Genomic DNA, 143,226 nt, shown 5'->3' with positions numbered 1-143,226 from the left:
TGCAGCATCCTCTCTTGGCGTTTGCCACTGCAGGTTCCGCTAAAGGGATCACTTATTCAAGGCTCGCAAACCTCTTAGTGCTAACGAGCTAAGCATGGTCAGGTCTGATGAGGATTTGGATAGAGTTTATTTAATCCTGTGATAGGGAAGGAAATCCTGCCCTGTGTGCGTGTGCTCTTGACCCCCCAGTCAGAAGGCCTCAGGGGTGGGAGGGATGAACCCAGCCCAGCAGGCTGGGCAATGCCTTGGCAGTGAGCCCCCAGCACCGCCAGCACTTTGCTGGCACCTGGAAGGGAGTGGCCCTGCTGGGCATCCAGGTCAAAACACACCAAACAATGAGCTGCATGCATCGTGCCCTCAGCACCAACCATTTTCCTCTGCAGGTCCTCCAGTAGGCATCCAGCCTGCTGGTTAAGGTAGGCAGGGCCTTCAGGACCAACTGTATGGTACCTGCCATTTGCAGAAACAAACAAAAAGAAAAAAAAAAAACACAAAAAAGCTACCTTTAGGCACCTTAGGAAACTCAAAACTAAGAGGCCTCTGTCAATTCAAAATTGTTTTTTGATTTTCAGAGTCTAGATCGTCATTTTCGTTTCCTTCTAAGCAAGCTATGTGACACACCAAACAGAGGATCTGCCAAATCTTTTGTACCTGAGACACCAATGTGTTTCATGGCAGTGTGTGTGTTCCAGGGGACATCTCCTGGCTTCTCTCACTTGCATGCATTTGTGCAGAGATGGAGAATCACTTCTCCTCACTGGAGAGTGGGGATGTTCCTTTCAGAACATGTCTGGTGTGCTAGGAAACACACTGCAGCTGATGCCTAATTGCTGATTTCCCTTTTCTAACCACTGTCTTCTCATTTTCCTGCAGCAGGAAGGAAATCTTCCCTTATCCCTTGGGCCAATGCCCAAGCAGGTCGCATTCGCTTGCCTGCAGCTCTTTTCAGAAGCTCTCAGCTGTGCAAAGGGACAGCTAGTGAAACAGGGCTGTCGCTCAGCTTTCCCAACTGTCCCAGTCCTCCTGCTGGCCCCACAGCCCCGCTGCAGCAGGGGAGCAGCCATCAGGAGGCCCCACATTACGGGGCAGGCCTTGGTCTGTGTTCATAGGGAAGACAGCACTGGCTTGCTGCTGTCCACAAGGCATACAGTGAGCAGTGTAAAGGTCTGTTGTGCTGCAGTGTAGATTGACATATTTCCTGTGCACAGCTCAGCTTTGTTGTGCTGTTGTTGAGCTGCCCGGTGAGGTGACTGCTTCGGGTACTGCTGGAAAGGAGCTCCGTGGGGCTGTCTGGTCACGTATCAGTGTTGCTGCCAGCGGCCAGAAATTGCTCCTTGGCAGAGGACAATGCTATTGAATGAGTAGGCTAACATCTGAGGAAAAGCTCTCTAGTAGTAGGTCCTGATCAATATGCAAAGTGGTATTAATGATGCCATTATTATGTTTTAAAGAAAAAATATAAATACACATAGATATCCTCAGTTTCATGTATTTCTTTAATCTCTCTGCTTCTGCTGATCACTTGGCCTGCTGCACCACCCAGGTTCCACACCTGTGTGTGATTGCAGGGAGTGATTCACTGTGTTGGATGGATGCAGCCCTCACGTTCCTTGTGTTCCTGTGCTGTATCAGATGCAACATGCCCCAGTTTTCCTAACAGTGCCTTGGCAGCCTTAACAGCGTTCTCCATTTGTGCCGGTGCAAGAGGGAAATGGGGGCCATGTCACTGCCTCTTTTTGCCTGGGCTCGTGCCAAGATGGCATACCGAGTTTTGCCTTCAGTTCAGTGGTAATGCTTTTCCAGATGCACAGAGTTCCTCTGTAATTCCAGTGAATGCCTCAAATAGCAGTACACTGCGTGGTCCCTGAGCCACTCTGAGCATGAGGCATCTGTGATTCCAGTTCCTCACTCCAGACCATGCTGCTGCCCCATTGCTTACTGACATCCACTCAGCCACACCTTCACCAGTTCTTCACCCGTCGTAATTGTTTACATATTGTTTCCTATTAATTATATATCATGTCATTCAAATTACTACCTTTAATAAGCCAGTGAAACACGGTGACCTGTCAGCTGGCTTCGAGTTTTCCTAATTAGGCTTTCCAATGGCAAGTTAGGCTTTCAAGGAAGCCCTGATAGGCACCTTCCTGCCCTGCTGTTGGTGTGGCTGTGGGCACCTCGCCCAGGGGAACTCCAGAGCCAAGCAGCCAAGTTTTTATGGCTGAACAAGTGCAAGGAGGGAAGGGTTTGCCAGTCCACATGTGGGAGAAGCAGCAACTGCTCCTGCCTCTAACTCCCAGCAGCCACAAATGAGTGCATTCTGCAGTGCCCTGAGTGTTGCTGGCTCCATGAGAAGTGGCTGAGGAGGATAGAGAAACAGAAAAAGCAGACGGTGGGCAGCTGAGCCACAGCTTCGTAATCTGAAGAGCTGCTTCATGCAAGCCTTGCTGTACAACACACCAAGATCGGGAGTGAACAAGCAAGCATTTCCTCAAGGCGCGAGATGAGAGCAAATACATCCTGAGGGCACCTGGGCCAGCTAGCAGTCACACTTCACCTCCTCCTGTTTCACACAGGTCAAGAGGGCAGCGGCACTCCGCAGCAGCTCTGCGATCAGGTTAATGGGGGCAGTTGGATGCCATCAGGTTACACTGTTTAATTCAATTGAGCTTAAGCACTGACAGAGGAGCGGGAGGACCCATTTCAGCAGCCACAAGCTCTCTCCACCTCTGCTACCAGTGGCAGCACTAAGCAGCAGCGGGCTGAAGAGCCAGGGCACAGGCAGAAAAACGGAGAGCCAGCCGGGAGCTTTGGCAAAGGGCAAGGGAGAGGGTGCCAAGCAGAGCCACCAGCTCCTGCCCCAGCGTGTGCCAGAAGTGCCTCAATGGGCTCAAGATTTGCTTTTTTTGGGGGGAGGGGGGGGAGGGACACAGTGTAGAAGCACTTAAGAAGTTGCCACCTCACTGAAAAAGATCAAGACATTGCAAGAAGCTTGACAGACATTAAACCTTCCGTATAAAAACGGACACCAAGATGGATTTTGAAGACCTACTGTCTCCTTCTTTTGCTTTCACAGGCTGCTCGTAAGCACGTTGCATCAAACGAGGGATTCCATCACTTGCATCCTGTTAACAGATAAAATGAGCTGAAGAAATGGGAAGTGGAGAACCAGGCTGAAGTGCAATAGGTCTCGAGAGGAACGCATCCCTCAGAACCCTCAGTCTCAGTACTGGCATCAAATAAACCGAACATTTGTTAACAGGAAAATACTTTGAATTTTATTTTTTCACGTTATTATCAAGTACACAGTTACAATAATGTCACACATCCCTATATGATTCTATGTACTTTGTTTTTTTCTTTTGTCTTTTTTACAAAGTGTACAGAGGGAAGGACGTATACAATATTTAACAGGGTATTTTCTACAGAACAATAATTTATATTATGTCCTTGTAAAAATCTGTACCTTTTTAAACATTAAACTGAAACATCCATTCATAGCATTTGCTAAGCAAATTATTTAAGAATTAAAACTAACCTGTAACTAATGTCAGTACATTAACAATAACTATATTTTCATTTTCTCTTTATACAGACAAATACATTTTACAAAATCCACTTGACCAACCCCTCAATTATTAAAAAAAAAAAAAAGTTTCAACATTGTGCTTTAAAAAAAAAAAAGTGTGTATGATTCCAGGCTACGTAAGAGAAAGCAAATGTGTAAAATTGTGTTCTTTGTCTTTCAGCTTATTTAAAAAAAACAAAGTCAAAAATGGCTAAAATCCTATGGGAATTTATGCAGATTTTGTACACTTCTCAGGTTTCCAGTTCGAAAATGCCTGAATGTAAGAGGAGGTGGGGGAAAAAAACCAACAGCAAAGAAGGGAACTCCGTAAGACGCGCGTGAAGAACCTCCACTGTGTTGTAACGCATCTGATTTGGCAATCTGTAGGCGACAGGCGGACAGCTACAGCCACACACAGCATCCACTGACTGCAGCGGGGACTTGAGCCAAGGCGCAGAGCAGCGCCACGCACTGAGGTGACGGCCAGCCGCCGGCAGGGCTACGCACGGCACAAGCCTGGGGGCACTGGCAGGCAGCATCCAAAGCAGCAGCATTGTACAAGGCAGGGACGGGGCTTTAGGCTCTCCTGAACCAGCGACATAAACACAAGTACTGAAGCTTATTGTGAAACACAGAGATTTGGTAACAAAACCAAATACAGAATGTTTAGAAGGTGCGCATCTGAGAGGAAACCTTCGTCCCTTTATGGCCCCCAAATTGAAATGGTTACTGAAATTCCTGTTTAACAGGACGCTCACCTGCCTACAAACAAGGGAAAGAATTGGGATGGGCTCTGAATCTTTGCCAATAGTTAGTGAATGGTTGGTTCCAAATCTATCCAAATCGGGTCCGAATTCTGCAATGCACAGCCAGCTGGCAACTTCAGCAGGGGATCTGAGAAAGGGGAGTGGGTCTGGGCCCTAAAATCTGGCATAGAACAAAATCTTTTTTTCTATTTTTGCCCAACAGTTGTTGTTAACGTACATGACTTCACACTTTGTACACTTATTTACTCTGCAATTAGCAAATGATACAGCACTGCTTTGTAATAGTCTTCAGGTGGCAAAACTGCATATAATAATTGTAATGTTCTCCCAGCTGTTTATAAACAGATTACAAGAACTGGGTTAATTCTGGATGCTGTACTCATTAATAAGCAGCAGCTCAACACAGCTGCTAATGGCTCAGGAAAAACATTCAATTTAGAAACAGTTCTGCTACTACCCTACATTACTGTTCTGATGAAGCATAGCTACATGAAAACACCTCTACTCCTTATGAACGCAACTGCCCCGTTCCGACCCCTTGGAAGCTCTCAACGTCAGCATCTCATTTCCAAAATCAAGGCACCTCCTGGTCTTACATTTTATTCTAAGTCAACTGAGAATAGAAACGTGACTCCAACAACACACCGTTCTTCCAAAGAAATGCTAATACACAGAAAACCATTACAACTGAGGTACATTTACCGGCACGTGCAGACAGTTGCGACCTATTAACTCTGCAAATGGAACAACAGTATGTCATGTTTCCAATACCAAGCCAACAGTAAACTGAAAGGAAAAAACAACTCCTCTGTAACACGCAAAACCTCTCCAAGACAAAGAAGCACAGAACAATAAGCATGTTTGAGCATACTTCTAAATTTGTCAAAGATTAAAACAAAAAAAAACCAAAAACGCCCCAAACCATTTTAAAATCTTATCTTTGAAATCTGAATTAAAAAAGCAGAAGTTTTCCCGCAATAAAGTGAGACGTGTAACTCCTTAAAGGCAACACAGTTAACTTGCCACAAAGTCTGTATAGTCAGAACAAGACAATCAGGTGGGCCCTAGTGACTTTAGCATTACAATTCCCCATTTCATACACACCTCTGACAATTTCAGCAAGAGAAATTTCATAGTTTTAAAATTCACAACAGAACTGCATTAACATGGACACTGTGAGTATCAACGAGGTCAGTAAGATAAATATACTTAAACTATTACGCCTGAAAAATTCATTAAGAGACAGGGTTTACTTTATTAAATGCAACTTTATTGTTGCCATCTTTTCTTCATTTATTAAACAAACTGAATAGAATTCAGAACACGCTATTGAACAAAAGTATAAAAGTCAACTAGAAGCAAGAATCCTATTTTTATACAGCAACAAATCAAATGCACAGTATGGGGGTATTTTTTTGTTGGGTTTTTCTTTTGTGTGTTCGTGTGTGTGTGTGTGTGTGATCGCAGGTGATTGGCTTTAAAATAAGCTAACTGCCCGAAAGGCAAAATTCCTTTGCAATTCCAGCCATAAGTCTGTGAAAGAGACTTTAAGGCAGCCCAACATCTTTATGATGCCGCATAATGTGCTGGTTCTTCTCTGAAGGCCTTCGGAAACCCTTCTTGCAATACTCACATCGGTGAGGGTAGTCTTTTGTGTGAATGGAAATAACATGCCGTTTGAAGCCTGAGGCGTCTGTAGTGCTATACTCGCAGTACTCGCATTGATACACTTTCCTGCCACTGTGTGTTTTCATGTGTTTTTTCAGCTCATTTTGTTGCCTAAAGCCCTTCCTACATCTCTTGCACCTGAATGGAAGATCCTTTGTGTGAACTGAGAGTATGTGGCGACTCAGAATAAATGGATCCGCAATCTTAAAGTCACAATGTCTGCACTGGTGCAATTTTTTACCCTTGTGAGCCGCCACGTGTTTTTTCAGTTCCGAAGGCCGGTGAAAGCCTTTATCACACATATCACACTTATGGGGATAGTCTTTTGTGTGGACTGAAATTATATGTCGTTTCAGATCACTCGAGTTTGAGCTCTTATGGTCACAATGCAAACACTGATGTGTTTTGCTCTCTTGATGCATAAGTGTATGCTGCTGTAGCTCTTTGGTATCTGAAAAAGTCTGGAAACAAATATCACACTTGGACGACGTCTCCTTGCTATGTTTAGTCTTTACATGAGTTTTCAAGTTAGAAGAGTCGGCAGATCGGTATTCGCAATATTGGCACTGGTAGGGTTTCTCACCAGTGTGGATTCGCATGTGCTTCTTCAGCTCTGACGGATGACGAAATCCCTTGCCACACTCCACGCAAATATGAGGAAAGTTCTTGCTGTGAACAGCTAAAAGGTGATGACTTAGCAATCCTTGTTCTGCTGTCTCATAGTCGCAGAATTTGCACTTGTGCATTTTATTCACTCCTTTGTCCCTGTGCACCATCTTGTGCGCAAATAACGCTCCCGCGTGAGAGAAGCTTTTCCCACACTCATCACGCTCAATAAGCTTTTCTGTTTTGTTGGTCAGCTTATGACTCTCCAAGTGGTTATGTAAACTTATTTTTTTATTCGTAGTGTAATCGCAGTCTGTGCATCTGTACTTTTTCTTAGTAAGAAGGTGCTCCGGGTGGTTTTTCATGTGCCTTTTCAAGAAACCTCTAGATTTAAATTTCTTTCCACAAATCATGCAGGGATAGACTGTCAGTGGATGACCATCGGGGCCAATGATTATTGCTGAAAAACAACAAAGAAAACCCTTTCAACAACTCTATACTTCATTCTATTCTTTCCTTTCAACCTTAACACCAAGCTGAATTGCTAAGTAAGATCGAGTTAGACACACATGCTTTGCTATGTAATAACCAGGCTTGTTATACTGGGCTAAGTAGAAGAAATGGAGAGAATTAGCATTTTCATCTATTATCATCATCAGGAGAAAGGAAATACTAATTTCAGATGGAGATAACCAAAGCATCATCCAACCGCTCATCAGCTCAAGTAATTCTGAGGTCACACACTGAACACACACAGAAGTCAATATCAGAGCAAGGAGGAGCAGGCAGCTCGCTCAGCGTTACATAGTAAGCCTATCACACCATCTTCTTTGACCTTTCATCAATCTGCAGATTTGGCAGTTTGGCCACCTCCCATTGACTACCATTCCTATGTCCCCAAACTAACACCTCCTTCTTGTGCCATCTGTCAGTTATAATCTGAAGAGGTACCAAGCAGGGATCAATGAGAACATGTTTCACACAGAGACACCTCAAAGCTTTGGAACTTGTTTGCTCATCAGTCTGATTTGTTTATCCTGAATTTGTCTAGGCATGCTAAAAAACTCTCTTATCCAAAAATGCTTTAGGAGAACAGAGTACGCAGCTGGAAATAGAAAAAGCCAACTTGAAAATTAAGACTTGCTGGGTTTACTTATTCAGAGATAGACAAAACAGAACTCCTACAGTTAAGTCATGATTTGGAAAGAAACTTCTAGTATTATTTAAGGCAGGACTACTAAAGAAAAGGTGTGTTCCTTTTCAACTTTATCAGACCAAATAAGCCCTTCAAAATGTAACACAGTAGTAGCAGAAACCAAATAACACCAAAATAGTATATTTGTTCTTACAGATGCAAATAAGAACACTGCAATAAGCACTGAGGCAATTTACTTCACAATTAAAAAAGAAAAGGGCATCTATTAAAGCTATCTACCAAAAAATACAATGTTCATATTTACCAGTTCCTAGCTGAGCTGGTGTAACAAAGTGTATTGTTCTGTATAATTTCAATGAAGACAAAAAGGTTTTTTAAAAGTACTATTACTGAGTACTGCTTATCAATCTGACCTTATCTTTAAAAAAAGTTAATTTCAATACACATTAAAATCAGCGTAGCAAGTTAAGTTCATCTTTTCTTTTCTTTTTTCTTTTCTTTTTTTTTTCTTTTTTTTTTTTTTTAACTTTTTGCTCCAATACTGTTTTATTAAAAAACTTCAAAAGAAAATTTGCACACTTCCATGATCTAGAAGCACTGCCAACAAAACAACTCTCTAAGTATTCTTTTTTAAAAGGCATTACACATCCTATCAGCAAAGCACTTGTTTACAGGCAAGCACGCAGACAGCCACGACTTACCTGTTTGATACTGCCTGGACTCAGGTCTCCTCTTCTTCTTTGGTTTTTGCTTTGCCAGTCTCCCAAGTCCCGCTGACTCATCTATGTGCAAAAGAGCACTTGCAGTGCCATTCCGACTTTCAATGCCATCGTTATTATTACCTAACAAAGCAGGTTTAAAAGTTACCTCCTGTCACCACACCACAGATTATTTGAGCAACAAACTCTATAATGCTACTTAAAAAAAAAAAAAAAAAAAGATAAGCTATTGTTTTGACATTTAATTAAAGCATTCTAACATACAGGATGAGTTAAAAAACCTCTTAGCTCTGTAGCTAACTGATGAACTATTCTTGATACAGTGATATCAACCTGGAAGCCCTGGCTCCATAGAACTAATTTTACAGGAGTACACAATTTACAGGAGTAAATAGCTTTCCATTTCACAAAGAGTTTAAGTGCACCTTTTTTTTTTGCATTTCTTTGGCTACTAATTACACCCCAGATGTTTAGTATCAGTAAACAAAAACAGGTCACAATGTTTACTGCGCCTGATGGTCTTCAGCAGCCCTGAAATACATCCACATCTGCTCTCATTCACTTCTGGGCATCCAAATTCACCTCACTGAAGTTCCCAAACTAAGTTTCAAGACAGGAACTGTGATCAGCCAATTGTTCTGAACAGCCCACAAACTCACATGTGAAGTGTGTACACTCTTTGTACGCCTCTATTTTAACACAAACTATTCCTATTGGAAACAGAGCGTGTGTAACACACAGAAAACAACCTTTGCCTCACAGAGCTTTGTGTTTAAAAGAACAGCACATGAAGGACTAACGTGGGAGACAGTGTAAGATGCTCAATAGCTGTTCTCTTTGTAGAGTGCTGTGAATGAACATTCATGCTTGAATGCAAGAAGAATCAGAACCAGTAACAGCCCTGGGCAGAGCCTGAAGGTTCTGATCTATCTGCTAGCCCAAGTGGTGAACAGCAAGCACGGCAAGTGATGTAAACGTTGAAAATAAAAAAATTTCACATCTTACACACAGATAGTACAATTTGCAATAGGTGTATGAAGAGTCCTTCTAGATGGTAACACAAAAAAAAGAAAGCCTTAAACATTTTCTAATACTAAAATAAAAGTAAATAGCTTTTGGAATAGAATACACAGAAGAATGGGGCTTTGCTACGATACAGCAATGAAACAGGTTTGCCACTGTAAGATCCCATTTGTCATCAACTTTTAATACATCTTGAAGTGGAGAAGAGCTCTGCAAAGTGCAAATGACAAACCTCAGCCATTCTCACGCCTTCATGCTTCATTATTTCTTCCCTTCCCCACCACCTCTCAAGCTGCATGCTAGGTTGCTTGCTGCTGCTGCTGACACAGTCTCTCTACTGTTTCCTATGTTCTTAACTCCACTTTAAACTCTATCTCTGTGTTCTTAGCAGTCTGCTCAATTTTATCCTCCTTCTCCACAATCACTAAGCGTCCTTTCTACAACTGTTTTCAAGTTCATTTCGTTTCATTTTGAATTCCCACTCAGCCAGACGTCCGTCCTTTCCTCTGCACTGAAACTATGCTCGACTACATTCAGCCAAAGGTAAGGCTCTGGGTTCATTACCATCCACCTCCTAAGCACTTTTCACCACACACTGCTCCCTGAAATCTTGCCCTCACTTGACTTACATCCACGATTCCAGCCCTGTGCTGCACTCTCAGCGCTTTCCTGTCATTAGATTATGACACCATCACCAAAATTCACATCACGCAGACACATCTCCTAACTTTTGTCCTCAACTCCACTATTTCTTCTGCTTTGTTTACTCAAAGTATGTTCAGGAGGAGGATGAGAGCAATAAAGAAAAAATTTCTAAGATGAGATTTTGCTCTAATAGCCTATGTAAGTTTTGGAAATCAGTTTAAGCACCAGCTGGTGCTCAGATACTAATGTTCAATAAATATTCTCAAGGTTCTGTTATAATTTTAAGATGCGTCCCTCCAGCATCTTTTTTGTTAATTAGTTATTTCCATTTGTGAAATCACGTATTTATATGTTCCTTCCAGAAAACACTCAAACCAAGCTAGAGGCCAGGAATGCTCTTCACGATGACACTGAATCCTACATATTCCCATCTGCTTTTTTCTCTTCCAAATAAAAATACCCAGAGTCCTATTCCCAATCAATGTATACTAAAACTGTGAAAGACAAGTGTACTTGAGATGCAATTTTTTCAACTGAAAGGTTGTGCACTTCCCCTTCCACATCGTGACAACATGAAGGAAAAGGTCTGATAAAAAAGGAACAGAAAGAAGCCTGTTTCACAGCTTCTCTCTTCTTCTCTTAATTTTAAGCCTCATTATGCTCAGAAACGATTCTTAGACTAAACCAAGCACAAAAGCACAGACAATCCACAGCCCTCCAGAAACCAACCCAGTATTTTCTCACCAGGAAGAATTCTGTGAATATTACTTACCATAAGCTGCTGCCCATGCTATTGGCATGAAAGTTTTAATCTCATTGTCATCAATTTGCTGTTCATGGGCGACTGCTGCATCTTCCTCTCCTACTATCACTTCCATATAAACCTCATCGGCTATTTCTGCAACATCTAAGAGAAACAGAAATCAAGAAAAAAATTCGTAAGAACTGCACTGCTGAAAGTGAAAATCCCTGTTCCCAAATGAAAGCCACCTACTTACTTAAATCTTCGTCTTCGTGCTGAGAATCATTTACGGTCATGTAAACCATTTTCTCCCTTGGAATACGAATACTGCTATTTTGATCAAGTAAGCCAACTGCATGATCATTTTCTGGCTCGCTTTCCACAACGTCTACTGTGCCCCCTAATTAGGAAGACCAGGACAAAATATTTTAATACATTTTGTTCGAATTCTATTCTAAACTGCAGAAAACTGAAAGTTTGCAACTCTTTCACATTTAGACCCACAGCTCCTTACAGCTGACTTGAGAGAAACCATCGTCTCTAGTTATGCAAAATTTCACATGTCAGGTTGGAGTATTCTAAAATGAGCATTTTTTACCTAAATCATCTTCTCCAGGGTCTGCTTTGAATATATAGACCTTGATGACTTCTGGACAAATGCCATCCACTTTACAAGATCCACTTTCTGACTCTGCTTCCATGGTAATTTCAGCAGAACCTTCATGTTCTATCTTACCAGCATCATCCACTACAAAAACAAGTTATTAAAATTATCCAGCCATATACAGACAGATTTATGAAAAATTTTATTTCTCAAATTTGGAAGCGGTTTAAAATTACATTGTGAAAAATAACCTACCCGTACGTAATTCTTTTTCATATCCTTGAAATCAATGTCAATAAGCAAATAAATTCAAGCCACATCTCCTAGTTAAGGGGAAAGTGCAAGTGTATTGCATGCCTAGAAGCATGAGCACCACACCCGGCAACACTACTAGGGAAATGGTGATCTGCAGCAAGATGGTGGTAGCAAGGAACAGCACGTCAGTACTTACTCTGTGGTGTAATTTTACTTATTCTCAGTTTCAGCTGCTTTCCCCTTCGCGTCTAATAAGCTGTTAACCATTTATTTTCCAAAGCATTATCTGCTGCTCCACTCCCTCTAATGTAAGTGCCATTATTTCTGCAAGTTCAGTCTGGTTTCTTGCAAGGTGGTGTTATTACCGCTTTTTCTGCTGCACCTTTTCTCATCCACTCACAGTTTCAAAGCACTGCCCTCACGCTGCAGCACCTATCTAACTCACAGCAGCATTACCAGAGGGAACCTGCACTGGATTTTATACCGCAGTCCTATAAACTCTCCTAACTATCATCTCAAATTTTCTTTTCTCCCTCCCAGAAGTGAGCTGACACCCAGCTCCAGCATGAACTGCCGCAACTTGCCTGGGCCTCCCACACAAGCGTGGCAAGCAGCCAGTTTTCTAAGGAACATATTTCTGATTTTAAGACACACACTACACGGGCACATGCACACACACACCATCTTACTTTTCCAAGCATGGGTGTTCAAGAAAAAAATGCTAAATATGCGCTAATAAAATCCAATCTAGCATTTCAAAACCTCTACACGATCTTCCAGTTCCAAAAGCTCCACAACTTTCTCACAGCGTTAAGATTATTTAAGAATTCTTCATGTGACAACATGCCTTTGAAATTGGTGAGTTCACTGTTAACTACATTTAAAAGAAGATCCAGCTCCCTCAGAGCTGAGTGTAGCTTTGATTCACAACATGAAGGTATAAGACATACACTAAAAAGATGCATAAGAACAGTAACTGCTGCAGCATTTTTAGCTACCATGCTTAGCACATAAGAACTTTTAATACAGGTACGCATTTCACTGGCACTCACAAAACTACCCTCATAACTACAGCACAACTTTACTACTCAGTGACTGCACATCTTCTCTCTACTTGAACATCTACTTAAAATAAAAAAACATATAAGCTCAGAAGATCATTTTCATTACTGTTATCATTACTGTTGTTCAGGAATTCAGTTCAAAATCCAGGAAGTCAATGAACTGGTTTTTGTTAGATAAAAGTAGCATGCATTCTGTCTTGTGCATCAAACATGATTGGTATTTAAGTATTTTTTCTCAACATGGCACCATTATTCAAAAAGAAATACGAATAAAGTTAAATGCATTAATGAGCACTAAAATAAATTAGCTTCCTTCTCTCCTCACAAGAACAGCAGCAGAAAAAAATCTTAATACTCTTATTCTAAGTTCAGAATCTGTGACAATTCTACAGTTCCCCTTTCAAATAACATAGTAGTTTAAAAAAAAACGATGGCAAGGGACTACTTAATGTCTTTCAGCGGAACCCCAAAGCATTTCAGAAGTAAAAACCCTTGGATGTTGATTTGAATCACATTAACTGTGTAGCTCTACAGTTACACGCACTCAGTTATTGAGTGGACTTTTATCAATTATTCTGCATGCGCATCTAACACCAAATTTCACTGCAACTCTGACAAAAAGAAGACTTGCTTTGGTCCCTACTAGATACGGGTAGTTGCTCTCCTTTAACTTGGCTGTCACCAGTGTCACACATGTGTACTTGGAAGGCTTTCAAATCAGCGTAGACTGATTTTACACTGCTGAAGCCAAAGGGGAAGTCTGCCACCAAGTTCAACTGATGCTGGAACATCAAGGAAGGAAAACTATGGCTGAATAATTAAAGAGAAAAACCTACATGCACTGTATGGAACAGGTTGGTTTCTTTCAACAAAAACAGAATACTTATAGAAATATCCACTGATAACATTTACACAACAGAAGAATTCCGGACCTTAAAAACACACACTGTTTATTCTTTGAAGTAAATTCTCCAAGGTTCAAAAGCATGTTTAAACGACATGATTCAAATAAAGTTCCCTACATAATTTCTAGTTTGTTTATCCCTGACTTCGCTCCATACCCAACAGTATTTTTAAAAGCACAGAAGTGTAGGGGTTGGAAGGGACCTCTAGAGATCACCTGGCACAGCCTTCTGCTAAAGCAGGCTCCCTACAGCAGGTTGCACAGGAAAGTTTACAGGCAGCACTGGAGCACCTCCAGAGGAGACTCCACCACCTCCCCGGCCAGCCTGTTCCAGTGCTCTGTCACTCTCACAGTAAGGAAGATCTTCCTCGTGTTCAGATGGACCTTTGTGCATTCCAGTTTGTGCCCACTGCCCCTTGTACTGTCACTAGGCACCACTGAAAAAAACCTCGGCCCCACTCTCTTGACATCTGCCCTTCAGATATTGATAAGCATTGATAAGATCCCCTTAGTCTCCACGCTGAACATTCCCCGGTCTCTCAATCAAAGTACTGTTTAACAGCCCCATTCAAATGTAATGAAATTGATTTGTAGAAGTACAATGCCAACTCTCCTCATACAAAAGGGAAAAAAAATAATCACTCTGACACAAAGTAAGAAGTGAAAAACTAAATCCTTGAAGGACCTGAAAAAGTAATAGTATTTGCAGTATAATAATAAACAGGAAACATGAAGAAAAGGAGCATGGAAAGAAAATGGAATAGAAAATAGGGAGAGAGAAATAAGGCAAAAGAGAAGGGGTATCTATTCCACAAAGCACCACTTCCACAGTATTTTGTCCTACGGATACACATAAGCATTTATCTATACAAATTCTTTAACTCTCTGGTAGCATTCATGAAATTTGACTTCTATTTAACGCTCTCCTTACATTTCTACATTTGCCACATATCTCAGCCCCACAATCAGAAAAAAATATTCATATTCATAACTACTTCACTGATCAACATTAGAAACTGAAGCTCTGGTGACATTCACAGTTTTCATTCAAACTCACAGTCCATTAAAGGATCCCACACATCTTCCTCCTTGAAATTACAAAACACACACAAAAAAAGCCAACCTGACCAACCTTAAAATCATCATTTTAGCTTATAGAGACCACTTCTTTTCAAGGAGACACAATGGGTTGTTATTAAACTTAAGTCACATGCTAGAAAAAAATAGGAGTAGTGATATTCCAATACACAAAAGAAACTACCCTATTTACCTACTCTTAATGACAAAGGACGCAGTTTACTCTCTTGCTTTTTCTGAAATAATTAAAAGCATGCTGCATTCCTCAGACAGAGTGCTCAGTTATCTGTAGTACAAACATTTCACTTGTACCTCGCTTGATAACAAAGAATTCCTAGCCCACTTCAGTTATTTTTACCATCCAGTTATTTCTTTAATGGCAAAGTAGGTTTCCTAACCTGTGGGAAAAGAGAAATCTGCTCTATTTTCATTTCAATGCCTTCCCATTACACATGAGCAACAGCATACCCTGAAGAGTCTGAAGCTCCCCTCAGGGCAGCAATCAAGGAGCATTTCCGTAGCATCTAACTCTCACTCACCCTTCCGGTTCTGCTCCCCAGACCACAAAACAGAGAGAGCTCTGAGGCAACGCCCGGACAGAGGGAACTCTCCCTCCCTCTCACGGCGACCTCCCGAGCAGTCCATCTGCAACAACTACTGGGGCCCTTCTGAAGGCCGAGCAGAACACATGGCAACAAGTTCTGCCTCGCAGAAAGAAAAAGCATTTCCTGAATCTTTAAGAGCCTCAAGGGAAAAAAAAGGTGAGGAGGAGAGGTACCTATTTACAATAGTTACACCAGAAAAGCGAACCAAAACATCTTGTTTTCTTGATTAGAAGTCTACTGTACGGCAGAAGTCAACTAGAAATCAACCACGGTATGGCAGCAGTGAAGGCACGAACATTATGGCTTTGTGTATAAGATCCATTCCTTTCAACCTAGGCATGTTATTCATGGATGAGAACACATGTGCTTCCCCTAACCCTACAAAAAAAGTAGTCACAGTCATTACTGCATCTCTTTGAGCACCCTGGATTCTGACTCCTGTGATGAAACGCGTTCGTTAGTTAGATACAGCATGCAAAGACGCATCTAACTCGGTCAAAGGACATATTCCCTGCATTTGGATGCATCACTTAACTTTCTAAAAGGCCAAATTAAATTTGCAAGGTGACCCTTCCCTCTCCCCACACTCCTCTGATCAAAGCCCCTTGGTGCCTCACTGTTTTTATTGCAATTAAACACAAGAATACCGGAGTATTTCTCTTTTGGAACTAGTTCAAGCATCTTACTTTGCCAAACTGTTAAAAACAAATAAATACAATCAAACAAGCAAAAACCTTAGTTTCTTTAATACAGTACAACTCTCCTTTGTCAGCAAATGCTGGTTTTTTGTTTTTTTTTTGGTTTTGCTAACTACCACCTATCTCACCATTACTGCTTTACACGAGGAGAGCTGATTTTTCAGGCCTTCAGAATCACAATCAAACAAAGCGGATCAGTGTGAGTCAGAACACAATTTATCCTTTCCTGATCAAACTTTATGGGCAATCCCTATGAACTGACTTAAGCCTTACATGAAAGAACAACTGATTTATCAAACCCTCCTGAATCCTTTTCAAGCTACTAATTAGTAGCAGTTTGCATTCTCTGATGAATGAGCATATACTTGACTCAGCCCTCCTGTGTCCCAAATCTACTACAGACCAAAAAATGAGGCTTCAGGGCAAAATATCCAAGAAAAAAAGGTGAATATATCAATCAGCAAGTGATAATAGAAGCTGTGCCAAGGAACATGATCTTGGAGGTGAAAAAAAACTTAGTTTATTGAAAGAAAGTCACTCAATGAAACCCACAGGGACTACACTCACTTAAGATACCAAACAGCATGAAACCAAAAAAGAAGGCAGAGACACAAACACTGAAGTACACGTACATTAGTCATTCTGAAACTAGTATTTTCAGGATAAAAGTGAAGAAATTATCTTATTTGAAAAAAAAAAAAAAAATAAAAATCAGTATAGGCTCTTGTTCATCAGGAACAAGAATGCAAACATTTCAAGGGAGCCAAAAGATAGGAAAAAGATAGCAAAAAGGTTTGGTCTGTGATCTTCTGTGAAACCTATGGCCACAGAAAGAACCCAAAGCATCACCACCCGCTTTACAGGCAGCCAGATAAAAGAATATGGACAAAATCATCCCTAACATCTGCCTTCTAGTTCTGAGAAGCAGCTGCATTTGGCTGTTGTAATGGCCGACAAAATGGTATTCCAGCATCCACCCCAGCAGCTCAAGGAGGTTTGCCAAAATCAAGCATGAGCTTACAGGTTAAGATGAATAAATAAAAACCAGGGCTGATTTTACTTCCTTTTAAAAACCACCTACAGCTGAAGAACAGAGACAGTCATCAGAAAAGATCAATAAACACACATAACTGCTGATGCAAAAAGAAAAAAAAAGGAAATGAATTCAAGATAATGTTTTCCACACAGCGAAGAGACTATTTGGAAAGATTGCCTTTACTTGACGGGAAAGCACTAGCCTCCGACTCTGCAACCAGAAGAACTTGTTATGCAGGCTTTAAACACAGTAGGTGGTAACAGGGAACTTCCCTTTAAAATGAGCTGTAGTACATATTTAACATTTTAAACACAAATACAGAAGATACGTGTTTGGTAACAAAAGCAAACATTTTAAATGCTGCCTGGTTCCGAATCCAAAGAAACTACTTTGCAAGACACTAAGGGAGCGTTTAATACTAAATAAAGTAAGCATAGAAATACATATGGAGAAGCATGTGACTGAAAATGGAGACTATCTGAGCACAGAAATGAGATTCCTGTCTTCTATCAGGTATGAGCTGCTGATGACACCTGTATCTAACAGGCTTCCCAGCTGGTCGGGTATTTTAGGGCTTGCACTACATGGCATCAAGGAATACTTTCTGTCCTCATCCCTCAACCATCAACCCTCTACTCCATTACACCAGAAATGGCTGAATGGGAGACGTCTCTATCCACCCCTCCCCCTTACATGAATGCAGACAACGGTATGCCAAGTGTTTCTGTGCTTGCAACCTCAGAGGTTTCACAGCTGTCCAAGCTGTAGGGAAAAGGTTTGCAGAGAAGAAGGTGAGACAACATTTGGAAGAACAAGAGTAGAGGATACGAAACACACAACTATCACCAGCAGGGCCCTTACGGTCAGGTCTCAATTCCATGGATGGGTTATCCACTTTGCTGCCTAACTATGCTGCAGGTGCAGAAGCATTTAAGCTTAATTTCATCTGACCTAAGTGGGGACCAGAACTGGAAAGCTCTATATGCAGCATACCGTACAGAGAGCATTTATCTGTTTGGATACACAGTATTTCAGGGAGCAGCATTCCTAATCCCTCCTCTCTCCACTTCGGTACGTCCCTGCAGCTTAACTTTACAATATTTTGTATTATCCATATATTGCATTAGCCCATTTCATTGTTTTCTCAGATAATAGAGAATTAACTATACCTCCTATAAACTCAAAACATGGCTGCACAAGGTTACTCAAGAAACTCAAGAGATGATAATTTAAGAAATGCAGTGATCCTAGGTAAGGAGAAACAGCATTAAAATCCGAAAGCACAGAATATAAAATTAAAACAAATTATCACACATGTCAAAGGAAGCACCCAAAGCAAAAGAAAAACAAGGGAAAAAAAAGGTAACTGAAGGAGAGCAAAAAGCATGCCTCATCAACAGAGCTACCGACTGCTGGCTAAAAGTGAAGTGCTTGGAATTGCAATTAAATGTATCAGCCTAACAAAGCTTTGCTATTTCTAGGAAGAACACATTCAGTAGCGACACTGATGTTTCTAGGTGCTGCACTAAGCGAACACGGCAACAGGTAACATACTTAGAATAGGCTCTACTCCACACTAATGGATATCCTCAGAACTAAAAAGACCGATAATACACTGTGTTTGCCCACTTTCTAAGCCTTCTGAAATGTGAATCCAATGGATTGTGCCACTGTTCTACCGAAGACTAAGATATTCACAACTGCTTCTCAGCTCTTTTAATTAGCAGCACACCTCTGTCCTGTGCTTAATAAAGAAAAGACCACATCCTAAAAAGCAAAGAAAAATACACTGTTGCTTGTATCTACCCGTAAATGAAGTAGAAGGAGAGGTCTTCACAAAAATAAAAAGACAAGGATAAATTAGTGTTTCAAGCTTCTAAAAATCATTTTTCTGACTCTCTCTTTTCCATTACATAAGTTTTAGGTTTTCTTATTGACTTGCCAGTAATCTTAGCAACTGGTACATAAATGGTTGTCCAAGCAATGTCACACTTATTTTCTTTCACTTCTTACTAAGTATATGGCATACAGTTTACTGGCATTCTTACTCTACCGTTCATATCTATAATCAGTCATCCATTTGTTCATCCAGTTGTCCTCTCCATTAATTTCACCAGAAGTTTTAGCTAGTACACATTCCTAAAGATAGCTCAATTTAATTAGTGAGACCTGCATTTTGTTAAATAATAGAGAAAATCTGGTTTTGGTTCTGTTGTAAGCCTTCATTTAGATATTTCGAGCATCAACCAAGCCCACATCATAAAAATGTTGACGACTTTACCCAGACACTTACGAGAAATCATCAGGTAATCTTCACAGTTGCCCTTCTCATCTTGATGTTCCACAGGGATCCCATTGGCGTCGATCACTGCTTCCGATGCGCAGTCTGCCACCAAGACTTCTTCAGAAACAACATCTGTTCCCAGAGTATCAGTGACAATATCTGCTTCTTCAACATTATCATGAACTACATGTTCTACATGTCCAACTTCAGGTACATGCATTGACTCGCTCGTCAGTACATGTTCTGGTATAGACATTGCTTCTGCTGTTATGTCTGAAGCCAAAACATCATCTGGAACAGTGCAATGAGCCAAAGAAACCTCTTCAGCCACGTCTGTGTCCAGCACTTGTTCAGGAATAATGACAGTTTCAGATACGTCTGGCTCCTCCATAATATCTGGGCACTGAACATCCTCAATAACAACATCCTCAATGACATCTTGGATTACTACAGAATCTGGATCGTCAGGAACAAAGTTATGCACAGTTATATCTGAGTCGACTACATCTGAAACAAATACTGTTTCCTGTACTTCCACAACAATCTGATCTCCATCCATATGTGTGGCATCTGCTCCTGAAAAATACAATTAAAATAACATTTACATTGTAAAACTAACTCAGATGAAGCAGTTAATATTGAAATCATTTCTATTTTGCTTCAGCTTTTACACTACGTAGCCATTTAGCAAAACCATCATAATAGCTTACAAGCAATTAAAACAGGCAGACAGATATACAGGAGCTGATAAAGCAAATCCTCAGTAGATGGTAACATGACTAAGATGAACAACGTGATGAACAAAAGGTTACCAGATTTTAGGATCTCCCCCAATCCAAATAACTATTACTTCACAGAAGAGTGGCTCATTTGTACTGCTTTGAGTAACAAAAGCTGATGAAAATCTGAAGTGATGACTCTTTACAAAAGCGTTGATGAAGCATAGAACCTTTAAGCAAAGACAACATGAACTAAAAGCAGTCAATAGCATCTGATGTGTACATTCTTATTTACACATTATCTCCTGACAGACCTGTTGGATCAAAAAACGCATTTGGCTCATGCGGCTGCAATTCAAGCCCATCTTCATCCATGGCCTTTAACTCTCATCAGTCACACTGTCTGTAGAAGGTAAAGAAGAAAGGTTAAGTTATAAGTATTACGCTAAGAAGGTTGCCTCTGCCTGTGCAATACTCATCACAGGAAAAGCTGAAATTTTGGGCATACGAAATTGAACAGAGAACATCTCTTGGCCTGAAGACAGCCTAAGTATCACTCAGAGTCCATCATTCGGCATTCAACAACTACTACTCCAGAACACCAAACATTCATGATTCAGTATGAGGAGGCCAATCTCTTGACTATCCCAGACCATTTGTCAAAAACCCAGAAATACAGAGAGAATAGAAAAACCTGTGATAAAGTGATATGGAAACATGATTTTCTTATTATCTTACATGGGGAACAACAAAAAGTCAAAGCCTAAGCAAGTTCACATTCAAGTTTTTTCTTGGGGTAGCAGGGGATGCAATGTTCTCAAATCAAGAAAGGTGAAGAAGATGACGTTAAAGATAGGCAGCTAGCAATGTGAAACCCTTCACTTTTGATACATCCCCCTTCATATACTGAAAAGAGTACACGACAGCCAAGAGAAAGTTACTCTTAGTCCACTTCAGGAACTGAAGTCAACAATGTAAACTGCTTCCAGAGTGTAACACCATGAGTTTTCAAACTTCAGATGTGTGAATATTTAGAATATACACCTGCCACATGACAATGTACCAATTTGCTTTTATATTTAAAATATCACCAGTTCTCAAAAATTGCCCAAAGTCTGTCAACCGAATGTCTGCTCTTCTTCAACATGTAATACTTTCACTCTTACCAAAAGAGCCAATCAGTACTACAAAGTCAAAATGCTAACTAGATTCAAAACCCCACTCTGTGTTTTTCTCTTTACATACAAGCACTGTTACCAGGATAAGGCAAACCTAGCTGGGTAAAGCAAGATCTAATGTAAACTTGCACTTAAAGACAACTAGCTTCATAAATACTGAACCAGCAAGAAAACTAATGTTTTCTGTGCAAGCGGACAACACAGACTTCAGCAGTTCTCCTATCCCCCAGCCATTTTTCAGTGATGGGAATCTCCCAGCTTCACTGCTACCTTCACAATAGGCCTAGAAAAAAAAACATGAAGATTTTGCCCAACGTTTCCATAAGAAACATCATCTTTTCGAAATAATACCAACTAACATTTAAGTAAGTCTTTATGGGGATAAAAAACACAAAGTTGCAACAGTCATTTGTAGCAAACAATCTGTTTCAAAACGTTGCTTGCCTGATGTGATCAACTTCTGCTAGGCCAGAGAACCAAGAATATAGAGAAGAAACAAGGTTTCATGCAATCATTACTAAAGATTTATTCCTGCCCAAATTCCATCCCAACACACACAGCCAACTCATTACAAATCTCTCCTAAACATGCTGTCATCTTCAGCATTATTTTCAGTTCATAGTTCTTGTTGAACTCTTCTCTAACTTCTGGTGTCTCAGTACTTACGTTGTCCATTACTTGCTCATTTGCTCATTTGATCTTTTCAATTTACAACTACAGTACACTCCCATAACTTACACAAAACCACACCTCCCATAAATTTGTGGCAAAATTGTATCAGCTCTCTGGAGATTTTCTGGGGAGGAGGCAGAGTCATTCCAGATTAGTGGAAACTCATGGCCTCCCTCCTCTGATGAGGCCCATCAGAAGCTAGTGCTCACTGTCCAGGTTTCGGGGAAAAGCCAAGGCACTGTTTATGACTATGCTTGTGAAGGCTTTATTACCATACGTACTGGCCTCAGATCAACTGGAACCCAATGAGCTTGACGTGTCAGTTCACCTCCAACCACTGGAGGAACTGGCATTAGTTTTCTCTATTTCCTGCTTTCGCCATCCACCTGACCACCACACAACCACAAATTCCCACTGCTTATGATACATGCACTCCTGCTTTCTCTACCCTGCCCTTTCCTCAAATTCTTCACTGTCTCTGTGAGGCTCTCCATCTTCCAATTGCCTGTCCTCTCACATGTGGGACTCAGAGACCACCACCACTACATCCCAGCTTCCAGAGCAAACCCACCAACACCATTTCTCCACTGACACCATTTTTTCACCCCTGCTGCCCAAATCCCCAGTGATATCTGCTAAAGCCAGCAAGTCTCTGTTGTGTTCACGATGATGCAATTTTGCAAAGACGCAGCCACCTGTGCAGACAGCCCAGTAAACCTTCAATTGCATACTCTGCGTACCAGCAAGGCCTCTTCTGTATTACCCAGCTCTTTATACGTACAGAGGCATGACATTCCACAAAATGAAGGCTCATGTTCTACACAAACTGACTGGAGAAGCTTCCAAAGCAACTGAATTTTCAAGACTCAGTCTTTAAAAGGACACAGATTTATGCTTTGATATCGAAAGAAGGGAAAAAAAAAAAAAAATTATCTGCATTTCTTCCTACATAAGGTTTCCCACAATGAACTCTGTATCCAGATCCAGCCAACAAATCCGTATACACAAATTCCTACACCTGTGCAGGGCCATAGAGGCCTCAAAAGTGCTCCAGTAGGGCACAGACTTCCACTCATACACAGAAATGTGTGCTGTGGGTAAAGGTTCAGGTCAGGCATCTAAAACAGGATTAAGTAAACTGTTTAAAACGTTAAAGGCACCTAATTCAAAATCTGCAGTCCAAAAGGCATCCAGGCATTTGTCCATGGGTAGAAAAAAAAAAAAAAATCCCTAAAAAAATCCCGAAACCATTTCAGGGTTTGAACTTTCTAAGCAGACGATGAAAAAATGCTGCGTTTCTTCCTGTTTGCTCTTCATCTGATCAGTGGACCAGCACAGTGCTCCTAGGTTCACCACACAAAGGAAGGTATGCCCAGTGGTTCTGCACCCAGTGTCAGCTCTGTGGTGAGACCATTCTGCTGTGACGTGAGAAACATCAAAGCACCTCACTGTGAGCACCACACCAAAATACCTTCACATTCCTTGGTGATCACCCTAAACTCTATCTTCAGGCTAAGAAGCAATTCCAGCAGTTCGTCCTGCGCGGTTTCAAGAAGGGCAGAAACTCCTCTCAGCTCTTCAAAATATTCCAACAACACTTACCACAGGAGCAGGTTCTGGCAATGAAGCAGACAGAAGCATTTCCAGTTCTGGTTTGGGAACCAAAACTCTTGAAGAGAAGCAGGTGCCCAGAAAGAGAATACTTAGTCCTTCTCAGTGTCTGAATCTATATGGTTCTTTGCCCAAAGCCCAGTAATTTGGGAACTGCTCTTCTAACTAGAATGGGAAAAGCCCAGGTACCTTAGCAATGGGTTTCCATCTCTACAAAGAACTAAACACATACATCTTTTACTTGTTTTGAGTCTATTGTTATGCAGATTTAGAACTAATACAACCCTAAAAAAACTTCTAATTCGACCTGTAAAGGCAGTTCTTACAAGATGACTTTTACATATTTATTCAGAGACTTGCCTGGTTTTGGTTTTATGAATATGAAGGCAATATTTTCAAGTGAAAGGACAAATAGTAATACACATATTTGTGGAATGAATGCTATTAAGCAATAAAGTAAACTCCACAAGCAAAATACGTCCTTTTCCATAAAACTCCTCCCTGAATACAATCAGTCAAGAAAAGAAATGCAGACATGAAATAGTTTTGCCACAAACAAATCCCTGACTTAATAGGCCTAGCAATGTAATCAAGATGAACTAAGAAAAAATGACCAAGCTATCAAGAGAGAGAGCAAAAAATAGAGTTACTTAAAAGGAAATAACTATATGCAACAGAAGTGGTCAGTATTTGAGCTAAAAAAAGAGGGAGTGGGGAAGTAAAGGAAAAAAAAAAGGAGGAAGACCTTGGAAAAGCCATTTATTAGGATAAATAAATACACAGACTACTCTTCTGTGTACTCCTAAGGAAAGAACAGTTTATCTGTTCATCCAGAACGAGAGGCAAAAAGAACCAAATACCACACAGTGAAACTCTCACTCATCCTAGAATAAAGCAAAGAACAGCAAAATTTCCCATTCTTGTCCAATAGCCCCAGCCCACACTAAAAATACTTGAGTACAACCACAACCACGTCCCCATCATGCCTTGCTACATCACATTAAAAAAACAGCATGCCTCATACATTCCAATTGGATTGGAGCCCTTTGCTGTCTGAAGCTTCGTGGTGGCATGAGACCACCATGGGTTCAGCCTACACCACTATTACAGTGTCTTAACTCCCTACGTGACCCATTTACAGAGAATGCCATGTGCACACATGCTCTCAATCACACACACGAAAGGTTAAAAATGAGACTCCTGCAGCACCTAATCCTTATCTTGGATATAACCCCCACCATTACTGGGTGAATAAATGGAATAAAAACAATGTTACAAAGGTGACAGTGTAATCATGTTGCTGTTTATTTCTTTATGCATCTCCCTCAGTTTTAGCAGGAGTATCAGCACTGCTGTTTTCATTGTGGTACGGTAAAAAAGAAAACAAAAAAACAACAAAACAAAACAAAACATAAGTCTTTTCCTCTTTGTTGTAGTTCAGGGGTGTGAGTATTTGCAGAAACTGGTTACAAAAGAGGCCTTCTCCAGATTTCACAGAGCTGTTGAGCACCAGGCGACACCTAAGCTAACGCTCAACAAAACCTACATTAAAGATATAACCAGTGCTGGGTGTCCCTCAGAAACTACTTTCCACTGTGCTGGAGACGTCTACAGCAGAGGGGTCGGTCAGCTTGGAGGAGAAGAGGCCACAACCGAGGGGGGCCCAGAGGGCCGGGAACACTGCGCCTCCTCACCTGGGTCCTCGCTGGCGGCGGGGCAGGACGCTGAGGGCAAACTTCCCACCGCCGCGCCGACTGCGCAAAAACCCGCCCGGCCCAGGCCGCGGGCAGGCGAGAGAAATGGGCTAGCAGCCCCGGCGCCGCAGCGCAGGAAGCTATCGCGGGCCGGAAAGCGCCGAGCTCCCCCGCGACTCGACGGCTGCCAGGCGGGGAGGAGGGAGAGGCGGGGGAGCGACGGAGTGGGCAGGCTGTCCCTCTGCGGAGCCTGCGGCCCGGCGCCGCGCAGAGCGGGGCCAGGGGCTCCCCCCTCCGGCCCGGCCGGGCTGCGCTTAAGCACGGCTATGGCGAGCGATTAATTCAAGATGGCGCCCAGCGCCCTCCACCACCCCCCCCCGCGCGCCGCCATTTTGTCTCCTCCTCCACACACTCTCCGAACCCCCTTCGGCCGGGCCCGCGGCCTGGCACCGACCTCGCCCGCCTCCCCCCGGGCCCGCAACCGCCCCCCTCCGCTCCCGCCCCCCTCCCGCCGCCGTCCCCGCCGCTCAGGGCCGCCCCGGGCGCGCGGAAAACGCCGGCCCGAGCCCTGCGGCCCGCTCTGGTGACGGAGCCCTGGCGCGGCCTACCTGCGGCCTCCTCGGGGCCTGCGCCGCGGCCTGCTGCGGGCAGGGAAAGGCCCGGGCCGGGCCGGGCGGCGGGGCCCGCTCCCGGGCTGCTTACCGTGCGGGTGACGGGCGGCGGCGCTCGGCTCGGCGCGGCCTCTCTCAGCGCGACTGGGCCGAGCGCGGCGGCGGCTGCGGCGGGGCGGGCGGGCGGGCGGGAGGGGAGGGAGGGGCCGAGCTCGGAGCTGAGTGGAAGCGGCCAAGCTCCCCGGGCCGGGCCCGCCGTCAGCACGTCACGTCACTGCCCGAGAGAGACCCAGGAAAAGGCGGAAGGGAACGCGTCGCCGCCGCTGCCCGCCGCCTCGGGCCAGCCGCCCGCCGGGGCCGGGGCCTGTGCCTGGTGCGGCGCGGGAAAGGGTGGCGGCGGCGGCGGTGGCGGCAGCGGCGGCGGGAGGGGGAGGCGCGGCGCGGCGGCGCTCGGCTCTCCGCGGCTCCTCCTGCCGCCGCCTCCGCCGCTGCTCGGCCGCCAAGCGCCGCTCGGGGCTCTGCGCGCTCCCCTGGAGCGGAGCGGCGGTCCCGGGGACCCCTTCCCGGCCCGGCCCCTCCATACTGGAGCCTCCCCCGCCCTAAGGCCGCTATCCCGCGGTGCAGGCCCGCGGCCCGGCCCGGCCTTGTTGTGATGCTGCCCGGCGGGCCCCACTCTGCCGCCGGCCTGACCGAGGCGTCCCGGAGTGCGGACATGGGGGGATTTCGGGGAGCGGAGATGGAGAAACGGGTGTTAGGGGGCCTCGGGCGGCCTTGTGTCACCGGGTGCGGTTGCACCCCGCAGGTATTACTAACAGTAATAACAACTAAGCAGAGGGGCCCCAGATTTCAGTGGGGAAAGCAGCTCCTGCATGCACTGAGAACGGTGCTACCCCCAGGGCTACTGGCACCTATGTAAAAGGCAGCCATGGTGCCTCGACCCAGCGCTGCTCACACGAGAAGACAGAAATGGGAGAAGATTAGAGAAGGGGTCTCCTTTCATAGACTGCAGAACACTTGGAGGAATGTTCTGTCATAAACGGTGTGTTTGGCTGGCAGTGTTTTATGCTCTTTGTTCTAAAAGTTGATCAGATTTTCTTTTATTTTCAAAGAAAACAGTCACTGTTGATCCATGAGAGATGCAGCCTAGAGTGTTCAAGCTATCAGAAATTACATACCACAAGCAGCCTTATGGCAACAAAGAGTTAAATTCATGTAATTATGTGATCAGGGCTGGAGGAGACTGCTTCTTGTGCCATTCTTACCATTGAAGTAAACTAGAAGTAAACTGACTGTCACACTTATCAACTGATGCAAGCATTACTTATCTGGACATGAGCAGCACACACACAATGTTTATGTTGGGCATGTTTATACTTTGGGCTCAGCATTGACTCAGCTGTACTTTTGTGCTCTAGTGTTTCCTGTCCTAACACATAGGCTTTGAAAGTAATTTGGGATCGCTTGTGAAATTCTTACATGGCAAGTGCATACTCTGACCATGGTACCATTAACAGAGGAGAAGTCACTATGCTTCAAAAACACATTTAGTTTGATTCACATCACCCCAGTTAGTTAAGCTTTCATAGAATCAGCACAACCTTGCATTGCAGGACAGGTTTCTAAAATATTTACCTTTAAAAGAATTGTTAGTCTTCACCATAAGTCTGATATAAATATAAGTTAATATCCTTGTTAGGATGGAAGAGGCCAAGGAGGCAGGAGTAGAGAAAGATGTTCACTGATTCATAATCAATAGCAAGTCAGATATCATATAGACAATTTTTAAAAAGGTCAAACTATTTGTTTTTCACGTGTGCATTGGTAAGTTCCATGGCTGGGATTTGCCTCTAATGGCCTTTATTGTACAATATTTCATAGAAGCCAAGCTACTAGAGTGGTTAAGGTACTGGAGCATTTGATATATGAGAAGAAGCTGAAAGAGCTGGAACCGTTCAGGCTGAAGAAAGAAGGCTCAGGAGGGTTTTACCTGTGCATAAATACCTCATGAGGGGGAGTGAAGACAACATCGCCAATGTTACTCATTGGTGTTCAGTGTCAGAGGGAGAGGCAGTGGCACAAATTGGAATATGAGAAGAAAAAAAACCGTACCTTAAAGTTGATTGAACTGGTAAATTCGGAGATGCTCAGAACAGAACTGCAAAGCCTCAAGCAACCTGCTGTAGCTCAAGACCCTGCTCTGAGCAGGAATTGGACCAGATGTTCTGCAGAGGTACCTGCCATTTTCATGCTTCTATACTTTTGAAGCCTTTTTTCCAACAAATTCAAAGTGCATTGAAAACTATGATGAACTGCAGGGCACCCCACAAACTGTTTAGTTCTGAGAACATACAAATCAGTCATTCAACTGAGGAATGGAAGTCCAGAATGGGGCACATTACCTTCAAATATTCACCATATCCAAACATTAGGTCATTGGAAGGATAGGCATCAAAAGAAAAGCTATGATGCCATTGGAAGGCATATTGCCAAATGTCTTGTGAAAATAGGAATGTTAACTTTTTTCTGGTCATTCTTGGTTATTCACCCTGTCAACATATAACCATTTCACCTCTATCTCCTTTTTCCTTGCTGCTCGAGAGTCAGCTACAGCAGCATTTAAGTCATTAAGGAGAGACTACTTGTCCTGAGCTATTCATCACCTAAATGTTATCCCCAGCTACTAATGTTTTTGATGTCAGCCTGTATGTTTGGCATGATCAGGAATGGGGGAACTCCCATTTCTTGAGTTGCCAGAAAGGAAGCCATGTAAACAACTGATATTCTCAGCCATTTCTTCTCTCACGTGTAATGAGGGAGTCCAAGAGCAGGAACGCTTGAAAGCTGTAAATAAAGTAAGAGTGCTTGCACCACTTTGTAAAAACATACAGTAATGTATTTGCACAAATGTTTATGTAACTTGCACTTTTTTGGAGTGCAGTAGACAAATGGTAAAAAAAAAAATACATCATAAGCAGTAGGATTTCAGACCTTAGAGATGAGATTGGGTTAGATTTAATACAGAGACAGAAGATAGAAGATGCTTCTATGTTAGTTTGTAGCTCAGTTGTTCCACAGCCTACAAACAGAGCTCTTACCTTTTGACTCTAATTTTACCTATGGTCCAGTGTGTCTTTAGTCTTCCCTAAAACTTGTTTTAGTGTCTGTCACCCAGAAGTAACCAAACTTGCTATGTCTGACTCTGCTCTCACCAATTGAGCTTGGGGCTTTTGATGAAATATCATTTTGGATTCTACTCAAACTCATTTGTCACTGGGTTAATTCCAAAGCTACACAGCAGTAATCTCTTACTTGGAGACTTAATTACTGCATTGCTTATTATGCTGTTTTGCTCAGGTTCCATCTAAGCTTCCTCAAAAAGAGAGAAGCTTTGTTCATCATGAAAAACTGGTGTGGCTGCAAGTTGCTACGGCTGTTAATGCTTGCACCCACGTCACTGATAACAGATGTCCAAGTAAAACTATCAAATTTCTGAAGCTCTAGCTCTACCATTGCTAACTGTCATAAGTTACAGAAATGGGACACTACATTTGGGGTAGTCAACTTTCTGTTGGCTGCTTTGTAGGCCTTTATGTAAGATCTGTTTGCCTTTTCACCTCGCTGGGTTGTTTTATCAGCTACTGACATTATGATGTTTCCTTTCATGGTGGACAAACCCATCAACTGGTGATGAGTCATCAATTTGGGGTTAAATCAGCTGCCAAGTACAAAAAATTATTCAGAGCCTGTTGACATATTCAAGGTCTTCCTACACAGCCACAGTAAGGGAAGAAAATTAATGGCTGCTGGGTTAGGAAGGGAAGGGGGGGTTGTTCTAGTTTCTCTCAGAATGGTCTTCTGCTAATATACTTTCAGAGCAGCTGGTCTGAGAAGGACCTGGAACGTCATTCCAAAAGTAATGACTCCTATTTGCTTCCACAGAAACTACCATACGTATAAGGAGCACTGTACCACCATTTGATAGACCAAATTCTCAACTACAAAACACTTTTTAACATACTTACCAGCATAATTATCAGCAACAAACAAGAGCCTGCATGCTGCAGTTGTAAAAACCTGCGCCAGTGGAGGTGACACACTGTTGCTGTCACCAGTACTGAAATGCACCACCTACCACTTTGCTGTGCTGACTTAACTTTTGGTCTCTGCAAATGTTCATCAGGCATCATTGAATGTCAATGGGTGCAATTGTTTACAACTTTGCTTCATATGCACTTCCATGTCAGGTGCTATTTTGTCTGTATAATCAGTAAATGATTATTGTTTTTTTACAGATGCTGTAATTAAGAAATATACAGGAACGTTAGGCTAAACAGGTAACCACACCAAAGAAGAATAGATAGAAAGCTTACCCTTGTCTTAGGCTCACTAAAAAGACCCCAAGAGGAACAATCTCCAAAAGAGAACCTTTCCCACTGGTAGCCAGCTCTTAAATGGGTCTAGGAGAGGTGCAGCCAGGCTCCACCCCTTCCAGTAGCACAGGTGAATTGCCTTCATCTGTGCTCCCAGGGCTGACTCATTGCTTGCCTCAGGTGGTCAATCAGAGGTTCAGGCTGTGATTAGGCAGTTCCCATACGCTGCCCCTCAGCTGCCATCTGTTGCATGACAACAAAATGCAATGGGATATTGGTGAGAAGGTTCAGCCTCTACTGCCACACCACCAACATCCACCTCTGACACTGTGGACCAACTTAATAAAATGGGAGGTGTTATTTCAGAGCAGCTCTTGTACAAATAAATTTTTGTGTCTTCCCATTTATATTTGAAACTTTTTAATATAATACAGAGGAAATACTCTTATCTTTAAGGTCTAAGCTCTTGCATACCCTTTTCTTTTTTAGTTATTAATAATATTGTTCATGTCTCAATACTTACCTGAAATTATTTAATTAAAAATAAATAAATAAGGAAAATAAAGAAGATTGCCCATAGCCATGGTAGAAAGGTTTACTTTGTAATTGTAGTAGCTGCTAACTTACTGAAATAATTGGAGAAATACATCTTTTCATGTTAGCTGAGTGTGATCTACTTTTAAAACTGACTATGTAACAGCCAAAAGTTGGATGTAGTTAAATATGAAAACCTGTATGTAGGAAAACCAGAGTACTTGTGGTATCTGCTAAATCATTAGCGATACACAGGAAGAATGAAATATTTTTATTACTAACATCTCTGCTATTCACCCAAGCAACCTGTGATATGTAGCAAAGATTACATCTCTTGAACAAATGTGGATTTCAAAACCCTAGACCCCTGAGTATTTGTATTGTATTTGTATTGGTTTTTATACTGCTTGCTATGGCTACTGAAACTGCTCTTGACATGGAAAGTAAAGGACAAGGAGCTTTGTAGTACATTAGGAACAACAGGTTTAAGCAAAAGCATATTTCCATCAGCAGATGAAAGAGAGATGCTGGAGTTAAGTGTTCCCATTTTCAAAGTAGGAGCAATAGCTATATGTGTTTGTGGTTCATGGAGATTAAATAAAGCTGTTTTCAGTCTACAAGCACTGGGCAAGTTTTAAATTGTGAACTTTTGCTGGGATAGGTTTGTCAGCAAAGCTAGTTCCATTATTAGAATTATTTTACTTAGGAAGAAGCGTGGCATAAATCTTGACAACCAAAGTGGTGGTTTACAGTATAAGCTACAACTGTACTAGGAGCATTTTTCATGCACAGTGTATTTGGAATAGTTATACTGAAAAGGATTCCTTGTAAAAGGGTGTCTGAACATGAAGTATGAGGGGTGAGCAGTCATTATATTATTTGATCAGCAGTTTCGGATAACCCTGGAGTCTTATAAGTAATCATAATAAAGAAAAGGCTGCCAGACCAAAGATCTGTTAGACCTCCTAAGGTATTTCTGGTCACTAACAAGTAGAAAATGACCTGCACTTGTACTTCTCACTAGGCAAGTGTAGAGTGGTACCTTCTTCAAAATACACTCCTGCCCACCTCTGTCATTGGAGGAGATGGATGGTCCATTTAGTGTAATAAATGTAAATCTCAAAATGTTTGAGCAGTTTCAGAAAGAATCATAGAATCATAGAATCACTAAGGTTGGAAAGACCTAAAAGATCACCCAGTCCAACCGTTCACCTATTCCCAATAGCTCCTACTAAACCATGTCCCTCAACACAACATCCAGTCTTTCCTTGAACACCCCCAGGGTCGGTGATTCCACCACCTCTCTGGGCAGTCCATTCCAGTGCCTGACCACCCTTTCTGAAAAGTAATACTTCCTCATGTCCAGCCTGAATCTCCCCTGCTGTAGCTTGAAACCATTCCCCCTGGTCCTATCACTAATGACACGAGAGAAGAGGCCGACCCCCAGCTCACTACAACCTCCCTTCAGGAAGTTATAGAGAGCAATGAGGTCTCCCCTGAGCCTCCTCTTCTCCAGGCTGAACATTCCCAGCTCCTTCAGCCTCTCCTCATATGGCCTGTGTTCCAGACCCCTCACCAGCTTTGTTGCCCTTCTTTGAACACGTTCCAGGGCCTCAATATCTTTCTTGCAGTGAGGGGCCCAAAACTGGACACAGTACTCGAGGTGCGGCCTCACGAGTGCTGAATATAGGGGAACAATCACCTCTCTGCTCCTGCTTGCAACACTGTTTCTGATGCAAGCCAGGATGCCATTGGCCTTCTTGGCCACCTGGGCACACTGCTGGCTCATGTTCAGCCGAGCATCAATCAATACCCCCAGGCCCATTTCCTCTACACAGTCTTCCAGCCACACCGCCCCAAGCCTGTAGCGTCGCCTGGGGTTGTTGTGGCCGAAGTACAGGACCCGGCATTTGGCCTTGTTGAAACTCATCCCATTGGCTCCAGCCCAGCTCTCCAGCCTGTCCAGATCCCTCTGTAGGGCCTCGCTACCCCCAGGCAGATCCACACTTCCAGCCAATTTGGTGTCATCTGCGAATTTACTGAGGGTGCACTCGATGCCCTCATCGAGGTCATCAATAAAGATATTGAAGAGGACAGGCCCCAGCACCGACCCCTGGGGAACACCACTCACGACTGGTCGCCAGCTGGATTTGACTCCATTCACTACCACTCTCTGTGCCCGGCCCTCCAGCCAGCTCCTTACCCAGCCAAGAGTGTACCCATCCAAGCCTCTGGCTGCCAGCTTCTGCAGGAGAATGCTGTGGGAGACAGTGTCAAAGGAGAGTGTCAGGACCAGTTCCCATTTGGCTGAGCAAGATGAGTCAGGTACTAATAAACCAGCCCATCGTGTTAAAGTCAGTCCTCATTAAAATAATGGAAAACACGAGATTTCTTTGATAAGGAATAAAATGATAAGACTACAACTAACACCAGTAAGTATGGCTTAGGGAGAAAAGATCTTGGCAAGTATACCGATTTTCATCACTTGTGTTGGTAAGAAGCTTGAGAGCAAAACTTTGTAGAGCGAACTTTAGTAGAGTGCTTCATACTACTCAGTCTCACTTAGCATCAGTGTGGTATATTTAATGGTTTAAAAGCTGATGGGCCAATGGGTCTGAAGAAATAACCAAAGCTGGTTGTTCATAGAGGCCAGGGCTTAGTTACGGTATCTGGCTGCACACCTCCATCTAGTAATTTTGTCATTGTGACAATGATGGTGGGCTGGGTAAGTAATGAGAAGAAGTACGGTAATGCAGAACAATTACGCAGATTGGATTAATCTGTAAATTGAACCATTTAAATGAGTTATGTCTTAACATGTCCAAATATGAAAGTGTTTGTATGATGACTGCTCCAAGAGTAATGCCTTCCACTTTATTACATTGGCCCACGACATCCAAGGAGAACGTTGGTGTAACAGTAGAGGCTGAACCCTCCCATCAATGTCCCATTACATTTTGTTGCCATGTGACAGAGGGGCCGTCTGACGAATCAAAGTGCATGTGAAGTAATGCTGTGGAATTGAATTCCTCCATGTGAAAAAAATGGCACCTGCACTTGCTGAATGTTTGTGGAGACCAACCAGTGGATGTGAGCACAGTGAGGTGCATTTCAGCAGTGGTGACAGTGATGTGAAAGATAAGCCACATTCTGGACAGCCATGCAGAGCTGCTGCCCCACAAAATGAAGAGTGTGTCAATCAGCTCATCCACACAGATTGGCTAATGGTGATTACTATGTTGAGAAATACATGAAGATGTAGCCAAAATTGGTAGCTGGATGTTCGAGCAGTGGATTCCATTTAAAAATCAGACTTTACTTTCTAAACAATAAAATGTGATCAACCACAACCAAAACACAAGGGACGGATTTGGTTCCTTTCCCCTTCAGTTCTTCAGCTCAAGGTAGGATGGGTTTCTGGTATTTTTGACTGAATCCAAGCCATTTGATTCATGAGTGAGTGAGATTTAATGGCTTATGCCATAGAGAAATTTGCATAACCCTGTAATTTCAGAAGAGGAAAGAATTACAGGTATCTGTAAGAATACATGGAGTCATATTTCTAGAAATATGTCATATTTCTACTTAAGAATAGTTTCAAATCCTTCTGTTGTGTCAGGACATGCCCTGTAGTAGTTACTGCTGTTGGGTAGACAGTAAGAAACTGTAATTTTTGTAGTCTGCATAAGGCTGTTCAAAATTTCTGAAGGATTGTCCAGACATTGATCTACATTTATAAGTTAAACTAATGTCATTAGCTAATACTGTTTTGGTTTAACCTGGCAGCAGTTCAGCACCACATAGTTGTTCGCTCTCTCCCCACTTTGAATTGGATGAGGAGGAAACAAAGAACTCATGGGTTGAGATAAAAAAACTTTTTACTAAGACAGAAAATGAGAGAAAAGGAAAATATTAATGATAATAATATGCATTTACCAAATAAGTGATTTACAATGCAATTGCTCACCATCCAGCAGCTGGTGCCCAGCCAGTCTCCAAGCAGTGGCTGCCCATCCTTCCAACTTCCCTCAGCTTTATAGTGTTGCCATATTGTATGAAATATTCCTTTGGCCAGTTATGGTCAGCTGTCCTGGTCTGTGCCCTGAAGCGCCCGTCACTGACAGCACAATACCAGAAGTTGAAACATTGTCGGTTCTGTACAGCATTGCTCAGCAAGAAGTAAAACGTGTGGTAATAACATGTTTTCTCCCAAAGCAAAACACAGCATATTAGACACTGTGAAGAAAAAATAACTGTCCCAGCTGAAAGCAAACCTGCGGAGAGTTCCAAGTAGAGTAACAGGCAGTGCCAGTTATTGCTGTGTGCAGTAATAAAGGAATATGGTCATGCACAAGTCTGAATGTATGAAGACCCTTGAAACTGCCTACAGCAAAGTGAAGACAGTTGAAGTCATCTGGAAGTGACAAAATCTCTTATCTGCAGTATGAGGCGTTGAGTCATTTTATGCCCAAGAAACCAACATCATCAAATTCAGAGAAATCACAGCATGGGGCAGATGCAGTGGGACAAATAATACAAGATGCTCCAAGGTATGAAGGGATATTAAGAGGAGCCAAGGCTTGGAATTCCTGCTGCGTGGAGGAATTAGAGATGAATTCCATTTATCTGTCTTGCAGAGAGGGAATTGCAAGCCTACAGATCTGCCCAGGTCTCACTATGCATTGTGTGGTCCATAAGTATCAGAGGGCAAATGCTTTAAAACCTTGCAACCCTCTTCCAAATCACAGCTCTTGTTGGTATTCTTCTGGCACTAGAATGGTCACAGGCTCTTCACAAACAGAGTTTTCCTCATTCTTCAGGTGGCTCTGCTAGTTATTTGCATCACTGAATAGAGGATAAAATCAGCACAGAGCTCTGTGACAGTCACCTGCTCTATCCTCTTGACTCCAGCACCTAGCAGCAGTCCTCCTGGGTTTGTTTCCTCATGGAATACAAAGTTTAGAAGGCACAACCTGGGTTGGAGAAGTGTCCAGGCTTTCAGAAAGCCTGGGGTTTAGGCAGCATCTGGCTTGATGTTTGTCAGAATAAATGGCTGGCCCACTGAGACAGGCACATTACAGCCCATTCCAATATCCATGGCACCAAGCTACTGACTCACTTCAGCCCATGGTCTCAGAGACATAAGTGCCAAGTGAGCTCAGGCATACAGAGCCACCCCATGATGTAGCCTAATAATTATCTCTAGGACCAGAAATGCTCTCCTGTTTTTTTCAGCAGTTTGGTTGAATTTGACCACATGTATCTGTTTCCAAATTTAGGACAAATTTAGATGAGTTGGAGATGTTCACTGGGCTGCCCATGTGTACAGGCAGCTGAAATGCTTGGGAGCCAAAAGTTTAGGTACTAAGGAAAATGAATGAAGGGATAAGAGAAATATTTTCCTTTGATGGGAAAGCTAGTTGTAGTGAATGAAGCAATGAAATAATGATTGACTTGAAGAATTGTCTATTAGTACACTAAATTCTTTTGAAGTAATTTCCTCTAAAACTGCTTATATGGTCATAGAATCATAGACTAATTAAGATTGGAAAAGACCTCTAAGATCATCCAGTCCGACTGTCCACCTACCACCAATATTGCCCAATAAACCATGTCCCTGAGTGGCACATCTTCACATTTCTTGAACGCCTCTAGGGGCAATGACCCCACCACCTCTGTGGGCAGCCTTTTCCAATGCTCGACCACTCTCAGAGAAGCAAGTTTTCATGTAATCAGCAGTCTTTCAAAGCACACTTTCGTACAATCATGGAATCACGGAGTTTGGAAAAGACTTCCTAAGACCGCTGAAAGTCCATCCATTAGCTTGATCTAACAAGACCTCTCTCCAGACCATGTCCTTCTGTGCCATTTTGATATTTCCCTTTAATACTCCAGAAAGGGGGACTCCATCACCTTCCTGAACAGGCTGTTCCAATGCTCGATCAAATAATTTTTCCTAGTTCTGCCATAGACCTTGCTGAGGTCTGTAAAATGATTAAAAATAAGGCATAAAGGAAAACCTATGAAAGAATTACAACTTTTTTCATTTGGAGGCATTTCATTATGGTGAGGATGGGATACTGAATGGCAAAGAATAGGAAGTACACATGCTGAACAATAAAATGGGACGTAAGCATTGTATTTGTCAGTGTAGCTTGATATCTGAAGAATGGGCTCAGATTTGGACAGAGCCTCTAGTTTCTATTTACAAAGAAGAGTAACAAAAACATGCGTTCAGAATTACCAATCTGATGACTGACTTCTTTATTCAAGTGTTTTCATGCATCTCAGCAGAAGCATGAGGTGTGTTTGGAACAAGGAGAGGAACGTAAAGGGCCTATGTTGGGTCTACTTGTGCTGTGCTCTGCAAGGTGGCTGTAGAGAAGTGTCAGGAGAGCATCTGTCTGTTTACATTCCTTCTCATGGTTGTTATGCAAAAGCAGTGGGTTTAAGCTGACCTAATATGTTTAAACTGGTGAAAATGTTGGAAGGCCAATGAGATCTGTGCAGTTGTATATCTCAGGTAATCTCTTCAGTTAAATCATTGGAGGCTGGCAGCACAGCATCCCTTACTTTGAAGATGTGTGACATTTTGCATGATACAAGTTTTCAGATGCTCATAGAACTTTGCCAGCTTTAACAAGTCTGAAATCTTCCATTCGGGGTGTTGGCCTCAAACTGATTGTTTTTGGAAAGGTTCCAGACACAGTTTTTACAGCTGCCGGAGACCAAAGCTGCAGGCTATTTTCCCTTGTTAAAAAATGATAGTAATAAAGAAAATCAAATTTGTAGAAAGAAAAAAGTTTTTAAAAGAGATCTTAATTTCAAACAGCAGAGTGGTCCTTGTGTGGAGCAGGCTGTCCTCTGGATAATGCATGAAAAGCATTGACATTTCTTGGTTTACCAGTACTCAATAGACTTCTTGACATTTAGTTGTTAAAGGCAGAATTTCCACATTAATTTCATAATTTAGTGCTGCGCAAGCTTAAAGGAATTTTTAACAGGGTAGGGAGGTTAAACATTCATTCTACAGTTTCAAATAACATCCTCTTGGTTTAAATTCTCATTGTATTAGAGAGAACAAAAGATTAGGGGAAACAGTCCAAGGCTTACCTTATAATTCTGTAGGCTCACATTTCATTTGTCTTATTTCTCAAGAACCAAAGGTACCTCTTTGCGAGCTGTTGCTACTTGTGATGAAGGTGAAAGGAGTGGTATTTCAACCTAACATAGCTGGAGGACAGCCTGAGAGATCCTGAAAAAGAAGGGCCAGGAAAGACTCAGACAGTTAAAAGGTATTTTTATTCTCTTTTTGGCTAAAGAAGTTGCACATGGCCCTGAGGGCTATCTGCCTTGGTGACTACACAAGCATTGTGTTTTGAAATAGGACTGTGCCAGCCCCTCCCTTCTCTAATAAATAGTTAAGCAAGACAGTGGGGCATTACAAAACAAATCATTACGTTGAGTGGCAAACTCTGTTTTCAGTAGGACTTGAATTGTAGAACAGTATAAGCTTTTTTTTAGTTATGTATTTGTTGTTTCAGAACTGAATCCAGAAGTGAACTTTGTGTCAAGCAAAATTCTTGCAGCTATGTGTGTATGAGACGTGGAAACTCTCGGATCTCAGATACCATATAGTCATGAAAAGTGGGTTCCTTCAGTACAGACACGAGCAATTTCTTTCCTAAACTTACATGAAAATACCTGTTGTGACATGACACTGTCATGTACGATTAGACCTACGGGACTTGAGAATGGAACAAAAGTAAAAGCAAAGCACAGCTTCTGGAAGTAAAGGCCTCTCTGATGAAGCCCCTTATTACTTCATCCTTACTTGAGTTGGAATGCAGAGTCTCTAGGCTCCTTACACTGGTGGGGGGGTTTGTGCTCTGTAATAGTGTGCACAGGAACTTGTCGGCAGTCCATCAGCTTGCCAAGTTGCACTAGTAAGGATGGAGAGTCCACTTGTCTGTGCTATTAGTATATACACAGACACCTTGACAAAAAGTTGAAAGTCCTTTACAAGGCAAACGTGGCATTGAAAAGGTAAATTTCCAGCACAAAGATACACACTGCTGGAATAGCAATAGCATGAACTCAGTAACATGAAGAAAGGATTGTGCCTCCTTCAGGAAAATGGAAGTGATTTAAGATTAAAGCAATGAAACAAAACACAAGCTTATCCTTAAGCACCTGAAAGTCCCATGGTATTAGTAGGACACTGTGTGCCTGAGTTGTGCACACACTCAGTGTGCTGGGACACACTGGTGCTGCTGGCTCAGCGCATTAACACACGTGTTATCAGATAGGCAGGTGAGAGGCCAAAGCCACATGGGAATATGGGAATGCCAGCAAGTGCTGTGGAATGAGCAATGATGATCTCATACCTTTGTTGGTGTAAAGTGTGACAACATCTTAAATTTATAAATAATTGAGTCATACATATTTACTACTGCGGGAACAAATGGGGAATAGTTTTTGCTAAGCTTTGTTATCAGTGACATTTTCACTGTAAGCAGGAAAAAGTAGAAAAGAAAAAAAATATCTGTATATCCAGTACCAATCATATCAAATAGTTTTTAAAAAAGTCCTGGTGTGAAACCTTCCCAAAGCAGAGATGTTCAATTCTGAATGGGAGTAGTTAGAGTAAACGAAACATTTTGAGATTAAGAACAGATGATTAAGCACAAACAGGAACAAAAATGAATCATACAACCTGAGAGAAAACCTTAAGGCATCTGAAGAAGGAAAAGCTTTTCAGGCCCTTCGATCATATTGTAAATAAACTGAAGCAGTAACTAACTGCAGTGTTGGCGAGGAAGGCTGAGAATATCTTTCTGTTCAGAACAACCCCTGTCTCATATGTCTGATTTCTTTACCAGTGTTGGCCGAGAGGCAGTGAAGGAGAGCTGTGCCCTGACTCATCCGAGTGCTCCAAAATCCCTTCAGATCAGCCTCACACCAAATGGACCCTTAAGCTGCCAGTGGGAGAAAGGCATGCAGAGCTGCCCAGCAGGCCTTGCTCCTACCATGGGCAGGAGCTGGAATGGCCAACATTTATTATGATTATGGAATGTAAGAGTTAAATTGGTGGCATCTGCTAATTTTTGTTTGTTTGTTTGTTTTGTTTTTGGTGCTTTTTTCAGGTTGTCATTTTTTACCCTTTCGAGAAAAGTAAGGAGAACTTACATGTCTGTGCCATTTACAAACATGTTTGACTGTTGCAGCTGAAAAGCTCACACATTGCGGTGCTGGAAGCATCAGGCACTGCGCCGAGCAGCGATGGCAATGACGATGGCAATGGCAGAGCTGAAGCAGGACGGACGCCCACCGCGGCTGGCAGGCAGCTGGCTGCCATCAGACAGGCACAGGCGCCATCGTACGGCCGGGAAGGGACGGGCTCTGAAGGCTGCGCTTGGTGCAATACCTGGATACGGCTGCGAGAAAGGGAGGGCGGCCGCTGGGAAGCCTGCAGATGCCCAGCCCTGGCTACGCAGCGAGACGCCGTCCGGATTTCGTATGTAGCAGAACAAAACCAGCAAAGACTTTCCTGAAAAAAAAATTCACGCTTCTTCAGAACTTGGTGCGAGCTGTGCCTGCGCTTGGCACTTCCCAGAGACACGTGAAAGTTACAGAAAGCATTACTGATGCAGCGCTGCAGCTCCGCGCCGTTTGCACAAGAGGCCTCCGCGCGGTACTGCAGAGCTCTGTTGCGTCACACCGCCTCGTTACATCATCCCGAAGTAACGCCGCCAGGCACAACGCCTGCAGTCAGCAGCGGCCCTGTCACGACGCTTTTGTTTAACCCGAGCCACTACGAAACACTGCACGACAGCTCAAACTGTGCTGGGGTTGCACAGCAGCTAACACAATCGGTGCTGGACTGTCAGAACCGCTACTGCCCTCGCTATTCCCCTCCTGCCTTTTATTCAGGCTAGCTTAAAGAAACCCCCGCTGGGTTTAACTGGGAGAGAGCAACTAGCCCTGCATTTTAGGAATCTATTTCTTACAGCCTTTGGCTATGATTACAAACCAACTTTTCCTAAAACCTCTTCATCTTAAGGCATATAATACAACAAAAGAAAACACTGCCCTAATTTTTATTATTTTATTTTAATATTTCTGAATCTAAGCCTAACCATGTTTTCGAGACTTGATATCTTTCTCAGTGCCTTATAATTACTTCTTCGAAGAGCAGACCCCATAAATCATCACACGCTGTATAGGAACTGTTCAAGCATGGCCTGAACCACGGATTGATCACCTGGGAAAAGGACCCGGTCAGCCCTGGGAGCACAGATGAGGGCAATTCTGCTGCGTGACCAGGAGAGGAGCCTGGCTGCACCCCTCTTAGACCTCATTTAAGGGCTGACTGCCACTTGGGAAAGGATCTCTGGTAGGAGATCCTGTGGCCCCTGTGGAGTCCTTTCTCTGAGCCTAGATCTTTGGAGATAGGTGAGCACATTTTCCTTCCTGTGAAATACCATTCTATCCGTGGTAGTGTTTGTCATTACGTTTTTGTGTTACCCTCCCACCATGCTAATCTTTCTGGTTGTAACACATGCAAATAGAAGCTCTCAGCTTTCTTTATTCCTTTCTTGCACTTCAGAATTATTCTATTTCCAGCCCAGCTGCTCACTGACCTTTTGCTGGTGAGCTAATGTTGCATATGTGCAACAGTGTAAGTCACAATGTACTGATGCTTTTGAGAAATGTCACTATGTCACCAGAGAAGGACTTCTTTCCAGTATTTCTGTGACAGTGGCAAAGCCAGCTTGTAGCTGTTACCAGTAGCACTACCACACCTTTGGAAGTTCTCCTGTGTAACCCTTTCAGCTGCAGAGCCAACCAATGTATTCCAGGAAACAGTGATGCTCCATACTTTGATGTGCCTCCTCTCTCCAGTCAGCTCAGTGTAATTCTGAACACAACTTAAGCAGTGGAAACAGCCAAAGTACTGGGGAAAGACAAACAGCCATTTTGATTTTATTTTGTCTATCACTAACTTGCCCCTTTTCTAAAAAACAACAAAGCCACAACTACATGGATATTACTTGTAGAATATTTAGCACGCTGCTTGTCACAGAGGTCACAGCCCACAAGTCACTTAGACATGTGCCTAAAATCCCTTCTCTTAGGAAGAGCCAGGAACAGAGTAGGGTCCAGACAGTTCTTCAACAACAGTCTGCTCTAAGGCTATGCTTGTTCTGCATGGCACAGCACGCACAAACCTAAGCACTCCTTCATACCATTTACACTACCTACTTAATGAATTTGGTATCTACCACAGCAGACGGTATCTAAGAGTATGTTTAGACCCAAATTAAGTAATGACCCACAGCTGTTCAGCTGGAAGGAAACATGACTGCTAGTCCTAGCAGGAAGAGCAGACAAGCGCTTTGTATTTACTAGTTCCCTACATGAAGGAATATATTAGGGCTTTTGGAAAGCCTACAGCACTTATTTCGAATTGCACATTGAGACAGTAACATCTAATCTCCAAAGTATCTGGATGCCTAGAAACACCTGTGGGTGCTTAACCACTTTTGAAGCACTTTGGCATTTCTGCAGTGTTACACCCATGCACTATTCAGTACATCCAGGAAGAACTCTTAGGAATAGATTTCAACTTTGTGGCAGTATCAACCCTGTTCTCTGTGGTGGCCTATTTTTCCTTTTGTGCCCCCATGCCCATAAATTAGTTAAGACTTAAGTTTACCTAAGTTGTTGGAATTCAAGAGTTACAGAAATGAGCTTCCAGAGCTTTGAAGATGAAGCATTTGAAATAGATATTCAAAGATTTATGCTGGTCAAGTAATGGAAGAATCAGGAAGAACTGTATCTGACACTCTCTTTTAAAAAAGAGAAGCACTATACAAATATTCATGTATTTAGTCTCAACACCACGTGAGGTAGAAGTACTTTACAGAGAAACTGAGTACAAGAACATAGATGGAATAAGGCAACATGAAATACAACGTGCAATTGAAAACAAAACAGTCTGCTTCACTGAAGTCCATCGTGATGAATGAAAAAAATAGTTACCCTTAGAAAGCTCTTTAAGATACTAAACAGAATAACTCAAGTCAGGTTTTGAAAATGAAGGCAGTACTTTGCATAAAAATATGGAAAGTAGCATGATTTCATAGAGAGCCCAGTATATATAAAATACCTAAAATTAAATACATTAGTACAAATGAAAACATGAAACCTAAATGAGTGTTAGTATCCTACAGTGAGTATACTACATTGTTTTCTCCCAAGGAGCAAGATCCAGACTAGCCAAGCACACGTGGTTGACATACTGTTTTTTTCCCTCCAGTATCATTCCCTTTACATCACTTCCCTGGTATTTTGTAGTTCAAGATCACAGCTATGATTTGCTCAAGAGCTTAATAGAAATTTAAACTCTGCCAGGTCACCCACATCAAGTTCCATACAGACAAGCAGCTATGGTTCACATTAACTATGTTCTTTTCATAAATCCATTCTAAATGAAGTTCAAAGAAAGCACTGCCAATTCAGATCCAGTTTGTGTCTCTTTCTTGAAGGGCTTATCTAAAGCTCCTCATAACACTGGAAGGGACAAATTTAAGTCAGTCAATACTGCCATCTTAATTAGAAAGCGTAGCACAGTCACAACCCATGGGTCAAAAACACACAAACTTAGGAAGAAAGCTTTTCCTGTAAACAGCAGAAACACCTAAAGAAGCCAAGATGTTGTGCAGAAAGTTTACTAGTCTTCAAAGCCAGAATGGCTTTTGCTTGCCTTTAATTCATGTACTGGTTGAACAATCACCACTGCCTTTTGTTACTCAAAACATTACATGATGAAAATAAGCAATATTTTATTTCAATACCACATTTATCATTTGTGTGTTACACTGGGGCTGGCTTGACTGATATTAAACAGGTATGTCCAAAACACAAAATAACATTAGACATGCCATGAGACATGTACAATTAATTTCTACTAAAATGTGGAAAATGAAACCCACTTCTACTCCAATTCTTTTACACTTTTAATGGTGACAGTGACTAGTATTTTAGTAAGAGGGTAAAATTCAATAAAATGTACAAGGACAGCCATACAATTCAAAGACAATGGTTGCACAGCTTCCAATTCCATTGTGAAGATATCCTCCCTCCGAAATAGAAATGGGTGCTTCATCTTTACAAATGAAGCATTCTTTTTTGTTCTTCAGTCGTCATCAACGGTTGGTTTGATTGTCACTCCTCTTCTGATCTGACCCCAACCAATTAAACTGCAAAAAGAAAACCAGTTTATATCACTTTTGATAGCAGGCAGAAACAGCCAGAACAAATCAGCATACTTCTATTACACTTGAGCCTTTTGGATTTTTTTCCCCACTCACCTCCCTCACAGAACATCCCGCCGGATCTAAGAGTGGTTAGTAGAAACAGAATGAAGAAGGATGGGGGACACAGAACATTGGCATGTGTGTAATCAATCAATCACGTACTTTTGAATGGTGAACTTAAAAATGGAAAATTCTGTAATGTATGTTGCAACAGTTAACTGTAATTATAGCTTTCTCTCTTTCTACCTCTAAGTGCTGCATTACTTTCAAAGAGAAACGTACACGGAAAAATACAGACAAATGCAGTAAAACTGCAAATTTAACTCTTAATGAGCTTGCAGCCCAACCCAAATTAATGGTAACTCAAGCCTCAGGTAAGTTCAGTACCACCAAAGTCCCTTTTAAAGGCTGCTGTTGCCTCAGAAGAAGAATATACTTAGAACTTGTGTTCATTTCCACAGTCAGCAGGCAGTGCATAGAACTACCTTAAAGACATTTTTCATTTTTGGCAAGGAATTACACAGAAACCACAAGCATGTTCCCATTTAATTTGCTAGCAGTAGGGGCTCCCTCTGGACTCCGACAGATAAGTGAAAAGAGGAACTGAATTATATTATTGCAGCATTTCCTGCTTTCTGAGGCCACATTCATAGCTTGTAGCTATTCCATGTTTGAAACCACAGTTCCTTCCAATCACTAATGCATGCTGTTTGCTTTGCCGTGTGCTAGCTACTTCTATGCCTTCACATATTTATTTCCTATTTTATTTCTTCTTCTCTTGCTTTCTCATTTTTCAGTATTCCATTCCCTCAAGCAGTTAAGTTCCTTCTCATCATACCAACCATAGAGAAATAAGTCAGCTTTTGGCAAAATTTGGTTATGTTTCACGAGCGGGAAGTAATCTACAAAGGCCAGATGCCTTGGAACAAAACTCACATTAAAATTTGCATAGGTTGGCAGTCGTGCCTTAAAATGACATACTTTCCAATATACATAGCTTCTCCTCTTCATTTTGCTTTCACTGACTTTAATTGGTTTGGGTTTTTAAGCCTGCTTAAGACATGCCATTTTTTTCCATTTTTTTTCTTCCCTTTCCCCAGGGAATAACCACTTCTCTGATTTATCAGCTGTCTCCAGGACAGCACACACTGAATTGCCCATGCTTTTTCTATCTGAAAAATCACCCATTGATATTTAAGTCTTAGTTCTTTTTTGTACAGCAAGAACATCTCAGGTGAATGCTTCTGTTCCCTTATACTGTCTCTCACACTGTAAGAGCTGTGTAGGGTCAAGGAATCCAAATAGTGTTAAATCCTTATGAAATATGTAGAACATGTAAAAGGTGCCATATGTATAATCATCTACAGACAAGTATGATACTAAGCCTGAAACGAATCATCAGTTAAACCTGCTCATCATTTTCAGCCTCCATATATTTCAGTGCAGGCAGCCATTTTTATACTTGGCATTTACACAGATGGAAGTAATTAATACTTTTCCCTCTGTTCAGGGAACGTAAAATGCTAGAATTTCATACACTCCATCTCCACTCCCCTACTGCTTCTGTAGAGGCTGCACTGCAAGTTCCATACAGCTCCACAGGTTGAATTCCACTGACAGTGGCACACATGAAGACAGGCTTTGGTGTTAACATTACTTGAATTTTCAACCCGCTGCTCCGAGGTTGCCTACTGTTAGCTCAACTGCATGGCTGTTTTACCAACAGAACCACAAATATCAGATGTTTCCTTGTCTGTCAAGTAACAGACATCTCATCACCTACCACGCTTCTTCTAAAAGAGGACAAAAGTATAAGATGAAGCACCCCACAGTAACAGTATCAGTGTGTTAGAATTCAGAGAAATTCTTTTAAAGAGAGATTCCTATTCTAGAGCATGATCAGATCTATTTATTTTTAACATGATTTATTTTTTACATGGTAACAGCCAGGTATTCTACCAATTTAGCACCAACTTACCGCCAGTGCTTCTCAACTCTTCGACTCAGGGCAATTTTTTCTCCCACTTCTGTGCATACTGGGTTAGTCAGCACTATCTTCCCCAAATCAGCCTTTACTGCGCTGACTCTCCCTCCAGTAGATAAAGATCCAATATTTACCATTAAAACTTCATTCTTTGATAGTTTTTGCACCTGAAATAACACACACACACTCTAAATGTAAGCTGTAGTATTTAAAATAACTTATTCACATTAAGCAACGGTATTTAGCAACACAATTGCTCAAGTAAAGAGAAATACCACGGACAGTACTGAACATCATCTGTGATTCAACTGCAAAACAAAAACAAGATAGCTGAGAAATGCAAAAACTATATATAACCCATGCACAAATGATGCAAAAGAGCATTTGTGGATAAAAAATTGTCTACTTTTAACTCTTGTGAAGGACAAACATGAATATGCTCTGTATGCAGTAGCACAGATAAGGATTTCTCAAAAAAAAACAAACCAAAAAAACCAAAAAACAAACAAAAAAAAAAAAACCACCACAAACCCAAAACAATTCACAGAGGATAAAGAGCTAAAGCATTTAATTTACTCATACAGGAAGTGATCTGTAGATTCTAATTCAAAAAGGAGCTTTAATATTAAAAATGATCTTGTAGTTTGATTAGTGCAAAAAGGATTATGGAACACAAGACCATACTACGTATTAAGCTCACTGTTTCTTTTTAACTGCAGTGTTTCAGAAATAGTTAGCTTTAAAAAGTTCTTCAGAGAGAGAATCTACAAAGAGCATGCAAGCATAAAGTAGATCAGTGTGTATATAAAGCTGATTATTGCACACATTAATAGGTTGACAGCAAAGGATAGCAGCTACAAATGAGGTCTGAAGAACATCTGAATTGAAGACGTAAATACTTCATGGTATTTTAATCTACTCTGATCTGAATTCCTACTCCTCTGACAACTTTTATTCTACAACATTAAAGAGACAACAGATTTATGACAGCCACTACAAACAGGGAAACAGAATCACTGTATGATTCAAAAACGTACATATTAATACAACTTTGCACAAGTTGTCTTAACAGAAATCAGAGAAAAGCCCACGGTGCTCTTCAATTTATATTAAAAACAACAACCAAAAAGCAGTACAGACCTTTGCAGCTTTCTTGTCTCCTTCAGTGCGCACACCTAGCAGTCGTCTCAGCAAGAAATAGGAAATTTCCAGCTCTGTAAATATCTCAGGCAACGCTCCAACCGCACCAAGAACTTGCCCCACCATTCGGTCAGCCCGGCACAACGTTGGGTCAATCTTGGTTCCAACACCTACAACACGACAAGGAACGTCACAAGGAGTAATTGAAAGGTGGCTGTCACATTTGCATCTTCAAATACTTGAATGAGATCTAAAAACAATATATGAGAATGTTCTGGGAATTCCCTATTACCTGGGCAGCACTTATCAGAGTCTTGCTGACATTCTGACATTGTCTAAACAGACGAAGAAATATTCTACTGTTAAAGGTGATACAATTAACAACTCAAGTTGAACTGAGTTGGCTACTGACATTCAGACAAATTATTTCATAAATACTGGCTTTCCATACACGTCATTCATCTGCCTCTTTATAAATACACATTAAACTGCTCATAGCCTTCTTGGTTTCACTTAGCAATGACTTTTAGTGTAATAAACAAGTGTTTCCAATAAGCATTAGGTAACAAATCTCTTCAATGAAAGAATATCCTTACCTATAAGTCCTCCTGGAGCAGCGTACTGTAAATCATTGTGTTCAGCAAAGAGTGACACAATTTTGGAAAAGATTGGTTTGCACATGAGTTTTCCTTCACTGTCCTTGGACACAATACCAGGTCGGACCTCAATTTCTTGACCGACCTAATTACAGAAGTGAGAAAGTTGTTAACAATTTGTTTCACAGGAACATGAAGCTAGTTTTCTAGTCACAGGCAAGATGTGCTTATTCCAAGACTGCAGGATTGATACAAACCCTTGGTTCTGGGCTACTGCAGATCTTCACAGAATCACAGAAACACCAGGGTTGGAAAAGACCTACAAGATCACCCAGTCCAACCACCCACCTGTCACCAATAGTTCTCACTAAACCATGTCCCTCAACACAACATCCAAATGTTCCTTGAACACCTCCAGGGTCGGTGACTCCACCACCTCCCTGGGCAGCCCATTCCAGTGCCTGACCACTCTCAGAAAAGCAGCATTTCCTAACGTCCAGCCTGAATCTCCCCTGGCACAGCTTGAAGCCATTCCCTCTGGTCCTATCACCAGTTACACGAGAGAAGAGGCCGACCCCCAGCTCACTACAACCTCCCTTCAGGAAGTTATAGAGAGTAGTGAGGTCTCCCTGAGCCTCCTCTTCTCCAGGCTGAACATTCCCAGCTCCTTCAGCCACTCCTCATATGGCCTGTGTTCCAGACCCCTCACCAGCTTTGTTGCCCTCCTTTGAACACGTTCCAGGGCCTCAATGCCTTTCCTGCAGTGAGGGGCCCAACACTGGACACAGAACTCAAGGTGTGGCCTCACCAGAGCTGAGTACTTCTTCTGCACTACTTAGTATAAACCCAACAATACCTAAACCTCTGCATCGTACTTCCAATGAAACAAAAACTTTTCTCTCTCCACTACACTCTAAATAATGCTTTTGCAAAGGATCTTTATTAGTTGTAACTCCAACATTCAAATTGTAGGGTTTGCATTTATTTTTATTTATTTCATTTAGAAACGTTAAAGCACTGAGGAAAATGGAGTTAATTTGATTCATGTAACTGATCACCAATAAATTAAAAGACAAAAATATGTACATTGAATGAACGTTCGAAGATGGTTTGTTTTTCAGCCTAGCAGAATAACTTTTAAAGTTCCCATATGTTGACAATGTCCCATGAGAAAAAAATATATATACATATGTATGCATACACAGAATACTTCAGCAGGAAAGTGGGATCTTTAAGAACCCACTCACACCTCAGAGGCACATTTGAAGGCTTCCCCCTTTCTCCTCAGAGTAATTCACAAAGTAGGAGTGGTGGGACAGAAAAAAAACACAGCTCCCTTGACAATTGTAAGCAATGAAGATGGTATCATTAGTAGAAAAAGCTAAGACTGAAGTAACAGATATATATCTATACAGATATCTATCTATATACATGCCTAAGTGCAAAATAAGTGTTTGTTGTTCCTGTAAAAACCAGGAAAGTATCAATGAGGCACAGCACATACAAAAAGACAGGTATATAGATATAACTCAATTTCATAGATTCTGTACTGAGCATGCAAGAAGAAAAACAACAACAAAAAACCCTCCTTGTTATCATCACTACAAATTTCCAAAGAAGAGAGAAAAGATTACCTTTAGAACACCTTTGAGAATACTGCCACCAGCTACACCCCCTTTAAGGTCATCAACTTCACAGCCAGGCTTGTTAACATCAAAAGACCTAATAACTAAAAAGAATACAATCAAGTTTATAGTTAAGATCCAGTTTTCAAAACACATGTGCTTTTCTTTAACAACTTTGATTATTTCCCTATCATCTTGAAGGTATGTAATTATTTACAAAAACATAATTCAGTCTGAATAAAATAGGAATATTTTATGTAGCTGATTTTATTCTCAAATTCATTAAAGCCACTCATCCACATAAACAACATTTTAGAAGATATTTATTCACAGCAAAGAATAAATATCAATAGCTGAAAAAGAAAGGAATGATCAGTTATTCTGAGAAAAGCTTCAATATTCACAGTGTCAACATTTTTGTAACTGTGTTTTAACATTCTGCGTTCATATGAATTATAAACTTCTTTTTAAAAGGTCTTCCATTTTTTGTGGGATTGCTGAGAAAGACAAAAAACACAGATCCATTGTAGCAGAACTAGATTTCTAAGCATACTGGACAAGAACTGAGACTCCTTAATACAGAAAATCTGACCAGGCTACCCTGTCTGTAGGACTTTCATTAAATAATTCTCACATACAACAGTTTGTCAGTACTTTGTTGCATGGAATTTCTAGCAATTAAAATTTTAATCAACAACTTTCTCATCATTATCACATTTTATTGCTGTTGTACACACAATACCAAGCCAACAATTACCTCAGATAGATTTAAGTGTAATAGTTTAACTACAAACAAACAACACAGCTTCCAGAAAATACTTTAAAAGGAGGAGAACACTTGTACACTCTTTTTAAACCCACCTTTCTTAAGAATCCTGCCACAGGTATTCTAAGGCCATAACAGATAGCAGCCACAAAAGCTCAAACACAAGCATCTACATACCAATAAGCCTTGGTTCAGAGGTAAAGTCTCGCAAAGGGACTGGAATTTTTTTCACTATATACTCGCAGACTACCTCAATGTTGTATTTCAGCTGTGCTGAGATTGGAATTATTGGAGCTCCTTCTGCAACTGTACCTGAAAGAAATTTGACATCAAGCCTTAATACTGCATTTGTAGAAACACGATCAAGAGTTCTGTAACTGTTCATAGAATCACAGAATTACAGGGTTGGAAGGGACCTCAAGGATCATGAATCTCCAACCCCCCTGCCACATGCAGGGCCACCAACTTCCCCATTCATTACTAGACCAGGCTGCCCAGGGCCCCATCCAACCTGGCCTTGAACACCTCCAGGGATGGGGCATCCACAACCTCTCTGGGCAGCCTGTTCCAGCACCTCACCATTCTCATAGTAACTGTTAAAAGCACTAACAAAGTTTGAAGTACACTTTACACATATTTTGCAAAGCAATAAGTATCACAGCATCTGCCCTTCCCTTTAATATTTCAGCTCAAACCAGCCAGGCCTATTTTTCAAGGCAATCTGAAACAGCCCTTGTGTTGCCACTGGGTAATTGGCTACAATGGAGTTTCACAATTGCTCTGTGAAAACTGTGACAGACAATATTCTGCTTTTTGGTCAGATCAGAAAAAAAATCTTAAGAGAAATTCCATAGAGAGATTGGATGTCTAAACATTCCATACGTCAATATTAATTTTCAAGTCAGACTTAATTTTGATGAACCAAAATTCCCATCAACTTAACGATCAACCTTTTCTAAGTTCTGCAATGCAAATAAGTATTTTAGAAAAAAAAAAAAAACTAATTCTATGCAAAGAAGAATTTAGCTATCAAGGTTTGCTAAATATTATTTATTTTAATTCTACCTATATTTCCCACAGTGTCTGCATTTCTCACAAAGGAATTTGGCTTTCTATCCGAAGCCACTGATGCGGCTGTTAAGAACAGCTTATGCAAGGCAACAATTGTGAACAAAGGAGACCCATTAGCTACCTCTGATGGTGACAACCTAGCTCTGCAGTTTTTACCATATCCCAGTTAAAGCAGACAAGCAAGGAAAATGGCAGAAGCTTCTGGGAAAGATGAAACCTCAAAGCATTAGAATAAAATTGAATAGAAATTATGGACAGTGCTTGAATTGGACTTAAAAAGAGGCAAGGCCAATCTTTCATGAACAGATGAAAAATGACACATTTACACCCCAAGGTACCCCTATGAATGCTGTTTCACTCTCTCCTGAACTGCCGTAAGATTACTGTACAGTTCCTAGCAGAGAAACTGTCGGCACTACCAAGAAGAAACCACAAATGCAATGAAAGCTATAAGACATCAGCTATTGCTACTATTTTACATCAAGTGCTTTGAGCTACAGCCATAATATTATTGTCTCTAAGCAATCTGAAATATGGAAGAGGAACAGCTCTGATGGTTGTTCCTCTTACATATTTCCACAAACACATATACCACTGTAGCAAGGCTTCTTATATAAATATATAGAAAAACACTGTGCTTCAACAGTGAAGAACTTCTACACTGACCAGACTTTTGCTGGTGAAAGCTTACCTTGCACAAATGCAAGAATCTGCTCGTATTGTTCTTTAGCCTGGCTCTCCTTCACTAAATCAATCTTATTCTGCAGAATCAAAATGTGTTTCAGTTTCATGATTTCTATAGCAGCTAGATGCTCTGAGGTCTGGGGTTGAGGACATGACTCATTACCAGCTGTAAGAAGAAAAGCGATTGTAATATAAAAAGCTATAGAGGTAGACAAAACTCATGCAGTTAAGAAATCTAATTTCTGCTGTGTCTTCATAAAACAAAAGAAAACAAACAGCATGGAACACAGACCTGGCTATCATTGTAGACACTACAGTGTTCTACAGACAAAAATAAGTTTTATTCACATCCTATCCCTTGCAAAACAGAACAATTTCCTCAGCCGAGTTTTGCCTCCTATACCTCGATTTTGCCCATATCCATCTGGCTGTACCGTTACTATTGATGTGTGTGGACTCTTTTGTATGGGTGAGGCTAAACATTTAAAGAGAACTTCAGAGGAAAATCAAAAATAACGTCTCATGGAAATGCACTGACTAAATTTTAGTGTTATAGCATCGTAGAGCCATCACCGTAGCTGATGGCTACCAGGCTAATGAGTATGTACAGCTATGTTTAAAAAAAAAAACCACAACAGCTAGCTAGGTTATATTTTCATTATACAACCACTTACTTAAGCTTCTCAAACCCATCTCAAAAGCATTCATTTAATAACTCACCTCACCCCACTTGACTTCAAAACCTGCACAAAGTTCACCTATGGCATTTAAAACAAAGAGAAGCACTGCTTTTGTGCAGCAATCCTTACCTATCAGCAGTAAAGCCGCATCCATTACCGCTGCGCCGTTCAGCATAGTAGCCATCAAAATGTCGTGGCCAGGACAATCCACAAAAGAGACATGCCTGTTGTAGACAACAGTGAGAAAGGCAAAAAGCCAATTACCAACAATTTCTGTCAATGTGAATGCCTAAGCAGACACACCAATTAAATGAGTCCTTAAGATAAATTAATAAAGCAAATAAACAGGAACACGGAACCAGTTGCTGAGGAGTAACACATTAGAAGTACATTTGTAGAAATGCAGACTACTGAAAGGCTACCGAACAATAATTCTATTCTATGTTGTGTGTTTTGAGTTCTATGATTCAATACCTTATATTCATGCTAGGCATTGCTGCAGTATTTCACGAATGTAAGACTGACTCAAATGCACCAGAACAACAACAAAACTCACAGGGTACAGCATACTGTATCCCATTTCCCATCTCTTAAGTTGTCTCCCACTCTGAAATTTTCAAAAATTGTAAGCCTTTAATTGTATGACTAAAACTGCCCTTCACTTCAAAGATTTACACACAGAAACAACACTACAGCCATGAGCTCCAACCTTATGCTTTTGTTGTGCAAGACCATCACAGCCAATACATTGCTTTCTGCTGCCAATTCGCTCCATGAAGAAACCATGTAACACACCATCAAAGAGCAAGGAACTAATTTGCTGCTTTGTAACCTGAAGTTAAAAACTACTGCAAGCAAATAAGCACCAAGATACAGAATCTAATGCTTTTAAGCACTACCTTAACAACGGCTGCGTAACAATCACACACCATCAGCAGTTACTGTTACAAGTGCTCTACCAGAGATCTGATTAAAAGAAGGAAATACACACTTAGAGCAGTGCATGTATTTCCTACAGACGCTTGAACTAAGAATCTTGTCATACAACAGCCTTTGTGACTAGTCTCATTCAATCACTGCAAAGACTCACACAACAACTACCTAGATTACTAGACTTGTATAATGACCACGTTATGATTATGAAATTAATAAAGGGCACCTATGCTCCAGCACAAGGACTGATCTCACATTAAGAATCAGGCTTTATTTAACATTCTTTTTTGGAACTCGGAAAACTTTTCTGCCTCCAGTAAGAGAAAGGTCACAATTAAAAAAGGAATTTAAAAGAATGAGTATGTGAGGCACACATTAGTTTTTATTCCGGTGGCTTTAACATGTACTTATCTTCAGAGCAGGAAAAAATATTGTTTCACTTCAGAACAAAGCACTCATGGACACAAAGTAGAGCTGTGCTTTACCTCAGATCGTGCACCACAACTAATAAAAACAACAAAGGTTACATGATGTCTCATATCTGGGGCATCCAATCTACAGAGCCTAAGAGCATGTGGTCTGCTGTTATCATTCAGCATGCAGCTCAACCCTGACTATTTTTAGTTACGTAAAGAAAGTATAACTAAATCAAACATAATTTACACCACTAATTTTACAGCATTTACCTGACTAGTTTGAAATTCCCTTTGGTGCCAGGAATATCTGTAGGGAATTCATCTGGGGTACTACTTCCACAGGATCGGTAACATTCTGGTCGGGAACAGCTTGGGTCATCCAACTTGTAAATCTGTAAGTATTTTTTTTTTTAAAGTTTAATTCATTAATAGTTACTGATAAGCTTATGTCCACCTTGTAATATCTTAGAGACGTACTTGCTCGATTTCTATCAGTGACTCACCTTTGCATTGGCATAGCCCAGCTTGATCGTGATATTTCTTTCCAGTTCATTTTTAAACCTGACAGTATGAACACCAGATATGGCTTTGACTACTGTCGACTTTCCGTGGGCTACGTGGCCAATTGTACCTATTGAAACATAGGTACAAACAAAAAAAAAAAAAAAGGCAAATGTTTGTCAGTTAACTGCTATTCAATGTGTACAGTGACCATCAACACAATTACCCAAACACTTTGGAGCCAGTAAGCCCAGTGCTGCCATCAAAATACACATGGATTCCTCAGTTACTTTGTCTAAACCAACAACAGCCTAGAATGAGCTCTCAAACACTTTTACTAGTGTGAAAATCATTTCAGTTCCTAATTTAAAGATTAAAAAGACCTTCCCTTAGCAACTACTCCCCACTTCATTCAAAGTAGTGCTCTTGAAGTAAAACTGTAGTGCTTCTTAAGTTAGAAGAGTCTGACAAGTCTCTTCCTGCATCCTGACAAAATCTGTAATAAAAATACCTCATCTATATCATTATGTATAGGTATGAATTTCTTAATTTATTTTTCCACATAGGTACCATACATTAACACATGAGCACCAGGAAGCACCACATTAACATGTCCCCCGTTCATTCTTTAGATTTATTTATTTATTTATTTTACCTATATTAATTGTGGCTTGTCTGCTGATGACTTCTGGTGAAAGAGGAGTCAGCTTGGTAACATCCTGTACGAAAGAGATTTTACAATTTACTCATTTGGTATCAAAATGCTTAGAGTACTACACATATTTTCTCAAAATCTAATCAAACCCCTTAAAGTAACTCGAGTTATACATTCCAGTTTTCTTAAGTATGTGAAATGGTAAAAAGGGAACAAGTCTACAATCAGATTAGGCTGTAAAGCAATAAAGAAAAGAAGCAAGAAATAGAAAAAAAGGAAACTTTCAAACAAAAAAAAATACACCCCATCCATGCCCAAAATTAAATTGTTTATAACATGCCAACTGAAATTAACTTTCCACAAACTACATGGCCAACCATACCTACGTTTGTCAATGGACAACTGTTAAATTTCTGTACTGGTTCCATTACAGTCAATATGTAATTAGAACTAACACTTTGGAGCAAGTAGGTCCTCAAATGTTATCAGCACCACTGATCTGAGCCTAATATTTTAAATGGCCACTTCTCCTCAAATACCATTATTTCCATTTTAGGTACCAGACAAAACTGATGGCAAGTCATATCACTTACAGATACATTCATTTCAGGGGAAAAAAACCAACCCTACAAATTAGTTGCTTTGTGTTCTGCTTTTTTTGTTATCCTTTCTGTCAGAAAAGCTCTTTGTCCAGATAGAGCACAAGTGTTACAATCCACTGATACAAAGTGATACAAAGCTTTGTGAAATCAAAGGATATTTACACTGCGACACAAGCAGGTTCTGTACATAATTACAATTGTCCATAACCGTACAGAAGTGTAATCTTACTTATATCTCAAGTATTAAATGAGTAATAAGTTCAGGTCCAAAACAAAGCAATTTCCTTCTACCTACCACAACTATATTTTTTGTACCTCTTGACAGCTAACTCACCACCTGAGCTCACTGAAGCCGGCAGTAGGCCCACGACCTGCAGGGGGCACCGTGCAGCAGGATGACAGCACCGTGAATGATGCAAACCCCGCCACCAAGAGACTTGTTCCCCGAGTACAGAATCAGCACAAATGCCATTTTCCTTCAGGGCTGGCATAAGGTTAAGCTCAGCAACAGGCTACAGTGAGCTGAAGGCTTTCAAGGGCCCACTGAACAAAGTACAGAATGGGGCTAAATGGTAATTCCTGTTGTTCAGAAAATTAGGAGTAGCTGGGCTCTTTCCAGCTGGCAAAATACCCAGTAAAAAGGAAGAGAAGTCAAGAAGCTTTCTGAAGTTACTGATGTGCTTCACTAACAAACTTGCTAGGACACAAAAAGAATTTTCCTATTCAAACTCAAGTTTGAATAGTGACAAGAAATTAATAATAATAAAACAAAAAACACCAAACGTGCTATAGATGTTCAAAACGTTCTGTAGTTTGCCAAGCTGCACCGGGCTCTGTCAAGCCAGATGGGGCTCTGAGCACTCTGATGTAGCCGTAGGTGCCCCTGCCCCTTACTGGGCAGACAGATTCGATGGCCTTTAAGGATCCTTTCTAACACAAACCATTCTGCGATGCTAAGAACAGCCGCCTCCCCGACAGTTCTGCACAGCACACCCGCCCGACTCGGGCACGCCGAACAGCCCACACCGACGGCCCGCTCCGAAGACGCAGCACCTTGTTTACCACAGCGGGAGCCCTCGGCACCATCGGGCCGGCCAGCCACGCGGAAGGCTGCCTCGTTCCGCCCAGCTCTCACCGCTTCCCCTCAGCCACGCACCCACCCGGTCCCCACGGGAGCCCCACCGCGCCGCCCGGCCGCAGCCACCCCCGCGCGCCGCTTGCTCGGCTCCCGGCCCTCGCGACGGCGGCGCCCCGTGGCGAGGCGCGGAGCGCTCCGCCCGCCGCACGACGCCCCCCGGCCCGCAGCGACCCCCCGGGGGCCGGGGGGGCGCCCCCCGCACGCGCCGCACCAAGGTAGCGAGGTCCTGCCGGGAGAGGTGCGGCTGCCCCAGCGTCACTCCCGCCTCGTCCCCCGCCATCTTGGCCGCAAGAGGAAGCGGGGCCGGCCGCGCGGCCGCCTGACCTCTCTCTCCCCTCGGCGCCGCCTTCGCCACGCCCGGCACTCGCCACCCGACGAGGCCCGCCCGAGCTCAGGGACGCTCTGCGCTGGGCGACGCGGAGCCGCCCTCAGCCCCGCAGCGAAGCGACGGCGGCTCAGGCACGGCGCCGGGCAGCCCCGAGAAGGCCTCCGGCACCCTCGCACCGGGTGATGCAACCGGACCCGCCGGGGAAGCGAGGACGTGCGCATGCGCGGGCGTGCGGGAGCGCGGGCGTGCGCGGCGGCAGCGCGCGTGCGCCTTGCGCCCGCCGCGGGGTAACGGTGGCGGGTCGGTGCGGGTGATTTGTATGAGGCTCTCGGTAACGGCTGCCGGGGGCATCGGTGCCTCCACGTGTGCCTGCGGGACGGAGGGCTATCTCTCAGAACGGCGGGCTGGCCGGGCGCGGGGTCACCGCCTGCCGCCGCTGCCTGTAAAGTGTCGGAGTAACTGCGGTGGGAGGATCGGCATGAGGCACGGCCTGGTTGGGAGACGCCCCAAGCCAGGAGGCTTCGGCCCGTGCTTGTGGCTGTGAGGACGTCGGCGCTTGTCGATGCGTATCTAACAGCATGGAAACGTAGGTGTGTTGCGGGTGTTTGAGGGATGTGGTGCAGAAAGGAGATGGGGGTGAAGTTAAAGCGGTGTGCGACTGTATGTACTGGAAGTGAGCATCTCTGGTTTGGTGGCCATCAGCTTATTGGCACTAATGGTAAAGGCCACTGTACGTATGTTAGTCATCTCTGCTGGCCATCAGTCTTTCCCTTCGTGAATCTTTGGTTGAACTCAGCAGCATCCATAGAGATCCACTGCAGGCTTTGAAATTACCATAAGCAGATTCAGAAAATGGCACAGAGGGATGTTTCAGTGGATTGCAACACTTGTGCTCTATCTGGACAAAGAGTTTTTCTGACAGAAAAGATAACAAAAAAAAGCAGAACACAAAGCAACTAATTTGTAGGGTTGGTTTTTTTTCCCCTGAAATGAACGTATCTGTAAGTGATATGACTTACCAGCAGTTTTGTCTGGTACCTAAAATGGAAATAATGGTATTTGAGGAGAAGTGGCCATTTAAAATATTAGGCTCAGATCAGTGGTGCTGATAACATTTCAGGACCTACTTGCTCCAAAGTGTTAGTTCTAATTACATATTGACTGTAATGGAACCAGTACAGAAATTTAACAGTTGTCCATTGACAAACGTAGGTATGGTTGGCCATGTAGTTTGTGGAAAGTTAATTTCAGTTGGCATGTTAGTGTGTCCTCTGTAGGCTGAGTGCTGTATACAGCCCGAAGACACAAGCAGCTTCAGTCTTTGATTCCAGACAGCTAGCACCTGTTGTTTTAAGAGTCAGGTGAGGTTTTTCCTTAAAAATCAAGTAAAATCCCTAATCCACTGATGACAGCCAGTTTAGAGACTAAGAGCCAAATTCACAACTCTCCCCTGTGGGGAACTGAACTGATTCCTCCTCTGTGGAAACACCTTACAGGCTTAGAAGACATTGTTGCTAACAAAATTTCCCCTATGATCAGAGCAACTGCTTTCAATACTAGTAACCATCTGTGTCACGTACATTCATATTAATCAGCAGTGTTTTTTGCCCACTAGAAAGTGTGGAGCTTTCCAGATTTTGCCTGACTGCTTATGTCAAGGCAATAATTCCCAGGCACCCAGCAATATGATTGGAACATGATGATGGAAATGTGTGCCAAACCAGTATGCCTGGTTTAACCAGATATGTCACTTCCCACTTCCACAAATGCCATTTCCATTCTTTCCTGATAGTATTTCCTGATATACAATAGCAAATGCATTGCCAGCATTCTTGTTTCGAAGGAAAGAATACAAGAACGTGGTAAGAAACAATACAGTAATGATGTTGCTAATAACAAAATATATTTCGTCTTCCTACCAAATAATTTTGCACATTGGTCTTGAAAATAAATTTTCATTTCTAATCTTCTGTTGGACTACGTGATGTTATACAATTTTTATATAAAATGCTTTGCTTCTGAGAAAACCATATATGCTTACGACCAAGACATACAAAGCAAGCATGGAGAATATGATGCAATACTTGAATGTGGTTGCCTCAGCATGAGGCATGTATGATCACTGATGAAAATGAGCTGAAAATACTGGATTCTGTAGGTACTTACTTGTTGTAATTATGCAATAATGCAGTGCAGTATGGGATTATAGAAACAGTTGTTACATTTGCAGCAGCCTGTAGAAATGATTTACTCCTTCCCAAGAATTCTGTCAGAAATCTGAAGAAATACACTATCATTTCTATTTGAACAATAAAATTGTCTACTTTACATATTCTATCTTAATATTTTGATTTACTGTACTGGATAATTGTAGCACGAAGAAAAACGCAAAGCTGAAGACTGGTTACTGTCTAGGGCCTAGTAGTAAAGTTTAACAGCGCTGTAGTTTTAGTTAGGAGATTGAATCGTTATTAAGTTTGAGTTTTTCAGTACAGGTAAATTTTCTGTATGGAGGAGTCACTTTTTTTGTGCTCTTAAATGCTGGGAATAAGTATGTCACAGCTGATGGATGTTTTTGTTTATTTGTTGTTTTTTGGTGTTTTTTGGGGGGTAGGTTTGAATCCGCTTTTGTGGCAGTGTATTGAAGAGACCTGAAGATCACCTTACGCCTCAGCTTACCACAAACTGCAAACAGCAAAATGACAGTCAGGTAAAGCCAAAACAGCCCTGCCAGTCTTTTTACCCTTATTGACCTACGCAGGTTGAAAATCTGCAGAGTGCAGAGGGATGTATGATGTTTTGTTGTGTTGATTCTGTGCATGAAAAATAGATTTTCTGCTCTAGGTTCTCTTTGCCAAATCACGAGACGTCAGTGTGTTTGGTATATCAGAAGATAGACCCAGTGTGTAAAGGAAAGCATTTTGGACAGACTGTTTTGCAGGGTCTGTTATAGGAAAAAGGAAAATGGTTTTAAACTATAAAGGGAGATTAGGTTGGGTATAAGAAAAAAGCTTTTTATGATAGGGGTAGTGAAGCACTGAAACAAATTGCCCAGCCCAGAGAGCTGGTGGATATCCCATCCCTGGGGACAGTGAAGGTGAGGCTGGATGGGGCTCTGAGCAATTGATGTAGCTGTAGGTGTCCGTGTTCGTTGCAGGGGAGTTGGACCAGATGTCCTTTAAAGGGCGCTTCCAACGCATTTGATCATTTGAAAGATCATTTGATTCCGTGTCTTTCCTTTGGGACTTAGATAGGAATGGTAGCTGCTTTGATAATGGTTGGTTATATCATCTTGATTGCACGAGTAACAGGTTTTGAAACAGCAACTGGGGAAATGGGGCAAATTTACTGTACGAGTTAAGCGAGGGAGGTGGAATGGTATGAATCTGACTGAGCAGAGAGAGGTCAGGTCACCGGTATGGAGGAGTCAGTGAATGGGAGCAGGCTGTTTGTGGTGTGGAGTAAGTAGGCTATGTGGGAGCCGTGGGAGGTCAGTTAACAGAGTGGGAATAGCAGTGGGTAGTTTTTTGTGAAGCTGTGCATGCAACAGCAGATTCATTGTGTGAAGCAGTAAGAGGTGGGATAGACGTTCAGATTGGGGGTGGCAGTCATAGAGGAATTGTGCTGTTGTTTTAGAAACCAAGAATGGGGTGGGGGTGGTAATGAGCAACTGAAAATAGACAGCGAAGGGGATGGGAACAGCAATAAATGGGGAGAGGATGGCAGAGCACAGCCTGTTATTTAAAGCAGTGAGTGACATAGGAGATACGTAGCAGGCTGTGAATAGTTTGAAGAAGGCAGGGACAGCCCAAAGGACAGTAGTTTTGTATAGTGTCAGGACATTCTGTGATGTACATGAAGTACATGAGGAGGTTGTTGTTGGATTGTTTTACCTCTTTACCTTTTGCCAGCCAGCGACAAGCTACAGAAAGCAAGGAGGGGAAGCTTGGGCTAAGGCAGAGCTCCGCTCAGGGCCGGGAGCTGCGTGCAGTTCGTTGCTCGCGGCTGTGCCGAGCAGCCGTAGCTGGCGGCCCTGACCCGCCTGGCTCTGTGACCTGGTTCCCACAGCGGCTGGCAAGGCTGCGTGTGACGAGGAGGCGGCCGGGGTCAGCTGCAGCGCCCGTCGCTGCCAGGTGCGAGGGGGAGGAGTTCAGCCGGCTGCTGACAGGGGCCGCTGCCGCTCGGAGCGGGTTTCCGTACGGCTTCTGTACCCGCCGCGCTGCCGCCCGAGGCGAGTGGGAACTGCGGTGCGGGAGCTGAAAGGGGCCGCAGCGAGCGGGAGGACGAGACGACGCGGCCAGCCCTGCAGCCGCCTGCGGACGAGCCAAGCAGATGACGCTCCTTGGAACCGCATTCCCGATCCCCAGCGGCGGCCGCTCCCGGTCCCCGGTGAGAGCCTTTCCCTCTCCGGGGGATCATCCGCCCGGGATCCCCGCGGCCGACGGATGCGGCCTGGCCGATGCCTGGCTGGTATGGGAACGCCACCGGGCGGGGATAAACGCGCGGGACCGGACCGGGCGAAGGCGGCGCAGCGTCTGCCGCTCGGGGCGCGGCCTCCCGCCGCCGGCCGCCGTCCCGGGCCCGCAGGTGGCGGCGGAAGTGACGGGCAGCGCGGGGCGCCCGCGGAGGGGGAACATGGCGCCGGCGGCCTCTCTGGGCAGCGCCGAAGGTAACGCGGCGGCGGGCGGGCGGCCGGGCGGGACCCCGGGGGCGAGGCCGGGCCCTGCTGGGCCGGGCTGGGAGCGACGGTGCGCGGGCGGCGCGGCGGGGGGCGGCTCCCCCGACCGCGGGCGGCGGGGAGGAGGAAGTCCAGGGTCCCCCCTTCCTCCGTCTCCTCCTCCTCTCGGTCGTGCCTCGGCCGCTGCCCCTCTGCTCGGCCCCCAGGCGCGGCCCGCCGCCTCTGGCTTTATGCTCCACGCGAGCTCCCTTTCTGCCGGCTCGACGGGAGGAGCCGCGGCCCCGGCACCGCTGCCGCCCGCAGGTAGGTGTAGCCGCCCCCGGGCCTCCCGCTTTAACCCCTCGTCGGTCCGCCCTCCGCGGGAGAGCCTTGCGGGGCCTGGGGCGGCCGCTGAAGGCTCCCAGCCGCAGTCCTCCTCGGGGCAGCTCCCGCGCTGCGGGCCGGTGTGTGCGCGTCGGTGGGCGAGCGAAAGTAGGTCAGTCACATGGTGCCGGCCGCAGCGTTCGGAATAGTAGTTGTAGGTAGAAGGAGCGGGCAGCTGCTCAGGGTTGGTGCTGGGGTGCTTTGGCTTAGGTTGGTTAACACGTAAATGTTGCACAAAAACACGGTGTGGTTTTTTTTTCCTTTTCTCTAAAAAGATCATCGTAGCCATCAAACTGTTCCTCGATTAAAAAGGCAGCGCTGCAGCAATGTGCATGTTCTTGTCTTTGCCGTGTCGTAGAGATGTTCCTCAGATGTAACCCGGCGCTTCCACCGCCATTGCCCCAATTCAAACTCGAGTCCCTTCAGCACACCACCACGTGTCAGCATCATTTCTGTTGTTCCTCCCAACATCCAGCCCCATGAGTTTAATTTCCACCACAAGTCCTATAAACTTTCCCACTGTCACTCATCTCCTTTCACTTTCCTTAATTACATCCTATGGCTGCTATGGATATACACGTGCTGATTTGCCTTTCAGCAGGCAGAGCGGGCCAGGTCATTGCTGGGCTCACCCTGGAGGTACTGGGTCTTATTCATCTATGGAGCTGCCAGTCTGCAGAAGCTTTCTGTCTTTCTGACAAATGAAGTTGGTGTTTGGCAGTGTAGTTGAATGCCATGCCTTGGACAAAGGGCATGATCTTTTCAGTTGTATTTTCTCAGAGGACTACTAAATTATCCTAAAGCATTGACAGCTAGAATTATTTTTACTACAATATCACTGCCTGCTCCTTACCATTTATTAATACGTTTATTGTACTGTTAAAGCCCAAACACTCCTGTAAACAAATATAATTAGATTTTTACAGCATAGTTTTCTTAATGAGTATCTTTGCAGTGAGAAAATCAGTGGTTATTAATAATCCTGGCATTTGATAAAGTTATGATATAAGATGCAAATATATATAACAAAGAATGCTGACACTTAGGGTCCTGTCTTTAAGAGCAGTGGCAAATGTGTTATTTTCATCACTGCCATCGTTTACCTCTTATATACTAGCAATGCAAGTTTTTCTTGTAGATTCTTAAGGTTGTGTTAAAAATATTTCAGACTGGGTTCCTGGCATCAGTAAATGTAACTCGACCAAGATTGGGCTGAGCTTGCTCCTTGCAAGTAGCGTGGTTTTATGTACAGGTAGAACTGCACTGATTTTTTAGTCAAATGGTTCATAGCTGTTTTGATGTCTGTCAAGTGCACTTACGTCATCCACTTAATGCACCTAATGGTACGAGAAACTGGTGTATACCTCCATACTGTTAATTTATGAGATTGAAACTTGGTGAGGCTAAACTGGTCAAGCAGCTACAGCTGCTGCATATGTCTGGCAGCATTTTAAAAAGTTTGTGAGGCATGTACTTTCATCATAGTCCTTTTGATGATCATCGCAGGACTTGATTTAGGAGCTCATTGGGGGAGCACATTTTGTTCTCTGGTGGCTACTGTTGTAAAATGAGAACTTTCTGACATAAAATCTTCCAGTATTCATCTAAATTCAGTGTATGTGAAACCTATGCTCTACATCAGTATTTTAAAACAAAATGGTTCTGATTTCTTTTTTTTGTGCTTGTTACATTTGTATCTTTCTGCACAGAAAGACTAAATCGGGCTATGATGGCAATTTTTAGGAACAGCAAGTAGTATGGGTTGAAAAGTTGTCCATTGTGAATGCATGCAGCAGCACGTGTGCTTTGGGTTAGAGGTGTTTTCAAAAGGAAACACAAATAGTATGGTAGGTACTCTGTGAAGGCAGCCACAGTACACTTCCAGTGTGACGTATAACCAAGCTGTGCTGAGACAGTCTGTTTAGAGTTGTAGTATGCTTGGTCACACTAGTTCTGATGATACTTCCAGCATAACCACAGCGACCTCGCAGGCAACTGATGCATTGCAGAAGTGCCACAGCTGTTATGAGCTGGTGCAGATTGCTTGCAGGTAGCAGCATCAGTAAAAGTTGTAAGAGGAGCGGTCAGCATCTGATGCGTGCCAGTAAGAGAAATCCTTTGTGCAGTGGGTAGTTTGCAGGAGAACCCAAGAGTTAGCTTCTAGAGCCGTGGCAGCATGATGCTTCTGCTCAGCTCCCTGCTTCTGGAGCAGCCTGGTGCTTTGGGAACCCTCACCTCGGGCTGTGGGAAGTCTGCAGAGTGAAGCTACCAGATAGTGTCGATGGATTTAAGAGTAATTGTTCCCAAGGCTTAGCATATTAATTATGAAGGATTTTACATATGCAGAAAAGTGGTTATTATTTACTTATTGTTTCCTCATCTGCAGTTATTTCAGGAATGGAAAGTTTTGATAGCCAATGGTTATTGATCTTACTTACTTCTAGGTCATTCCTACTGTTGCTGTCAGTGGAGAATTGTGAGGAAAAATGATGGCTTAGCCAAAGTTTAATAGTTCAGTGTCAAACCATGTAAAGAGAGATTTAAATTTGTGGGGATACATGTATTGCATAAACATGTTAATACACTAATGGTGTATCTAGCTGCATTCAAAGGCCTGGTGGTGAGTTTGAGCAATTGGAAATGTCTTGTTTGTATGTTTAGCATTTTGATACATATGTGTGAAATTTGACCATGGAGATATGTCCTGTTAGTGCAGGAAAGTGTCACTTGAAACCGTGTTCGGGTCAAAGACATGAGCTCAAACCAGCTTTTGCTGTGTGTGATGCTACAGAAAGCATATGTACCAGCTTTAAAATTTGCATTGAAATGCCTCCATTTGATGGATGAAAGGAATGGGATAGATGGAAGAGATTTGGGGGTTTTAAGCTCTGTTTTAGTACTGTGATATGAAAGCACTGCTCTGTATGTCTGGTGAAATATATTTTGTCTAATCTGTAGGTACTATTCGGTGAAAAAGCTGTGCTCATGTAGATGCTTTCTTGGAATTTCCAGGAGGCAGGTAGAACGAACCAAGTAGTGTTTTATAAGGTGGCCAGTTCTGTCTCAGCATCACAAGTGAGATATGAAGGATCAGCAAAAATCTGCCTTTCAGATGCTGTGCTGGAATATATTACTGCTTTACCAGAACAACACATTTCTATCCCCAGAAAGTTCATGCGAGCTTGCATACATGTAGATACTTCTTGCAGTGCATTTTATTTTTCTTTTCGCCCCTAGGGAAATTGTACTTTTGGGTAGATTCTCAAGCAAGGCATAAACCACAAATGAGTATTTCCTAACTTCATCCTCAGTAGCTTGTGCATTGAGGCTCCCTCTCTTCTGCTCTAAGCCTCAGACACTCTGAGTAAAGAAGCTTCTTTTTGTTTGGCAAGAAAAATAGTCTGGAACAGGGTTTTCAGACTTCTATTACAACTGCAGAATAAAGATGAGAAATCGATGTTCCAAGAAGGAGCTTTTACACTCATGGCAGAGTAGATGCTGTAACGAAGAGAAAGAAATGTCAGGAAAAGCGAATAAGGTTAAGAGTATTTCTCATTGTTTTTTTCTTCCAGCAGAGAATCTTCCTTCCTGTACTGCATTATACCCATCAGCTCCAGTATGCGCAGGACAATGCAGAACGCCAACTTGGGATTTTTTATTTCCCCCTTTATTGTTTGTAGGTTGGATTTTCTTTTTGTTCCAGTTTTCTTACAGACTACCGTGGGCTACGTCTTCCTTCAAATCAAGTGAGCCATTGTGATTTGCACGGGTGGAAAAAGCTGTAACTCTTGAATTTTGCATTTTTATTGAAAATAGGGGAAAAAATGTTACATTATTATCTTCAGGGAAATAAGCTGCAGCATTTGAATAGCTCATAGAATTACATCTGAGATTGAAAGTGTGTGGGAGGAATGAAGATAGCTCTGCTTTAGAAAAATGGCTTTATTTGTGAGTATTTTGTTGTGCTTTCCTGTTATTCAAATGGCCGCAGTGCCATTTGCTTTTGACTTAGTGTGCTAGCTTTAGAAATGAGGAGTTCTCCCACTTGGTCATAATAGGCATTTAACTGTTAAGTCTTTCAGTCTCTCTACTATTTTAACCCCTTGTTAAAATAAATATGCTGCCCGATACATTTTTGTATTGTGAAGAAAACTATAACTTCTGATACAGTGTATGGGTTAGTAACAGTAAAGGAGAATTTACTCATTTAATAGAGGGAGATGAGTATTCTTTCCCATGTTGCTTGTAAAATTCTGGAACTTTAGATGAGTTTTGAAGAAGTCTTATAATTTTTGGCTCTTCTTAAGTAATCCATTAAATGCAGTTTGATGTGTGTGATGAAACATATTTTAGTATTGGAAAATGCGGATTTACTGAAAATAATACAGGAGATGTGAAAAGAAGAATTAAATGACTTAAAACTTAATAGTTTTTGAAACATTCTGAAATAATAATTTCAGAGTGTTGATTACCTGCCTCTGTTGAAGAGTTTTGTATCTGACTTCCTGTTTTAATATGTTTTTTACCAAGTAATCGCTTTCAGGGACATGTAGAAATTGGAGCCTAAGAAGTGCTCCCTCGATGCTGTCTTTATTTATTTAACACATTTTGGTGATTCCTACCTCCTTACTTTGTTGATACATTGAAAATTTGGATGATAATTGTTTATTTCTGATGTTGGTTTTTTTTGCCTTTTTAACAGAATTTTTATCAAATAAAAATCAGTGCAGTTGCTTTAAAAGCAGTGTGATGACAGGACGGCTGAAGTTGGAGTGGACCTGTGTGGTCTGAGCCCCTTGCTCTGAACTGGCTGCCCAAAGCTGTCTGATGCTGCGTTGGAGGTTTCATGACATGCTCATTTGTTTTTGTGCTTAAAAGAAACTTTGGAAGTGGTTCTCTGGAGTTGGTGCTTTTGCCTTCTAAGATTTGTCTCTGCTTACCTTCGCTTGCCAACTCCTCATGTCATTGAGGGTGGTCTAAGTGTTCTTTTAAAGCCCCAAGTTTCTTTCTTTTTATTTGTAGAGTACATATAATGTAATAGTCTTTTTCAAGTCAAGGGAAAAGACCCCAGCATGTCTTTTGGAGGTTCTTGGTACTGTTATGATCCTTCTGTATGCAGTAATGTGTTCTGTTTTGAAGAAATCCTTTCCTTGAGATTTGGACCTGCATGAGCCAAATAAGCCAATGTGGTCAGAGATCCCGTTACTTCCAGATTATCATATCTTGCTTTTTTTGGTCTTTTTAATATATATTCCTCTGTTAGTCTGTTCACATCTAACATTTGCAAATTCCAGCTATGTCCTGTCCTTTTGTCCTGTCACCTCGGTTCATCTTGGAGTTGGAACTGAGGTACACAGCTTGGTTGGTCTCCTGGGGAAATGTATGTTACTCAGTTGTACTGTCTGAGAATCTTGTCCACCATTGGGCCCCTGGTTCAATTTCAAACTAAACTGAGAAGTAGTTGTCTCACATTGCTGAGTATTTTATGGAAATGGGGAGGTGGTGTTAAAAGCCAAGTGACCATTAAATTTCATAAGGAGAAAAGATTGAAGTGTGAGCTCAACATCAGAGAGCAGGGAGTGGAAGGAGGGTATTATAGATGTTCTAATGAAAGAAAAAAATGCTAATATTACTGCTTGTCTTGTATTTGGTATCATAAATCCTATTGGGAAGCACAAGCTTTATGCTTCCTCATCGCTTTGTTGCTTCTTTTTGAGATAGCTATTTCTTGAGATAGATAATTGCCTGCTTTTATACAAGAATGATTAACAACTAAGAAAAGAAGGGTTTGATGATTTTTTTCCTTTCTGGTAGGGATATGCTGTATTCAGGAGCAAGGGACTCAAAACACGTAGTTCTAGAGCAGTTTGAATTTTCCATCTTCAGGGACATTGAGGGGAGTGTGCTACCATGGATACTGTTGGCAAAGTGATTGGCTTGACAGCTTTGTCTCTTGCTCCTGCCCTAACCTTGAGGAGTTTGAGTTTTCTTGTCAAGCCTCAGTTTTCATGTACGCTCCTGACAGTTCTGCTGTCAGCTTATGGAGTCCAATCAAATACGCATCAGTTACAATGGCAGCAGGTAGAACTGAGGAAGCTGGCTACAACGCAATAACTGCTTTCTGAAGTTGCGAAACCTCGGCCAACTCAGCGTCCATGCTCTGTTTTAACACTCTGTTGCCGTGAAAATTAACAGTTTGTTACATGTATTGATCTTAATGGTACTTGGCTTTGCGTGTGGACCAACAGTATCAGTACGGTACTGCTTCCAATTGTTAACAGTCATGGGAATGTCAGAGTTAAGTAATTAAATGCACAAATAGCAGTCTGAGTGAATTCTCCAGTGTGATTCAAAGTGGGGTGAAGATAAAAATGGCTGAGCCACTTGTAATGGATTATTAATGCCAAAAGGGGAGGGTGTTACCCTCCTGCTAATTTCCTGCTAATTTGTGACGTCCTGCCTTTTGCATCACATCTGTTCTGCTGCCAGACTCTGTATTTTCTGTTCCTCACAGTTTATTTTCTGTCAGGTTTATTTATGAGTTGAATGGATTTTCCAGAACAGTCCAAGAAACACCAAAAAATGCACAGAGTAGACAGGAGGAGCTCAGATTCCAGAATGACAGATAGGGGGGAGTGGAGTGAACAGTTGCTGTGGGGAATGATCATAAACTGTTGGTTTAGTTCAGACTTTTTAATGGAGCTGCCCTTCAGCTAGACACTGGGTGCAAGATGTTGAGAAGTTCTTGTATTTGGAGTAGTTTTTGATGCAGCTTTTTTTCACTGAATATTTAGTTTCCTTAACAGGGCATTGGGATGGTTTTGTGTTTCGTTTGTTTTTGTTGTCTTGTTTTGTTTTTTGTTGTGTTTTTTTTTGCTTATTTGCAGTTGACTCTAGCTTGCACAGAAGCAGCGCTATATGTTTATTAATATTCATATGCTTAATAAACACTTAAGCTTCGCCAAACTCCGTACGTAAAATATTATTTATTATCATGTAATCCTGTTAGTGCTTCCTATGGCTTTAGTGTCCAGCAGTTTATAAATCTCATTTCATAAATAATGCTGAGAATAAGAAATGGAAATACTGGACTGTAGTGTTCTGAGAAAGACGGGACAGAAACTTGAATAATATCTCTCTGTTCTGTTTCCTTGCAATAATTTATGAGTAAACTAACACACATTTTAAAAAATACTACATTTTGGGAGGAGATTGTGTTTTGTATGGGCCTTCTGGAGTTTGTTTCTGAAGTGAAGAAAGTTCTGCTTCCTTTGTTAAACCTTTGATACTCAAGATGGGGTGTTTCATTACTTTCCTGAGATAACTATGGAAAGATAGAGGAGAGGAGGGAGAAAACAGTGGAGAAGTTGGCATCGTTTATGCATTATCCTAACCTCTGAGTAGTTTGAAATGGGGAATCATTTTGGTGTTATCTCATAGTTATTCACATTCATTACCTTTAAATGGAGAATATTTTGGGGTGGGAAATAATTGAAGTTTCAGTTTTAAATCTCAAGTTAATTTTTCAGCTGAACAGAAGACAAGAAGGATGGGGAAGACTTCTAAGTCTTGATGAAAGTAACTTCTGTTTGCATTTATCTGGTCAGAAAGAGCTTGTGATGTGTTCAATACTAGAAATAATTTATTTTTATTTTTATTTTATTTTTTCTTCAGGTGATTCATGGCAGGGGACGTGGAAGGGTTTAGCTCCTCCATCCATGACACCAGTGTCTCTGCTGGATTCAGAGCACTGTATGAGGAGGGATTGCTTCTTGATGTCACACTTGTCATTGAAGACCACCAATTTCAGGCCCATAAAGCACTGCTTGCCACCCAGAGTGATTACTTCAGGATTATGTTCACAGCTGACATGCGGGAACGAGATCAGGACAAAATCCATTTGAAAGGTCTGACAGCTACAGGCTTCAGTCATGTCCTCCAATTCATGTATTATGGAACTATTGAACTGAGTATGAACACTGTTCACGAAATCCTTCAGGCTGCCATGTACGTCCAGCTTATAGAGGTGGTAAAATTTTGCTGCTCTTTTCTCCTAGCTAAAATCTGCCTAGAAAACTGTGCAGAAATCATGAGACTTCTGGATGATTTTGGTGTAAACATCGAAGGAGTCAGGGAAAAATTAGACTCTTTCCTGCTAGAGAATTTTGTGCCGCTCATGTCCAGACCTGACTTCCTTTCATATCTGAGCTTTGAAAAGCTCATGTCTTACTTGGATAATGATCATCTGAGCAGGTTTCCAGAGATAGAGCTGTATGAAGCTGTTCAGGCCTGGCTGCGCCATGATAGAAGACGCTGGAGGCATACGGACACCATCATTCAGAACATCAGGTTTTGTTTGATGACACCATCCAGTGTTTTTGAGAAGGTTGGTGCATTTGAAAAGCAGTAGGCAGAATTCATCATTTAGCTAGGGCAACGTACCATTAAACAAGTAGGATTCCCAGTCCTGTTAGGAGGAACAGTAGACCCGTAGAAAACAAACATCTATAAGTACTGCCACCTGATTGTTAGGCAATAGTATGTACAGTGGCTGGAGAACAGGTAGGTTGTAATATATGTGTTGAAGTAACTTCATATGAAAAGACATTTTAAGATAAGGTCGCTTGTATCTGGTTTTATTTCAGTCATTCTTTCTGTTTTCTGCAAGTTGTTTCTTGCTTCCCAGAGATTTTGTAGAGCATACGTTGTGACAAATGTTACTGATATAATCAAAACGTGCTCACTGTAGATTTTGTGTGTTTTAAGTACATTTTTCTTCTTTACAAATGAAAACTGACATCTGCTGTTAAATCTGCAGTGTTTTTGTTTTTATTGTATCTTCAGTACTCGTGCTATTACACAGCAGTTAGGAGTAAGCCCCGATCCTGCAAAGTTCCACGTCCATGTGATTTTACTCAAGGCATATCATACAGTCAAAAGTGATTGACAGTGTGAAATGTAACGACTTACTTGAAATATCAGAGGAGTCTTTGTAAGAGGTGACAAAAAATTCAACTAATGATTGTATGTTTTAAGAGGTTAAATGAGAACTTGCTTTTTCCACTGCTCTGTTGAAGAATAGACAAAAAATGTTGCTCTCTAGTTCCTGAGAAACTCGGGAACATTTGATGTGGGTAGAGAACTCAAAGCTTGTAAGCAGCTCTCACAGGCTAGTAACTGAAAGGGTATTCAAGTTAGGAGTTCTTCAGCTTGTGCTATTATGTTATGTCATTGTTATTAATCTTGTGTGTTCAGATGAACTTTTAAATTCTGTATTTTTCACCTCTCAGTGAATTAGTAGGATTTAACTCCCTGTGTATTTTGTTGGGCTTCTTACCATTATTTTCTCTTACATTTTTACTTTGGTATCTATATACAGATAAGACTGTATTATAAATTATAAAAACTATTAATAATTTCAGACTGAATTATTACATTTTTTTTATTGTTTTGTGTGTGTGTGGATTGAGTAGACTTAATACGTAACTTATATTGACAAGCCTATATTAGCCTATGGACATAAAATAAATCTAATTACCTAGAATTGTTTTAGAACACTAATGTGATGTTTATATCAGGTTAAAAATGATTCCAGCTTGTAAGAGCTGGAATCTGCAAGATGCTGTGTAGTGTCTTGCTTGTAATATAACTTCTACTTCATTGCATAGTTTAAGGTCTTCCTTAGGAAAACTGATATCACCAGATATTCTTATAGTCAATCACATAGGTTAAAATACATGTGAAAGAGTCTATTTCAGCTCTTTGAGTTTTTGGGATAGGAGTTCAAGTATCAAACTGTCTTCAGCGTAATTTTCTGCAAACACAAGTGAAAAATGTGTGTTGTGCTTTTTTAGGCTTCTATTTAGGTTTAACTTCTGAAGTTGGTTTAGTATCACTGATATCTATTCTGCATGCATTGCTTCTTGCAATTTTTTCTTGACAGCTACAAGCAGCTAAACTAAAGGAGAGATGTCTTTTTCAGCATCCCAGGCTACATAGTCACCTGTAAAAGTATTTTTTTTTGGTGAATGCCCTATCTGTTAATTGTATGCGACAGTGGAACAAAACCAGTCAAATTTCTATTGTGGGACTGTGCTATGTTAAGCAGAGGGAAGAAGGGCTAAACATGGATGTCATTCACCACTGCAGCTAAGAATGTTTTTTTTGACCTGTCTGGAGAGTGCTGAGTAACTCATTATAACCAGTGACAAAAGACATCTGCGGTTGAAGCAAACATAATAATATCACCGAGCTTTAAAATTTTTCTTTATTTAATAAAAGAGCATGTTTGTTAACTGTTCTGTCAGTAACTTGAAGGAAACACGTTCCTTTGTGTAGGAAGGGGAAAATACTGGGAACTGTGCTTTTCTGGAGATTGCAGAACAGGTAAAAATTTATCCTTCGCTGAAGCACAGGGTAAAATCCTGTGTGAATGTACCAAATACAGTCTGAGGCTGACTCTTACAGTTGAGCAAATTCAGCATTCACAATACAGTCACTGACTTGTCATATGTATTCTTATGTAATCTTTCTAATAGGCATTTCTAAGATGCCTGGCATTATCCTGAGACATAAATAACTTACATAACTTAATTTTCCATGTCACAGAGCGAATACTTTGTGCATCTTAAGCCATTTTGTTTCTTACAGCAGTTTTAAGAGAGATTTACAATCTGAGTGGGATGGCTTGTATTTTTCAAAGGGAAGTGATGAGTGACTGGGTTAATACCTCAAGACTGAGATGCACAAGGGAAAGTGTAGCCTGTGTGCTTGCTCTGAACTGCCTGGAACTGCCTCTGAGGTAGGAATAGGTACTTCTGTTGTTGCTTGGCCCTTAATGTAAATGGATGAGGAAAATGGAAGGGTTTGAGGAAATTGTTGGTAAAAAAAAAAGGAGAGGTTTATGGCTAGGAAGCACGCGTTCCACTGTGCATGTTACATCTGTCTTATTTGAAACCTATCCTGAGCTCTGCAGGGCTTGAGGAAAGTTGAGTTTGTCTGTTACTGTACTGTGAGCATGTAGTGCCTTTCCTGCATATTTTAATTAATTTCCGTTTAGTTTTTGTATATAAGAACAGATGAAGCGTTGTTTCAAAACTCTGTGACCTTAAAACTGGGTTTTTTTTCTAGTGCCTTATGTGTAGGGTTACAACTAGTCCATGCTGATTAATAAATTCCCAGTTTAAATCAGAAACTTAATCACTGGGAGTATCAACCTGTACTTCAGAGATAGGATGAAAAGCATATTAATTAGTCCATCTTTGAGTGTGTGGTTTCCTGGACTAGCACATCATCATTTTTGAAAGATGGCATTATAATTTTATGTCCCTGTCATTTTGTCTTTAGAGATGTTCAGCGCTTTTTTATCGATGTTTTTCTCACCTCCATGTTTAGTGAATCACTTCAAATATTTTCTACAACTTCATATGCTGAAGTTAAGAACAAGAAGTGCCTAGTGGTTAAGGTTAGAGGTTTCTACTTCTCTTAAATGGGCTCTGCACTTGTATTTGTCTGAGGTTTATCACTGACTTGGATAGACTTGCTAGCAGTATTTATCTTTTGCTGAGCACCTTGGTTCTGGCATACAGATGGCTGGTTTTGTTCTGAGAGTTCTTTGCAGTTACATTTCAGCTTGACTGTGACAATTTCTCTTGCTGTTCCCTTTTACAAACTGGTGAGACACTGATTTTGACAATATTGTCCTTGCTGCATAGAGGCTGTGTCGTTTTATCTTTTTATAGCTAGGCTGACAAACGCCAAGCACTTGTAGCTCTTGCAGAATAGCCCTTCCAAGTCCTGTGCAGGTACTGACCAGTTTCCACATGTAAGTAAAGACCCAGACTAGAAAAAGGAAAAGTTACATACAGCAACTTATCCGTAGTGTTGTGTATACTGATACGTGGTTGCAGGTTGACTTTGGTTGTTGCCGTTTCAGAGACATGTTTAACTTTTTCTGTTTCACTTCAAAATTCAGTCAGCGTGTCAAAAGTTTGATAATGTTTTTTGACAGGCTTATAATTATGTTCTGAATATGGCCAGAGATAAGTAGATATGAAAACAGTATGAACCGTAGGAAGGCTGATGAATCCTTAGTTTTCAGTCAGCATAATCCCCGGTCAAATTTCAATTGTTTATTTATCTGCAAGGAAGAGGAAGAATAAGCTCTCTAGAAATCTGATGCAAATATCTTTGTTCATTGAAAAGACATAGCATAATTTCTGTATTCCGTGTATTGACTTTGTATTACTTCACTTAAATATTCAGAATTACTAATTTTAGAAAAGAAGCTGTGGTGCCCATCCCTGGAGGCCTCAAGGCCAGGTTGGATGGGCCCTGGGCAGCTGAGCTGGTGGGGGCAGCCCTGCCCACGGCAGGGGTTGGGGCTGGGTGGGCTTTGAGGTATCTTCCATTCTGAGCCATTCTGTGGTTGTTGATGTTTTTATTGGTTCTATAGAAGGAACCAGGCTCATTTGTACCCCAGACAATAACATGTTAAGATTTGAGTGCCCACTTCAAACATCAGCTATGTGTTAACTAGATAACTAAAAGTGTCTTTCTGGATGGTTTTTCCCTAAAACACCAGATAACAAAAATAAAAATATAGCAATACTTGTACGTGGTTGCTGGAAAAAAAGTAAGCTCTGTACTGAAGACAAACTTTGTTACAGAAAACTTATCTTGCATTTCATTACCTTTCTTCTGCTTAGTAATTTGCTGATTTGTTAAAAGGGAAAAATAAGAAAAGAGTAATGTAGAACACTCTGATGCTTTGCAGGGGCCACTTCACTTTTCAGATAGAAACTAGTGTAAGGGCTTGTATTTTGACTTCTTCTGTTGTTAAAATGTAGATAGAGAAATTCTTAAACCTATAGCCAGTCGGACTAGAAGAGCAATTGGCAATTGTTGCAGTTCTGCAGGAAAACAGACAACGATCAGTAGCTGCTTTATTTTGGGAAGGCAGTGTTTCATTGATACAAAATGAACAAAAGAAAATGCTTTCCAGCTCCAATGTACTATGGCTGGGTGGATGGCAACAGTTTTGTTGAAACTTTGATGTGTTTGGTGTTGGCTACCTGAGGGATGAATGTAGGTTGATGTTTTTAATTATCTTTAATCCTCTTTTTACGAAAAGGCGCGTTTCATTATATTCATGATGTTGTCTGCCTGTCTGACTGAATAGCTGTAACTGGTAGATGATGTAATAAGATATTTCACCTCTGGGTAACAGTTACATTGATGCTATGTCCTATCAGACCCTCTTTAAGAAGATTTTATAGATAAAACTGAAGGGAAATATTGGGAAGAATGCGAAAAAAAAATCGCAAATGAAACTTTATCAACTGGAAGGAGAACAAAAAGTCTTTCTTTAAACTCTGAGAATGCTGTAAAGCTTTTGTATTTTTCTAATCAATTCAGAGCTGATAGTGTGCTCTTAACAGTGCACATTTTTTTCACCTCAAGATTCATCCCAGTCAGTGTATATGTCCATGTGTCACATTTTTTGAACAAACTTATAAGCATTCTCTTTGATTTTATATGCTACTAATTGGGTACGTGAGCCTTTTAGAGCTTCTTCTTTTGAACTTAACAGAAAAAAAAATTGGTACATTAGCACTTAAATATTTCTTGGTCAACTACTTCTTGGTTACAGGGAATGACAGAAGCATAATTTTGGATGCTAAGCATTTTCCTTCAGCATATTTTGGGTATCAGACAGCAGTTCCCCCACAGAAGGCTTGCTGTCATATTCTTAATTTACTAAAACTTGCCAAATCCACTGTTGTGTTTTAATAATGAAACACTTAAGTTTCAGTGCTTGCTTCATTTTTTGAACATACATGCAAATTATTATAAAATTACTAAAAAGTATAGGTGTATGGGAAATTTTCCTTACGATGGGCTGAATAGGACTTTAGCATAATTTTGAAAGCTCTCACAAAGAAAACACGTGAATATGAAAGTGGACAAACTGTCCTACAGTTACATTGTGTTTGTTAATATCAACCAAACGTGAGCAGTCTCTACTTGCTCATGTAGGCATATACTAGCATTCATCTTAGACCATCATTTGAGCCTCAGGAGAAGTATGGTTTGTATATGGTAGAGATTGTGCTGGTGAGAGCATTTTTTCCCAACAGCAAAGGCTAGGAAGCCTCCAGGTATGTTTTCTCACAGAAATACAGATAAACAGTCTATTGTCACCTTGTTTTTCTTTTCTCAATATTCTGAGAACTCATATCTCTTCAGGTCTGTGCTTGTAGGTAACTTCTCTACATATTTTAGTCTGAGACAGTTGTTTTTAATTGATAGATGTATTTGCTTCTTGTTGCCTTACTGGTTCACGGCAAGAGATTGGGGATTTGCTTTTATATTGGTGCCCTTACCAAGTTAAGTAGTAACCTACTAAGAGATTGTCTCACTTGTCTTGAGAATCTGTCTGAAATTGCTTTTCATATACATGAAAACTCATTAACACCACTGCTACTTATATAGGTGGTGGTACAGGTTTTTGTCCCTTGGGAAAGGGAATGCAAAGTGGTGGGGAACAGATATTGAAATACATTATCTTCTCATGTTTTCTTGTGGTTGCTTTGAAATTTTGGAGTGGCATGACATTTTTTTAAAGTACTGGTCCTTGTTTTGGAGGTGGTAGGAATTAATGGTGTACAGAGCTTTTGAAGGCAGTCCAGTTTTATGTGAAAAATCTGATAGAGGATTTGAGCATTTGGCAATATTTAGCTTTTCGTTTTTGTTGTGGTTTGTTTGGTTTTTTAAAATTTGTTTTAATGGTATAAGTGAGAATGCTGTGGTGAGACAAGGCTGTCTGTACAGCAGGAGGTAATCCAAGACCTGTTTGGTGCTAGACAAATAAAAATGTTTGGAACGTTTCAATCAGAGGATGTGTTTTGGAATCATCGCAGAAGCCGCTGGAGGAACTCAAAATTAGCTTAGATAGTAGGTAGAATCTTATAATGGTTCTTTAAGAAAATTTGAGCAGGCTCTTCAAATTGAGGACTGACAGTGAGGTGAGTGTCATAACTAGGCAGTAGTACAAAGGTTGTAAGGCTCACTTGGGAGATGGAAGTTCAAACTTACCTGCACAATTCACCAATAAAATGCGCAAGCAAAGGGATATTGATTGATATGTTTTCTTCTTGTACTAAAGATATGTGTTAGCTTGAGGAGACATACGGAGAGGGGACCTTGTAGAGTGAGAAATGTGATAGCGTGTTCTGAAGGAAGGGATTCTGAACCTTGCCTTTCCATCACAAATAGTCCTGTGAGCAGAGTGTAGTGTTTGGGAATACCTACTTGGGCTCTGTTGTGAGACTTCATTAGAAGTCAGTCTAGAGTGGACTTAGGTAAATACAGAATGGGTGTGCAGGATATCTTTAAAAACCAGGGAAATAGTACGCTTTTAACTTAGACATTTCATCGATGAAGCAGAAGGTGTAAAGAGGCTTTCTTGGGAAGAAGGAATAATGATTGGGCGTTTCACCTGTGCGTAATCCCTGCTTAAATTTTGTGTGTGAGTATTCCAGTGACAACATTAGCCACTGTGCTTTTAATCACTAAACTACCTTGTAGATTTTGAATAACTGTACGTTATCTTAAACCTTCATACATGAATGCAATTGCTGTTGAGAACACCTGACTTAGACTAAGTAAAATAATTTTTAAATTACACATAGCCATTTAGGTTTTCTGAATTGTTTCTCTTGGTCAGAATTTTAATATCTTTTAAATGTATTCATAGGTAAAAACATCAGAGTTTTACCGATACTCCCGGCAGCTGCGACATGAGGTTGACCAAGCCATGAATTACTTTCATAGCGTTCACCAGCAGCCTTTGATGGAAATGAAATCGAACAAAATTCGTTCTGCCAAACCCCAGACTGCCGTGTTTAGAGGAATGATAGGACACAGTATGGTAAACAGTAAAATTCTTCTCTTGCACAAACCGAGGGTCTGGTGGGAACTAGAGGGTCCTCAAGTACCTTTACGACCAGACTGCCTTGCCATTGTGAATAACTTTGTGTTCCTGTTAGGTGGGGAAGAACTGGGGCCAGATGGTGAGTTTCATGCTTCATCCAAAGTGTTTAGATATGACCCAAGACAGAACACTTGGTTACGAATGGCAGACATGTCTGTCCCGCGTTCTGAGTTTGCTGTTGGAGTTATTGGGAGGTACGTTTATGCAGTGGCTGGGAGAACCAGGGATGAAACCTTTTATTCAACTGAACGGTATGATATTACTGAAGATAAATGGGAATTTGTAGATCCCTATCCAGTCAATAAATATGGACATGAAGGAACTGTGCTGGGTAACAAGTTGTATATCACTGGTGGAATTACATCATCTTCAACTTCTAAGCAAGTGTGTGTATTTGATCCCAGTAAAGAAGGGACAGTAGAGCAGCGAACAAGGAGAACTCAAGTGGTCACTAACTGTTGGGAGAACAAATGCAAAATGAATTATGCAAGATGCTTTCACAAAATGATTTCTTACAATGGTAAGCTTTATGTCTTTGGAGGTGTCTGTGTGATCCTCAGGGCTTCCTTTGAATCTCAAGGATGTCCCTCTACAGAGGTTTACGACCCTGATACTGATCAGTGGACTATATTGGCTTCTATGCCAATTGGTAGGAGTGGTCACGGTGTAGCTGTTCTGGACAAACAGATAATGGTTCTTGGAGGCCTCTGTTACAATGGTCATTACAGTGACTCAATTCTCACCTTTGATCCAGAGGAAAACAAGTGGAAAGAAGATGAATACCCAAGGATGCCCTGCAAGCTGGATGGCTTACAGGTCTGCAGCTTGCACTTCCCTGAATATGTTTTGGAACACGTTAGACGTTGCAGCTGAAACAGAATAAACACCCTCAGTGAAATATGAAAAGCTGAATCTTATTTGTCAGAAAAAAAGTAGATCATTCCGAAAGTAATGCCTCCTATTTATTTCCAAGGAAACTACGACATACACAAAGAGCACAGTAACATTACTTGATTGAGCAAGTTCTTGGCTGCAAAATGCTGTTTTTCACCATAGTCACCACCATGGGCTATGCATTCTCGACTGTAACGAGCAAGAGCCTGCATGCTGTGCTTGTGAAAACCTGTACCAGCGGAGTTGACCCACTGTTCTACGGCTGCTTTGATGGCATAGATCATAGGAAAATGTTGTCCGTGCAGTCTGTCTTTCGTCGGCTCAAACAAATGGAAATCAGAAGGCCCCAAATCCAGGTAATACGATGGATGTGGTGGAACAGTCCAGCCTAGATTGGCAGTGTGATCCACAGTCTTCAAACTAGTATGGGGCATGGAGTTACTATGTTACAGGAGAAAGGCTGTCTTCTTTTTTGGTTTGTGTCACGTCCCACCTGTCAGCTAGTTGTCATGGCAACAGCTTTGCACTGCAAGTGTTTGAGACATACCAAGCACACCCCAAAAGGTCATAAAGTATTTTTTGTTGATCTTTTACAGCCTGGCTCTGGATTAAGCCTTCAGCTTAATCAGCGCTTTGATGGAGCAGTCAGAGTTGATGGTTTATCTGGCTTCCAGGAAATCTAGAAGGATCGCCACCTTCATATCCCAAAAGACTGTGCACACATTTTACCTGCTGACGGCTGCATCCTGAACTTTTTGTGAGGAATTCATGCTCTGTGAACTGCTGTTTTGACACTGACTCAAAATTTTGACAGCAAATCTCATTATCAGTAATGCGATCCAGAAAACAGTCACTTTCAGCCTTGCACTGGATTCCTGGTCATAACTCACTGATTCACGCAAGTGGTCTGATCGAGACACTCTTCATTTCATGATGTGACAGCTGTGTACAGCCATCTGGAACATAGCTTGTCTTTCACATCACTTAGCACTGCTGAAATGCACCACCCGCTGCCTCACTGTGCTCACATCCACTGTTTATCTACAGAAACGTTCAGCATGCGTCAGTGAATGTCAGTGGGTGCAATTGTTTCCTGTTTTATTGGAGGAATTTCAGTCACACACACTTCACACCCACTTCCCCAGACTGCCCGTCTGCTGTCATCTGTCACATGGCGACAAAATGTAGTGGACTACTGGAGGGAAAGTTCAACTTCTACTGCTATACCACCGCCATCTGCCTCCAACATTGTGAGCCAACATAATACAATAGGAGGCATTACTTTTGGAGCAGCTAACATACAATCTAGTTGAATTCCTTCAGAGACGTTAGCATGTTGTGTGTAAGGACAACTGCTAAATGCTTAAGAGAAACAGGATTTACAGGGAGAATACTTACCAAGTTTGTTAGAAAAGCCAATAGTTGGTCTGATACTGTAAAAGTTGTGGGATTTGTTTTTGTTTTGTTTTAACAAATGCAGTTGTAAACAGGGGAAAGAAAATATATATTTTGGGGTGTGCTTATTCTTTTGATAGCATTTCATGTCCATACTTGTTTGATTTTTTTTTTTTTTGTTTTTTGTTTGTTTTCCTGTGGCCACGGTACCAGATTTCTTCTGAAATCAATTGAATTTAACAAAACATTTGTGGAAGGAAGAAAGACCTGATTCTCTTTTTTTATTGAGCATCAAAGTAGAACTCATAAGCTGTAGTAGGATACAACTAAGTTTAAAAGAACAAAGCTAAAACCATTTTCGTGTTTTATATTGTGTTTGGATGCTCTTCCCATTAATTGCAAAGTACTCTCACATCTGCGAGGTGTTTCTGTTTTCCCTTAAATACTGTTAAGTATAACCTCAAGTCTCTTTGCATGTGTTTTTTTCCAAGTTTTGTATATTAGTACTGGTACGTCTGCCAAAATGTGAATTACACATTTTCTACTGAATTGAAAAAAAACTTTAACTTTTTAAAAATATTATTATTTAAAACACTATTTCTGTGCTGCCTTCTGTTGTCTGCATTATGTTTGTTGGTAAGTAAAGTATGTACATGCATATACATTGTAAAAAAACGAAAAACAACCTTTTTACATGCAGCTATATTTAAACCAGTGCACAAATTCAGCCATATCTGTTAAATTTAAGGTGTAGTTTTATCCATTAATGAGCTAAGTCAAAGTTCTTACATAACTGGAAGCATCATTTGGTATCAAAGTATCTTTAGCATATACTGATTGATTCAGTAACTTTAAAATCCTTATACTGACTTTACGTAATGAACTCTTAATAATTTGTTGTTTTATAAATTATTTTAAAAAACTAAATACATCTTACCTGAGTTTATGTATGAATGTGCTACCAGTCTTGTTTTTTATGAAAATGGAAAGTGTCAGTAAGCGAATGCTCACCAGCACTGCTTTGACCCACAGGTATTTTCAGAACTGGATGTACTATAGTGTATTCTCAGCAGTGGCTTTGCTTGTACTCGTGTAGAAGTGATAAATCTTTTATTAATAGTAGGGTTTTTTTTTTAATTATTTGCTGCTGTGAACTACTGTGTTTTGAGTTAGGTGTTTGGATGGCTACTACCATTTGTGTTTCTACAAAAAAAATAACAAATTTCATGGCTGTAGCTACTGACCTCATAGTGCCTGAAATGAAATGTGCTGTTCCTGAGGGCTTTTAATAACTCCATTGTGTTAACTTGCAGATATCAGTAAGAATGATTTGCCAAGGTATAAATAATGACAATTCAATTCTTACTTTCTTTAATGTTGTAAAAACAATCACTAATAGAATCCGAAGGAGAAATATGGGTAACTCAAAGGCTTACACTTGGTTCAGGAGTGTAGGAAGAAAATACTGAAACATGCATTGGCATCTTCTATAAAGTCTTATGCTACTTTGCTTTTCTTTAAGCAGTAGACTTAATAGACAGCACTGCAAATCGACTTTATTCAGCATCTTCTAGTTGAAAATCACTGTAGAAGAGGAATGTACAGTACTCAGGGAGTTCAGAAGAATGCACTTGCAGAAGGACCAAAATCACTGCAAAATGTCCTGTGTTAAAAATAACACCTACTTACCTAAACTGAATTTTAAATCATCAACAGAAGTGAAAACAACGTATACAACTCCTCATCTATATAATTCGTGATATCTTTGTAGTAATTATGTTCTGGGTTGAGATGTGATAATCTAAATCAGATCAGTAGATTTTTTTTTCTTAAAAATGACTTACTGAGCATTTTCTTTCTATAAGTTAACAGGAAGGATAAATTTATGCCATCACAGCTGTATTAATGTTATCTATGCCGGTAGTGACTGGACCAAATATTGATTTTCAGCCTTCTCATGTAGACTAAGGGTTGCTTTTAAATTTAAGTCTTTACTGAGTGAGAAATATCATTTACTTTCCTAGTAGTCTAACTTAAAGCCAACTTTATTTACACTAAAACCTCAGTTCTACTGTGAGACTTGTGCGTACATTGTCCTTTGTAGGTGCAGAGATGACCTGATTCCAGTAGGTGCTGGCTGTGTGCAAGTAAAAAGGTTCTTCTGTATCTATCTCAAAGAGTATTAGGGCACAAAAAAAAGCCAAAACCTTTTTCTTTACTATTCTTGCTCTTTTTGTCACAACCTCATTTCTTAATAAATGTGTGGGGCAGCAAAAATCTAATCCTGCTTGAGTAAGCTTCAAGGGGACTTAATAACATGTAGCTCACTCTGAAAGTAATGCTTCCTGTTTATATTCATGGAAACTACAACATATGCAAGGAGCACAATAACACTTTGATAGAGCAAATTCTGAGCTACAAAACTACTTTTCACCACAGTCGCCACCATTAGCTCTGCATTCTCAACTGTAATGAACAAGAGCATGCATGCCACGATTATAAAAATTTGTGTCCCCCACTGGTGGTGACCCACTGTTCCCCAGCATTGAAAATGTTGCCTATGCTGTCCATCTTTCTTCAGCTTGAATAGATGGAAATCAGAAGGCCCCAAATCCAGACTACACAGTGGGTGTGGTAGGACAGTCCAGCCAAGATTGGCAGTGTGATCCATGGTCTTCAAACATGTATGGGGCCTGGAGTTATTGTGTAACAGGAGAAAGGTTGTCTTCTTCTCTGGCCTGACTCTGGAAGTTGGAGCCTTCAGCTTAGTCTGCATCATGATGTATGGGTCAGAGTTGATGGTTTGTCCAGATTCCAGGAAATCCAGACAGATCGCCTTTCCTATCCCAAAAGGCATTACTGTACTTGCTGAGAGCTGTGTCTCGTCTTTTTCTTTGATAGAAAATTCACATCTTGCTGCTCCAAGGACTGCATTTTTGACTCAGTCACTCAGTGCTGACACTGCATCTCATCACTGGTAATGGTGCAGTTGAGGAAACTGTCACCTTCAGCCTCAGTAGGTCCTGGCAAACTTTCATACAGTGTTGTTTCTGTTCCTGTGTAAGCGTTTTTGGCACTCAGCGCAAGCTTTGTGATATTTCAACATTATTTCCGACACATTGAAGTAGATACTTATCCTATACAGTTTCCTGATCACAATCTGCTGATTCACGTGGATAAATTTTGTAGTGTGACATCTGTGAGCAGCCAACTGGGATGTGGCTTATCTTCAGTCTCACTGTCACCACTGCTAAAATCCACCACCTACCACTTCACTTTGCTCACATCCACTGTTGGATCTCCAGAAACATTCTGTGAGTGTTGTACATCAGTAGGTGCCATTTTTCCATATGGAGGAATTAAATTCCACACCATTATTTCACCTGCACTTCCGTGTTAGACATCATTGTGTCAGGCTGTCCTTATGCAGCCATCTGTCACACAGCAACAAAAGGGAATGGAATATGGGTGGGAAGGTTCAGAATCTACTGCCATACCACCAACATCCACCTCTGATGTTGTAGGCCACCATAATAAAACAGGAGGCATTACTTTTGGAGCAGCCCTTGTAGCATACAATATTATACCACAAGGGCTTGTCTGGGAAATGGATGTGGTTCTGGGAATCTGGTTTTCCATGATTCAAGTGTAGTAAATGGATATTACTTAAGACTTAATTAGAAGTATTGGTAACGATGGAAGTGTTTCAAGTTATGTTTCAGGTCTGTATTTAAGCAACTTCTGAGTTTCGTCGGCAAAGCAACTGCTAGTGAAGGCTTTGGTGTGTATTGATACTTGAAGCATTAAGAACCAGATCATTTTTAGATGCTCTGCTTTTAAGTTCCTGTTCATCTCCAGCTGTTCAGATCTGAAAGATATTGTTCAGAATTGTGAAATTCTAGCTTGAACTGTTGGTTAGGGCCTCCATGCAGTCTTGTCTTCAAGAAGCTGGCTGTAACACAGGGGTATGTGAGAATATTTTGTTAATTCACATTTCTACCATGTTTTTATTGTTTCAAGCATGAATTTGAGGCTTATGTTCTCTTTTCCACTGCACTGGAACTTGTGAGGCAGTTACCGTTGTTGTGTTCTATGTCACAGGGGTATCTTCTGTTTTATTGAAAGCTTTAGCCCCAGATTGTTAAGTGTTAAAATAAAAAGTAAACTGGGTAAAAGAGGGAGGATTTTAAAAGCATCTTTCATTTGTCAAGAAGAAGGTAAGTTGCAATTTTTGATTGGGAAGTTTGAGGGGGGTTTTGTCTATTTCCACTCTGTCCTTCCTGCAACACTTGCAAATCTGATCTTGCCTAGATATTTAAAATTTAACATATGACCTCCTTTAAAATTGCAAGCGTACTTGCCTTTTCTTAAGAAAAGGTGGACATAGTGACTTACAGTCTAGTTTATTCACGCTTATAGCAAAAAATTATCGGCTTCACTTCTTAATTTAGCATCTAACTCCAGGAAGCAGTTTTATTTCCAAATGAGCCAGAATGGATAAAAAGCATAGTGCTTCTGTGAGTTGGCTTAACGCTGCCTGTTGCCATTCAGCTTGCTGCTATGACTGTTGTAATGGAACAGATAATTCTTTGCAGACTACTACACAAGGAAAAAATAGCTTACTTTTTCCCCACGAGGTGTTGGCAGTGGTTTCACAGTGGGAGGTATTAGACTGAAAAAAACCCTTTTGAAATTCTTTCCCCTTTGATTCAACTGCAGGGAGGCAGTATGTAGTTTTTCTAAGGATCTGCTCTTTCAGAAAGCACTGCCAGTGAGAGGGGCTAGTAGCTGTGTCTCATGTACCTGGCAACCTGCTTTTGTTACCTCCTTTGAAACATACGGATGCCCCACTTTCTGCAGTGTGGCAGTTCATACCAGTTCTAAGGGTTTATGACTTTAATATTTCTCTGGTCTCCGAGGTTTGCAGCCATTATTTCTTACAGACCTCCTGCCTTACAAACACAAGGGCTGCCTTTTTTCCTGCCGATAATACAGTACATATTTGCGTCAAGAACGAAGCACTGGTGCTCAGGAACTGAAGGATAACATTCAGCAGGTACAAATGAAAAAAGGAAAAGAAAAGCACTGCTTAGCTCATTATGTCTGTTCTTTCGTGAAATGAAGGTAAGCATTATAGGGAGATGCAAATTACCCTAAAAATAAATTTCTTTCACCTTTGTAAATGACAAGGTCTTTTTAGAAATAGAGACAATCACATTTGTAGATCACGTTTGCCTTTTAAAGGTATTTTTCATTAGAAAAGTAGTGAATTGGGCCCCTCATTCTTTTTAATGCTTCAAATGTGGACTTTACACACGTGAAGAGTCCAGTATAAAGAATTCATAAAGCTCTAAGTTGCATAAAAGAAAGCATAAAGGCACAAACATGATTAAATGTGTGCCTAAGTGCTTACAGGGGTTTGGTAATGAAAGAAAACATCCAGCCTGTTCTTCATTTAGTAACAAATACCTGGTGAAGTTACTTCAGTCAGTATGGTCTGTCCCATGTGGCAGGGTGCACTGAAGGAATGTGGGAGAGAACAGAGTGGAGAGATACACGTAATCCGTTTAGAACAGAGCTTGCCAGTGTCCTGTAGCTAACATTTTGAGGTTTTCATGTTTGTAAAGCAATTTGAAGCTGCTTAAAATAAATATTAATGACTACGTTTCCATCTGTATTCTATGTTTGGATGTTTGTAAGCAATTTAGACTTTCCCTTTCTGTAGGCAAACATTATAAAAGCAGTCATGTGGCAGGTGGCAGAAAAACCTACTTCTTTGTGCAAAGCTTCACTAGATCGCTACTATTTTTTTTTTTTCCCCAAATTAGAATGAACATTTAGATAGTCTTTTAAAATAGCTTTCCTTGGTCAGATACCTTTGGATTAATATTGAGTTGGTAGCTAGGGGAAAACCACTTCTATTTGCAGATGGTAGATTTTATTTATGGGTCCGGTAGAGAAAGCTTTGCTGTAAGTCTAGGAGATACAGTGTTACGTAGGACTGTACTGCAGCTGTGCTTAGGGGGCTTTTATTACCTCAGTGGAACCCACCTAACTTCTACATCAGTTATGGGAACAGGTGAAGGGAAGATTGAGCTATGTTTTTTAATTTTAAATATTTTTCCCTATATATTGTTATTTTTTTAGATCTTTTTAAAGTATATTATTATATGCTGGAGAATGCAATTCTGCTATAGTATCCCACTTGTTTCTAGTGTACAATATCAGATTCTTTGTATTGAAAGGAATGTATTTGATAACAGGAAAAGTTATTTTCGAAGTCTGCTGTGTTTATGTCTAGCAATTGGAAATACTTTTCCTATATAAAATTAATGTTATATATATATATAAATATATATGTGACCTCATATGTACATTTGGATTAACTGTCTAATGACTACATCAGGGCTGCTATATACTTATCTGAAAAAATTTACGATTGCCTCTTTTAAACTGTTTTAAAAAGCCTTTTCTCTTGTCTCTTTTTGGCAGAAGGTAATTTTCCCTAGCTGTGGGTACAGTATGCTCAGACTTGCATTTGTGCTCTGTTCAGTTTTTAAACTGAAAAAAAAATTGTATAAAAATGTGTATAAAGAGAAGTGTAAATAAAATATTTTTAAGCTTTAAACACTCTGCTGTATACTTTGTAATATTTAGTGCAGTGTGCCTGGATTTCAGGACTTCAGAGATTACTAAGCTAAACAAATCTTTAAAAATGTCTTGTGTTGCTATCATTCATAGCGCTGTGTTAAGGATAGCCAATGTCATAGTAACAAGAAAAGTTGGATGTCCTTATATAGCATCACTCTTGTGTCTTTAGCTATATTTTACAATCTTCCCAGTGTTAATTGCCTAGTACACTCAATTGTACCCTCTGTATTTCAAGCTTGAACCTAGGTTCCATGACTTAATGGTTACATTTGTAACCTAGCATGAAGGCGTACTTTGAAACAACAAAAAATGAGAACTGAAGCCAGCCTTTGGTGTTAGTCTGAGCTGGGAGAAAGATGGTTCCATCAAATCTATCAAATGCATAGAATCAGAGGCTCTGAAATAACATGCATTTACACACTTGGGCCTCAAAGTGCCAGAAGCCTAAATCATAATCCTTTAAGTTTTCCATAATGAAGCATTCATGTCAGGATTAATGCCTCAGATCAGGACAACATCCATTACCAAGAAGGGAAGGGGTGAGGTAAAATAGGAGAGAGAGACTGTGGTCTTGACTTGCCTTCATGAGACTGCTTGAAAAATCTTCCCTTTCAGTCCTCTGCCATGATTTTTTTTCTGCCACTGTCTGTTCTTCAACAGCTCTATCTGTCAAAGACCCTGGTTTAAAAATCTGCCATGAAAAATGTTTGAAAGTAACTCTTGTCTTCTTCTTCTTTTTTTTTTTCTCTCTCTCTCTTTAATCTTGAGTTCTAAAACAGTGTTTTAATATTGTTTCAGTGCATAGGATGATTTAAGACTTAATTTGCATGAAATCATTTTTCCCTCCTGCTTTGCTGACTGAACTTGATGCTACACTTAGTGCTGTTTAATGAGGGAACGGTGCAGCAGTGGAATGCATCACAAGAGAAGGGGCTTCTCTTATTTGCGATGTTCCCTATTTTTCATTGGAAAGGAGACCAAATGTTGTGGGCTGATACAGTGGAAGAGAAGAAGATGGCAATCATTCCATGTTGTACATTTATTTATTTAATTTTGTTTGTCTTTTTTGCTTCCTTCCTTTGTGAGCCAGGTCATGTTTTTGACAATACCTTTTTGCCATGATGCTGGCCAACTTTTCCTTGTTAGCACCTCCTTTGTTGATCATATAATGCATCCATTGTTTCTCTAAAGAGAGCTCTCCGATTAACTGGCTCAAAGTTACTCATCAAATTATTCACTGTTTTGGATTCTGTTGCCTTATTTTTTGGCAATATTTCACTCTTGCATTCAGCTGATTGTATGACATGTAACTAGTTTGGCAAAGGTAATTTTCAGTTAATTGTTTTTGTTGTTGTTAAGTATACACCCTTGTTGACGTGAAATTCTTCCTTTTGACAGATGTTCCCCATTTGCTGCAAATTGTTGGGCTTTCTGTTGTTGTTGTTGTTGTTTTTTAATTCTGTAAGCTTAGTAATTTTGAAAACTGTTGATTGCTTTGGGTTACACAGATTCTGAACAGGCTGCCCACAGAAGCTGTGGATGCCCCATCCCTGAAGTGTTCAAGGCCAGATTGGATGGGGGCCCTGGGCAGCCTGGTTTAGTATTGAATGCAGAGGTTGGTGGCCCAGCATGTGGTGAGAGGGGTTGGAGATTCATGATCCCTGAGGTCCCTTCCAACCCAGACCATTTTGTAATTCTGATTCTGTATTTGTTTTGGGGTTCATAACATACTTGTTGATGTGTCCCCTCCCTTCCCCCAGCCATTAACCCATCAAATCTTATTTATTGTGTCATCTTTTCACCAGAGTACCTTCTTGGCCAGTGTTATTTTCTTGGCACATGAAAAGCTTTTGCTTGTTCAAGAAGCGTAAGGGGAATATGAGTAATTTCTTGTTCTCATTAATGTTTTTCACTTCTACATTTGTCCATTCAGTTGCGCTGACAGGTGCTTTGTAAAAATAAACCTCATCCTGATCTGTTTAAGTACCCAGTGACTCTTTAGTCTTCCATCCACAGGAATGTCAGCATTGTGTCTCAGGCTGATGTCACCCATGGTAACAGTTCTCGTAAGGATAAATGTTCAGAAAATACCTCTGAATAAAAAATACTATTTTTCTAATGAGATTAACGGCTTCAATTGTGAACCTTTTTATTGCGCTATTTAATTTTATGAGATAGATGCATCTTTGACATAAACTGCCAGCTTTCTTTCCCACACCCTCTTTCTGCACATCCTCGGGCACGGTCTAAGTATTGCTTCATTTACTGCTTTTTGTCATGTAGCTCATCTCACAAGTTTGAGTTAAACTGATCGTATCATTCTTTATTCTGTGTGACAGTCTTTTATCTCCTGAAGTCAAATGTGTATGTGATGGGTGTGTTCCTAACTATTTGAGACTAAGTTTACCGTCCCTTTTTTCTCAAAAGAATTGTATGGCGTGAGCTGAAACCAAATATTTCACCCATGTGCTTCTGTGTGGTTAAATCTGAAGGGAGGAATTGCAGGGTGGTCAGTATATTCCTCTCCTGTTTACCTTCTCAGATTGCTCAAGTCATCAAAATGCATTTGCATTTGTGGTGGTGACACTGGGGTCAATACAATGGATGGCTTAAGCACTTTCCTCCATATTGCTGTAGTAATAGCCTTCATTTTCACTCCTGGAAAGCAAGGGATTGCTAACTTTTTGCATGTCTCAGAAAGCCCTGCTGGCTGATTTATTCCCAAGATGGAGTCATAATCAATGGTTCGTTCTTGACCAGCTGTGGATGTTCTGTGAGATCTGCCTTGTAACATCTCTTCTGGCTCTGGCCCTTACAGGTTGTTCCCCTTGGATTTCTAACCTCACAAGGATGGCAACTTAATATCAAGAAATTACTGTAACTTCCAGTGGTAATTTTTAATACAGCAAACCAAAAGCATTAAAAATTAAGACATTTTACAGTGCAAAACATTGCCCCTTGATTTTCAGTACATTATTGCAACCTGAAAGTCTTACTGTTAAGTAATAGTTTCCCTTTGCTGTTTCTCCTCAATTATCCAAAGCACTGAAAAGAACTGTGCAGTCAGGAAAAAAACAGATTATTATCATTAACTGAACTGCAGCTTCTATTTTAATGAATATTCATGTTCTTAATGCTGGGAGCTGATCCAATTTTTACTAAGAATATCAGAAAATTTTAGCTGATTTCTGAGACAACTGGATTTTGACTAAGTACTGTTTTCTGAAACCAAGAGGAGTAAGGCTTAACTCTGCGTAAGTTCAATAACAAAATCCTCCAGCCAGAGGAATCTCCATACAAGTTTTGTGACACCCAAATAACCAACTGTACTTCCAAGAACTTCTGCTCCTAAGCAAGTGTGATAATTGCATACATTCCAGTTTTATGCCAGCTTGGCAGTACAGTTGGATTTTGTTTTATTTTTTATAGTTACAATTAATCTGCCTCTTCTGGTAAACTTGTTAAACAGGTGTGAGAAGCCATATTTTCATATTTGCAGCTAACCTGTACCATGCAAGATGCAGCACAGCATGTAGTGGTTCCCTTCTCCAGCAGTTTCCTTTGTAGGTGCGAATGGGTAAGTCCCATGGATTCTCACTGTTAGAAGTGTGTGTGGCTACTGTTAGAAGCATTACAACACAATTGGTATTTGGGAAAATAAAGTGCTACATTTTGTGTTTATATACATAGACACTGAAGGTAATACCTCATTTGCCAATAAATACGAAGATAAATAAATACATTTTCCTGCTAAAAAATTCATCAGTACTGTGAAAATAACTTTTTTATGAAGATGAAAAGAGTGCAGTTAAAATCTTAGAGATTCGTAACTGCTGCATGACATTTTACATTCTAGCTGCAGTTAATATCCTAAATGTAATCAGCTCAATAGAAATTTGAGATGCAATTAAATTTTGAAGAGTTGGATTTTGTTGTGATGAGTGCTAAGAAGCATCAAAAAATGTCTGTTGGTTTATGTTCTCACTGCTACTAGTAGTGCTACAACTGTGCATCTTTTAGCTGACATCTCTGCTGGTAGTTTCAGCAACTTGTTAGCAGAAGAATTGTTCATCATTGCTGGGATGGTGTAATTCAAAATGTAGAACTCGAGCTGCGGTAAGAAGTCAAAGATTTGGATTATGGAAGGAACACTGCAGTGTTTAACCGTGATGCTATCAACAGTGAAACTCAACTCAATTGAACTACACTTTTTTTGCAGGATACGTTTGTCTGTTTTACCTGTCACCTCTCAGGATTTAGACAGCACCAAGTATGTTTTGGAAGCTCTTAGAACGTGACAAAGTTGATGACAGCGTGTGCTAAAATGCAGAAGTGCCTCCGATGCAGTTAAAGGTAGGTCAGTGGGAAAGCATGAAGAAATCTGCAATGGCATCTGTCCTTAGTTTTCAGTTTAGTTATTCAACATATTGCTACAAACCTTGTAGATTCCAAAACAGCAACTCTGAGAAGCATTACATTCAGAATGCTTTAAAAAAATACGTTTAAGAATGAGAAGCAAAAGCTCAAGGTAAGCTTAACTCCAGATTAAAGAAAAAAATATTATTAAACACAGAAATAATAAACATTTTTTTGTCTTGTTTTGTTTTTCAAACTGGGGAATGAGAAATACAGAATTAAATAGGTTGCTTATGAGTATCCAAACTGTACTACTTTCACTGCACCCTGTGAAAGAGAGTTGTTGAATTGGCTGTTTGGAACAACCGTGCTAAAATTCACATGAACGTAAAAAACCAACTGTATGTTTTGGAGACCTGTGTGGCAAAGCTGTATACTTGATGTGTCACATCTGTGTTTTGTGCAGAATATTTAGGAAGCCCACCAAAACATACAGCCACTTTCAGTTCAGGAGCCCTTACAGTTGTATATTTAACAACATACTTTGAAAGTAACTTAAAAGAGATGTGCCGAACAGTATTCCTTTAAGTTAAAACATATAAAAGTGTGGTAGGAGGCAGAAAAGCAGAGTGCTTTGCAAAGATTTTAGGAATTAGTTTTAAACAGGCTGGCAAAACAGTAGTGACAAGCCGTGGCATTAGAAATTTCATTTTAGAGAAGAAAAGGTGCATGGAAAAATTTGTTATAAAAAATTCTAAAAGATTTATCATGTAGGAGAACACCAAAATAAGCTAGCTATTCAGTTCGTAATGTTTTCCATTGATCAGTGTCACTAGCTAATTGCACTGATATTTAATAAGTAGATGTTACAAGCTCAGATTTTAACAAGAATGTGCAACAAATCCATTTTTTTCTACCGTACCTCTTAATGCATGCCAAAAAAATACCTGTTGTGCTGCTGGTAAAGAATTGTTCCTATCTTACTGAAAAACAAACCAGCTGTAAATAACAATCTAATATGGCATTAAAAAGGATCAGACTGGAAGGCAAAAGATGAGTTTCTTAAATTATATTTCTGCCTGGACTGGCACAGTTTATGAGCTGTATCAACATCTTCAATATTCTCTGAGCTGTAGCTTTCTAAACAAAACATTTATTTCACAAGTATTTAGAAAAGCTATTTACCAAGGACAGGGAAAGGTGAAATGTGAAATTAAACTCTAGCTTGGTATAGGTTCTTACCTAACACTAGAAACAGCCGTGAGCTGATCGAGTCAAAGACCTTTATTCTGTGGCCTTTGCTGCAGAAACTTCAGTTTCTTTGGAAGCCTGTCTGACAGAGGTTTGGACTGTGCACAATCCATTATGTCACATGTTATCACTGGAGAAATTTTGCGGACACCCTTCTCTGGCAGTTATTTCTGCCGTGAAAATATGCAGGGGTTTCATCCAGATTACTGATACAATGCAAAGAACAGTGTACATACATGAAAACGAATGCATTTTTTATTGGTCTTCTCTATAAAGGTTTTCCCATTCTTGTCAATCAGTCATATCAGTCACTTAATAGATAAACTTCCACGTGAAACAAAAAGTGCATTCAATACTAGAGCTGATAAATTCATGTGCATCATAAGTTTTTGTAAAACAACTCTTCTTTATGTATTTATGTATCAATAATTGCTGTGTAGTCACTGCATATAAGTCAATCACAAAAATATGTATTTGTAACATATATACAGCTGATGAATAAAATACATTTAAAAAACGTGCCTGCTCTGCAAACTGCCCATTCACTCTGCACGCTCACAAACCTGCCAAAGAATACTGGAAACCACTTTTCCAGAAATGTTTGCCATACTCTGATGGCTTATTTCCCACGTGTATTGCTGACTTCACGAGTAAATTCAACGGTGAAAGAGGCCCATTAGTATTCTTTAATCAGAGGTCATTCAGATGCAACTAAACATCAACTAGCATTTTAGGTACAAGTCTTGTTAGAGAGGGGATGTTTATAACCAAACCTGTAATGTAGATGTAAAAACATTTCTTACATGCATGTCATCTTTCACTGCAGCAATACCTGTTATCTGTAATCAATACCTGTTATTAGTTTTGACACTGAAACTCGTACCACTTGTTTGAAATACTTCCCATATCTCATTAACTTGTAACCATCCCCCACTGCTTGTAAAATACAACAGAAAAATATGATAAAGCTTTAAAAAAAAAAGGCAGATACAACCTGCAGTCTTCTTCCTTCACCTCTGACAATGGCTCCTGACAACAGTTGAATCTATCAGCAAATAAGGATTGTGCTATTTTTACAATCAGCACATTGAGAAGCGTTGTCCGGTTGTATTATATGAGGTTTAAACATCCCCATTCATCAGGAAAATATTTATTCTTGCTTCACCTGGTTCCATTAAGTCTATAAATAGACTGCAATAAACAAATATAGGAACCTTCTCTAGGAGGGAACAAAGAAAACCGTAATCACAAAGAATATTTTACGACTGTGAGAGGTACATGGCTCATCTGTCTTTCCATAAAATGCTTCCTGATTAACATTTACTACTGTGTTCTTTAGGTGCTTTATCTTCTAGGTATTAATTCTTTTTTATATTTTCTGCAGGACTGATTATCTTCATGTTCTAAAAGCAATACTAAATATTTTAAATTACTGTAATTTTTGGACTTGAAAAAAATAATATTATTTATCAGTATTCTCCAATTTCTTATTAGTGTGTCTAAATTAGAAGTGTAGAATCATAGAATCAATACGGTTGGAAAAGACCTCTAAGATCACCTAGTCCAGCTCTCGACACATCCCCACCGTGCCTATTAAACCTGTCCCTCAGTGCCACATCTACACGTTTCTTGAACACCTCCAGGGACTCCACCACCTCGCTGGACAGCCTAATCCAATGCTTCACCACTCTTTCTAACTGTTTCCTAATATCCAAGCTGCAACTCTCCTGGCATAACTTAAATCCATTACCTCTAATTCTATCAGTAGTTACCTGGAGAAGAGGCCAATCCCCACTTCACGATGGCTTCTCTCCCAGTCCCAGGAAAAAGGACTGGATTGATCATAGAGCTCATTTCAAAGCAGAACACAGGTTCTCATAACACCCTCTGGTGGTGCTCACGTTCACACCATGCCTGGGCAGCAAAGGTTCCTCTCGGATCTTAGAAGTTAAGCAGCCAGTCTCCCCTTCACACCAAGTCATGGCAGCACGGCTTCACAACAGAACTGCAATAGTAAATGTATGGCACAGCTGTTTGCACTTGCATTTTCTGTACATGACAATTATTCTGTACATGACAAAGAATACAGACAAATGCTCTAAAACATCTTTCTTATTAAAGAGGGTTTTCCATTGCTAGCTAAAAATTAACAGTATTCTGTGAAAACATGAAGCTTGTTTGCATTTGAATTATGTTACTATGTGAGCATGATTAAGCAGGAGAATAAGTATCTACCAAAGTGTTAAAAATAACAAGTACTGAGATGCTAGTAATTGATCAGAAAATGGTGACACATGAACTAAATCATCTCATTTGATTGACTCATTTTCCTTTGCCCGCTATTGCTGCCTTGGCCTTGAGTGGTGTGAGAAATCTTAAAAGCGGTAAAAAGTGGAAACTCCTGACCAGCGAATCTTTAGAAGCAAAGAACACAGCTAATTAACCGATAACATGGGAAGAGATTTCCCATTATTTAAATCAGACCGTAGCATTGTTTTGGTTTATCTTAATTGAAAGGAATTTAGCATTTGTTATTTCAGTTACAGCTGAATAACAAACCCAATAGTGTAGGCGTAATGGGCTGAATAAGTCTGGATGACTGTCTTTGAGGCACGCAGTGGCGACAACCACTAAAGGCGCCATTTCTCAGCCACGCCCGCCTTCCTTCTCCTAGCCCCTCTCCAGCCGCTGCGCAAGCGCTACCCGCTGCCCTGCCCACGACGTGGTGGCTGCGGATCTGCGCATGCGCCTTGGGACAGAGCCGTGCGCAGGCCGTGACGTAAGCCCCCAACGGTCGCTCACTGGTGGTTGTAGCGGCGCGCTGATCGACGTCATCACAACGCGACGACGCGCTGTTTTACGTCATAACTGCGACTGGCGGGTGTAGCAGTAGCCGGGCGGCACCATGCTCAAGGTGAGGGAGCTGTTGGTGGCCGTCACTGCTTAGCGCGGTCCGCCCGCGGCTGCCCATCCCCACTCCTCAGCCTCTCTCCTCGGCTTGGCCCCGCATTTCCTGCCAGCCCTCCCTGCGGCCGCCCCAGCCCCAAGTGAACCTCGTAGTGGCGAGGAGCCGGCGTGGCTGTGGGCGGGCGGGCAGGAGGCGCGGGGATCCTCAAGGCGGGCGGCGCAGCGCGGTGAGACCGGCAGGGGGCGCCCTTGGAGCGGTGCCGAGCACCGGGGAGGGTGTGGAGCTCGGCGCTGCGGGCTGACAACGGGTGTGCACACGTTATTTATGACTGCTGTCCCTGCTACTGCTCTGCTGCTTTGGGGCAGGCTGCCCGGAGCGGCGATGTCACTGTCTGTGGTGGTGGTAGTGGCCGAGAACCGTGTAGATGTGGCAGTAAGGACGTAGTTAGTGGGCATGGTGCGGGCAGGTTGGACTAGATGCGTTTGTCGTTTCCAGTCCTAAGGATTCTGAGATTCCGCGATTCTGTGTAGTAACTTCATATGCTAGGGCAAATATCAGCCTTCCCAGAAGGTACAGTGGAGGAATCGTTCTGTTATATTCTTCCCCGGCTTTGACAAGTTGATAATAATGATAGCAAGTAAAATGCAAAGCTATAGATGTGAGGAAAAATATGGCACGACTTCTCTTTAATCTTTTAGCTCATCTTCCATCACTTGTTTTGAGAACTAATATGCGATTTATTCCTCCTATTGGCGTTTTGTGGTTAAGAACTCGGAGGAGGGCAGTATGGAGCCAGGAGGCTGCCTTGTCCCTGGAAATGTTCAAGGCCAGATTGGACGGGGCCCTGGGCACCCTGGTTTAGTAGTGAATGTTGGTGGCCCTGCATGTGGCAGGGGGGGTGGAGATGCATGATCCTTGGGGTCCCTTCCAACCTAAGCCGTTCTGTGTTTCTATGATTACTGTGGGTCCCTTCCACCTTGAGATATCCTGTTTCTTTGAAATGTGATTGCATTTTCCACTTGGATTTTTAGATATAATTTACTTAGGAGTGTTCTGGTGTCTTCAGATAATATTTATTTCTTCAGTCAGAAACATGGGTTTTTTTTTCATTAAAGTAAATGCAGAGTCCTGCAGAGCACCCAGGCAGAGCCTATTGTACTTTTTTGGTATCAACTGAACAGCTGTAAGACAGGCAAACTGAGGGCACAGCTCTACAAAAATGTGATACTAAACCAGTTGGTTTGATAATACATGGTTAATGTGGAGCTAAGATGTGAAGTCCAAATGTAGGCTTTGGAAGCTGGAGGCAGAACTACTCATCTCTCACAATGGTGAATACGAGATTTATTGTGCTTGTATGTATATATGGTACTTGATTACTGGTTATGTCTATCCTGGGAACATAGTCAGTATGGAGGGCCATTGCTGTGTAGCTTAGACAGTGCATTAAGGAGAGCTTGATCTCAGACTTCTAATGGTTAACATGTAAATATGAAACCGTCAAAGACTTCCTGCACTTCTGTCTTATGATTATGAGCAGCAGTTGTTTTCTGTTTGAGTAGTTGTGTGGTTGGTTTGGTCTCTGAGGAAACCAGGATTGTTCCGTCCTTGTGCTCCATGGCTTGCATGCAGACTCGTATGGAAAACTGAAGTACACTGAAGCATTTTGGACTTGTTACTTCTGCTGGTGACGTCTAGAACATAAGTAGTATTTGAAGCAGGAGAACCTTGCCTACTGTGTAATGCAGCAGTCTGGATTTGTTTATCATAATGAAACAAATTATGCTATTAATTTTGGTATTATTTTGTGATGTTGCTTGGTTTCGTTGTTACTTTGTGCAGTAAACACTCGTGGAAACATTACGTGAAAAATGTGCAGGTGTTTATTTCACATAACAAACTTTTGCCATATTTGGGAATTAAACTTTAGATACTTGTCTCTATGCCTTTCCTTGAAGTTGTCTTTTAGTTTGAAATTACTCTGGTAAAAGTGGATGGGTGTCTTGATATCTTTTCTAGCCATGTGTTTTATTCTTAAGCATTTGAAAAATCACAGGAAGCAATATTTTACTGAAAGCGTATTTCTCTGAATGAAAATGCATCTTAAATCTTTGCCTTTTCAGTGAGAGAACAGCTTTGCAGTGAAAAAAGGCGAGAATGAGGAAATGTATTCTGCAATTATGAATGGTTAGTGGTGTTTGTGCATCTTGGCTAATGGGAGTACATGAAAAGTCTCTAAGCATCAATGCTGCAGATTGCTCCCGTCTTTCCTTGGCTCTGAACAGAGCTGACCCAGTCTTTGTGGTATTCCATTATAGTGCTGTAATAACGTGTCTGTAAATACAAATACAGAAAAACTTCACTTTTAAGTAAGTTTTTCCATACCTTTTGATCCATCAGATCCCTCATGTTTTTTTCTGAAAAGCGATCCTATGACCTGGTTCTTGTGCTGCCCTCTCCTTCTTCACCCTCCCTTCTCAGACTGCACGGCCCTCTGGTGCTTGTCAGCACAAATATGTTCGTGAGTAGGCTCAACTTGGTGACCCCGCATGAAGCTTTCCACCCGTGCAGGACTGACCTGTGGCTAAATGGGCCGGGTTGGTTGCCTCATGACAGGAGGTGTCTGCCATCAAAGCAAGACTGCTGGGAATGGGTGCTGTGGGCAGAGCTAGGCCTAGCTGTAACTGCTGCACAACCAAAGCACAGGCTTATCAAGCAGGAATGAGAGCATGAGACGCTGAAAGGTTTCCTGTTGAACTGCATTTATTGAGTAAAGCGTTGTTAATAAGGAGATGTGTTTGCTGGAAAATGCACATGCTTGCTTCATTACACAGCTAATACTTTTTTTTTTTTTTTTTTTTTTTTGTTAAAGTGCTCTCTTCTGTAAAGAAATGCAGTTTGGTGTAGGTCAAGAGTATAAGAAGAATTGCATTCACCTTCATTGAGATGGTTGTGTTGTGTGGCTTGAATCTGAGGTATTCAAACTCAGTCACATCTCTCCTACAAAGGCAAACTGAGAGAGCTGGAGAGAAGGCTCGAGGGAGACCTTGCTGTGGCCTAGATAGTGATAGGACAAGGAGGTATGGTCTTAAGCTAAAAGAGGGGAGATTTAGGTTAAATGTTGGGGAAATTTTTCTCTGAGAATCAAAGAATCATTTGAGTTGGAAGGGACCCTTAAAGGTCATCTAGTCCAACTCCACTGCAATGACCAGGGACACCAAAAGCTAGATCAAAGTGCTCAGAGCCCAGTCCAGCCTGACCTTGAGTGTCTCCAGGGATATGGGGCATTCACCACTTCTGTGGGCAACCTGTGCTTCACCAGAGAAGCTGTGGTGCCCCATCCCTGGAGGGAGGCGCTCAAGGCCAGGTTGGATGAGGACTGGGGCAGCCCTGCTCATGGCAGGGGTTGGGGCTGGGTGAGCTTTGAGATTCCTTCCAGTCCGAGGCATTCTGTCATTCCTAAAATTGTTAGAAATTGGTGATTGATCTGATGCCTTCAACAACTAGAAATAAAAGGCTGAATTCTTTAGTACTGACTGCATAATAAAAAATAATGGTGCTATGGACACTCATAAAGCTAAAATATGAATATCATATTCTTAGAATTTATACTGGCAAGGTTGACAAATGTGGGAAAAAATGGAAGACCTTTTGTGAGATGAAAGGTTTTACAGCTACTGTCTCTTTTAGTGTTAGGCTTTTCTAAATACCATCCTAATATTCAAGATGTTCTCACATAGGTGCCTGACAGCATTAGGTGCTGCACTGCTGACTTCCCCCTCTCCCCTGACTTCCATGTTAATTTGTTGTTTATCATCTACTGGGCCATGTATATAGCTTACATGGGTGGGTGTTCAAACATGTTTGCATTCTGTTTGAACTTACAGATATGTTTGTCTTCCCCTAATGTTTATAGGTAATTCGGCTGGGGGCCACCCCAGTAAGCCTGAGCTTGCTTTCTATCCAGGTTTATGCTTCCTCTTCAGAGAAGGGAACGTCCAAAAAAGTGTTGCTGAAAATTGATGAGGTAAGTATGGTTAGAGCAGCTAGCATTGTATCTATGCAGGAATACCTGCAGTATTCTGAAAGATGCTATACTTTGATGTATAAAACTCATTTAGGTACTTCTCTTTACACTTTGTATTCCTGCCTTTAAACTTGCTTCTCAGTTTTCAGCATTAGAGGCATTGATGTGACTGTGCTTCTCTTACCCAGGGCTGCATCTGCTGCTCTCTGCTTGACAGCATAGACTTGTCTGTATGCAAGTCTTTTTTGTGTTGAAACCTTCTCTTCTTCATTGAGAAATTACTTTTCCCATTTGTAGACCTACTGTGGTCATGTTTAAAATCCACAGGACTGTTTTTAATCTAAGTAACACCATATATTTTTAATTATGAATAAACAGTGTTGGAAAACCGTAATAAAATTTCATTTGTGTTTTCCAATAAAGCGGCAAAATCAAAAGGTTTTATTTTTAAAAACACAGTAATTTATTTTCTTTTTTTCAGGCAAAATTTTTTCTTGGTGAAGTTCAGTCCTGAACATTGTAGCCTACAGGCTAGATTGCCTCTGCCCAGAATTATACCAGTTTTCCCTGCCTCGCAGCATTCAGGCGTAACTAACAACTAATATGAGAAGTAATGATAATAACTACCTGCTGCTTTATTTCTTCTCTAAGGTGGTACAGAGGTTTTGGCTGTTTCGTAAGGAGAGATCTCGAACACACTGTTAAGCAGTTGTGTAGTTACTCAGTGGCGTTGTTGCATAGGTTTGGAACAGCCTCCAACAGTGGAAAGGTGTATTTGGTTATGAAATACAAAAATACAGCTTTATGGCTGCCTTAAAATATGAAGTATTTCAGCCCAAGCTCAAGTGTTCTGCGAGCAGGAAAACAAAACGTAACCTATCTGTGTGTACGTGGGTCATCTGTGTGTGTCTGCAACAGCAGCTCCCATGGGCAGTCAGTCTGAGAGGAGCGTTTGAAACGGCCTCTTGACTTCACCTTGGTGATGGTAACCTGGACTTCTGCGTGCCCCGTGCCACCACTGGTGTGACTCAGTAATGAGGCAGCAGGCTGACATGACGTGTGTGCCGAGTCATTGGCTTGCCAACCAGCAGCAGAGCAGAATGTGCAGCACTGGGTTTCTGGCTGCTGTCCTGAGCATTCACAGCCTATGTTCATTTCAAACCAGGCAGCCGTCCGGTTTCATAAAATGCGTGGGAATTTCTCTCTCCTCCCTGAGACTTCTGTTCTGCTGCCAGGCACGTCCTTTGGGGTTTCTGTTGGGGTCAAAGTTACAATGGTTTTGAGTATAGCGAGAGATGACCGCATTTCCTGAGGAAATGAAACTTAAGATGTTTGTCTTTGAAAATATTATGGGACATCCAATTGCACAAGTTGTCAGATTGTATCTTAACTAACGTTAGCAGATTTTTTTAATGTAAGAGATGGCATTGTTTTCCAACTTGAAATGGTGCTAGCTATGCTTCTTAATGTTAGCTGAGAAAAAACTACCAAAGCAAATGTGGTATAAAATAAAAATATCTCACTGTAAACATTTGTGCAGTGTAGAAACCACTAGGAACAGTTTTTATTTTGATCTGAACTTTACTGCTGGGCAGAATAGGCTTCAATCTTTCAACTGAGTGCTACAGTCTCAAATGTGTTTAGGTGACTGTAATAAATACACTGTGATGCAAAACTCTGAACACTGTGTTTTTCTATCTACCATGTGAGGATGCTCACTGCTCTCCAGATTTCTATTTGCTCAGGCGCGTGGTGCTATTAATTCTGACAGTTGCTGATGTGATTAATGACAGCAACACTGGGATGTAGCACCATTTTCCTGCTCAGTAATAGCCAAATTTGTGTTGGATGTTACCTGTGTTAGAAACAACTAAAACTCTTTAATGGTGGCTTGTGCAAATATAGAAAATGATCAACTGTGATTTCAGAGTGTATTAACTGGGAACCAGCAGTGCTGATTAAGACTAGAAACATTTTTCACTATTATGTTTTGTATTCTTATGAACTAGTTTAATATTAATCTATAACCTGTGACTGGAATCATATAGCAACTATGGATGAATTACGGATGAATGCACAGCAATTAGCAGTCATCTTCATCACAGTGTATAATTAAACTGAGTTCATAATGGTTGTCTCAAAGCTGTACCTGAATTTTTATTGTGCATTGTTCATATAGTAACCACCACATTAGATGTCCTCTGGTTAGACTGTTTGTACCCTGAGAACTTATTTGCAGTTACACCTTTGTTTTTAACCTCTTGTTTGCTAATATTCACAGCTGTCACTCTACTCCTCTCCAGCTCGTGAGACTAAATATGTGGAGAATCCACAAACCCAATTGGAGGAGGGGGTTTCACAGCTACGGCATGCTATGGAGCCATACACAGCCTGGTGCCAGGTATCATGGTCTTGTGTTGTGTCTGGTAGTGCTTTGGTGGTAAGGGTGGAGGTTGGGTTCTGGTTTTAGGCACAGAATTAATAGATAGCAGCAAAGGATTTTTAGGAAGAAAATAACAGCTATGCAAGTTTTTTTTTTTTTTTTTTTTTTCCCAATATGCTGCATCTCCTAATATTTTCCACAAGCTAGCTGTGTTTACCCCTTATCACTCAAGCTATTTTTTCTTTCTGTTAATTAATTCCCTTCTATTTCCACAATTTCTGTTTAAAAAAAGTTACTAGCTGAAGCTTAGAATTACTGTCTGTAAATTCTTTGCGCAGTTAATTTTCATGAAGTAGTTATCAGGGAACAAAGTTACTTGAGAGGTTGATGATCAACTTCATAAACTGAGAATCAATTGTTATTGTTGAAAGTGCTGATGTCTGCATGAACAAATCTCCTAAGTTTTACTTACAGCAGGAAAACTTGCTGTTTTGGAGTTGTTGGTTTTTTTTTTTTTTTAAGTTTGCTTTCTAACGTTTGTAAAATGATTTATCTATTTATTTATTTCAGGGTAACATTACCTCTAAAGGAAACTTGCTGTGCAGAAAGCATTAAAAAAGGCTTTTGAGGTGCCCTCACCTTAGTGATAGCACTAGATACTGGAAACTAATGTTTTTGATTAAAAATCTGTTCAGGTACATTAATAATGTAAAGTCATGTTTGCTCTTTTATAGCACGCCTTTAGACTTGCTAATGAAGCCTGAACATTTTGCTTAGTACAATTAATTAGATGCCCATTCTCTTATATAGAAGTTTGAAAGGTTGAGGTATCACAAGTTGTGGTATATCTGGATTTGGTACTGTCCTGTGATTCAAGAGGACAGCAGAATGATAAATTGGTATTTTGCATGCTCAAGCAGTGTGTTTTGCAGGCAGCTGTACTGAATTGCCCTCCTTGCAAATATGACACACTACAACTCTGTCAAAGCAAAATTAAAAAAAAAAAAAAAAAAAAAAAAGTTTTAAAAATCAGTATTTACTGACTGGGAATGTTGAGAGCAGGAACTTGGCTCTCCAGAAGAGCAAAAATCCCCTAGCTGCTACTCAGCAGCAAACCTGACCTCTGGGCCTTACTCTGAAACTTGCTTTTATATTTTGCTTAGGCATCGTGTTTATAATAAACAGTCATGCAGTGCAAGAATAGTCATTGGAGCAAAGACGATAGCAAAGGTCTTTGTAATGAAGGTTTAAGTTATTGATATTAGAGTACTGAGCTGTATGATGGCCCAGGGAGTGTTGAAGCTGACTTTTGAAGCAAGGGCATCCTTGTCATCTGGTTGCCTCTTGGCAGCTGTACGCGTTTCTTTGCTTTACAAACTGACAGCTGTGAACCCTCTTGTTAAGCTGCAAACTGTTTCTCTTGTTCTGCATAAACAGCCAAAATGTTCAGATCAGGGTGTCCTTCCTGTCTGCACGTTCTCTGTTGAGATACTGACCATTAATGGTACCAAAACATTTTGCAGAAATATTCAGAGTTTTTCAGACTAGTGATGTGTTTCTAAAGTGCCATCATCAAGCAGGCGTACTAGCTTCAGTTTTGAAGACAATGGGTGACTTTGTTTAGAGTTCTCTAATTTGGTTAGAGTTCTGGCCTCTAATTCCCTCTTTACCTGGGGTAATTCTGAGGTGAAATTTGAGATAAATTGTGTTGGCTGATTGGAGTGATTACTCATAAGCTTTGTGTCTCACTGGCCTGCTGTCTTCTCATTTGCCTTTTTTTTTTTTTTTTGGCTGGATGGTGGTCATGTACATGAAACGTGCTGTTCTGTTTACATCCAACAAGCCATTTCCTGGCAGTGGTTTACTGACTCATTCTATGAAGAGAACATGTAGCCTGTATGGGCCTGGGATCATCTTGCTTGCTTAACCGTAGTCAGAGATAATTTGGATTCTTACCCCAGACACGCTAAAGAAAAAAGAAAATCATCTTTTAGTTGTCTCACAATTGTCTTTAAAAACACAACCCACAATACTGAGGAAATTGACTATATTCAGAATTTTACTTTTCTAAAATTACTTAACCCTATGGGAAACAATTCAAAACAGAGATACAGAAATGAACTGGTTTTGTGTGAGCTGTGATAGGTCACAGTTACTTAGCCTACGTGGTCCTTAGAACACTGTTTGTTTGTTTGTTGTTTCCTTCACTGGCTTGTAATAACAACACCCATTTAAGTTTGTTGTGTGTCACATGCTAATACTTTTTATTTTTTTGCCACAAGTTTTTGTTAGGTCACTGTTGACAGTGAGGAAATGGAAGTTCTAAAGATGATATCCGTGTGCAGTATCCCAAACAAATGCTGTTCCACAGATAGAGCTCAAGTGGTGTTGCAAGACCATTCTTTTCTTTAGCTTTGGGCATACATGTTAATGAACCTGTTCCTTAATTAATGAATAGTCTTATACTGTCTAACTTGTTAAAGGTTTTTCGCTTAATAGCAATTAGCAAGGCTGTTCTTACTCAGTCTTTTTTTTTATGTGATAAAACATGATGTGAACTCTGCATATATATCTATCTGCATGTCTGTTATGTCTTGTATATTTTCAGTCCAAGTAAAACCTTGCTTTGATGAGGTGCCCTTCCATCTACTTAGGACAGTGTACCAACATCTAGTTTCTCCAAGTCACCTGAAAATTCGTTTTTGTTAGATACAGTTTCTTGAAAAGAGTAATGTATCACCTTGCAAAATAAGCCATGTCTCCCCCTGTAAAGCACTAGGAAAGAGTTTGTTGCAGTGCTGTACTTGCCTCCTTTGCGTTTACTCGAGTACTTTCGCAATGACTGAATACACTGAGAAACCTGAAATTCTCGCTGCAAATAATTTGGATATGTGGTCAGGAAATCAGTGAAATATTGAAGAAGACTCCTGTGTTTTGAGGTACTGTGTTTAATCTCCATCCACTTGGAGAAAAAAATATGTATGCTAGCATAACCCCGCAATAAGTGAATGGGGAAGTGGGAATAAAAACAAGTAGCTTTCTTAAGATGGGTAAAATTGAAACTGTGAAATTGTTCTGTTTTTCCTCGGTTTCTTTGCTGGTTTTGTATATTGGTACAAAGCAATGCATGTTTTTTTTTTCCCTCTATTTCTATTTTTTATTAAATGAAAAGTTCTACAGGTAGGTTTTACAGGTCCAAAGCTACAAAGGCATTATAGTTAGTTTAATCAGGAGGCTCCATTAGGGACCCAACAGTTGTTTTTTTTTTTTTTTTTTTTTTTTTTCAGTGAAAATCTGTAGTTAGTATTTCATCTGATTGGTATCTGTTTACCATTGTTTTCTTTTCTTTTCTTTTTCTAGGATCTTTATGCCAAAGCTATGCCCAAATTAGAGAAAGCTGTTGAGCATGGTAGAGGTAAATCAGTTTAGTTTTCTTGACTAGCAATTTAAAATGTAGGACTGTAGTGTATCTGTTATCAGAAAGGAATTTCACTAGGAGTCACTGTATATGGTTTTCTTAATCCATTTGAGACTACTTTTCTGTGCACAGTGTATCAATTTAAATTTCCTTTTCTAAACAGCTGAAGTCTGATACCTGCATCTCTCATAACCAATATTATTAAGAATGACACATAAGGAAGAAAAGACTGACAAAGTATTCCCAGCCTAAACCAAGCATAATATATTATTTGCTTGACTCAGCCCAGTAACTGAAATTTACCTCATACTGCTTTATTTCCTTGAATCTCCTAAGAATTTTGAATTAATTCAAAGTAACTTATTCATTTCTGAATGCTTTGGAAGCACCATATCTAGTCTCGTTAAGACTGAGCATGGATGCTATCTAGGGCTCCTTTCAGATACTGCACCTCTTCCTTCCTGAATTCAACAGTCTCATGATCTCTTTAATGGCAGGTGTTTCATCTTCATCAGACTCCCACCCTGGAGTGAGCTTTGTTTTTGCTGTGTTCTTCCTTTGATCTGTGATTTGTTTTATGTACAGTGTTTCACTGAAACTAATACTTGTCGTCATGTAAATGCACTAATCTATTTTGTAAAGGATTTTAAACATTAATTTGAAAAGGTTATAATCAACATGCAAAAGAGCAGAGCAAAGCAGGCGGCCTGGTAGCAAAGGCAAAGTCTTCTACAAAAATTGGTAAATACAATACAATATTCAGTTTCATTCATGTGTCACTAGAGAAGATCTCAAAGGCTTTTGAATTTTATGCCAGCAGATCTAAAATGTGCCTGATAGTTAAATGTGTTTTGATAACTCTGTTTTGTAACAATCGCCAGCATATATTGATGATTTCTTATCACAAAAACACTTTCACATTACATTAATGCACTGTGCTCTGACTTCTTTTCAGAGGGCTGTGAATTTCTGCAAAACCCCCCTGCTGGATTTTACCCTAGGCTCGGTGTGGTAGGTTTTGCTGGAATTCTTGGATTGTTTCTTGCCAGAGGTTAGTGGGAACCTTTTGAACTGCTTATGGTAAAATTTTGAATAACGCATTTATCTGTGGGATTCTTTCTTGTTACTAATGTTTAACTGTGACAAATGAGATCTGACTTAATCGCACAAGCATGTTTCTACAGTATTCTTCAAATTATACGGAACCTTCTTGTAAAAAGTGTATATAACCATTAATTAATGTTTACGAATATTGTATCTGTTATTGGACTCTGGCCTTTGATCCACTTCAATTCTAGTTTAATATAACAAAAGTAGGAAAGGAATTTATTTTTTTTTCTTAGCCAAAAAATCTTTTTAGTTCTTGATCACATACGTAAATTACTGTAGAGAACTACAGAGTTAGTTTCATTGCACTAGTTGGGGAATTATACTCTATTATACTTTCACAGAAATAAACATAAATGTTACAAATGTTAAGAACTGTTAAACACGAACAAATATTTTGTATTGGTAGTGGAATATTGTATTGTAGTGGAATGAAGTAAAACAAGATGAATACTTTTTGGTACTGGAACTACAAAGTTGCAGAACTGAAACACTAGGGAGGACTCCCTTTGGATAAAAGTACACATAAAACATAAGTGTTGAAGAAATAAAGCATATGCTTGGCTATTCAGAAATGGGAATCATTCCATTTATACATTATATACAATATATACATTCATATTTGTACTCCTCATAAGATTTAATAATGCTTTCTTTTCTGGTGTGGGCATTTTCATGACAATCAAGATCTCTGTCTTAATCCATTTGACATTTCTCTTCAAACTCCTGCTTCTTGAGTTACACAATTATGAATGATATCAGTTTCCAGTTGTCTGTAGCAGAATTATGAAAAACATGAAGATTGCTGGGGGGGGGGGGGGGAAGTATTGAGACTGAATCTGAAATATAAGGTCCTAAGTTTTAATAAAAGCTAAAAATCCCATGTAGTATAAATACCTAGTTGGAGCTTGATGATCCTTGAGGTCCCTTCCAACCCAAGCCATTCTATGATAGTTATAACTAAAAACACTAACTGTTGCTAGACGTATATACGACTTTGCACATAGAAAAAACTGTTCTATGAAGAACAGAATTACTGAATCCTGACACCAGTGTGTCTCTTTTGTGACCCCCCAATTCCTCTTTTTTCTGCTTTACTACTTGCTTTGTACCCATACCTGCTCCCATCTCCATTCCTTGTTAAACTGCATTGTGCCCTGATTAAAATGTTCAGAATTTGCCTGGTGATTGAGCTGCAGGCATACAGCTTACTTGTTAGTTTTTGTTTTAAAGAAATACTTCAATTTTTTTGTGAACTGCTGTAATGAAACAATTTAGAAAGACAATTTAGCCATAAGAACAGCTATGGACATATAAGTGCTTGTGAATCAAGGTAACTTACAAACTTCATAATAGAGCTTTACTTGTTCTGTGCGATACATTGTGAGAATGCTGTCCTAAACTTTCTTTGCCTGAGCTTTTCTTCTTTGTTTAGAAAAGAATATCAGTTGATAAAATTCTCTTAACTGTGGTTTGTGCTTCATTAGTTAGTTCCCAAATTTCTCTGGTATTAGTAAGTTAATTAAGGTAATTTTCACCATGGAAAGATGTCTGTGTTCCAGTAATACTTTTTTAAAAATCAGTCAGACTGAACAGAAGATGTGCTAAACTCTATATAACAGAATTATGTTATTTATAAGTAATAGTTGAGTAGGGCCATTCAGTTGTCTGCTAACATATATTCTAACAATGTACTTTTTCATTGTGAAACAGGATCAAAAATAAAGAAGTTGGTGTATCCTGCAGGTTTCATGAGTATTGGTGCTTCCATGTATTATCCTCAACAAGCAGTTGCTATTGCAAAGGTCAGTGACTATATCTTTCTTTGAAGAAGTGTCTTTTACTTCAAATTATTGCTTCCTTTCAAATTAATCTGTTTTCATAGAAGTCCTGTCAGCATGCTTGGTGCTTAAAAAAATAATAGCTTCATCAAAGGACGTGTGGTATGCGTTGAATGAAGGACAGGCGTTTTGTGGGTGCCGCATCCTTGGAGGCGTTTGGAGCCAGGCTGACTGGGGCCCTGGGCAACCTGATGAAGTGGGTGGCAGCCCTGTCCTTGTTAGGGCTTGGAACTGGATGGACTTTAAAATCCTTTCCAACTTAAGCCTCTCAGTGACTCCATTTCATTCAATGACTTCGTTTTGTTTTTTAAAATCTGATATAGTCCTCAGTTTGAGGTACATAACCTCCTTTCTGAATCCTGAACCTCAAGTAATTATAAATTAGTATAAATAAGTACATAGAGTGTGCATGTTTAGTTATGAGGAAGCCTGAAATGTCTTGAGAACAAATGAAAATAGGATTTAAAAGAAAAAAGAAAAAAAAAAAAAGCAAAAGGAAATTCCGTAGAGAAATCATATGAATAACATTTTGAGATAAGGATCATTAATTAGGTTTTGCTGAATAGAGTTTGAAGAAAGATACTGTGCACGTTCTGAAATGACGTAAGGGTTCTGCTGCTTATTGAATGCCTTCTCTGTTGATGTCTTTGTTGTTTCATGCACTTGCACATCATTCTAACTTAAATGTACAGTGCATTTCTTGGGCTGGGGAGGACGGAAGAATTACTGACAATTACTGACATTCCCTGTTCATCTTACATGCCTTGCTGTCTACACACTCTTTACTGTACTGTCAGATTCCCCAGTTCTACATCAAATTATTATTATTATTTTTTTTTTTTCAAATCCACAAAGTGCCTTTATTTCAGTGTATCTGAAATATTTTTTGTTTTAGGCTTTGATAAATTGGCTTGTGTGTGATGCTGATATATCAGGATGAAAGTATGATGTTCTCAAGAACATACAGCTTGAGAATTGACAGGTCACTGATTTAAGGGGAGTTCAAATACAGCATTTTTTCCTTTGTCACCATGGTGATATGCTGATCTTGACAGGAATTTTTTTTTAATGCTTCCAGGATTCAGATGCTCTAAATACAGATAAGTATTGACTTATCCACAGAGAGTGAAAATTACACAAGTGGCAGGAAAAAGACTCTAAAATTCAAGAAGCTTAGATATTTCTGTTGTGAAATTTGAAATTCTATTTGTCATCTGAACAGTGAAGTGAGAAATGATTAAATGGTGATCAAACTGATGTTACTGTATTGAAAAAAAGCTCTGTTCAGTCTTAACTGTGGATTTGCTACTAACAGCTTCACAATACCTTGTTTATTTTGCCATAACTTTGAAGTACACGGTGTTGCTTTGATCAGTTCATGGGTCTTAGTGCAATCTGAATAACAAAAAATCCAGTGAGGGACTCTGAGCCTGGAACTTGATTGAAGTGGGTTTAGCTTTGTTGACTTGGTCAGGGCACTAGATGTAAGAGTTTGAAAACTTCTGTGGAGAGAGTGATATCCTAGGTACGCTCTTTTGGTTCCTCTAACCTCACACGTGTTTTTCTTAAAGAAGAAAAGCTTTAAGTATATCATATTTTCCTATCTTATCATTCGAATGCTTGAATCTGAAATTGGAAACGCTCCCCTAGTATTGTTTGGAAAAGTTTTCTAGGCATGTGAAAAAAAATTCTGTAAGACTAAAGTAGATGGCTGCAGCACTAAGCTTATGTGCCAGGTTAATAGCGGACTATAGGAAATAAGCTGGAACATAAATTTTAAGGTTTTTTATCTGTTCTTTATGTATTTTTTTTTCTTCTTTTGAGTCTTTCATCAGCAATTTTCATTTGCAGAGGTACAGTTGCTTTCATCTGCTAAACTAATGGATTTGGCTTTTTTTTTTTTTTTTAAGTAAAAAATACTTCCTCCTTTTTTAATCACTCTTCATCAGAGAACTGGAAATAAGCATAGCAAGGTACACCTGCAGTTGAGGTGCAATGTTTGATACATCTGGAAGAAATCTTTTTACTTTAGCTGAAATGTGTGAGTTGAAAACTGAAGTCATAGCAGCAGAGCACAGTGTTAGTCATATGTAGTTTTCAGACACTAAAATGCATGGACTTGGTGTTGGGGTTTGTTCTTTTTTTCTATCCTTCAGTAATCATTCTAACAAATGGCAAATTTGTAAGGGATTTATTTCCTCACTGTTAGCATTATTTTCATTTGTATACCTTAGAACAACCAGTCAGGCTGTATAAGTGGTAAGGGAACCAAATTTAATATTAATGTTTCTTTTGTTGTAGTGGAACCTTTAACTAGTATGTAAGAGCTGCATTGCTTTTCAACTAGCCGTAAAGCATTTCAAAATGTTTTGCATTAACTATGATTTATCTTCCAACTGGAAAACTTTCCATTATTAAATTACTGAAATCATTCTCTTTGTCATTAGAATTATTATTTTTTCCCTGGTATTAGAACTTGTCACGTTCCATGTAGCAGTATGTGCTTTATGTTTGCTCGCTTCTTGAAATGAGAACTTCCTAGTTTATTTACTTGTAAACAAACAAAATTATTTGTTTCTCTTCTGAATGTGTGTCTCTTCCCTTGTCCAGTTTATTCTGTGAGGCATAAACAGCTGTGCTGATGCAACTGAGTGCATGACACAATTACAGAGACTATAGATTGAAAAGGAGGAGTTGGGATCAATTGATCCATGTTCATTGCAGAATAGAAGAGCCATGTAAAATTGTACTACTTCATTAGCAGCGTACAGCAGAAAAGGCAGCAGATCTTCAATTTAGTTTTTCAGCATGCAGTTTTGCTAAAGAATTGCTAACTAATTCTCCTTGATAATCTTGACATCCAGCATACAGAATATTCAGTATTATATGCTTACAGTCTTGTGTGGAATTAAAAGATGGAAGAGTGTTCACATGTGCGTTTGGCCTTGGGATATGCAGATGGTGCTCCAGCAGGGCCAAATATGGCTACTCATAGCACAGGGTCACGTTTAAACTATTTCAGAGGCCCTGTGGAAAACCAGTCAATCTGAGTTTTGAACATTTATTCACATTTTAGCACACAAACTTTCTTGCAGCATTGCAGTGAACAGAGGTATTTTAACATGTAATAATTTAAAGCAAACAAACTGGAAATTATCTTTCAGAAATTAAGAATTGTGGGTGGTTGTTGGGGAAAAAAAACATGTCCTTGTCTGGAAGGAACTCTGTATCAGTGTTCAAATGAACACTTAGAACAGTTGAATGAACTTGTTGTACTCTTTCTGTTCCTTTTACTTTTCTGGATTGGAAGTGCCACTCCCTAGAATAATGGTGGAGACTGCAGTACCTGCCTGTTTCCTCTGAAACTGCTCTATCAGAAAGGGAGAGGTATAAAGTACACGATACAACACAACCTCCAGCTTTCTGCTAATAAGAGGGTGTATCAGATGATTATCAAGAATTTCTTGGAAATAATCCTGTTGACCTTGTAACTTGCAGCTTACAGTTCTCTAGAACTGTGTTTCACAATGCATGTGAACTGTGAGCCTCTGCGTGGGTCCTGCCTCTTGAGAGGTGTGTGCAAATGGTGGAATAGTGGTTGACTCTGGTAGAATAACCTATGTGGGTTGCTGTACCTATGATATAGCTACTTTATTCCAACAACATGAAGGACCAGTTTGTCATTTAGTATAATTCATAATTAATCATATGACTTCCATCAGTAGAATATTTTTAAATGGTGCTGTTCAGTTTTTAAGCAGGACCGAGAGAGATTTTATGGACACTACCTGTTTCTCACTTCGTGTTGATTGCTGCTTGTCCTCAGTAACACTGCAGCAAAAAAAAAAAAAAACCCACACACAAAGCACCCCAAATAACCACCAAAGCCCAACCCTGCATTTGTGTTTTGTAGCAGTTATCTTCCAGTCCTGGAAAGTTTATGCTCCTTGCACCATCCTATCAGATCAGGCAGAGGTTTTCAGGACTAGTTTGTTGGAGTACTCGAGAGTGTGCACTCCTGAATACTGTATAAGATGAATGGTTATACCTGTGTTGCTTGCATGGAAGGATTCTGGAGATTTAACACCTTCATCCCCAGAACTATTTGAGTTTGTTTTTTTTTTTTTTTCCTGATGACTTTTACAGACTTAAAATATAGGGGAAAACTCTGTGCATTGTATCAATTTGTTTAAAATCGAATCACAGCTGTAATCATCAAAGATGATGACGAAGATCCTAGCTGTTGGTATTTGAAACATCCCACATCTCAAATTCAGTTGTGGCTTAGAAATGCTGCTGTTGGTTTGCATTTGGATTTCTAGTTTGTTTGGTTTTAATTCCTGGTATGTTCATTATTAAGTAGCTTCTTTAGTTAGGGTTTATGCAGATTTGTGGCTGGCTGTTGAGATCATCTGGTTTTCTCTGTATATTAATAAGTCTGGATTTAGGAATGAGGGATTTGTTACTGAGATTTTGATGCCAAATTCCTTGTGTGGTGAATGTGATCTTCATATATCAGCAGAAGGTCATTGGTGCTGCATAAAGCCCCTGGGTTTTCAATGCAGTGTTTTTTAGAACCTCGTATGTTTGTGGACATAAGCTGGTCTACTGATGTATTTCAAATCCTCATGTTACTGATTTGAGTGGAATTTTAATTGCCACCTGAAAGAGAACTCTATGATCCTTACTATCAAGTATTTATCCTTGTAAGCAGCTTGCAGGTTTTTATTTGCACTTCCTAAAATCTAATGCAGCACTGAAAAAGTTATAAGGCTGGAGGTCTCAGTACTGTTTGAAAGTTTGTAATCGTAAGCTGCAATACAAAGGTGGCACTGTGATCTCTGCCCACATCTGTCATGGTGATGGTGCACAATTGGCATAGTTTATTTGGTTCAGACCAAAGGAAGTAGTTCTTTGTGTGATACGTGCCTAGCAGTAGTACTCCTCAGCACATGATGTTCTGGATGCTAGAAGTTGCATGTGACTCCAGAGGAGACAGGATAAGTTCATAAGGAGGTACATTCATTGGGCATTGTTAGACACAGGAATGGCCTCTGGTTCAGGGAAACTCTGAGCAGCACATTGTTGGAAGCTGGAAGAAACTTCAGAAGAATCACTTGCACTTGCTCTGATCTGATAGTGGTAGTTTTCCAGTTTCTCTCTTGGAGAGAGAATTATACCTTCTCATTTCTCAATTTCATTTAGCTTTTAGTTTAATCTGTCTAGTTAGTCAAATTGTCTGTTTTTATGTCCATTTTTATAAGAAAAACGTGTTAATCTGAAAATTACTACTGATGTGAGCCTGGAGCTGTAAGAACCTAAAACTCGTAGATGTTAGGATGCTATGGATCTGTGGATGCTATGATTATTGTGGATCCATATCATAAGGGGTGAGAATTCTCACATTAGACTTAGGAATTTGTTCTGTTACAGAATTCACTGTTGGTGTAATAGTTGGTGTAATACAGCAAGCACTATCTTTCCTTAGCTGTCTTCTGTTTTGAGGCTTAATAGCTAGTTTGTTACAGCCATCTGTCAGCACATAAAGTTTTTGTTCTAAATTGCAAATAAGAAGAAACAAGGGAGCACTCCTACTAGTCTATCAAAACAGTGAAAATGTCAAATTGCAAAATAGTATCAAAGTGAGAATGATTTTTTTTTCTCTTTAAAGTGAGCATGGGCGATTGAAGAAATAATTCATATATATTAAATATATTGAACGTATTATAACATTATAAAACTCAGAATTGCTTCCGCACATCATCATTCCACTCCTTTTTATACAGATGTATTTCATGTAGTCTTCTAACAGCACTTTCTAGCGAGTTGGCTTTTCTAATTTCCCATGTATTATTTTTCCCCAAGGTATTAATTAAGACTTTATTCTCTGAGCTTGAACAGGAAGATGTTAAAGGTCTTGGGTTCTGGGATTTTTTTTCCACATGAACAAGAAACAAATCAATATTTCTCAGATTAGACTCATGCTTTCAAGTATCTTTTGTTTCAAAGGTTGCTGGTACCCATCTGTATGACTGGAGTCTTCAGGGATATATTGCTGTAGAATCTCTTTGGAAGGATAATCCTAAAAAGAAGAAGTCTGGGAAAAAAGGTGATAAGGTAAGAAGACTGAAAAACTTGATTTCTGGATTAGGAGAAAAATCTACCAACTTGTTTTCAGACAAAGAAATAATTTTACCTACTCTGATTTAGCTTACATTTCTAAAGACAAAGATTTCATGTTATATTTCCAAGTTGTGGAAAAATACGAGGCTTATTTCAGTTTCAGAAAGTGGTTGGAAGTTTTATTTTTGTAGTTGTTTTATATTTCTATCATTGCTTATTTTTATTAGGTCTATGTGTTGTGACTGGATAATAATGTCTGATAGAGCAGCATGCAGTGGCATCGTTATGCTCAGGCAGCTATTCATAAATACTCCACAAAAAAAGAAAATCCACAAAATTTGAAGGAAGATGCTATTTTACTTCAAATGCACTTTGCATTCTACAAAATGCAAGATTCAAAAGTAGTGCAGTGTGCACTAATTAGTGCAGTAAGTGATATTAGTTGACAATTAGAATTGACTTGTGAAGAAAGGGGAACTTGTTTTGTTGATTCGTTACATTATGTAATGTCTAGGTCATAATTTATGGGCTGCCTAAAGCTTCTGGAGTTAATTATCATAATGATGTTTGTTTTTTATCTACTACACGTTTCCATTAGGCCTCAGGGGCAGGCTGTCCTTGTAGCTGTACCTCTGATATAGATAAAGGAACTAGATATATGTGGATGGCTCAGTGAATTGCAGTGTAAGAGACTGAACAATTGTGCTGTTATATAAAATGTGCATGAGGGACAACCTGTAAGATTTTTCAGGGAATTTTTTTAAACTTCTAGTTAAAAATTCAACTATGTAACATAAAGCATTTGAGGTTTAAAATCCACTGCTAGACTCAGTGTGTTTTTTATTCCTAATTTCTAAGCAACTGTGCTATTTCTGCTGATGCAAACTGCTGCCTTAGCAGCAGATTGCTTCCTTTCTCTTATTTTAGTTATGGCAGAACTGAAATGTGATTTGAAAACAATTTTGAACCAGCAGAAAGCCTTGGTGGTTCACTGTGACCTGATAAGTATGTTAACAGTTCATGCTAGGCTGATGATGATGCATGGCTTTAATGGTGGTGTTCTGGGAACAGAAACCTGAAGACCACAGCAAGGTATTTGCAACCCAGAGGTCTAAGAAGTAAGTGGGATGGCCACCAAGAGGAACAGGTTGCACAGGCAACTGCACTTGAGTGGGTTTTGGGTATTGAAGTGAGTTTTCTGTGCGGGGCTAGGCGTGGGGCTGGTTCCAAACAAAATGAGTTGGAGAAATGCTCACCTATCTTATCAGCTGCTGAGCCTTAGGGGAGCCATTATCAGCTGACTTTTCTTGTGGATACTCGCCCTGTTTTGGCCCCTAGGCTGTTTAATTAATACACTTGTGTTACTCTTTGAATAAGCAAAGGTTAGTTAATCTTATTGTACCTTTCCTAAAACCTTGTCTGTCAAAAAATGTCTCAGAAAAGTAGGCAACATAAAAATATGTCAGAAAGGCAAACTGATTGCATCAGTAAAAATGAGCCGAGCTTTTTCTTTCATTGTGTCCTAAGATGTCAAAAGGAAAATGTGGTTGTTGTTGGAAGGCAAAAACTTTTGAAGCCTTCATCATACTATAAGGTTTATTCAAGCACTCACTACCTCAGCAGAAAAACAAAGAACATGCAAAGTTAGAGACCATTGAGTAAACACACTTCTTTCTCTTCCTCCTTGCCGAGTCTTTATATTGTGCTCCTCAGTTTCCAAAACTATTTGCACAAAAGATTAACAGTTCCCTTCTAGAGTTAATGTAACTGGTCAGGTATTGTTGGTGTTACCTGTTGTCAGTTAAGTTGGTGATGAGAAAAGCCTGCTGGGCAATTTCCTTAGGTCTAAGTTGGTGAAACAGTACCAAATACATAGTTGAAAAGATATGATTTTGTTTGTTTTGTTTGCTTATTAATGATAGTGTAGCGATGAGGTGGTCAGCCATGCCTATTAATGAAAACCTCCACTTTTTTTTGTACATACAGACCATCAGAGCACCACTAAAATGAAAGGGGAAGCCTTCCAAAGAAAAACTTCTTCTGTCCATCTGTAATGCTCTGTGGTTATACTAATGTAAAATGGTACTTTCTGTTTTTACAGTTGATGAGATCCAGAAAATCGGTACAAACTATTACATCAATAGGACTTCTATGGAAATGTCAGGAAATTCCCCATCCCTGGATGGGTTTAAAAACCGTTTGGATGTGGTGCTCAGGGACACGATTTAGCAGAGGGTTGTTATGAAGGTAGTGTGGTTAGGGTGTGGTTGGACTTAGTGATGTTAAGGTCTTTTCCAACCTGAGCAATTCTATGATTCTGTAAATACTTCTAACTATCATGTACCAAAGTTGACAAAGCATTCTGGGGTAGGTTGTAGGACAGCAGGGTTTTTTTTCTACCCTAATTTGACAACATGGTGAAATAATCAGGTTGTTTTTATATATTCTTTCCCTAATTGATATAGCAGGCAGCTAGGCTTCCTAACTAGGCAAATGCAAATGTTATTCTTGAATTCTTACCATGGCAGTTGTTCCTGAAACCACGCCAGAGCAAATGATGTTACTTGCTTGTTTTTGTGACATTTGCTCTCATGTTTCTTTGTTGATACATAAAGCATCCTTGCAAATAATCAAACTGTGTACGGGTGGCTCTTCTTGGCTTGTGTTAATTTGTTACACAGCTCATAATTTGTTTGATAGTCATAGGTACCACAGCTGTGCATAGCTTCATGTCTGTTGATGTGGTATGTGGATTTTCTGAAGGTTTTATGAGGCAGTAAGCTATGCCAAATTGAGGTCATATCAACTAGGTTCTGCCAAGAAAGATGAATTCCAGGACCTTTTGCTCCAGTGTTTGAAATGCTGACTGGAGCCCCTCTGTACACCAAGTTAGTCTCTAGTTTGGAATATGTGATTTGCAGTATAGCATTCTGGTATCCTGAAGCTGGTTTACTGAAGGAAGAGGTTGTCGGATTAGAAGCGCTCAACTCAAACTATACAGATACCATAAGTGACAATCTATGTTCACATTTTTTATTTGAAGAAGGGTGAAACATTTTCTTCAAAAAGGACATGAGGAGTAGTTAATTAGCTTCTCTGTGTGTTACCTTGATATCAAGTGGACAACTTTGCTATGTCTTCCCCCAAATAGAGAAGACAGAACAAGAAATGTAACCAGCTAATTGGTAGCCCAGGAGTATGTGAAGCATTCTGTCTTCTGAATATTTTTTTGCCTACTTGATTACTCACTCACAAGAAGTGATTTCGCAAGTATCAGTGAAATTACTGTTAACATTTATATTACCAAGTAGTAAGCCTTCAGGAAAGGTGACAGTGGATTCAAACCTTGTTTATCTTGGTTTGCAGTTGATAGAGAATCACATCTATGATTTTTATATGGTTTTTAGGAATGATGAATGCTGTTTGGAGCTCTTTAGAGTAGCCTTAGGCAACACCAAACTTTCATTACTGGAATTTTGCAATTATGAAGGCTCATACTCTGCACTGGCTCTGGTTAGTCTTTGTTAAGTAACTAGTCTCTTTGCCCAATAAAATCCATGCAAGATCTCCTCCCTCTACGCTTTTCTTCTTGCTTTACCATTCAAGTCCAGCTGAACTGTTAAGCCTGTGAATTGCAGCTTCTTTTTTTCCCACTACAGGATCTTTGTTTAATTCTCGATGAGATCACCTGTAATACCTGCTCTTAAATCAGAGGGCTAAAATAACTGTAATGGCTGGACGATTGTTGTGCAACAGCTTTAAGGACTGTAGCTTTATATGCAAAAGATAATAATAACTTCTTTACAGAGAACTGCTTAAACATCTGTATTTCAGAGCTACAGTTTAATACAGCTGACCTGTCAGTTTCTTGTTGGTCACTCAGCTCATCTGGTGATAGCTGTCATGAAATGTGGCCTTTTTTGTCTTTCCTCTTTTGTCTCTGGTTTTGCTATTTTTATCATCTGTACTGTTCTGTGGGGTTGTTAGCTCTCGTGCTGCAGTGGTTTCATCTTCAAGTGATGAAGGCCTGTGTCCTGGCACAAGTCACTTAGGCACGGGTTTTGTTCCAGCCAGTGAGTTGAAACATACTGAAACACAGAAAAACGCTTTATTCTGTCAGTTAGTTCTTTCTTTGTCTTCTCTTCATACCAATCAAAGAGTTAGCTTGCTCTGTTCTCAGATGTTTTGGATTCTCCCTCTTCCTTGTTATAGTGAACCAGACACCCACTGTTTTTACTGAAATGGCTGAAATGTAGTGAAACAGAACAGCACTAGAGCTCTAATAACATCCCCCTTTTCAGTTTGTGTTCCTTTCTTTGTGTGCTTCTTTCACCTTGTTCCAATCAGTAATAAGATCGTACAGAAAACTGATTTTTATTTTTTTCCCATGCTGTCTGTTGTTTATACTTTTTAAAGGAGCTTCAGAAATTCAGAGAAACTCATACAGCTTATTGGTTGAGTTTCATTTCTGGTCCTGTGATAGCAATTATCTGAAATTTACCAATACTTTCTGCATATACAGAAGTACATATGTGTATACATACATACCTACACGTGCTTAGTTAAGCACAGCTGTTTGAGTATCTTATTAAGCATCAGCTGGTAACAAAGTGCTCTGAAACCCAAAGACTGTTCAGCTTTGGGTTGCTCATTTCTTGCACTGGGATCAAGGGAGTGGTGAAAGTGGAAGTTGTGGTGTCAGTGTCTTGACTGGGTAACTTAACCATGGACATCATTAATGGTCATCATAGCAAACCTAAATCGTGTTTTGGGAGGTTTGAGTCACTTGTGGTTTAAGTATATTTTAAAACAAAGCATGAGCAGCTGACAGATTTCCTGTAAATACCGAAGATTTGTTGTTGGTGGCTTCTTAAGAGACAGCAACCTGAACTAAATGATAAACATCTACTTCTGACAGAAAATACTGTCTGCTGTCATACATTCACTTTTTACTGCTTTGGTAGTAAGAACAATAACAGAAAGGAAATTGAAAAGGCTGCAGTTTTTTGGGGGCTGAATCCTTAGTTTGGGTCATGATGAATGAAGTGTTTGAGAGGTGAAAAAGGAAGAATCTACCCTACCAAAGGTTGTGCTTTCTAGAGTGACTTAAAATACAATAACATTTTTATAGTGCTCCATATTTCTAAGAGAGCAAATTTCAAGCTCAACTAGAAGTAAGCAACTGAGAATGTGTTGCTATTGACTGACTGAGAAAGGGTGATGTCTTTATTCTAAGCAACATTTGGCAAACAAAAGAGACAGAAGAAAGGGCAAATTAATAATCTGTGAGCCTAAACGCCTTGTTTTTCTTTTGTAATTGTTTTTTTCTGGGACCAGACTCTCTTTTGCAAGCCCCACCACTCCCCCCCCCCCCTTTTTTTTTTTTTTTAACTAGACCAGCTTGCTTTTGAACTTCTTCTAAATATGTTAGTAAAAATGTTATAGCAACCCCTGTCTGATGGCTTCAAGTCTAGAGCTTAGGTCTCAGTAAAGTCAACTTGACTTTTTTTTTTAATCAGTCACTATCTGAAACTTTATAAAAAACATTGTGTACAGTCACCTTACTTTCATTATTTTGAATTTCAAATAATGAATTTCTTCTTTAGATCTTGTGGAATCCTTGTGTATTGAGTACAGGAGTGCATTGGGGAGATTTGTTACAGTCACCGTGCGTTTGAAAATGTCAGTTGCATAAGAGTACAAAATATTTCCGCTCCTGCTGTGGGATAGAAATCTGATGCATGAACTCCTCTGTTCACCCAGATGTGTTATGGAGTGGTTGTGTTGAGCCAGAAAATAGGAAGATTTTTGACTATGTGCCTGCTTCTAATATCAAGAAGGCATTGTGCCATGGAGGAGGCTGTCTTCTGGGTCATTGACCTAACCGTGTTAGTGTGCTTCTAATTTGTTTTGGGTGAGACTTGAGGATCTTGGAACTTGGTAAAATTGTGTTTATATCCTGTGCCAGCTCGAAGGACTTTTTTTTCTGTCTACCTGCTTTAATGCTTTATCAGGCTCACTCATTGCTGATGTAGTAAGCAGGGGCAGCGAATGGAGTTAATTAGCAATTAACACATTCTTTTAAACAAACGTGTTTGGATGTGAGGAGTGACAGTTTAGTGGTGGTTTGACTTGAATTAAACAACTCCTGATGGGTCTGGTGAAGGCAAGTCCTGTGATGAGACCTGCTGATCTCATCAGCACAAATGAACTGAGCAGAATCCCTGTTTCTCTACACTTGTTATTGTTTGTTATATTGGCTTTTTTTTTTTTCTCCTTCCAGAGCCAAAAAAGCCCCAAACAGAAAAAAAAGAAAAAGCACTCTACCTGGGTATCATTTTCATTTTTACAAGTCAAAACAAGCAAGTGGAAGAACGCAGAACCCTCTGTGAACAACTTATTTTTAGTTCATTTGTTCAGGATTGAGTAATCCCTGAGATGAGGCATCGTGAGTCACTTTGTTCACTGTCAGAACGTACAAGTTCCTGTACATGAGAATTATAAACTATGTCACTGCTTTGAAATGGGTGTGTTCTGTGGATGTGACTTCATTTACTATGAAATATCCGGGATAGTGATCAAATCAGTGTTTTTTCTTTCTAAAGAAAGACTTACCTTCTAAAAGTCCTGCTAGTGATATTTTGAGTAGGAACTGTAAGAGTTATATTCATAATTCAATCCATGTTTTTCCATCACATTTATTTAAGGCGTGTTGGTAAAAATCTCTTTTCTGAATACAAACAAAGGACAATTTAATTTTAGTGTTGAAAATGTAAAAGTAACTTTTATGTTTGAGGTTGGGTGTGGCCTCCCGTCATTTCATCCTTCCTCACATTCAAAGGAGAACCGGATTTGAAGATACATTTGGTGGCATGGACCTTGTCCAGTCACGTGGTGAATATCTCCAAGGATAGGGATTCAACAGCTTCTCTGGGCAACCTATGGTGTGATTTATTTCCCTCTTTCCTTATATCTACTACTAGAAACTTGCTGTACTGCTCCCGTGTCCTTTTGGTGTGAACCTCAGGAAGAGCCTGGCTCTTCCAGATATGTAGATGGCCATTAAATGACTGTGTATAGAAATTGGACTTCCCCTTTGGCTGGTCTTGAGTCTGAAGAGGCCTAGGTCTCTCAGCCTGTTCTCCAATGTTGTGTTCTTCGTTCCTCTGTCTGTGTGGATGTCCCTTTAAGTTTTTTTTCTTTTTTTATTGACATCTATTTAAAACAGTAATCAAGTGGCTGTTTGTTATAGCATACTTGGCAAATAGATAAACCAGATGCTGTAACAAGCATCTCTTCATTCTTTGATTTCCATCGTTTATTTCAGAGAAAGTGTGAGAACACTCTTTCAAAGGATATGTATAAAAGAGGCCTATTGTATAAGTTCACACAGAATTCAAAGAATGCAAAATAGCAACTACTCTGTGGGAATTCATCCTCTATTATTAGTGCAGGCAAAAATGAGTCAATTAAAGCATCTTCTGTTGAGCTACTTGTTCTTTCAAATCCATTAATTGCTGAGCTAACTACAGGAAGACTAAAATCTCAAAACAGTTTGGGGAGGGTATCACAATGAACTAACCTCATCAATCACTTGATTTCTGCAAGAAGTTTTTGTTCCAGCTTTTGACAAGGGCTCCTGTTCTAGCAAAAATATTAATAATGGCTTGCCTCAATTGAAATGTTGTGCCTGTTTTTCTCTCCTTAAGAATGAAGTGGAGGGTGACAAGCCCCTGGAAGTCCACGCCGCTTCAAATGAAGAGCGAGCCCTGAAGTAGAACACCAGATCACTTGATGTCAAACAGGTAGAGGATAAAAAGCAGTATTAGTATATGACCACAGCTGCAAAGTAACACAAACACTTGCAGATTGGACTTGGATGTAATTATCTTCTTCATGTTGATGTAGAGGGGAAGAGAGGTAATAATTTCAATACTGTTTGTTTGTTTTCTTCTCCCCATCCCATTTCTGCCTCCAGTACCAAAAAACTGCTTGCCTGTGCAGGTATAGAGAAGGGGAGAGGAACCTATTCTCTGCTCTTAGGTTTTCTCTATAAAGTTTTGCCAGTTTTAAGGTACAGCCTTATCTTACAGGCTGTAACAATCTGTGGTGTGCCTGACCTTTCATGTTGGTGCACTTCACTAATGAAACTTGCTTCTTCAGTTGGTAACTATAGTGCAGGAAATGGAGGCAATGTTTCAGTGCTCTGAGCCAGAAGCTAAAGTTGAGACTCCAGTTCTGGTTTAGGCTGCTTTCTGAGCTGCAGCAAGTCCTGTGATTGTTACAGTTGTCTAGAAAGAAAGAAAACAAAACAAGAGGCAGAAACTCCGAACTTTTGAAGGTAGTTCTAGTTCATAGAAGAGAAGTAGCTGTGTGTCTAAGGCCTGTTATCACTAATGATTATGTAATTGGACATCATTTAGGACGACATATCAGATTATCTTCTCACAGAAGATAGTAAGGATGTCTTTTTTTTAACATGTTTTTTAGTTGCCTGTCTTTGCTTATGTTACTTCCACATTATGTTAAAGAGTTACTTTTCATCAGGATTCTAGCATTGTTGGGATTTCTCTTAAGTTTTTTTTCAGTGTTCTTTTTACTAGTAAAATTCTTTTATTTTTTTCCTAGCTGCCAACTGTCTAAATAGAGCTCAGATTTAGAAAACTCCCCCAGTTTTTATTCCATGCATCATCACCACTCGCAAACACTACGCAGAGTGCACGTCTGCTGAACAAGTGTTCTACTTTTACAGCTTTACCAGCTAAACTAGTTTTTAATGTTGTGCTTCCATTAATAAATATTTAATTGCTATAGCTAGTTCACAAAAGGGCAAAGATACTTTGAGTGGCTGATTTACTGAAGTTTTCCTTCAGACACAAGAATTATTTTTCTGTCAGTATATGAAGTCTCTAAATGTGTTTTCTAGTATCTTAGACAGCCACATAAAAATACACAAAATAAGATTTTATTTTTTTTTTTGTAAGATATCAAGAAAAGCAAGGAAACCTGCTCTGAAATTCACTAACATATTGTGCTTCTTTTTAGCTAGGACAGTGTTAATAAGTGATAAAAAGCCAGGAAAGCTTAATTTTTGAATATTTATGGGATGCTGTCCCAATGCTCAATACAAACAGAAACCCATAAATAAATCTTATTTTCTTTAGCATATGAGCATAATTTCTGCCTGGTCTTTACTCGCTTTCTGAGACTTCAGTGCTTGTGCTTATGGCAAGTTTTCTTTAGAAGAAAAATAATAAAAAAATAAAAAAATAAAAAAAAAGTAGGAGGAGAAGCTGTCAGGAAGATTTATACTAAAGCTATCCAAAACCTTTATCCTCAGGATTTCAATCATTAGTATACACGTAGAGTATGCTGTATAAGTAGAGGCATGCTTTTTTTAATAGCTGCTGCCTCAGATGTTCTATTGTCTTTCTTGCTAGAGTAAAGATTGCTCATGTGTTTAAAGTATTTGGGTGCTGCTGGTTTTGAAATCTGCTTGCTTTGCCACATGTTGTTTCTGCATAAATACACCTACTAGAGTTTTGACCTAGAGCAACCAAATGATGGAAGTTCAATTCAGTCTCAATTTTCAGCTGTTCTGTGGGGGTGGCAATTTGTTACTTCTGCTTGAAATCAAATCCGATTATTTAACTCCATACTCAAGTCCAGCTGTTTTGTTGGATTTGGGTGATCCCAAACGTTGGAGAACGCTGCTGTGATCTTTGAAAAGATGAGTTTGTTTATTCTGAATGAGATCAGTCCTGAGAGTCTCACTGTGTATTAAACTGTTGGCAATAATCCTAGTTGAATCTGGTTATAAAGTAAATGTGGTCTCATTTTCCTTACAAGGATTTGTCACAGCATGGGTCTTTGACTTTTGACTGATCAGGGACAAAATTGCTTTGGCTTGGAAGCAGTAACATGTTTCTCCATTCCAAAAAAACCAGCAGCATTGCACTTCAGTGCATGTTTGTGGTTAGCAGTTATATGCGAACTACAGCCCAAACCACATCCATCCCATCATGGGAGAAACAAGCTTTAATTTTATCCAGTTGTGCTGGTGAACTTTATGGAGGTGACAAGAGTTTGTGTTTTTCCATGGCATCTGTCGTTTTTAACCTGTTCAGGTTCATTTTTATCTAATTTGTTCCAATTGAATTACCCTAGATTTATACCAGAGTAAATTAGATTAGAGAAAGTATACCTGATGGGAATGAAATAGAATTCCATTTGAGAATGCTGATTTATTACAAAAGATGCCAGTTGTTGCTTTGTTACTGTGAAATATTCTTTCTCTTTTATATTTCCATACAGCATAGCTATAGGAACCAAGGAACTCGATGATCCTTGGAGTTCCTTCCAACCTAAGCTGTTCTAGGATTAGTGCTGTCATGTCAGAAATATGATTACTTAAATCCCTACACAAGATGTTAATAGTGAGAGTGTTCATCAAATGGATTTTGATCAGCTTTCAACATCAAAGAAAAAAATATAAATGCATTTTGACAATTAAAAGAAAGGGCCTACGATACCATAATTCTGTTTTTTTTTTTTTTCTTTTCTTCACCCTTTTCTCAATATCAGTTGTGCCCTTTTGACTTCAGGCGAATAAAAATATAGATAGAAGCAACGAGTTCCTAGGAAAAAGAGGACAGCCATTGGAATCCATTTTGAATGTGACTAATCTGCCTTCTGCCTCAGGAAAGACTGCCAATGTGCTGCTTGGGCTTCTGCAATGGTATTTGTGAAAGGACGCTGTATTTTGGGTCAATCTTGAGACCTTGTCCTCTGTTCTGCAGTGGGAGTTAAGTCTGCCATGCTTGTCCTGTTGCAGGATCAGCACCGCAAGTAGCAAGTCCCAAAATTCCTCAGTCTTGTTATTATTTATGTATAAAATAAAATTCCTATTACATAAAATGGTTATGATTTCTTTTCCTGTGTTCTTTAAGCTTGTATATGTGACCTTGGTATAATCTGGGAAAGGTTCTTAAGGTGCTGTTGACAATGCCAGTACATCTAACAGTGAGGAAAAGAAGCAGCACAATGTTTTGGTTGACATTAGGTAATGGAATTATGCATTACAGCAACTACAATGAATCTTGTGTTTGGTCGAGTCTCCCTCTCCTTTCTGTGCAAATCTTCTGCCTCACCAGTGCCAGTGGGAGGTATATAATGAAGCATCTGTGAATTCCTGTCTAGTAGACGGGTGGGAATGGAGCTGTTAATGTTTGTTCTCGTTTTTGCTTGAATGCACAGCTCAATGGGAATGAGAATATTGTGGTGGTGAGAACCAGCTATAGAATAACTTGTCTGTTTCCTCATTCTGGGCTAGGGAAGGGGAGAAAAAGCGTAGCAAAGGGAAGTACAAGAAGATTTCAAACATCTTGAAATCTTTTCACTATAAAACCATTTTTCACAATAAAATCATCATTTGTTGCCATTTTCAGGAATGTCTCCCTTGGTGATGCTTGAGGAGATACTGATACACAGTCAGTTGTGGCGCTTATAATCCAAGCAGCTCATAACGTTTAAAGTTCTGTGGGTGAATCTTAAATGATCCTGAATGAATCATCGGTGAATATGAGGAAAGGGTGAAACTAAACAAGTGCTGTAAGATGAATTCTGGAAGAAAAAGGCATGTAAAGGATTTAAAATGTTTTTAAACATCTTTGTAATTACTTGCTGTGGTGTTCCAGCTGACTATATTCCACAGGCTTCCACAGAGAAAAAAAGAGATGAACCTTGGCAATGTTAATGCCAGTCTGTCTGGGCATTATAAAACAGGCAAATTCTTTGATATAGGGCATAAGGCATGTAGTTGCCTCAGGCAGGAAATAGTATCTCACAAAATGTTCAGCACATGTTTTTATGAATGTTTTAGGCTGGTGAATAATTGTATGTGTTGTTTAAAAAAATCCCAGGTTAACTAAGTATGGTGACTCAAATGCTTTTCGTTTGGGTGCATCTTCATTTTGCCTGTTTACACTGCTTCTTAGAAATGTTCCCCAAACAATAGGCTGCAAATGCTTTTATCTGGCAGGAAAAGGCTGCCTTCAGCCACCTGCATACTCAGATGAGGAGATGGTTCCAAAATTGGAACAAGACGTCCCTAACTGGACTCCTTACCTCTTCTAGCAATGATTTTTCACAAGTACAGAAAAGTAATGTTGCGTGCTTTTGAGAGTGCACGAGGTCATAGGCTTTCAACACTTGGCACACTCCTCGTGAGGAACAGGAGAGCAGTTGGCTGCTGTTTGATGTAGATATATAGATATATAGATATATATATAGATATATATACATATACAGATGCTGCAGCCTCTTTTTTGCATGCGTTATCTTTTGCCAGACTTCACTTGTGAGTATTACAACATAAGATGAAAGCAGTACATTCCCCTCCCAAGTTTCACATCAGCAATTTGATCAACCTTCCACCCTAAGCCTTTCGACTTGGTAACTGGAGCCTGTGTAAATGAGGAAACTGTCCTTATCTTAGCACCCTCAGTCACACTGTCAGCAAATTTACTAGGGATGGGTTGCAATGCTGCCTGTTAAAAACATGATCTTTAAGCTCTGCAGTTTGTGGAGATGATCTGGTTATCCAATTCAGCCTTTGGTCTGGGATGGAAATTCCTATATGTAGTTTCTTTTTTTCTCTGAGTAAATGTGGATAATGCAGCCTCTCATTTTGCCAGAAATATGTTGTTAGCTGACTAATCCTGCTAGCCCATGGAAGTGGAAAACCTTGCAGCCTTGAATAATATCACACTATTTTGACACAAGTGTTTACTGAAAGAAGTTGGCTCAATGCTCTGACTGCAGAAGGCCCCCAGTATGAACTTATCATCAGTAATTTGAAACCTTCCTTGTAGCTGTCACTACTGAAGAGAGTTAGAATTCTTCAGTGTGAGAAAGCAAGATTGAGACAGCAGGAGTGGTGCTTTAGAGCTGGAGAAATGGCTTGCTGCAGCTGTTTATTAGCCGTGGCACAAAAAATTGTACGAGTACTTTTCTTTTTTTTTCTTTTCTAATTCGTTACTGTTATTTCCATACCTTCCTATAAACTACGAGCTCCTTGTAAAGCCAGTTTTAATATAATAATCTGCTGTTAGCAGAGAGCATTTCAGTTCTTCAGGCTTGCCAGAGGAGCCTACGTACTTTCCCACTGGGCCTTTCTGAATCTTTCTGAATGTAGCATCTCAGAGCAGGATCAACTTTTGCACCTGGATGGCCTGGCAGCTGCCTGGGTCAACAGCTCTGTGTAGTGTTTTTGACAGGTACAAAAGCTGCTTGTTTACAAGGAAAACCTTTGATAGCAATATCATAACTACAAAGCAGAAGAGGAGATATCTCTTAGCAGAAAAAAAAAAAAGTCTTGTGTAACAACATCCTGTCCTTGTGCATCTGGGCAATCAGCTGATTCTAGTGTTTCTTGACTGTGTATTGATGTGTCAGGAGCTGACTGCTCTCTCAAGGCCTCTCTGAAAGCCATGTTGGCGTATTGATGCAGTTGCATTGTTTTCTCCCATTCCATGTCGGTGAAGTTTATTGTTGGTCATTTTGTTGAAGACCAGTGCCTAATCTGGACTTTCATCTTGCTATCTTGATGTTATGGATTCCACTAGAATGCTGCTTTTACTACCACATTTTCACCCGGTGTTACTGGTAGCTGTTGCATTGGGCTTGAAAGCTGGAGAAATCAAAGGTGGGGTCGGGATGTCTCACAGGTGGTTATCAGTTTTCTTCCCCTGAAAATGGATTTTCTTTATAGTGCCTGCTCCAGGCCAAGCCACCAGGCTCTTTTGATTTCTGCAGACCTTTTTTCTGCCGACACCCGAAGCAAGGGGGGTATCTGAAGCGTCTCCAGCTGCAGCAGGTGAGCTGGGTGTGATGCCCCATCGTGAGACCCAGATACCGAGGGATGATCTTGATAGATGGTGAGGTGTCTTGGGGGCACAGGCTGACAAAATTTTGGTGGGTGTTTTGTTTTTTTGGGTCTATAAAGAGGGAGGCTGCCCCTGGGCAACTTGTTAGTATCTTCCCAGGAGCAGCCATGCAGCAGACTGAGCTACACACAAACAGTATCCCAACGTTCAGGTCTCTGCCCACTGTAAAGACAGTGAAGGTCTGGAAAACTATGTTTATACTTGTTTATACTATGAATATAGGAACTGCATAAACCTCAGGAGTTTAATGTGATAGGGACTAACGCTAAAGGATGTGCTTTACTGGTAGTCTGAATGCTGAGGTTAGTAACAGAGACACAGAAAGTAGCAAAGTGGGCAAGGTGGGTCGTTTGCTATGGTGCACTGTGTGGCAGAGGGCAGTTGCTCCAGAAGGCTCTTGCTGTGGTCCTTTAGCTACTGCCCTTCTTCAGTCCTTCTGCCCAGGGAAGGCAGCTCGCAGCTTAACACTGGGGAGCTGGTCCAGGTGTTGGACCAGGACTTGCTCAGCATGCCTTTTAATACAGAAATGAGTGACCAGGTAAATGAATTAACTTAGAAGGAAGAACGAGAAATCTTTTTTCAGTGTTGCTGCATGATGGCTACACAACCACACCACTTCCCATACTGGAATTCTTTGAAATCCTATGGTCTCTGTCCCATTGTAGTAATAAACCCAATGTCTGTGTAGTCAACGTGATGCACTCAGCTCCAGGGCACAGCACCCATGCTATGGAGGAGTCACCTGCAGCATGGAGCTGACCTCAATCCCCACCTGGACCCAGATGGAGCCTGCCAGGGGGCAAAGCAGGCCTGGAACAGAGATGCGCAGAGTTACTGCCTTATGATGGCTTCCTGGAGGGTGCAGGTGAGCACTTTCATCTTCCTGGGGGTAGGGAGAAGGATTAAGCATTAAGCTGGGCAAGACTAAGTGGCTGCATGCATGCACCAAGTAAAGCTTGTAAGCAGAAAGCTATAGAGGCTGCCCAGGGAGATGGAGTCACCGTCCCTGTTGGTGTTTGAGAACTGTAGAGATGTGGCACTGAGAGGCACAGTTAGTGGGCATGGTGGGGTTGGGCTGGACTAGATGATCTTAGTGGTCTTTTCCAACCTTAATGATTCTACGGCTTTGTGTTTCTGGATCCTTTCTTCTTTTGTTAGTATTTGTGTATAGAAATGCACGGAGCTGTGCATCCATCCATAGTGAAAGGGATTCTTCCCTTCCCCCACCATCTGCCCTAGATTAAGTCCACAAACGTCTCTGTAAATACAGCCGGCCTCAGACTCACTTCCTGAGGGAGCCATTTCCTGACTCGTAGGGCGCTCGAGCGAGTGCTCATTCATGCCATGAATCATAAAGGTAACCTCCGTTCAAAGCGCTGTGCCATGCTTTGGCTTCCTACAAAAAACGGGGTTTTGTTGTTGAACACAGCCTGCTGACATCAGCTGTGCGCCTACCCTTGGAACTGTTCCCGTAGGGTTTTTCGATCTATCTTAAAAGAGTAGTTTCCAACTGCCTGGACAAATGGTGGCTGCTGAAGGCAGGGAGCAGTCCAGGAGCAGTATGTTTGCTGTCATGTATCATGCATGACACATTTTTAGAGTGGCATTAGCCCCTGCAGGACCTGTCCTTATGTTCTGAGGTGTGCTAGAGGATGGCTAATGCAGGAGCATCCTCTTCCAGCCCCTGCTTCCCCAGAAGCCCTGCAGACCTGTGGGAGGAACAAAGCCCCCATGTCTGTTGGTCTCTGGTGCCTGCAGTAGGTTGCAGCTCCTCGGTGTGGAGCAGGCCATGCTTAGAGCACAGAGTTGTCTCAGCAGGCTGTGGGCCAGCAGGCCTGCAACACCACCTTGGTTTTCCTTGTGAGCCCACGGCATGGCCCTGCCCAGGGCCCAGCTCAGAAGCCTACCCTGAGCGTGCCCAACTCTTCCCCTGGGGCTCCCTTGTGGGACAGCCAGTGACATATCCAGGCTGGGCTCTTGGTTTTTGGCGACAACCTCATTCTGGCCCATGGCCCCTTTCTGGCTGCTTTCCCAGTGCTGCTCTGACCTCTGGCCCTTTCCAGAGTAACTGGGAGAGCTGTCACACCTTGGCCTCCCCTGCTTTCTAGGTTCCTCTACCACAGGTCCTTCAGGCTCCTCATGTGCAGTTACTGCTATGGCTTTTATCAGCGATCGCATAACTACATTTCCTTAAAATGCAGGCAATTATTACCTTCAGAGCCAGAGAACAGTAAGTTCACTCTTTTATGTCCATTTATTTGGAACGTGGAGCTTTTCAGCTGGGTTAATTTGTCACTGTGGCGGCCCTGTGGCATCGCTGACCTATCATGGGGCTGGGCTCTGTGCCAGCTCCGTACCTCCAGCTGTATGGCTGGGCTCCCTGGCTGCATTGCCCTGTGCCAAGGCAGCTGCCTGAGGCTGTCCCCTGCTGCGCAGCAGCCTCTCCTCTGCCAAGGATGGGAGGTAGTGAAAGCATGCAAAGAAGCTGCTGGCTTCCTTTTGTGTGTGCGTGTTTGTCCCTACTGTCATTTAAGGTCTTTCCCCAGCAGTAAGGGTGGGTTGCTGGCTCCATCTCTTCTCCTCCCTTAGTCACAGTGTCGCAGGATGGCTCAGGTTGGTGGGAACCTCTGAGGTCACAGGTTCCAACCCCTGCCCAAGCAAGAGCATCCAGAGCAGGGAGCTGGGGCCACTTTCAGGCAGCTTTTGGAGATCTCCAAGGAGGAGACTTCAGCTCTGTAGCAGGGGCAAGGTCATTTTCCTCCCAAAGCTAAAGCCTTGGGGGCATTTTCATGAGTGACTTATAGCCAGGTGAGGGCTGTGTGGCTTCTGCAGGGAGTCTGAGGCTGAGGCTTCTCCAGGCTTCAGCAGCCCCCATGCCTTGCTGTCACTGCTTTGTCCTCACATGCCCCTGTAGCTTGCTATGTGCTGGGGCATGGCTTGTTTGGATAAGGCCTGCCCACTTGTGCATTAACAGAGCTTTCCCCTTCCTTTGGGGGGAAGTTCTTTACTGGAAGCATCAATTTTTCCAATCTACATTGGTATTAAATGTGAGAATCAGATCAAGTTTGAACTGTGGAAAGGCAATGCTCAAATGCGTAACTTGTGCCCAATTTTGATTGTTCCAGACAACATATTCTGTAAGCATTTTGACATTCAAATGTTTTTAACTTCAGGAAAGGGAAACTAACGTGAGATGTTATAGACGTTCCTGGAAGACAGCTGGCTCGTATGTGGTAAGGTGGACAGAAGAGCGGCTCACCTCTCTTGGAATAGAGATTTACCTATAGGTTTAGTCATCAAATCTGTTGTTCTAAGGAAAAGTTAAGAACAGAAACAAACAAACAACAACAACAACAACAACAAACAGACTAGAACAACGGTGCTTATGGCAAAGAAGAAACTAACTGGTCCTCTCCTGTTAGTTATGCTGCCCTAATTGTTTAACAAGCTTCAGCCATTGGTTAGTTTCCTGAAAGCAAAACTCAACACCCTGAAGTAATTTATTGTATGATAATTCCAACTTGGTGCTTGTTCTGGTTTTGTAAATGTTGTGGAATGCTTTGCTGAAAAGAGCACCAGATGTTTCTTATGGTGCACACTTGAAGGTCACAGCTGCATCTCATAACTTCGTAGCAGATGTAGCAAAGGCAAGGATTTCCTGCTGAGTGCCGGGCTGTCAGGATGTTGTTTACTTCAAGGTGAGCCAGCTTGGCGATGGGTTGTGCTGGGCAGGAAAGAGCAGATAAACCTCATGCAGTGGAGCCTCTGCTTGAAAAGAAACCGTTGAGTTTCAGATTCCTGACCGATATTCTTATGGCTTCTTTAAAGGCACCTGGCACTGCAGGAATTGCTGGTGCTGACCCGTCATGCCTCACTGTGGAGCAGCTGGAGGAAGGCGTTTCTGCAGTGCAGGACTTTATTCTCTTTTCTGTGGTGCCCAGTGCCAGAGGCAATAGGCACAAACTGTGGCACAGGAGATTCCCTCTGAGCACCAGGCAGCACTTCTGTGCTGTGCAGGTGACAAAGCACCAGCTGGAGCCACCCAGAGGCTGTGGGGTCTCCTGCTTGGAGATCTCCAAAAGCTGTCTGGCCGTGGGCATGGGCATCCTGCTCTGGGTGTTGGACGAGACCTGATGGACCTGGAGGACCCAACAGCCTCATCAATCTTGTCATTCTGTGATTCAGCCCCCCTGAGCACAGCATGCATCTGCAGGGAAGAGTGTGCTATGTGTAGCACTCAGTTGCAACAGGTTGTGGTAAAGGCTCGGTGCCTCTGATTGCCTGCTCTGTGCAGGGGAACATGGCCAAGGTGTGTGGAGTTGAAGATGGTCCTGCTGGGGCATGCAGCAGGGATCATGAGGGCGTCCAACTACAGGGTGAAAAGTTCTTTGGCTTTGCACAACCTGAAGCAACAGCCAAGTCCAAATGGCAAGGAAAGCAGTTCTGGGAATGTGGTTGTTGCACAGCTTCCTTGCGCATAAAGGGCTTTCCTTGGGCATAGCTTCCTGCAGGTCTTCTGGTCAGATTTCACAGTTTGATGATGGCAAGCTTGGCATGGAAATGCAGAATCATTTTACTGCTTCCCTGTGCTGAGAAGGTCATCACCTGATGCCTATAAATCCTGCATATTTGCTTATGGTAAGGTTTTCTTCTCTGGGACTCTCTAACCTTGGTCTCATTCGCTTTCATTTGAACTGGCTGCACTGTGTCATGCAGTGGACTTCATTCCCTTGGCCTGTCAGCTCTTGGAGATATGTCGTTACCTAAGATGGGTGTGTTTCCCTGCAAGGCTGAGGAGCAGTGTGTGCTCCCATTACCCCTGGAACCTTCAGCCACTTTTGTCTAAAAGTGAATTAATACAGTCTTACTTCTAACACTTGTTTCTGCCTCTCTGCCAGGCCTGCCTGGTGCTGCTCAGACACAAGTAACCCCTGCTTGCAAATCCATCAATGTGTGACTGAAGAGATCAATGGAAGGTAACAGTAATGCAGGGGGTACTTGATATATTACAAGAATTTATCTATGAGATGTCTCATTTTGCAAAGTAAGAGCCTTCTGTTTCTGGGCCATTTTCACAGCCAGCCCTGCACGTGATGCCCTGCACTGCTGCAGACACTCTTCCTGCCCTTCCTTCCTACTGCATTGGCAGACCTCACATCTCAGGGACCCCCAGGGGAGACACCAGTGGGCTCACCCTGGCACCCCTTGGCCGTTCCCACATTGGGTGGGTGTCTGTATGGGCCGTTTCCTCTGTTTCTTTGCAGTTTGGCCTGTGCTGATTAAGATCAATCTAGTAAGCAATAAAAAGTAGCAGTAATTAAAAAAAAAAAAAGAAAAAAAAAAGAAAATAAAAACCCCCAACACAGCAACCCTACCAAATATTTTGGGTTGATGCACATGGAAACTGCCAGTTTGTTTGGGCTTTCCTTTGCTGAGGGCATCTTGAGTGCAGGGAGGCTCCTGCAGCATCTTCTGCTGCTCCTCTAGAATCCCAGACAAGGAGGGAGCTTCTCATTTGGGGTAAATCTTCTTGTAGTGGTGTTGTTTTTTAAGGGACAAGGGGTGTTTTTTCTGTAAGTGCAGCAAAATGTATTCTGGCTGTGTGGTGGTTAATATTCTTGCAAATCTGTGTTGGCCCGTGTTAGGAAGTTTGGTCTGGGGAAAAAAGTGGAATTCAACTGCCCAAACTGATTGCGCCAAGATTGAGTCTATAAACCAAAACTGAGAAGGTTTTCTGTTTCTTCCTGTCCGGTTGTTGTTGTTGCTGTGCCAGTCATTTGGAACAGGGCTGATGCAAAGGTTCATGGAGATCACAAAGACCCAGGGCGGAGTCCATCATAAGCAAAGCTAGAGGACGGCGGTTCAAAGGTGCCTCTGTAGTGGTAGTGGGATGCCAAGTGACAGCAACCAGCCTTGAAAATCCTCCCCCTGCACTTTAACTGAAGTTTTTTTACTGCTTCCCTGTGCTGAGAAGGTCATCACCTGATGCCTATAAATCCTGCATATTTGCTTATGGTAAGGTTTTCTTCTCTGGGACTCTCTAACCTTGGTCTCACTCACTTTCATGTGAACTGGCTGGTTTTGAAAAAACCTCAGTACCTTGGGAACGCTGCTGGCACCTGCTTCTGCCCACAGTGGGTTGGGGACATCCTGTCCCCCTGCTCGGCACTGGTGAGGCCTCACCTGCAGTACTGTGTCCAGGTGTGGGGTTGCCAGTACAGGAGAGACATGGACCTGTTGGAGTGTGTCCAGAGGAGAAATGATCCAAGGGATGGAACAGCTCTCCTACAAGAACAGGCAGAGAGCTGGAGAAGGCTGTGAGATGACCTGATAGTGGCTTTTCTGTATCTAAAGGGGAGTGGTAAGAATGAAGCAGTCATAAGCAGGGTCTGTTGTGATAGGACAAGGAGAAATGGTTTCGAACTAAAAGAGGGGAAATTTAAATTGGATATAAGGAAGAAGTGCTTTACATTAAGAGTGGTGAGGCACTGGCACAGGTTGCCCACAGAGGTGGTGGGGTGCCCTGTCCCTGGAGACACTTGGTGAGGCTGGACAGGGCTCTGAGCACCCTGATGGAGCTGTGGATGTCCTTGTTCATTGCAGGGGAGTTGGACTATATTGCCTTTAAGGGTTTCTTCTATGATTCTATGACCACTGCCTTGTGCCAAGGAATGAGCAGCAGACCTTGCGTCTCTGCCTGGGAGAAGGAAGAGAGCCTTGGGAAATGGAGATGTAGTTTCCTTCTGAACAAACATAGCCAGCTCACAGTAGACGTCCAAGTGCAAATAAACAATCTGTGTAACTTAGAGGCAGTTCTGCAGCCAGTATTTGCTTTACATTCTCATGAGTTAACCACCCCCTGGGGCTTTTTTATCTTAAATCTTTAAAATGAAACTGAGACTGGCGTGAAGATGAATGTTATCTCCCCACCCTGTTTTTGGAGGAGAGGTGTACCTGCGCTCAGTTCAGCTACCAGATACTGCTGTTGTGTTTGCCAGCAAAGAGCTTGGATCAGCTGGGCCTTGGGGGTAGGGAGGGTCTGGGGAGGGAGCTGTGCCTGGGTGGCAGAGTTGCAGCCTGCTCTGAGATTGCAGAGATTAAACACCAGCTGCCAACCTGCTAGCTGTGTTTTGTTTTGTTTTAGGGCACCTGATGCTTTTATTGAAATTACATCCTCTTCTCTGAAATAGAGTTCCCAAGGTCTGTTGGAGCACCAAAGTGCTGGCAGAAGGTTTCTGCACCACTGGGGAGGCTGCAGAGTGACCCATGGGCTGGGGACTGCAGTGGTACAGGGCATGGGGGCACAGGGTAGCACAAAGCAAGGGGAAGCTGGTTTCATTCAGCTGAAGTCAGGTGTTTGGTGTTGCAACATTTCAGGCTCCTTCAGACGCTCTGTAAGATTTCCTCCTTTAGGGTGTTCGGGTCTTGTGCATTTCCTTCCTTTCTCATCAACAGAGGGAGACGAGAACCAGTATTATGCTACATCCAGCCCATTTGCATTATGTTTTGCAATGGCTTTCTGCACTTGGCTGCACACGTCCCCGGGGTTTTCCCAGCACAGCCTCGGTCAGCAGGCAATGTGCCAGGCTGTGGTGTTCAGGGCAGCACGTGGGGTCATGCAGACACTGCTGGTTGCTCTGGGAGAGGTCCACAGCCACAGCAAGAAGAAGAGGGGAGGGGGCTGGGCTGTTTTTCTTGCACATTTTATGTTTTAAGTGAAATGGGCAAAAAAAATCCTCCCTCGAGGCTGTCACTACGGCTACAGTTGTGAGGGAGCCTGTGAACAGGAAAGCATCCAGAAGGAGGGGTGGGGAGCTGTCCCTTTGTCCTTTCCCTCATCCTGAGGCCACCTTTCCATCCCCACCCGATGGGAAGGTTTTAGTTGCAAAGGTTTCTCTGGCTTGCTTTGCACAAAGCTTTTTTCCCAATGTTTCTGGGAGGGCAAGGGTTTCACCTTCCTGCAAGCATTACCATCTGTCAGTACACCCCTTTTCTAACTTCCTCAGAGGCAGGAAAACCATACCATGCAAGTAAGATAAGGCAGGAGGCTGAGATACCTTCAGCCCACACGCATGTACAGGGCTGGTTTGCTGCTTCCTGCACTGAAAATAACTGGTTTGCTGTCAAACAAACCTTAGCACTGCTGTTTTCTTGAGCTATGCCATCCCTCTCTTCGGGGCTGGTTTTAGAACCTGTACCACAAACCACAGCAGAAAGGTTGCCTTTACCTCTGTGTGTGAAAGTTTAGCACAACTGCAGCTGGCTGTCTTCTCCATTACCACCACCTGCTGTGTTTTGTTTTGTTTTTTTTTTTTTTTTTGTGATGCCTTTAGAGTCTGCTTCAATGAAATTCATTTAGAAAAAAACAATGCCAGACTGTAGGGGCAGAAGAAGATGAGCACGATATGAGAAACACTTTTAAATTGCTTGAAAATGTGTCTAGGGTGTTTGCTTTCCTAATTACAGTGCCTAATTAGTAAGCTTGTTGCATTCAGTCATGCTGCTTTGATAGCTTGATTGTGCTACAGGAGTGGGGCTTGACACTGAAGCAGTTCTGTCCTAGATATCTAATGAGCTGTTAATTTGAAAATAAAAGCATTCTTAAACTGCTCTACTAGGAATCACCCTCTGGGCTGACATGTGCCAGACTGCCAAATTTAGGTTAGGGTTACCAGATGCTCTTACTGCCCAATGCTTTAGAATGAGGAGACATCTTCCAGAAAATGCAATTTATACAATAACCAAAGTCAGTGTAGAACTTCATTTCCTTTAACTCATTGCACTTTACAAGATAGATTAAATCATTACATCTCCTTCCTTCCTTCAACATGAAAGCAGCACTGGTCAAAAGAGGCTTTTCATTGTGGGCATCCTATGGAGCAAGACAATAGAAACATAAAGATCTCATGCAGCCACTTCCACTGGCCTTTTGGGAGGAAGGCAGATAGCGTATTGCAAAGCAAAGTTGATACATTTACTTTCTAACTTAAAAGATTAAGGAGTTGATGAGCAGTACAGCTTTATGCATTCCCTAGGAAGTATATTCAAGCTTCAAGCACACCCAACACTGATTAGGATGTTCCCCACTGTGGAGAACATGGAGATGTCCAGCCACTGCAGTACCTCAGCCCTAGATCCTGCAAACAAAACAGGAATGTCTTCTCTCCCTTCTGGGAACAGCAGTAAGCAGTGCTTCACATGTGAAACTATGTCTGGGTGACACAAGTACTGTTATCCAAAATGAAGGCTACACATGAGAATTAAATCAGACCACTGCCATAGAATGAAAACTATTTATTTTTATAAAAGGAAATAAAACAAACCCTACCAGTGTGTACATTGTACACATTTGAATGACACTTACAAGAATGAAGTTTCCATATACAAAGATTACAAGCCCACACTGGTAAAGGATGGATACAAGCACATATTCAACTTGAGCTGCCTCCACTCCAGCTCACAGTACCAATTACTCTATGACCACAGTTGCATAGTATTAGCATCCACACTATTTTATTCCACTACAAACACAGAAAGCAAGGAGTTTATTCAGAGAGCATGTATATTCATTTGAAGAGTTTAGTTGCTGGAATCTTCTCTCACTACTCTTCTGTTGCCATCTTCAAGAGATACTCTTTGTCGATTTTGAAGAGCCTCCAGCCCTCTTCAGTGGACAGATCAGAGGCACCCCTTCTCTTGTAGAACCTGATGGAGGGCTCATTCCACTCTGCAACTAGGAAGTGCATACTGCTGCAGCGGCACTTGACAGCAACCTGCAGAAGTGCAACAACATTTCAAGTAGCAGCCACAGGCCAGTGGGTCTTACTGGCCTTACACTGAGCAGCAGACAGCTGCATATCACTACAAGTCATGAAGTTCATTTTATATCTCAGTTCAGCACTTGTCACTGTTTATCTGCCTTTAGACAGTGTTTAAGGCTGTCTGGTGCTCTATCATCTCTCTTAGTAACTCAGATATGCTAATCCTGTGTACTGCTCAAGGAGAAACTTGATTGCAGCTAACAGAAAAGCAAGACCAGCAAGACTGCTGTCATGTGTCCTCAGTGCTCTTTGTTTAGACTTATCACTCAGGCATACCTGACTCAAATTCTTCAGAATTTCTGATCCAATGCCAAGTCCTAAGGAAAAAAAAAAAAGCAACAAAAAATACAGTTGAGAAAAAAAACAGTAAGAAAGTTTGAATTTTAAAGTAGCCCTATAGGAAGCAAGTCATCTAAGCCCATAGTACTTACCTCTGTACTCAGCCATTACATAGAAATCTTCAAGATACAACAGCTTTCCAATCCATGGATCATAAGTGAAGTAATACATAGCAAAGCCCACAATGCTGTGCCCTGAAACAAAGCATACAGCTTTAGCTGGTCTGAAACTACTACTACAAGTTAAGTCTTACATGCATGTTTAAATATACAGACTGTGACATGCAGCCATTTGCTATAAGGTTAGAATAAGAATTAAGCACAACTGAAAACATAAGTATAAACTTGCATCAGCCTAACAGAAGACTGCCCTCTTCACACCCTGAAATGCTCAAGAGCAACGTTATAGTAAGCAGTGAACAAAGGCTTTTTTTTTTTTCCTCTACAAATACATACCCTACTGATTTATCAGTATTTCCTTTCTGAAATACAAAGCATTACAGAGCAGTTCAAAACCTATGTAACCGCCCCAACTCTGCCTTCTTGGCAACCCCAACCATCTATGAAACTTTACAGAACAGTTCATCTTCCAATGTACCTCTCAGTAAGTACTGTGAGAGAAAGTGTTCTCACAGACAACTGTTTCAGCAGCATTTCTGATACCTTATGTGCACACTGATGGTATTGCACTATTTTGTCTTCAGCACCAGCAAGTCAAGCTAAATAAAGCTGCATCTTCAAGTACAACCGCACTGCTCAACAGGAAAGAGAAACCAACTCTTCCAGCAGTAGCATACTCAAATCTAAGCCTTAAAAATGGTAACATCTACCATAATACTCTGCACATACTCTAAAGGAAGCGTGCATAAACTTCTGATCTACTGTGTCTTTGGTAAAGGTTTGGGAATAGCACTTGTCCCTGTAGACCTTACCTCATATTATGATCATCTACTTTATTGTGTAACGGATCTTTTAGTTACCTCCCCGCCCATCCATGTACACAGAAGGGCCATGTACATGGCGAAGCTAGAGACTGTAACCTGAAGATTGGGGACAAATTAAAGAAAACATGTGATTCAACAGGATTACATAAGGTTAAGTTAGGGTCAAACAAGAAAAGCCATTTAATTACTTGGCATTAAGTACAATGTTACACCTGATCATCCAACATCTCCAAGGTTAGCAGCTACTTCAGAACAGCATCACTCTATGTTACGGCATTTAAGCTTAGCCTGTTCCTCCTACCCCAGCTCCTCGCTGGAACCTAACGTCAGATAGATCACAGTAAGCACAAGGCATCACTTGCATAAAAACGAGCGTAAAAACAAAACCTCACCTTCAGACGACCACTGTTCTTTTGGCACTTCCGCAACGAGACAGTGGTAGAAAGGGTGCTCGCCAAAACCATCCTCAAGGAGCTCTACGAAAGCAAAACGGACAGCTCAGCCGCGGGCGCTGGCACCGAGCCGCAAGCGAGGCGGGCGGCCGCCGCCTGCCTACCTTTCTCGGTTAGCACCACTTGATCCTCCATGTCCTCGTACTTGGCTAGTTCCTGGAAGAGCACAACAAATCAGCCGCCTCCCTGGGGCCGCTCTCCCCCTCCCCCTCCGCAGCCTTGCGCAACGCCCTGTTTGCGCTCAGCCGTGGCCTGCCCCGGAACCGGCCGCCTCCCCACCCCCCATCCTCCCGCCCGCCCGCACCTTGATCAGTCGCAGCAGGTCGGAACAGTCCTCGGGACGCGCGGCGCGGATACTGAACGAAGCCATTTTCGACGGCGTTTCCCCCTGCGGCCCCCTCGGCTGACGAGTCCCCGGTGCGTGAACAGGAGGAGCAGCTGCTTCTTCATTCGTGTCCCGGGCGCGGCGGCCACCTGCGGTCAGTCAGGCTGCGAGCATGTCCCGGCGGCGCTCGACAGGCAGACCACTTTCCACCGGATACGGCGACGGCTCGAACTCCAAGTGTGCCTGCGCTAGCTCCACCGCCTCAATTTATAGACGACCGCGCTCCGCCTCTCCCCGAACGAGAGCCAATGGGAGCGCCCGCAGAGCTCGCCCCCAGCCAATGGCAGCGCCCCTCCCCGGAATCTTGCCTCGCCCTGCCAGCAACAGTTGCTGCGGATGTCTCGTGACTCGCCCCCACGGCGCCCCCTGGCGGAGGCGGGCGGCGCAGCAGGACAGGCCCCTCCCTTCTCTCGGCCGTGCGGGGGTCCGGTGTGCCGGGGGCTTTGTCACTTGTTTGTCACTTGTTTGTGACAGAACCAGATCCCTTGGAGAACAAAAATGCCCGATACTGAGGTACGCTCCTGGCCAAAGCTGTCACCATGCCTGTGATGAGGGCTCGCACAGTGCCCAGCCAAGCTGTTGTTCCCTGACCAGATCAGGGCCATAAGCCTGACATTTGTTGGAGAAATTCTGTCTTAATAGAGCTCTTCAAGGCTTTGGAGTATGATGTGTAACCTACAGGTAATGTAAATGTCCACTGGATCCTAGCCTAAATGACATGCATGGCTGTAGGCCAACCAGATAGGCCACTTGGATGAGAAGTAGAAAATGACTTGGAATATATATGTGGTTTTATTTTCACCTTTTCTATAAACCTTGCAACTATCACATCCACTCCTGCATACTGTAAATGAGCTTCTCCTCTCCTCTCCTCTCCTCTCCTCTCCTCTCCTCTCCTCTCCTCTCCTCTCCTCTCCTCTCCTCTCCTCTCCTCTCCTCTCCTCTCCTCTCCTCTCCTCTCCTCTCCTCTCCACATTTAGCTTTATCTGGTTTAACTGGTTTCAGGAGTAATTTGGGGTATGTGAAGACATTAAGTCATGCAGAATAACAGTTCTTAAAACACAGATCTCAGAACATTTTCATAACACACTCTGTTTTTCAGTGCACACAATGACTTAAGAAGTTTGTCTTCATTTAGACATGGGGACCAATATGGAACATGATAATGCAAAAGAACTGTATGGAAAAGTGTATTGTGGTGGCCAGGCTCGGTCAAGAAAATTGTCTGGCACATGCTTAGAGTCCTGGGAGACTCTAGCATCTTAAATTCACCCTAAATTCAGTTTGCCCTCTATTAGATCAAACATGTAGACGTCCAAAAAGCAGAAGCATATCCAAAACAGGAAGTGGCAGTCACAAAATCACAGAATCACAGAACTGTATGGGCTAGAAGGGACCTCTAGAGGTCATCGAGTCCCACACCCTGCTGAGGCAGGTTCCCTATAGCAGGTTGTGCAGGAAAGTGTCCAAATGGGTCTTGAATGTCTCCAGAGCAGGAAGCTCCACAGGCTCCCTGAGCAGCCTGTCCCAGGGCTCTGTCACCCTCACAATGAAGAAGATTTTCCTTGTGTTTGTACAGAACTTTTTGCATTCCAGTTTCTGCCCATTGCCCCTTGTTCTATTGCTGCTCACCACCAAAAAGAGATTGCCCCATCAACTTGACTCTCACATGAGTAAAGGCCTCTCTCAGCCTTCTCCACGCTGAACAGTTCCTGGACTCTCAGCCTTTCAGTCAGTGGCCAGTAGAAGATAAGATTTGTTCGGGAGGAGCTATGGATCTGAAAACCCTGAAAATCTGGTAGAGAGACAACAAAAATGAGCTACCAAAAACAGGTCCAGCCTAACTACAATGGATTTCATGAACAGATGTATTTTCAACTCCTAGAAATAATCTGTCTGGGATCAGAAATGGCGAATAGTGTCTGTCAAAAACAGTACATGAATTGTCCCAACTATTTTTTATTTCACAACGAGGAAGTAATACTATCTTACTGTTGTGTAAGAGCAGAAAGTGCCTGGTTTCTTTCATTTTCAAGTCAGAAGAGTCGTGATTTTAGAAATTTCAGAGAAAAAACAAATAAACAAACAAACAAACCCACATTTTCCAACCTGAACATTTTTGAATCTTGCTCTAAGTAGCTTGGAAATATGCTGACATTGTGTTAACCCAGTTTATTGGAGTTAGATTTCAAACTCACAAGGCACAAGAATAAAACACTGTAAGAACACCAAGCCTCAAAAATAGTTTTATGAATCAATGGCAAATACAGAAAAAATCAACCCAACAACCCTACTCCACCCCATAAAAAAACCCTACTCATGATTAAGATACTGAGATCTCAGAGCTTATGATGCAATTCTTCATTTATATGTTACCATTGGTATTTTTTTCAGTGTAATAGCAAGCATATTTAACAAAGATGTTCTGAAAGAACTCAGTTTTGTGAGTAAATCTGGCTGCTGAGCTTGTACTTTTGAAGCAGCTTCTAACACTTGCCTCAGGTCCATTTGCCTTTCAGAATGTTTCACGTCATCTTAGAATCACGGAATGAGTCACCAAGTGCTTTGAGCTGGAAGGGACCCTAAAGATCATCTATTTCTGCCCTCCCCCTCTGTGGGCAGGGACACATTCCACTAGTTTCATTTCTCAGTGTTGCTGATGTCACTCCTGGTATAGCAGAAATTGATACTTAAACTCCA

The 143,226-nt window shown here is 41.2% G+C and overlaps 5 protein-coding genes across 11 annotated transcripts; 2 read left to right on the top strand and 3 right to left on the bottom strand.

The window, feature by feature from the left end:
- Positions 1–3,255: 3,255 nt before the first annotated feature.
- On the bottom strand, positions 3,256–26,065 carry ZFX (zinc finger protein X-linked). Of its 3 annotated transcripts, XM_042867086.1 has the most exons (8): positions 25,998–26,065; positions 20,455–20,543; positions 19,431–19,997; positions 11,493–11,642; positions 11,151–11,294; positions 10,925–11,059; positions 8,467–8,607; positions 3,256–7,069 (listed from the first exon to the last, which is right to left on the bottom strand). In XM_042867086.1, exons 2-8 carry the CDS (start codon positions 20,513–20,515, stop codon positions 5,883–5,885), a joined length of 2,385 nt encoding a protein of 794 aa, XP_042723020.1. In that variant the 5' UTR covers positions 20,516–20,543; positions 25,998–26,065; the 3' UTR covers positions 3,256–5,882. The 3 variants fall into 3 exon arrangements, with proteins under 3 accessions (XP_042723020.1, XP_042723021.1, XP_042723022.1); XM_042867087.1 differs by lacking the exon at positions 11,493–11,642; XM_042867088.1 differs by lacking the exons at positions 11,151–11,294; positions 11,493–11,642.
- A 17,568-nt stretch (positions 26,066–43,633) lies between these two features.
- EIF2S3 (eukaryotic translation initiation factor 2 subunit gamma) lies at positions 43,634–57,241 on the bottom strand. Its single transcript, XM_042867782.1, has 12 exons — positions 57,135–57,241; positions 55,184–55,247; positions 54,531–54,658; positions 54,298–54,419; positions 52,808–52,902; positions 52,006–52,164; positions 50,421–50,555; positions 49,487–49,581; positions 47,853–47,997; positions 47,257–47,426; positions 46,111–46,283; positions 43,634–44,075 (listed from the first exon to the last, which is right to left on the bottom strand). Exons 1-12 carry the CDS (start codon positions 57,201–57,203, stop codon positions 44,012–44,014), a joined length of 1,419 nt encoding a protein of 472 aa, XP_042723716.1. The 5' UTR covers positions 57,204–57,241; the 3' UTR covers positions 43,634–44,011.
- Positions 57,242–57,527: 286 nt separating this feature from the next.
- KLHL15 (kelch like family member 15) lies at positions 57,528–79,435 on the top strand. 4 transcript variants are annotated; one of them, XM_042866847.1, is made up of 4 exons: positions 57,528–57,841; positions 59,866–59,961; positions 69,967–70,678; positions 78,050–79,435. In XM_042866847.1, exons 3-4 carry the CDS (start codon positions 69,974–69,976, stop codon positions 79,157–79,159), a joined length of 1,815 nt encoding a protein of 604 aa, XP_042722781.1. In that variant the 5' UTR covers positions 57,528–57,841; positions 59,866–59,961; positions 69,967–69,973; the 3' UTR covers positions 79,160–79,435. The 4 variants fall into 4 exon arrangements, with proteins under 4 accessions (XP_042722781.1, XP_042722785.1, XP_042722782.1 ...); XM_042866851.1 differs by lacking the exon at positions 59,866–59,961; XM_042866848.1 differs by lacking the exons at positions 57,528–57,841; positions 59,866–59,961 and adding an exon at positions 61,533–61,640.
- A 16,225-nt stretch (positions 79,436–95,660) lies between these two features.
- Positions 95,661–125,557, top strand: APOO (apolipoprotein O). 2 transcript variants are annotated; one of them, XM_042867896.1, is made up of 9 exons: positions 95,661–95,747; positions 99,658–99,768; positions 102,050–102,169; positions 105,512–105,566; positions 106,525–106,620; positions 108,390–108,481; positions 114,527–114,634; positions 122,350–122,445; positions 125,245–125,557. In XM_042867896.1, the coding sequence occupies exons 1-8, from the start codon at positions 95,739–95,741 to the stop codon at positions 122,416–122,418; spliced, it is 660 nt and encodes a 219-aa protein (XP_042723830.1). In that variant the 5' UTR covers positions 95,661–95,738; the 3' UTR covers positions 122,419–122,445; positions 125,245–125,557. The 2 variants fall into 2 exon arrangements, with proteins under 2 accessions (XP_042723830.1, XP_042723829.1); XM_042867895.1 differs by having other exon boundaries at positions 125,225–125,557.
- A 12,308-nt stretch (positions 125,558–137,865) lies between these two features.
- Positions 137,866–140,718, bottom strand: SAT1 (spermidine/spermine N1-acetyltransferase 1). Its single transcript, XM_042867238.1, has 6 exons — positions 140,446–140,718; positions 140,246–140,297; positions 140,082–140,165; positions 138,839–138,940; positions 138,684–138,724; positions 137,866–138,359 (listed from the first exon to the last, which is right to left on the bottom strand). The coding sequence occupies exons 1-6, from the start codon at positions 140,509–140,511 to the stop codon at positions 138,189–138,191; spliced, it is 516 nt and encodes a 171-aa protein (XP_042723172.1). The 5' UTR covers positions 140,512–140,718; the 3' UTR covers positions 137,866–138,188.
- Between the last annotated feature and the right edge of the window lie 2,508 nt (positions 140,719–143,226).

The sequence above is a fragment of the Lagopus leucura genome, unplaced genomic scaffold, assembly GCF_019238085.1.
Source record: "Lagopus leucura isolate 7727_CA_CO unplaced genomic scaffold, USGS_WTPT01 Super-Scaffold_100001, whole genome shotgun sequence".
Classification (NCBI taxonomy): Eukaryota; Metazoa; Chordata; class Aves; order Galliformes; family Phasianidae; genus Lagopus; species Lagopus leucura.
The sequence above is the reverse complement of the archived record's forward strand: the minus strand, read 5'-3'. Positions and strand labels throughout refer to the sequence as shown.

Coding starts and splice junctions, on each gene's coding strand:
- ZFX (XM_042867086.1), bottom strand. CDS start 20,515: ATGGATGAAGATGGGCTTGAATTGCAGCCGCATGAGCCAAATGCGTTT. Junction 11,295..11,492: donor CCCTGGAGAAGATGATTTAG/GTAAAAAATGCT, acceptor CTTCCTAATTAG/GGGGCACAGTAGACGTTGTG. Junction 7,070..8,466: donor GTCCAGGCAGTATCAAACAG/GTAAGTCGTGGC, acceptor GTTGTTTTTCAG/CAATAATCATTGGCCCCGAT.
- EIF2S3 (XM_042867782.1), bottom strand. CDS start 57,203: ATGGCGGGGGACGAGGCGGGAGTGACGCTGGGGCAGCCGCACCTCTCC. Junction 52,165..52,807: donor TGCGGCTTTACTGCTGATAG/GTAAGGATTGCT, acceptor TTCTTCTTACAG/CTGGTAATGAGTCATGTCCT. Junction 50,556..52,005: donor GATTCTTGCATTTGTGCAAG/GTAAGCTTTCAC, acceptor AATTTCTTTCAG/GTACAGTTGCAGAAGGAGCT.
- KLHL15 (XM_042866851.1), top strand. CDS start 69,974: ATGGCAGGGGACGTGGAAGGGTTTAGCTCCTCCATCCATGACACCAGT. Junction 70,679..78,049: donor CATCCAGTGTTTTTGAGAAG/GTTGGTGCATTT, acceptor ATGTATTCATAG/GTAAAAACATCAGAGTTTTA.
- APOO (XM_042867896.1), top strand. Junction 99,769..102,049: donor TGTTGCTGAAAATTGATGAG/GTAAGTATGGTT, acceptor TAATATTCACAG/CTGTCACTCTACTCCTCTCC. Junction 106,621..108,389: donor TGGATTGTTTCTTGCCAGAG/GTTAGTGGGAAC, acceptor ATTGTGAAACAG/GATCAAAAATAAAGAAGTTG.
- SAT1 (XM_042867238.1), bottom strand. CDS start 140,511: ATGGCTTCGTTCAGTATCCGCGCCGCGCGTCCCGAGGACTGTTCCGAC. Junction 138,941..140,081: donor AGAACAGTGGTCGTCTGAAG/GTGAGGTTTTGT, acceptor GCTTTGTTTCAG/GGCACAGCATTGTGGGCTTT. Junction 138,725..138,838: donor TGTAATGGCTGAGTACAGAG/GTAAGTACTATG, acceptor TTTTTTCCTTAG/GACTTGGCATTGGATCAGAA.